The following is a 114,289-nucleotide window of genomic DNA, read 5'->3' as shown; positions in this document are numbered from 1 at the left end:
GTGGCAATCAAAACAGAGTGTAAGCTCTATGCTGATTGGTGGCGTGCTTAAGCTCACCTAAGTTTTTATCCACTCATAAATAAAAAAAGGAATTTTATACAATGTCCTTGAGTAAAAAGTAAGATATTTGACTTTAAAATGAAGTAAAGTTAAAGTAAAAGTCTCCCCAAAATACTTCAGTAAAGATACATGAAAAAGCTACTTAAGTGCAGAAACGAATTACATTTACTTCATTGCTGTCCACAATTAATGGGAGGTGATCTTGAACTGTCTTAAATTAAATACTAGATACAATAAAGTACATGATGGTTATATGCATGTCTGAGTCAGATCTTACTGATCATATCAAACACAATAAATCTGCTCCTTTTGAATGCTGAAAGCATCTATAGTACAACATGAATTTGCTCCTAATAAACTCCTAACTCCACCTTAACTATTTTCATACAGTAAGTGAGTGATTTACTCTTCCATTAAAAATCTCTTCACATAAAACAATGGTGTTGTGTTTTATTTTGTAGACCACATTTGTAAGCAAAATATATTTATTTTTATCAAGTTTTATTGTCAGTTTTGTAGCTAAATGACTTCATAGAGGCATTTTTCCATACATTTATGACATTTGGCAGACACCCTTTTCTAAAGAGACTTACAACTATCTGATTCACATTCATCAGGGCTAAAGGCTCAAGAGGCCCAGCAGTGACAGCTTAGTGGTGGTGGGATCTGAACTCACAACTCTCTGATCAGAAATCCAACATATTAACTACTGAGCTCCCCTTCCCCTGTTCCAGATAACTTGATTCCTTACACATTTAAAAGGCCATGACGATCTTGTGATCTTTCTGTTGCAGCTCTGCAAAATGTATTGTCCACCGTATTCTAGAAAATCAGAAAAATGTTATCGCTTTCTTATAGGAAAGGATGGAAGGAAGAAAACTGAATTAGTGTCAAGATGTCATTAAGATTAATTTTACAAATTCAAAGTTTTCACTCAGTCATTTCTAAATGGGACATGGTTGCAAAGCAACAGGAAAGTATAATATTTACCTTAGGTGTGAGTGGGTGAACATGTGACTGCAACAGACCATGTCTAATCTAAGGGTCACATTCAGTGTTTCTAAGATGAATGAATGGCACGTTTTCTTTGTTTGTTTTTTAAAAAGATTCCATTTCGGACATAAAGGTTCTTTGAAATTTTGGCACAATTTTGAAGTATCACATTTTCTATTTCACACTAAACCTGGTACAGCATTTAATTTTTTTTGCCATTTGAAAATTAGACCAAAAAAACAACAACACAGCAGGAGGGACAGGAACATTGCAACTTGAATAAACAGTAGACATGCGTAGATGACAGAAGAGAAATATAGTAGTGAAATCATTGCCTTTAGAATATGTTTCATGGTCTTTCACCTTGTTTGTTTGATTGTTTTTCTCTGTTCCTGTTAATACTAATATTGCGGGTTGATGGAATTGTCGGAATAATATTATTTTTCTAAAGTTAAATAGCGCAATGCAGCGAAAGAGTAGGCACTGTAAGCAATTGTTCTTAAGTAACTACAAAATTTAAAAAAAAAATATTATACTATCTAGCCAATAGTTTTTGCCCTTTTTAGATTTAGGTGTGTCCAAGTAAGACATGTGGTATGAAGCATGAGGTTCCTATATGTACACAAATCAAGCACATCTGTCCAACTCGCCCTTATCCTTCTCTACAATCACGTGACCGTGGTATCGTCTGACTCCAAGGCGTTTCCGGTGCAGCAGAGTAAAGAGGACTTGGTGCTTGCGCAAAGCCTGTCGGGATACCGTTGGCCGGTGGGCGCCATATTGGAGTCCAACTATTGTTATAAAAAGAGACGGGGCTGCTGTTAGCTGAGTTTATGGTTTCTTCAAGTTTGATTTAAAAATATACATATATTGTATTTTCTACGAAGGGTCATGAAAGAAATGTCAGCGTAAGTCCGAATCTTGCAGCAGTTGGTTTTTTGTTGTGCATTACTCTTTGGGTGTTGTAATAGTCGTGGCTAAGATAGGGAGCAAGCTAGCATATTTGTGTTAGCTAGCGTGTTTAGCAGGTAGAACATCAACAACGAAAACGTCCTTTAGTTGAAAATGGCGTTTTCGTGGTAAATTCTCTAAGCAGGGGAAATAGAATTGATTGAGCATAATATGTGGAATGGCATAAGTCCTGCTGAACTTGTGCTCAAATGAGCTCGTGTTGATTTGTTTACCAAACGGCGCGCTAAGTTCGGTAGCTTGAAGAGAGCAGTTGGGGTTAGCAGTCCAGGAGCAGCAATACTGTGTCTGTGGAGAGCTAGCGGACCAACGTAACCCAATTCTCCACCAGGTTTAGTCAGTGTTTTGCACCTGGTCGTTGATAAATGAACTGCATCGTAGTGGCTTATGTGTCTGCGTTTTAGCGAGGACAGATTTTTCTCAAACGCATTCACACCAACTTGGTGGCCAGGGACCGACCATTCATTAGCTATTGACTTAGACTAGCATTATTATTCCCCGAACTCAAAGCGGAATCGTTAGCCGGAAGTGTATTTACCTAATGGGGTGTGCGATTATTATAGGGATGTTATTCTGATAGACTGGTGCTCTTGGTGCATCATATCTGATTCAGTGTCATAAGTGCCATAGCCATTTGAGTTGTTAATGAGTGCCCTGCAATTCACTTGTTCTTGTTGTTTTATTTTTATTATTTTTATTTGAGTCAACATTCAACAAGTGCACTATGAATCCATTGCTGATAAACATATATAACTATTCTTGAGTGTAATGAGCACTTCTTAGTTTTAGGTGATTAAAGGTTGCCACTTCAATCTTGAATATCGTCTGTCTGACAAGCATTTTATCACAAATATGGTTTAATCTTGTATTCGTATTATTACTGATCTACTTCAAAACTCTAGAATACTTAATGTTTTTACATGTCTCTCAATTACATGTATAGCGGGATATTGATCAAGTCTATTTGGAAAAAAGACCCCAATTTATTTATTTTCTTTGAGAAGAGAGAGAGAGAGAGACTGAGGAAAATCACCACACTGCTTAAAATAGACAGTTGTTCTGTTTAAGTTTGGATGCCAATTCCATGTTCTTCTGTGCATTTGGCCTTTGTGTATGATGAACATACAAACAAGCTAGGATAGACAGCAGTGGTAACAATGTTCAACACTTGTAACAATGGAGGATTATACAGCAATAGGGTTCTCTGTGTGGTTCTTGTCCTCTACCTTGAGAAACTGTTACTGTGGTATTGTTTATGGGAGTTCAGGGAGAGGGAGTTGCAAAATCCGTTTAACAGTGGCACCAGAACTGTGTTGCTATAAAAATTAAAAATTGTTAGGGTTTTTTTGTTTGTTTGTTTGTTTGTTTTTTTTTTTTTAGAAATTGGCGATTCATTGTCCAGTCTTGTCTAGTGCTGCTAATGTAAAGTCTGATGTCAAGATAATTTGTTAACATCAGACCTGAGCCAGAACTCTTCCAGAATTATTGTAAGCATTTTCAGCATTTCTGTAATGCCAGCTAATTGTAACCAGCAGCACCAAGTAGCTCATTGGAATTTATTTAAAGCCATTTTCTTATTGTTTATTTATTAAATTGTTACTTCTAATGAACTTTAAAAGGGAAAACAGAACTTTTGAATCGCAGAAACTGGCTAAATAGATAACCTGTAAATATCATGTGCTATGAAAATATCTTCAATCCTGATGATTTCTGTCCTTCAGTTGTACATTTTCTTTTTTGTTTCAATTTATCTTTTCCCATCTAAAAAGTTCGGGAAATAATATGCTTGGTGGGCAGCAGCCTCAGAAACACTATGGCATCACATCCTCAATCAGCCTGGCCTTTCCCCGGGATATTGACCATATGTACACTCAGAAACTCATGGAGGCTATGAAACCTTTTGGAGTGTTTGAGGATGAAGATGAGCTTAATCACAGGTGAGTGTGATCACCATGGTGACAACAAATATTCACTTATTCATAATAGGAAATCAACGATCACTTTCAAATAATCTGACTAGTCATCTCAAATAATTAATTAGCCAGATCACCAATGCTGCTGTATCCATCGGAATAAATACTCATTTATGGCAAGCTTTTTTCCCCCCACGTTTATTTAAGTTTTTTCAGTTGCATGTAAAAAAAATGTTGCATATTTTTTAACTGATTTTATGTAGGCTTTTTAAACAAGATCTGTTGTAATTAGGGCTGTCAAAATTAACGCGTTAATCCCGCATTAATGCTAATTATTAACGACACCCATTTTATTAGCGAGAGATTAGTGCAGCATGCATTTGTTTGACCATTTATTAAAAATATAAATAAATAAATATTAAACATTCAATGCAAGAAATGTATTCACATCCTTTCTTTACTCAGATATAAATAAAAATGATGATAAAATTTTTTTTTAATTGCTAAACATTTTTGCTGATGCTTCAAGTCTCAAAACAAGCACATAAATGATCCACACGTCTGGCTATTAAAACACCCCATTGTGGAAACATAAAAGTTCCTTTTGGTGTCCTGATGACTTGCGTAATTTAAAACACCATAACTATTTTAAACATTTACAAGAATATTTTGTCTTTATGCTCTATGTTGCGTTTGGTTTCACTAATCATAAACATACATTTGCATAAATCATCCATATTTGTCTATGCCCATGTTGATTAGACTATTAAAAATGTGAAAAGTATTAATTTATCTTTAAAACAGATAAAAAATGTGCGATTTAAGTTTATTTATCTATCTATATCTATCTATCTATATAATATATATATATATAGATATATATATATAGATATATATAGATATATATATATAGATATATATATATATATATATAGATATATATATATATATATATATAGATATATATATATATATATATATATATATATATATATATACACACACATACTTTTTTTATATTTTTTTTCCCCCTTCTTCCATTCATTTTTGTGTTTTTGTATTGTGAAAATGGTCCTTCTATGTATAAGATGATTAACTCAATTTTCTCATTTATTTGACTGAGGACATGAATCTTTGACAGAGAACCATGTTTTATTAACATATAATAGAAAGCTTAGGATTAGAAAATAAAAAAGTTCCAACCAAGTACACAGTTGGTGTTGCATTTACAGTGTTCTGATCTGTTTATATTGTAAACAAAATAAATTTGTTTTAAATTGTTACAGGCTTGCAGTTCTTGGTAAACTGAATTCGTTTGTTAAAGAGTGGATTGCAGATATCAGTGAATCAAAGGTAAACCTTGCCTGCCTATCTTTCATCATGTGTTTGTCACTGAATTAGAGAGTAAATTTAAAGGAGATTTCCTGTTTCAGAATCTGCCACCTTCAGCTGTAGCAAATGTTGGGGGCAAAATCTTTACCTTTGGGTCCTATAGACTGGGAGTGCACACAAAAGGTACCCTTGATTGTTGATTAGTGACATAAAAAGCATCTTTTTCAGGTTTTGTACTTTTAAGGCAGAAATTAATTCTAGTTAAATCTGTGCAAATGTTTTATGCAGGCGCTGATATTGATGCCTTGTGTGTGGCACCTCGACATGTTGAAAGGAGTGATTTTTTCACATCGTTTTTTGAAAAACTGAAACAGCATGATGAGATCAAGGACTTACGGGTAAAGACTCCTCTTTATGCTGTCTTCATTTATTTGACTGTGCACAACTTCTCCATATTTGCAACTTGGTCTGTTTTATTTATTTATATATTTCTATTTTAGGCTGTAGAAGATGCATTTGTACCAGTGATCAAATTCAAGTTTGATGGCATTGAGGTAAATAAGGATATTTTCAACTTTGTAAAAATGTAAAAAATATTCTCACTTTTTAACCATTACCTCTCCTTTCACAGATTGATCTTCTTTTTGCCAGACTTGCCCTGCAGTCTATCCCAGATAACCTGGACCTTAGAGGTGATTCTCTGCTCAGAAACCTGGATATTAGATGTATTCGCAGTTTAAACGGTAATACTTTGTCCTTTCAGCATTCTTAACCTTGTCTATTTTTAGTTGTCCTTTTGCCTTTTCACTGAATGCCATGTGTTGCAGGTTGTCGTGTCACTGATGAAATCCTGTATTTGGTGCCCAACAAAGAGAACTTTAGACTTACTCTGCGGGCCATCAAACTGTGGGCTAAGCGTAAGTATTAATTGTTTGGGTTTGTTCTTTTACCAATTCTTTTTTTTTTTTTTTTTTTTTTCCTTCCAGACTTTAGAGTTGTATTTGGTCTTGTTTGTCACATTTATATATCCCACTAAATATCTCAGACAGAGAGACAGGTTTTTAAGGCATATATATTTTGATATGCATGCCATACTATCTGCCCTGTACTTTGCCAGTCACTTTACCAATAGTAAAAAAACGTTTTCTGCAACAATTCTGTTAATATCCACTTGGGGGCGTCAGAACACTACTTATGTAAAGTTTCCCGGCTACTTGAATCTATGAAAACTTTTTGTTGCTTGCAATTTCAGGAGTGAGATTGTATATTTATTTTCATAAATTAAGTATGTTTTTATTATCCATGAACTGTTTGATGCACAACATAATTTTTTAATTCATCACCTTATTTAGTTTTAATTCTTACTTTTTAAATTCTTGCCAGGTCGAGGAATTTACTCCAATATGCTTGGTTTCCTGGGTGGGGTGTCTTGGGCCATGCTGGTGGCCAGAACCTGTCAGCTTTACCCAAACGCTGTGGCGGCCACACTTGTGCACAAATTCTTCTTGTCTTTTCCAAATGGTAAAAATCTGAGCCAAGAAGCTCATTTGTTTCAAATGCTGTATGTACACACGTAGCTCTCAATCAACACCAGTCGTTCAATTTATTGTTCCTGGGAACAAAACATTTAGAATTAATTTTATTTATTCATAAATCGAAGTATGGAGTTTTTAAGTGTAAACAATGGGTCACATGCCTTGTTTATGTTATGTTCAACACAATTTTGGATGTATTTGGCTTTTATGCAGACAAAATGGCAGGTTTTTTTTTATACATTCGATTTTATAGAGAAGGTTAGGCGTCTTTACAGTCATAATGATTCTTCATCAAATTTATTTTTCCTGAATTGTAAAACTAGTATCATAAATGAAGGTCACTTGAATATTTGTTTACCTGGAAATGGTGAAAGATTGTGGTCATTTTATCCATGGTTTGTTGTATAATTTATGTAAAGGAGGATTCTGGACTTTATTTAACAGAATAATTTTTTTGCTCATAAGGGAGTGGCCAAATCCTGTCCTTTTAAAGCAACCTGAAGACAGTAACTTGAATCTGCCAGTCTGGGACCCGCGGGTAAGTGTGTTTTTGATAAACAAGGACATGCAGAGACTAAGAATGGAAACTTGAACACATTTCATATTCCACCCTCTCAGATTATTACCTGTTCTGCCATTAGGTTAACCCATCAGACAGGTACCATTTGATGCCAATTATCACACCTGCATATCCCCAGCAAAACTCTACCTACAACGTGTCCACCTCCACCCGCACCATCATGAGCGAAGAGTTCAAATATGGTTTGTTTTTAAGCAATGACATTTTCCTCCAGAACAACTGGGAAAAACAAATTTACTAGCTCATAATTATGGTGACTTGATTGCATTATTATACTTAGAATTTTAAAATGATTCTATGGCTATATATCAGACTCCTGAAAGCTCTAAATCTTATTTACCAGATATTTACATTTGTTTTCTTTTCTCAGGCCTTACAGTTACAGATGAAATCCTACTGGGGAAGGCTGAATGGTCCAAGTTGTTCGAGCCACCAAACTTTTTTCAAAAGTACAAGTATGTATAAAAAGTACAGCTAATATAAGGAAAATAAGGATATTCTAATACTGATAGATACTGCAATCTCATTACTCATTTGTGTTATTAGACATTATATTGTGCTCACTGCCAGCGCCTCAACTGAAGAGAACCACCTCGAATGGTAATGTTTTTCGACTGTTATTATAGTTTTAATTAAGTTATGTAATTTCATTTTGACATTGGTCCTTGTGCAATTATCAGATTGTGATAGTTATTTTGATTTAAATATTTTTTGTAATTTTTTTTAACTATTTGTACTGCATTTAAGAATCAATTTTAGAAACTTCCACGAAAGAGGGTTATTTTAAGCAACTCAAAGCATTTTGCAATGCTAAATTAATGGTTTGGTATGTGTTTTATATACAGTTTGTGGCTGTAATTGTTTTTATTTATTTTTGTTCCCGCTGTTCTTCAGTGTTATGAGGATTCAAAAAAACTTTTAGCTGTTTACCCATCCACAGTCAGAAGAGACTAACACTTAGTGGACAATCATGTGTTAATCTGCTTTCTTTAGGGTTGGGCTGGTAGAGTCAAAGATTAGAGTGCTGGTTGGCAATTTGGAGCGAAATGAATACATCACACTTGCTCATGTGAATCCACAGTCTTTTCCCTGGTCGAAGGAGAGTCGCAATGAGTGAGTATCTTTATGTAAAAAAAAAATTTATACCAAATAAATGCTTGTGGGCTCCACTTGTGTAGAAAAGGCACAAAGCATTAGATATATTAACCATATCATATGCTTGCTTGTTAAGCTTTACTGTCAACTTGTTTTTACAGTAATGACTTTGTTTCGATGTGGTTCATTGGATTAATTTTCAAAAAGTTGGAGAATGCAGACTGTGTGAACATTGATCTGACCTACGACATCCAGTCCTTTACAGACACTGGTAATTCTTTTCGTTTTGCTGTGTATATATTCATTGTAGTTTACATGGTTTGGATAAAGTTGTTAAAAGGATTGGTTTGGCTGACCTCTGCTATTTTTTGCAGTCTACAGGCAAGCCAGTAACATTAACATGTTAAAGGACGGAATGACTATTGAAGCCACGCATGTCAAGAAGAAGCAGCTACATCAATACCTGCCTGCGGAACTTGTGCACAGAGGCAAGAAGAAGGTAGGCGTTCTCTGAAAATGAGCGTGACAATTATTAAATTCATAATGATGACTTGGTGTTGTACAATTCACACTAAGTAATGTGATTTTTAACAAATTTTCAGAGCTTGGGAGATCTTAATCGCAGTTCAAATGGTGGTGGATCTAAACGCTGTTCACTGGATGGAAGTCAGCTGGACAGTTCCAGAGACACAGATACAGGCACCCCGTTCAGCTCTCCGACCCCAATTAGTAAAAGTTTCAAGTCAGCCTCCACACCTGACGACAGGTAATTCTAAGCAAAGGTGGTTTTGTCTTTATATTAAGCATTGTTACTCTGAATTTTTGTGTCCTTTGGTTTTCCTGTCTTGACCCTTTCTCTGACTATTCTTGTCTGCTCTTTTAAATAGCAGTACTCCATCCAAGCCTTCAGTTCCCATGTTTGTGGATAGCTCGCCATCCCCGGAGGTGTCTCCTCCAAAGAATGAGCCAGGAATGTCCATTCCAGTCATTGGAACAAGTAAGTTTCTTGTGTCCATATTTTCCTTTTATTTATGGAACAGAATGAATAAATGTACTTATTGTTTAGCCCATAAAGAAATTATTTTTATCCTCACTTCAAATAGGGGTCATATTCAGTATGTATGGTCTTGCCAAGTAATTACCCCTTTCTTACCTCAGAGACATCAGTCGCACAGGTGGCCAAGCACACAGTGCCCGTTGCAGGGAGCACCATTCCCACTGTGGTGGGCCGAAACGTGATGCCTCGTATGAGCCCGCCCAACACCAGTTCGTCTGACCTGACTAACGGCCTGAATGGAGCTGCACCTAAGAGACCCCACTCCCCTTCACTGGAGGAGCCACACAAGAAACTAAAAGACACAGAGCCGGTAAGTTTCTCACGTTTATCCAAACTTTTGTATGCTGTAAATTGTTTACTGGTTATACTTTTGGATCCATAGTTGATTTGTCTTTTGTTTTTATTTTAGTTTGCAGTAAGTGTTCTGACACATTCACTTGAATTTCCATGTTTACTTTTTATCTCTTTGGTTATTCCTCGAAACCTAATGACTAAAATATCCATATTTAATTTTGTGATTTTAATTGTTTTTTTCTTTTTACAGCAAGTGTTTGCTGATGATTATAACTTTAAAGAACCATACCCACCTTCCCCTAATGGCCAGGAAACAGTAGATGACCCAGCATCAGTAAGTGTAGCTTATCAGGTTACTGTCCTATATACAGTTTTATTTGATAAGTTATGGTGAACCTTTACTGATTTGTGCATGTACTTAAAAACAAGGGGGGAACAAGTATGTCAAAGTATTTTATGTAAATCAAATCTCGAAGTCTTATCTCTTCAATAAAATCTTTTCTGAACAGGAGGGTCATTCAATTACAAAGCCTATGCCCATTCCCACTATCGATACATCAAGGACACAGGTATTTGGCATGTCAGGATCCCTGTCACACATTGGATAATAAAGTTGATTGTATAATGTGTATGCTTGTCTTTACAGAGGCTACCCAGTAAAGAACTGCCAGACGCTTCCTCTCCAGTACCTACAAGCAATTTGCGTGTCATTAAGAACTCAATCAGACTCACCCTTAACCGATAGCAGTGAACTCTCCGTAGGTAATGGTTAATGTGGCAGCCATTCCAGGATTTATTTTTTTCCTTTTCATCTTAATTTACCATCATTCAGATTGTATACCTGGAGGCTACTTGAGAGAGCCAGAAACTGTGGACAGCATTAATGCTTTTAATTTCAGGCTACCACAGGTGCTCATCTGATCTTCCTTGAGACATTGTAAAACATTATCAGTATAAAGTATTAGACCATGTTTGTTTTTTTTTTGTTTGTTTTTTTTTTTTCCATATTATATATGTATACTGCCTCAATGTGTCAAATACTTGCTAAGTGGGCACCTAACTGAGCGTGTTTTGAAATGTATATTGTACAGTAGATGTAGTTTGTATATAATGTCTTTAGTCATTGTTAATCTTTCTATACCATTCTATTGTAGTTTTTACTAACAAAAAAAGTTAAAACAAAAAAAAAAGTTTGTGTAAGAGTCCCCCTTACCCTCTCACCTTTTTCTTTTCTTTTTCTCCCCTCTCTCTCTCTCCTCCCCTTATCTTAACCACTGCCCCAGTTTCCAGTCTTTTGCTATGATTGCCATGAATTCGAAAAGTGTTTAGATTAGGATGTTTATTAAGGCTGAGTGGTACTTAAGTGGGCCTGCTTTATCCAAAATTAGACCTATTTACTGATAAATCCACTGACCTAGCACTTATGTATTTACTCAACCTGCTACACAGTGTAAAGGCTGAGGTTGGATATTGTCTGTAAGGCCAGGCTGGACAGAGCAGGCCATGTTAGGTTTGTGTTTTGTTAAAAATTATATTATTGCAGTATGAGCGAAGAGTGTGTGTGAGTGTGTGTGAGTGTGTGTGTGTGTGTGTGTGTGTGTGTGTGTGTGTGTGTGTGTGTGTGTGTGTGTGTGTGTGTGTGTGTGTGTGTGTGTGTGTGTGTGTGTGTGTGTGTGATTTATTCCTGACTTTGGGGCTCTACCCCTGCGCCTCCCATGGAGGTTTCGTTGGCAGCAGCATATTACTTTCAGCAAAAAGAGACAAATGGAGAGTGTTTCTCAAATGCCCCCCCTCTTCTTTTTCCTTTTTTGTTTCTTTCTTTCCACAAACCTCTGCTCTCCCCACAGATGTACAGTTTAAAAAAAAAAAAGTATTAAAAACGAGGCTTGCTACTCATTTGGGGTTTCCTTCACCTTATTTATTTGCTTATTTGTACCAGTAACTTTTATATTGCAGGCATTGCAGATTGAGATTTCTTAAAACCTTATTTCCACAAACAGGTTCGACGTTTTGTGTTTAATTTGTTTTTGTGGAAAATACAAACTATATATATACACACACATCCTTTTTTTTTCTTTGGTAGGGCAAAAGTTCTATTTCAATACGTATTTTTGTATATAATGTATTATGCCTCATTAAAACTGAGACCATAAAAAAGTTACAAAACCCCATAACGTCTAATGTCTTTACTGCACATGTATGTTTATATGCTCTGTAATTTCCATTGTGCTGCACACACATTCATTTCCTCATAGGAAGTTTGCTGGAATCCTCCTGTCTTGCTCCCTTTTGTCGGCCATTTCGGAAGTAAGCCATGTATGTTACACAAACAGCAAAAACTGTGTACGACATTGTTGACTGCTGTTTGGATGTGTCCATTTCCTCATTATACTTTTGCCTAGAATGGGCTCGTCTGATTAGTTTCAATTAGTATCTCTTTATGATTTGTACCATTTACTGCTGGTTGTTAATTCAGATGAGCTTCGGAGGCGTGTGATGCCTCTGTTTCTGGCAATTTGTCTTTCAAAGTTACCCAGAATTTTATTTTTTTTTTCTTTTTCGGTCAAAAAGAAGGTTGAGTAGCGAATGCACTGGCGAGTTTGTATCAGATATAATGTGTATACTTTTGCCGTAGCTGAAGTTCACTCCCGAATCAAAGGTTTCATTTTTAAAATGGCTTAGCAAAATATGAATCAAATTGATTTGTATAATAAATTCACCAATTGAATCCAATATCCCTGCCTCATAACCGTACCTCTGCTTGCCCAATAGTGTGACTTGCTGATCAATACTGTAGTCTGACATTGTAGACGACGCATATTTAGGTCAATTACTTCCCTTCGGAAAAAAATGTATATATAGTAATACACTGTGTTTATTGCTGTGTTCATTTAGTTTTTATGTGTCAGCGAATCCCTTTCTGTTTATTTTTCTATTGTCTGAATTAACTTCCTTGTTCTCGTTTTTCTGGGAGATTCCCATTTCTCCGAGTAGGCGAATGACGTTTTAGGGGGAATACCCTTCAAGATGACGAAGAAGCGGTCCAACGACATCATTCCTTTTTAGATTTTGCATAATGTTTACATCATTTTACGTTTCAGTGCATACATTTTAGAGAGTCTCATGGCTAATAAACCTAATAGGATTAAATATACTAGATTGGATTAATTTTGTCATTATAAATTTCCAAATCATTGTTAGTCTCTTTCTCTTTTTTTTTTTAAATGAAGTGATTTGTGTCCGAGTTTATTTTCCACTTGCTTTTGGGACAGGTTATTGATTCGCCACTTATGATCCTTTGTAGTGATGTTTTCCTTACATTTCAGGAATCCAACACATTTAAGCGTCTGTGAAGTAGAGGTGTAATCAGTAGGCGTGTTATTTTGGACTATACTTTATTCTGATTGGTTTTGAATAAAAGGGCGGTGCTTTAAGCTGGGGAATTCCCAAAACGACGTTATTGCAGTGTTCTTTTTTTTAAATAGAGTCAATGCACTTGGTTCAGCCCAAAAAAAGAACCGATTCCTTTGGTTCTTTCCAGTTCTAGTAAATGTATTGTTCTTTGTGGTAATCTAATGTATTTTTTATTTAATTTTATTGTGTTTTATAAAACAATTTACTTAATGCAAAAAAATATATATATTGTACTCCATACTTGCATTGATTTATTGACGGACTATGGCGTATTGTTATGCTATTGTGTCTGCTCTAAACTAAAATGAAACAAAATTCACAACTGTTTGTCTTTCATATCTGTTTGATATTTGCCTCCTCAATACATCACACTTACACTCTAGCAGCAGCGCAGACTGACCACCCAGAGAGCACAGCTACACATTAGTTTTGTACAAGGCCTGGCTCTTGCATCTCTAAACTGTAGCAACTAATTGTATTTTAAATTAGTTTTAAGAATGGTGCTTTGGGTTGTACATAATCCAGTGGCGGTCCAGGCATTTCACGCAAAGGCCTTTGGAGGTGTTCTACCTGAATCAATCCACCTCTTAATACCATCATTTTAATACCATCATTATAACACCATGGCTATAGAAACCATAAATATTATTCAGAAAACCAGTATAACAGTGGGCTGCATTACAGACATGTATGGCTTGCAGTGAGAATGAATGTCTACTAAAGCAAGAAACATAATAGATACATTTTAACTGCAGCCACAGCTACACAGCCGGCATACCTCATCGCCAGCAGAAACACCAATAATAACCTCATGAAATGACAGTTCCTCAAACACAAACATAAAATCACAATTTTCCTAAAGGATTTAAATGAAGGCAAATTGTGGGTTGTTAGTGCAAATTCTACAGGAAAGAAAACATAAAAAAACTATTCTTTAAAAAGCTTAACAGTTTTGAGCTGTTAAAGCCGACCTTTCTTCACAATGTCCTGCTTTTTTTTAAGTTCATCTTCTAAATGTCCTTGTAAGTGTATCTACGATCAAATCAAAATTTTCTCCTCTGTCAGCCATTGTGAAATGAAAAAACAGCTATTAAATCCACGTGAATATATTTGAGCTTGTGCAATTTGCTACAGATGCAGTTTGCAAACGCTGACTACTGCGCTCTCTGACCATCCAATCAAAGGACATGAAAATACAGACATTAGTGTTTGCCTGCTAGATGACCCTGATGTTGCCAAATCAAAATCTGATTGGTAAAAACAACAGTTTCATTGTCATGTGTTGCAAGCTATGGGTGCTTGCACTGTTGATTCTGAAGGCCTCAAGGTAGATTTCTTTGGTTTTGACAACTCATGATGGCTGAAATATGATTGGATAAAGACATACACTACCAGAAGTAATGTAATCAAAATGAAAGATATGAAATAAAAGTAATAGACCACTGGGAATGATGTAATAAATATTTGTGGAAAAAATATATTTGAACAATAGAGTTTAGGCTGAGCAGAGAAGGCCTTGCTTGCCCTTATATACTGCCACTGGTATAATATCATGTCAGTATCTGATAATTTGAATGCAGAGTGGCCATGAATGATCAGTGAACATTTCATGATTGACTCGTGTTCTTTAGAACGGCTCTTCGAAGTCGGTTCCTAGAGTCGACTCTTTCGCGAACGACACTTCTATACTTAAACGTCACTGCTGAATACATTCGTCACTTCATTCACTTGAGTTGAGACGCACGCACTATAAGCTGCTGTCAGGGTGTCCACAGAAATGGATGGTAAGTACGAGATTATTTAATGATTTTATATCTCTATTATATTAGTAATGATTAATCAGTATAATTACCGTTACGCTTTACATCATATCATGGATACTGAAATGAACTAATTGACCTGATTTGTCGCTATTGAAATTGAAATAATAATATTCATTCACAACTGAATGGCTTTCACAAAAATCATATTCAAGCGAATTGTTTTAGATCACAAACGATACTGAAAATGTAACGTCGGTCCATATAAAAAGATCTGTAAAGAATAAAAAAAAAATCAGTGAAAATTCATGGCAGACATATGTGCAGAAGGAAATCAAAATGAGGAACATCTGTCAACTGCTTTCGACTTCAAGTTCCCATTAGCAGAGTCATGATCAAATTGTGCGCTTGTGTCTTACCCCGTACTGATTTTCTCTCGTCTTTTCTTGCACAGCTCATTTCGCTGTACTGAACAGTAAGTTAATAACTGCTCCTGATATGTCGAATGTCTCCTTTGCTTAAACCTCCTGCTTGTTTGCCTATTACTTCCCTCCTTTAAAAAAAAAAAAAAAAAAAGCTATGGCTGGCTTGTTGAGGTTGTAGGGTAGGTAGGTCTCTCCCTGTGTCCTGCATGCAGAGCAGGTGAATGTGACTGAGGTCAGCTGTGTGTACTTGCTGCTCTACAACACTTTCTGCATGTGCCAGATGGAGAGCTTTACAGCAATGCATCCAACATTCAGACATCAGCTACCCTGTGTGGTGTTGATATTCTAGACTGTACAATTGGCTGAAAGAAAAAAAAAAAACAGACAGAGATGATTTACATGAAAACACTGAGGCAGTAACTAAGGGTCTTATGCCATGCACAGCTGTGCCAGAACATCTGTGTGATACAGTCTGTGATAATCATAATCATAAACTGTGGTCCACTCGCACATCAGAAAGGGCTTGTGAGCAGTGTATACAGACAGGTGTAGGGAGGGGGAAATCATTTGGTGTCAGCTGTGGGTTTTTTTTTCTGAGGAAAAAAACACTGTGATGTACAGATGTTTAGATGGTGCCTCTTTTGCAGTATTTCTCGGTACCTGTAAAAATCTACCTAATGCATTCTACTAAATGCATCATGTTCCCTGCTTTGTGGCATACTGGTTTCTCTCAGATCTGGTTGTTTTGCTTTACAAGGGGATCTGTCTTTTAAAGTTACTTATATAGAATGGTTACTGGAGTCACACATTCACTGAGTTCTGAATAATTTTTTTTTCCGATTAGTGGGAGAGCCCTGTGTTCAGATCTTTGAACAACCCAAACAAAGGGGCATGCGCTTCAGGTATAAGTGCGAAGGCCGTTCAGCAGGAAGTATACCTGGAGAAAGAAGTTCTGACAACAATAGAACTTATCCAAGCATTCAGGTATACAGCATACAACTCATCTTGTATAGATTCTCAATTTTTTGGTCATATTTATTTAGCAGCGTTCAACATTTGTAAATTGATTTCTCCTTGTCATCAGATTCTGAACAGCTGTGTAAGAGGAAAAGTACGTGTGTCATTGGTAACCAAAAATGAGCCATACAGACCACACCCACATGACCTGGTGGGAAAGGACTGCAAGGATGGATATTACGAAGCTGAATTTGGACCTGAACGCAGAGTTATTGCGTAAGTTTGAAGTCTGAATTACTTTTATTACCTTACCTTCTATAATATACGTTTCCATGTAATACTTTTGTTTTTGGATCAACACATCTTCCCTTCTTTATGAACATTCAAAATAAAAATGGCTTATGTCCACTTACTGTCACAGACCTTACCATACACATATAGCAACACTTCTCCCCTGAAGGTCTGTCCATTTTTTGTTAAATATCAAAATGTTTCTAAGAAAGATTGGCAAAAGGGGAGTCCCCTGGTATGCAAAATGTGTAATGACTGTCCACTACTCTTAATGTCTATTCTGTTACATGACACACCAAACTGCATTGACTATTTCATTGGCTTGGTTTGACCGTGACTTTATTTCATAGCTTCCAGAACCTGGGCATCCAATGTGTAAGGAGAAGAGAAGTCAAGGATGCCATATTGCAAAGAGTGAACAGAGGCCTCAACCCCTTCAGTGGTGAGATATTTGTAGATTCTAATGATGTCATGGCATTTATGAAATCTTCTATTCTGGTATTAAACAGGACATTATTCATTGAAATCAGAAGGAATCAGATCATGTATGTTAGTAGATATGACAATCACTACATCCTTTCAGTTACTGCTATACTGTTTGTGTTTAAGCAACAGTGGTATCAGGAAAGAACAAGTAACTACTTCTCGTTTCAGTAACGCCATTGCACAATTGGCTGCAGTGTCACATGGCATGTGACATGGGGAAATTTGTTGAGAACAGGAATGAAGGACTGTATTAATGCTGTCTAAAATATCAACAAAAAGTAAAGCTATGTTACTCGGTGTATTATCAATCCACAGAAAAAAGATGTAAAAATAATTGAAAGAAGCACACTAACGAATACATAGGCATCGCCACAGTCAGCATGTCGTTGATGGAACAATTTTAAAAAATGTATGTGTAGGATCATTATGATGCTCATGGGTTTGTCCCTATAGAGCACAAGTTCTCAGGTCTGGTTGTGGAGTGCCCCCTGTTTTCCTTGCTCTATCACACCCTCTTCACCCTTAGGAAGAGCTGTTTAATAGAAAAATGTAGTTGAATCAGGTGTGTTGGGAGCAAGGAAAATACAAAGATGTGCAGGACATGGGGTACTCCATAAGCCTGTTTTACAGAGAGTTAATTCATGTATCAGATTGCACATTTTCACAAAGACTTCTTTAGGATCGCTTTGCTAGCATGGCTTATCGTGACATCAATGAGGCCCAAGGATTTGACACAGAAAGCATCCCATAACACCAATCAGGACTTTTAAACAATCCTTTATGTACATGACAGGTGCATCAGACCCTCTCATTTGGACAATGTAGAATCAAAAGAATGGTCAGTGCTACAGTCGTTACTTCCTCTTGTACATGTCTTTTGACTTGAAGACAACTCTCACTTCTGCTGAAAAAAGGGTGCTTCCTAAAGTGATTACATGTCATAGCCTTTTACTTCCTAAAAGCAACAAAATCTTATCTGTTAAAAAACAGAATAGAAGTACATTGTGCGTGAAACACATTTCTTGGCTGCGTCATTGTAGTAAAATGAGTGTTGATATTAGTTGGGATGATTGAGCATGTGTAGAAGAGAGAGCCTGACAGCAATGATGCTGTTATTAGTTATTGGCCTTTTTTGACTCATGCTGTGTGACCGTATGGATTGAAATTAGTTTCTGTCTAATTTCTGTTTAATTTTTGAATATGTATGTAGATGGAGGTAAAAAAAAAGGCCCAGTGAGATGTGAAATAGTGTAGACAGCAGTGGCTGGAGATATGTGTAGGTATGTCATGTAGGTCTCCTAGTTTAGCCTCCCTTCTGCCCACATTCACCCAAACGCTTGGTCTGTGAACACCCACAAGACTTGTGCATTCATCGATGTGTTACCCTTTACACACATACATATATGCAAAAACTGTGCATGCACATCACCTCCTCGTTTTCACACTTTGCCTCTGACGCTACGCCCACTCACCCTCCTACTTTCTCTCATATATCAGTGTGTCTACAAAGCCGTTTTTCTATATGCCTCTCTTTCTGTGTGTTCTTTCTATATCTATCCACCTCTCCCTCTCAATTTTTTTCCTCTTTGAGGCCTTGTGGTTTGAGCAGAAGCAGAGCTCCGAACGTCAGGTTAGCAGCCTCTTCACTGTAGAGTCGTCATCTGTCCTCAGAGCTCTCTTGATTCTTGGTTCTCTGTGATATTTCCATTTGTGGTGACCTCACCTCGGTTGTCAGACGCACGTCACACTCAGTGGGTGGGAGAGTCCACTCTGAACACTCTCCTGAAAGAGAGAATGAGTGGGCTCAATGTGCACGCATTGAGAAACATCTTTATACGTATATATTGTGTGTAGGATGTAAGTGTCTACACGGTGTGCGTGGGCATATGTCAGTGACTTACCCGGGGATACCACTAAGTAGCTTTTGCAGCAGTATGACGTAGAAAGAGGCGTCACTCAGAGATATTCAAGATTAATAGGCTTTGAGATAGTTTAGATTTTGCCTGTTGCATGACTGCACTGAGGCTGGTAAATGTTGTACTCGCTCTGAGAATCTGCCGTTGTGCATTTATGCTCTCTATGTCACCACTGGCATTTATTGTGGTGAGATAATACATAGTGTAATAATGATGCATACTAACATCTGTTTGCCTGTGTTTGTGCTTGGATGTGCAGTTCCTCGGGAGCAGCTTTTGCAGACGGAGGAATACGACCTGAACGTGGTGCGTCTATGTTTTCAGGTCTTTCTGCAAGATGAGACTGGATGCTTCAGCATTGCGCTGCCACCTATCATCTCTAATCCCATCTATGACAACCGTGAGTTGCCACAAAACACACCTACTGTAGTCACTAAGATTATGGCACATTTGGTCAGTTTTCATTATGACACCTATAGCAATTAGCCGGCTTTGAAATTTTAAGAATGGAATTATCCTTTATGTACATTAAGTATTCACATTGCCACATTTTGTCATACTACAACCTGGAAACAAAGTAGACCTTAATGGAATTATATGTCATGAATCTACAGAACCTATATTTGTAGATAAAAAAAAGTACTGACCCACATTGCTTTTAAAACCACTAAATTAGTTCTGGTGTAACCAGTTGCCATCAGAGGTCACAAGAGTTCGTCTGTGTGCAGGAATTAAACTGTCAAATTATGAGTAAACATACCTTTTTCAAAACCCAGGGTTTGGTTATTGAAATATTCCATTGAACTTTAAACATGGCACAGAACACATTAAATACATTATTTAAAAAAGTCAATAATATGGCAAAACCGCTTGTTCTTGATCACTTATTGGTTGTGAATGTCTTTAATTGTGCATAATTATGAATAATATTAGTCTCTTTACAGCAAAAGTTAATTGGGTTAGAATTTGCAGATGTCACAGAGAAGCAAATAGGACTTATCAAATTACAGGAAGTGAGTATGGCCCCATTTAGCACTTCCTGAGTTGCTAGGTAGTGTGAGTACCGTGTGTAAGCGGAAGCCACACTTCAGAGGGCTGTATGGGCCAGTGTCATGTTGGGTAAGACAACGCAAGACAGAGTCAAGAAAAAAGTGTTACATGTATGTAATACACGTGAGGTAGATTCTTTTTGTTGTGGCATTAATAGTGTACAAACCACTGTTAGTTAGATAAACTTCCTTAAATTAGATACTTTAATACACATAAATCACTTAAAGAGGAAGTGCAAAATGGCCCCACCCTTATGTTCTAAAACAGGACCTGCCACCCTGTTGTATACTTTGATAATTCACTTACTTCCTTCCATAGCAGAAAGTTTGACATTTTTTGAGGCTCTGTTTTTGAAGTAATGAGCACAACGCAGGGCATTTGAAAAAGGCTTGTCCATAGCAGCTGTCATTCCCAAGTGAAGTCACCATTTTTGAAAGGAACAAATAGTGGACACTTCGCGCATTAGACACTTTGCAGTGTTTTTATAGTAAATGGCTAACAGTGGTTGTGGCAGTTAACAGTTAACAAATTTATAAATGTAGGTCAAGTTCTTGTAAATAAAACTTTAAATAAATAATAAAACTGTAAATAAAGCTCTCTGTCTTTTCACAGGCTAAAAGAAAAGATAACACAGTGTCGAGGTTAGAGTTAGGGTTAATGATGTTCTTTAACAAATTTCAATACTTCTTTGAATAACTGTCAGTGACTGTGGGTCAGCCTCCATTTCTGAATGCGACCCTTTTTCGAGTATAGGCTATTGTTTCTTGTCATGATCAATTAAATGGAACCCAACCAGATAGGGAGATGGGAATTTGAGTTCAGATCACAGCTCATGCTTTGATTTGATTTTTTGGTCTTGTGTACCATTTGTGTCCTGAAAATTAACACGACTTTTAACCTACACTCCCGCTGGCTGTTCCACAGGTGCCCCAAACACAGCCGAGCTGCGTATTTGCCGTGTCAACAAAAATAGTGGCAGTGTAAAGGGTGGTGATGAGATCTTCCTGCTCTGCGACAAAGTCCAAAAAGGTACAAAATGATTGTATATGTATTATTAACACTCAAAAGAATTTACTCCTGAACCAAACCACACTTTGGATGATTCTTCCAACAGTGCTTAATTCTCCATCAGTTTTTTTTATTTCATCTCTTTTCATTGTGCTATAATTAACTGCCATACATGTAACAGTCATTCATTGAAAATAAAACCTCATGCTTTCTTTACACTTCCATGTAACATTTAATTACATCAGTCATCTTTCATCCTTCCATCCTTGCTTCATCACACTAGATGATATAGAAGTACGCTTCTTCACCCAGACCTGGGAGGCCAGAGGTTCCTTCTCCCAGGCAGATGTGCACAGGCAGGTGGCTATTGTTTTCCGTACGCCTGCCTACTGCGACATTTCCATCACATCGCCTGTCACTGTGCACATGCAGCTGCGTCGCCCAACTGACCAGGAAGTGAGTGAACCCATGGAGTTTAGGTACCTGCCTGATGACAAAGGTAGGTTTTCACTTTTTGCATTTTGCACTTGGTACAGAATGTCAGCCAAATTCCTCTTTGCAAACTTACACAAATGGATAAATCAATGGCATCAAACGTGAAAATTAATGTTGCTGTACTATGTACATTGAGCCCAATCTTATAGATGCTGTATGCTAATAATGTGTGCTTTTCTTTAGATCCATACGGCTGTCGAGAAAAGAAGCGAAAAATTGAGAACGTAATGAAGTCCTTCAATTTTAAACCTGAGATCCCTATGACTAGAAAAACTCAAAATCCTATGATGAATGCAAGGATTAAAAGTGGTGAGAAACTAAAATATTTGCAGCAATTTTTAGACATTTTTCTTTTTATAAAGCATCACTCTCTATTGTGTATCTTACTGTATATGCAATTTTCTTCCACAGAGCCAAATTCCTATGTAAAACCCCCTCATCCTGGTATGATGAGGTCAAATCAACAAATCATGTACAACAATGCCTATCAGCCCCCACATATGATGACATCCACTTCAGCATCTCCAGCTCCAGGATCATTCAATCAAGGTCAATGGGGTAGTTCTTCACTTCACTTCAGCCCTGCTAGCAACAACCCCGGGCCCAGTAATGGAGTGGGTATGTCACAGGTTAATCCAGTTAACCTCATAACCCAGCTCCTTCCCTAAGCAACACTGGGGAGAGTGGAAACAACCTTCCCTTACTGAGTCCAAGAGATCTGGAGTTTCTTGACACAGGTGCTTCTGCCATCCCACCACGACAGGAGCAACTGGAGCACAGTGTCCAACATTCACAGCAGCCTCATCATAGGAAGGAAACCATGCCTGTTGGTGAAAGCATCTGGCAAAACTTTGAACCACCAGGAACACAAAATGGGCCAACAAACACAGGGATTATAGGGATGAATTACACATATCCATGTAGTCAGGATAGAAACGAAATGCTCCATAGCCTAGTAGGTCCTCAGACAGGTGTTCATTTGAAACAAGAGCCTCAAGGTCAAAGTAATTTGGCAATGTTGGAACCTAACTCATCCCTCTTTAACTGCACAGAGTCCTACATGATCTATCAAACACCAAGCAGTAGCAATCAGGAGGCCATGAGACATGCAGCCAGCAGTAGACCTGGTGAGTCAGGACAGAGGAACACACAGAACCCATCCTTTTCCCTTTCCAGCATTGTCCAAGAAGCCCACCTCGAAACCCTCAACTGGCCCTACAATCAATTTGGTGGTGAATAAGAGAAAAGTTAAAAACTGTTCTCAACTATGGATGATAATATATGTATGTTGTTTTAAAAGTGAGTTAATGATACTATATTTTTCAATGTTTAAATATCTTAAAATGCTGGATGATATCTGGAATAATGTGTAGTACGATTTTATTGTGTCCCCAATAAGGCACTGAGTTTATGGTTGTAATGGATAGTACCATAGCTGGAACAGGTAACCTTTGAGCAATTCCTGCAATATACATTACTCTAGCAATAAACTTAATAAGCCTCCAAAGCCATTACTACTACCACTGTCATGGTAGAAAACAGGCAGCAATGATTTAATGAACATGTACATAGATTTTGATGAACATATTTAGGGAATTCTGGCAATCCTGTCCATACTTTCTCAATTATGAGGAAGTAATTCTGTTCTCTGGAACTTGCAGGGACCTTAAGACCCTGTGTAATGGCTATGTCATATTAAACACACATTCTGTCCAAAGTTCTCAAAATGTTGGGTAAATACTTAAAAAAAAATGTTTGTATTTTTTTTTTGCTGTTATTAAAATGATGCTGATATTTTCTGCTTTTTTTTTACTACTGGAAATTGATTATTGTACTTAGACTTGTTTTTCAGCTTCACAGTCAACTAATGATGATTTTTCTATTTAGTGTAACTGTGTTTGTTTTGTATTTTTATACAATAAAAAAAATTATATTCATTTTGTATTACTTTATGAAATACCATACTGTTAAGATTGATTCCTCTGTTATCTTTAGTGCCATGTGGAAAGGAAGAAAATAAGAACATCTGTCATGGGGATAACATTGCTTGGTTTGTAGATATAGTTTCTTGTCCTCAAAAAACACCATTGCAAAAGTCTGCTGTGACATTGCACTTGGATAGTACAAAACTTTATCTTTTCTTGTTTCAAATACTCATGTTTGTGCTCAAATGACACACTTTTAATGAGCAAATTTGTATGGTGCTTGTGCCATTACAACATGTTCTTCACAACAGTGTCTATGTGATGTAACACGTGATGCGTTTCACTTAGCTCGTTTGCTCAACCACTTTTGCAATTCTGGATTGTTTTATCACAACTTTAAAGCAATCACAGTTCTTTTCTCTTTTTGTTGTTCCGTTGTCTGTTTTTTTCCTTTTGCATTGTGAACATTTGCACTGGTAAAGACAGTTGCTAAAGGTAAAAATACCTTTAATTTGGAGATAAGGGGAAAATATGAAAGATTTTATTTATTTATTTATTTTTATCGTTATTGAAATCTCTATACTGATCTATAGTATACACACATTTCTACTTTATCATCTGCATCTTTGCAGTTTCTTTCCCATGATTGCACATTTCATGGCAATTCATTGTAGTGAATTACTAGTAATTAGTGATCTCTTTTAAACAAAATGATAAATCATTAGGATTATTGCAGAACAGCCACAAACCAGTACTCAATAACTCACTTTGACATATACTTCTTTCTTTCCACTGGATGTTTTAAAGATAACCATTGGTATATCTGTATAAAGTTATAACACGGTCTAGCTTCTCTCACGGACAAATATCAACTTATTTGAAGAGAGAAATGAGTAGAGACTTTGTGACTGTTCTTTTATGATACCCCATTCCTCAAGCTCTCAGAAACAGGATCCAACATGTTATGTACCAGTGTTTTGTGCTGCATGCTTGGATATTTGGTTTAGTGAATCCCATTTACAATCCCTTCCTTTCTAGGATTTAGCATTGTATCATTTAAAAACCATTCAAAACGTAGGCTGTCTGTACTATTAAAGATTGCATAATCTTGTTTGGTGGAAAGTCAAAAGATAGAAGGAAGGAAAACATTTTTAAGAAGCCTTGCCTGAAGGTTTTATTGTGAAGATTGACAGAGATTGACTTTACTGCAGATACAAAGTAAAAAATGTTGTTTCTTCATGTGTCAATATGAAGTGTCTATATATGGTACACACCTGAACTGTTGACGTACTGTTTAGATTACATTTATAATTACACATAGCGTCACATATAAGGCAATAGCACTTTGTTTTAAAATTGTTTGGAACGCTTAAAATTGTAATCACTAATGCAGAGCCTTAATCACTCAGCTCCAGCACTAGTTTGTCAAAGTTCACACAGATTATAGAGAATTATGTCAAGTGTGTATATATATATATATATATATATATATATATATTTATTATATATAGTCTTCCTGTGTAATATGGATCTTGTCCTTAAAAAAGTCAGCGCAACTCCTTAAATAGAACATGCGATGCGTGACAGTCTTTTTTTTGTTTCAACAACACTTGCTGGTTAAATTCGATGCTTCCTGTCAGAGTGTAGCATGAAAAAGAAAGAAACCACAAACAGAAAACAATTCAGCCATGTGCAAAGCACCAAACATGCAGAGAGAGAGAGAGAGAGAGAAAGAGAGAGAGAGAGAGAGAGAGAGTGAGTGAGTGAGTGTGTAGGGTGTTTTGGTGATGAGGATGCCACTATGGGATTTCCTTTCTTGAATTTTGCCTACACAAATTAGGTGAATGAAAATTATTTGCAGGAAGTGTGTAGCCTGAAGATGATGAACCCTGTCTAAATCTGTAAGCTTTTGCACAGGTTCACTTTTAAGATAAGATGTTAATTTATTAGTCTAGGTTTAAGAAGAAAATCCAACAAGGATTCATTTGACCTAATTATGAAACAAACTCATTTGGTGTTGTACATGTGTGAGAGAAGAAGAATTTTAGAATTAGGAGAGGAACTCATTTCATGAACCGACTTGCGAATGACATACACCTGAGGTTTTTGTAACTTGTGCACGTTTGATGATGTACGTTTTGAATAATATGTCTGCCCTGGAACATTGCCAGGGCAAAAACATCATCATAATCAGCTCTATCAGTTCCAGTCAGGCTCCTCCCATGTCCTTCATCACAGGCCTACACACACACGCACTCAGATACACACACCCACACCATTATTTGATGATACACCTCAAAAACCTGCTCGTTGTGTGTTTTAACCCACTCCACAGGAATGAGGAAGTTACAGGATCAGGTTACAAATTAATTTGTACTGTTCACGAATAATATAAAATACATACAAAGAGCACCTATTTCCATTTAACGATTAATGCAGTATATATATATATATATATATATATATATATATATATATATATATATATATATATATATATATATATGCATGCTTAATACATGCTACCTAATGGTTTGGCAGCTTGTACTTACCTCATAGAGCAAATCTCAGATCACAGAACAGGGAAAATCCCTAAATAATGTAGGGACAGCAGAGCATTCATTGTGATTTGGATCTAGATAAACATAGAGTTTGCAATGACAAATGAAAAAAGAGCTCTTACATTTACCCGTTTTGTGCACAATTTAGAGTATAAACTTATGCACTTACACTTTTTTGGATAGCAGGGGTTCTTAATCATTCATTAATGTATCTGATCATTCATTAATTCATTCAATTTCATTGGTTTCTTTAATTTGATAAATCCTATTTAACATAATACATTGGATTGTTAGGTTTGATAGAGAATCTTTAATGTGTACCTTAAAAGACACAAACTGAAGAACCTTTAGGGGTCCAAGATTTAACTTTTTCTTCTAAGCATGTAAAAAGTGACACTTTTGCTCAATACTTTAGTATATGGAAATTGGAATGGAAAACTAGAATACAGTAATGAATACATAGAATACATAAAGAGAATCTGAACTATATTGGGGTTTTGATTTTTTAGCTATATACTGAAAACTACGAGAAACTTTTTTTTGGTTAAATAAATAAATATATGTGGTTAATAAATGTGTTTTGGTTAAAGGTGATGTTGACAATATTGAGCATCAGTGCAATATTAAGATGAGCAATTTTGGGGCATTTCTGTTTCTATTTATTCAACGTTTAGTAGATGCTTTTTCTTTTTAAATCCTTTTTAATACAACCCAAATGCCCAAAAAGCTGGGACAATAGGAAAATGTAAATAGAAACAGAATGCAGTGATATGAAAATCTTATAAACCCATATTTTATTCACAATATAACATAGAAAACATATGAAATGTTTAAACTAACATCTGCTGAGAAGCAGAGTCTTTCAGAAGTAAAGATGGGCAGAGCTTTACCAATCTGTGAAAGACCAAAAATGTGACCACAAATTGTGAAACAATTTTAGAATAATATTCCACAACATAAAATTGCAAAACAGTTGAAAATCTCATAATTTACAGTACATAATATCATCAAAAGTTTCAAAGAATCTGGAGAAATCTCTGTGCTCAAGGGACAAGGGGGAAAATCAGTACTGAATGTATGTGATCTTCAGGGCTTCAGTTGTCACAAAACAGTCATGATTCTGTAATGCTAATCAATGCATGTGTTTGTTACCACCTCCAGAAATCAGTGTCTGTGAACACAGTTTGCAATGTCATCCACAAATGCAGATTAAATCTCTATCATGCAAAGATGTATGCATGCACATGATCCAGAAATGCCACAACCCTCTTTGGGACAAAGCTCATTTAAAACCATTCCATGATCAGACAAATCAAACTTGTTATTACTTTTTGTAAACCTTGGACACCATGTCCTCTGGACTAAAGAGGAGAGGGCCCAATCAGCTTGTTATCAGCACTTCGTTAGAAAGGCAGCACCTGTGATAGTATAGGAGTGCATTAGTGCCTGTGGAAAGGGAAGCTTAAACATTTGGAAAAACTCCATCAATGCTGAACATTAATGCTGTGAATGTTAAAATACAGGTTTTAAAGCAACAAAAGCTTCCATCTAGAAAACGTCTTTTTAGGAAAGGCCTTTGCATATTTGAGCAAGACAATGCCTATAGTATCATCTATCAGACATATATAGGACAATATTCCTCTACCAAAACTTAAGCAACAGGTCTACTCTATTCCCAGATGTATATGGACAGAAGGTGTGATGCTACACAGTGATAAACATGGCTCTCTCTCAACCTGTTGCAGTCATCAAATTCAAAATAACCTTATTTTTTCTTAAAATGGTACAAATTCTCAGTTTAACCATTTACCATGTTTTTGTTGTTTGTTTTATTGGGAATAGAATATGGATTTATAGTATTTTGCAAATAATTGCATTCAGTTTTTTTTTGTTGTTGTTTTTTTACAATTGCAGAGTGTTCCAACTAGTTTTGGAATTGGGGTTGTAGGATACAGTGTATTGTATAGTTCTACAGAGAATCTCAGTAAAGAAACAGTAATCCCCTATTCATCATGGTGGTTACGTTCCAAAATGTAGTATAAAAGTTCCAAAGCTGGTAAAAAGTAAAGTGTAAGTGTGAAGCTGTGCTGTGCCAGTCCACATTTAAAGTGCATTCCAATAGTGCAACTAATGCAAATGATTGTGCAGCAAAGGAAAGTGAGATAGAAATAGAAGTCCCAGTACTAGTTGCCAGGTGTTTTTTGGTTTAAACTCAGAATGGCCTGTGGGAAGAAGCTCTTTCTCATTCTCTCTGTGTTTGCCTTGAAGGATCGGAAGCACTTCCCTAAGCGCAAGAGAGAAATGTGTCCATTGTTGGGATGGCTGAGGTCCTTTACAATCTTCCTGACCCAGGTCCGGCACCGATTACTGTATATGTTCTGCAGGTCCGGGAGCTCGGTGCAGATGGTACGTTCAGCTGACTGCACCACCCCCTGGAGGGCTCACCTGTCCTGCATGGTGCTGTTCCCGAACCAGGAAGTGATGCTACCCGTCAGAACGCTCAAAATGGTGCAGGTGTAGAAAGTCTTTAGCATCTGAGAGGGTAGTTTAAAGTTCCTTAAACGTTTAGATGGTACAGATGCTGCCGGGCCTTATTCACCTGTGTGATGTGAACACCTAGGTTCCCGGAAACTGCCCACTCTCTCCACTGGGGTCTCGTTGATGTTTAGCGGTTGGTATGACTGCTTCTGCTTTGTGCCGAAGTCCACTAATAACTCCTTAGTCTTGCTGACGTTGAGGAGAAGATTGTTCTTCTAATAAGTCACATGTGTACAGCGAGTACAGCAGGGGGCTCAGAACACAACCCTGAGGAGCTCCAGTCCTTAGAGTGAGGGTGGATGAGATGTGTATGGCACCTATTCAGTTTGTGGTCTGTCTTTGAGAAAGTTGAAAATCTATTGACACAAGGGGCAGGCTGAGTCCCAGGACCTACAACTTAGAGGTGAGCATGGAGGGAGTTATGGTATTAAACGCTGAACATTTCAGCAAAAATCCCTTTTCTGCAGTCCAGGTGGCTCATCGTTGTGTGGAGATGTGTAATGGTGTCCTCAGTAAAGCAGTTAGGGCGGTATGCAAACTGTAGTGGATATAGTGTGTCTGGAAATGAAGCTGTGATGAAGTCTCTGACCAGTCTTTTAAAGCACTTCATCATTACTGAGATCTGGGCTACAGGGTGTTAGTCATTGATTCAGGTGGTATGGAGTTTCTTTGACACAGGAACAATGGTGGACCTTTTGAAGCATGAGAGGACTACAGACTGCACCAGGTTGAAGTTGAATATATTTGTGAACCCGACCTGTGATGCCATCTGGTCCTGCTGCCTTCCTGGTTTTCCTGAATGCCCTCCTCACGTCTTGCTCCAAGAGGGTGAACGTGTTTCCCTCTCCAGCTCTCTCAGCATTCATGCTGTTTGTGCCACTAGTGCTGTTAGCTGCAACCTCAAAGCAAGCATAAAGGTGCACACTGTAAGATGCAGCCTTGTACACGTGTACCATGTTCCCGGTGGCAAACCCAGCATAGCGGGCAGCGGAGCGAGATCTCAGAGCATCGCGGATAGTTTTAACCACCAATGGCTTCTGGATAGGGAACCTGTAGAGAGCTAAGCTTCAACATTGTTTTAAAGCATGTGAATATTGACAGTTTAGCTCAGTGCTTCAGTTTATTGAATTTGAAATCGAAAGACCATAAATCACAAGATCTGCACTAAATTGTGGGAATTAGCAGAGATGGCAAAAGTACGCACATCCTTCTCTTAAGTAGTACTCATGTTTTAAAATACTCTGTTGAAAGTTGAAGTACTGACTATACTTTTACTTAAGTTAAAGTAAAGACGTTTGGGATCTGACACATTCTTAAGTAAAAAGTAGCCTTTATTACTACCTGTTTTAGTGTCACGTTGATAATCTGACTTAAATTCATAATTATATTAGGGCTGTCAATCGATTTAAATATTTAATCTCAATTAATCGCACGAGTGTCATGAGTTAACTTACGATTAATCGCAACTTAATCGCACATTTTTATTTGTTCTAAATGTACCCTAAATTAAAACCTTTCAAGTTTTTAATACACTAATTAACATGGGCATGGACAAATATGGATGCTTTATGCAAATGTATGTTTATTTTTAGTGAAACCATACTCGAAATATAGCATGAAGACAAAATATTCTTGTAAATGTTTTAAAGTAATGATGGTGTTTTAAATTATGTAAATCATTAGGACACCAAACGGAACTTTTGTTCTGTTTCCACACGGACGATTAATGAGGTGATACCGGATAAACAGTACAGCTTCTAACTTTTATACGGATTACATAATTAGAGAATTTTTTTTTTTTATGTGAATCGTTTTATTTAAAAGTAGTGTATTCGTATATTTATTATGTCTGTAAGGGGAAATATTCACTGAGATTCAGTTTGTTTTATTTGTGTCTGTGAAGAGAGATGACAGAGCACACACACTGTGTTTTCTTTATTTTACAAAAGCACAGCGTTTTGTTGTTATTATGAGTGTATACAATTAAAAGAAGACCCTTTACAGATTCAAATGTATTGCTCTTATCTGTTTGATAAAAAGGAACAAAAGTAATTTAAGTTCATTTCTGCGTTATGAGTGGAAAAATGGCGAATTTTGGTGCTGATTTGAGACTGTTTAGTGATGAAAAATTTTTTCGGTTATGTATTTTATAAAAGTAAAGAAAGGATGTTGTGAATAAATAAACGCATGTTGCATTGAAGGTTTTCATTTTGTTTTAATTTAAATTTATATTTTTAATTTAAAAATTGTCAAACGGAAATGCGCGCTCCATTAATCGCACGTTAATAAAAATATGTGCATTTGCGTTAACACATTATTAAAACGTTCATTTTGACAGGTCCAATTAATGTTTTAATACAAAATGAATAAAATTTTGTTACCTAATGAATGTATCCAGGCTGAACATCCACCGTATAGAACACAAGCAGAGCAAAGATGATGATGATGATGACGATCAGGTGATCAGGAATGTCTCTGTTCTCAGTCATGTTTCCATCGTTGACTCCCTCTGTCTCATCCACGTTAAACCCATACTTATTGTTCTCTTCTGCCTTGCTGATTGTAAGCTTTGTAAACTAGCCTACATCTGTGGTGTGTAAGAGCCAGGAAATTATACACCAGTGGTAGATTGAAAAGAAACGTGCAATGAAAAGAAATAGGTTGATGGACTGAGTATTTGTACTTCGTCACTTCCCACCTCTGGCAATTAGCTATACAGTATACAGAAAATTCTGGAAAAACTTTTTTGCAGGCTTAAACTATAAAATAAATTCCACAGACCACTTCAATCATAATCATATTCTATAAACTATTCATATATAGCACCCATTCTTTAAATATATATAAAATTATGGCTGTTAATAAGATCTGAGAAGGTTTTTCATTTTCTTGCAATCCAAAAACATTTTTTTATTCAAATTCATATTTATTTTTAATCACAGCAGTTTAGTTAAACTTCAGTAACCAGTCATACCAGAGCTAATAATTATATAAACTCAATTCTAGTATTATAATTTTGATAATATTAGGTTGTGGTATCATTCATCAGAACACCTTGCCTTTTTATTTGATCCCACAGCCCTGGCTATGTTTTATACATCTTCAGAACTCTGAAAACTATAAGATGGTATACATTCATTTCAGTTACCATTTTCATTTGAACAGTATCTTAAATATTGATGATAAAATTTGCTGCTAGGAATGTGGTCTATTATATCCCTGGGTCTGGTTGCTGATGTGCCAGTTTTGTACTGCTGCCATTTTCTGCTTGTGAATATTCTTTAGTTGTTTTTTTCCATGCATACTGTGACACCTCCATTGATAGTGGAGACGAGTAAGCCAGTTTCACTAAGAGTTTTACATGCTTATACAGTCATGTTTCAAAGACCAAGTGGGTTGGTCTGAATCATGAGCAGTTCCCTATTTCACTCTAGTTTGGAAAAGAGTGATCATTTTGCTTTTATAACTGTTCAGACTACTTAATTTTTTAGAGAGATCTTTGCAGGATTTTAACACAAACTATAGCACAGATTTTAACATATTTTAATTGAACAGTAAACATTAATAAAGTAGTTATATTCTTTACTTTAGGCTAGATTTTGCCATCATAGTACTCTTAATTGTGTGTTTTTATATATTCATTACCCAGTTGCTCAAGAAACAAGTCATAAAAAAATGTTTCAATGAATTTTTAGTCCATTGGAGTGGAAGAACTCTATAAACAGGATTCCTAAATGGTTGATTGTGAATTTCTACACTCTCACTATTAAACCTGCCAGGCTGCATTAAATTATATTGGTCATAGTTTTGTTTTAAATGTCACTTTATAAGTGTATACAGAACAAAATAGACTTTAATGCATAATACATGTTGTTTAGTTGAGTTAAACTAATAATAATTTCCTACTTCTTAGAAGTATATTGGAGTAAAGTGTGATGTAAATGAGATATTAGACTGATATCAGATCTATTAGATTTATATCAGCATAATATTAACCAATGTTGCACATTTTAAAAGTTTCTAATCTATTTAAGATGTAATATGAGGAATACATTTTATTTAAAGTTACTTAATTAATTGTAAGCATATTATTGATTTAGATTTAAAAGGAACATTAACTACATAAAAAATAATAGGAAAGGTTTCTAGCTGGAACACCAGAGAACATACTGTAATTCTGAACCTGCTGCGTTCTAAGAATTTAAGGGTTAAAACTTTACCTAATGTGATTCGTTTAGAAAAATATGATTTAACATAGTAATCCTCAAGACAGATCATGTGAATATGGAAAAATAACTACATTTTACTCCACATTTCACTTAAAGGATTCGTTGCATTTTTTCCCCTCCAGATGCAAACTCAATTCAGTTCCCATCTACTAGAAATGTAATTCTGAATGGACTTTTAGAATTAATGTTAGGTAGCATCTCACAAGGTATGAAAACGCATACCCTCTCCATCTGCTAACACCGTGGTCAAGCACATGTGCGTCAGAGTATGGGGGAGTCAGAGCTAAGTGGGAGTTGAGGGTGTAAACACAACTTAAAATGTCACCCAAGAGCCCTGAGCCCTACAAAACCACAAGTACTGATCTCACACTCGCACTTCATGCCTTGACATCAAAATGATACATCAGAACAGATCCCTGTTCGTAACTGAGGACGTGTGGAATATCAACCCACACACTTTCTGAAGCTGCCAGTGACATAAGATAACACCAATACATTTTGAAATCAAAATTAAAACAGCACAGGCTATTGCTGTACAACCTCCCCCTCTTCACAAGTCACACGGCTCACTTCTGCTTTTCATCTGTGCATCTGTTTTCACAGCGGAAACACAGTGACAGGTACACCTGCTTAACTAAACAAAATGCTCAGAGACAGCATAATCCAGACCTCTCTCATATACATAAAATAACCTCTTGCTACTGCTTGTAGTAAACAACATACAAACCTTCAAATTAATTGAACACTATTCTATTGCTCAAACTATTTTTATTTATAAACAAATAAACCTGAACTGTAAAATTACACTACAATATAAAAATAATTTTTAAATGATCATTTACGTACAATTGCTATGTTTTACACTGTAATGGGAAAGACTTCAAATCAAACAAGTATTAAAATGCTTATGTCGGTGAGCTGGATGAGCCTGACCTCTGCTGGTGTAAGAGGAATATTAAATCTGTTTTCTTTGTTTTAAACTCATTCAAACAAATGTGTCCTGAATCTACTTCATATGTGCTAACAGTCGCTAGTTGAATATATATGTAGTTTTGGTTTATGGTGACGTTGGTAATATTGGGGATAGGAGCTCATTGTAAAATGGTCATTTTAGCAATATACTATATGAATAGGACAGATTTTGCATCTTATATCTGTAGAGACTTGGCAAATGGTGATGCAAAAGAGGAAGCAAAATAATTTCTTAAGCTACATGTCCTGCTGTCTTAAGTGTTTTAATTCGTTTTTCTGTTTTTTCTCTACCTTATTCTTGGGAAACTCTGATGCAATACAGCTTATGAAGTGTTTAGTAAATATGTAGACAGAGATTCTTTTTGAGGGAATTAACTAAAGCTAGCTTTATGAAAAAAAGAAAAAGATACAGTCCCTTTCTTTTATGTTCATGTATTCTTTCTTTCAGGAAAATAATAAGGAATAGCAGAACTATACTAGGAGGGAGGGATGGCATACACTTGTTCCTCTCTTAATTATAACAGTATTAAGCTTATGAATGCAAAAGGGCAGATTTTTTTTCTATAATTTGGTTTGGTTGCCTAGTAAAGGATAAACAGGAATGATGTGTTAACCCTCACAACACTTGTGAGCTGTTGTATGATTGAGAGAGCTGGCTAATGGGAATGGGTAGGAGCTGTCAGGTAAGCAAATTGTGAGAAAGAAAATGGTAAAAAAATACTTTTACTCTAGGAACTAACTGTGGCATTCAATTTCAGTTACTATCCTGGTAACATGGGGTGCAAAATCAGGAAAATTTGGCTTTGAATTGTCATAGGGCACAATGCTCAGACATATTCACAAATTCACTCACACCTAAGAGCAATTTTAAATTAGAGGGAGAAAACAAGAACCTAGATGAATGCCATACAGGCAAACCCAGGACTCTGAAGCTGAAGGGGTGGCAACACTTCCTGTAGCTCTGTCATGCTGGCTCTGGTCCACTATACCTTAAATGATTTAAAAAATATATATTGTTGCCAACTTTCAGCTAACAGATGCCTATTAGTGTGTAGGCTGGAAAGCCTAAATATTATTGCAAAAGACAGTGCTTTATGACTTACCAGGCAAGTAGCAACACCTCCTTGTCCTAGATGGTTCACCAGTGGTGATCCAGATGATTTCAGTACATGTTTTGGCCTGAGGTGAGACAAAGAGGAGTGTTCTTTCAGAACTTTATTAAAGTTCCTAAAATATGAGAACTTCTAACTAATCAGTGTCAGGATCCAGTCCTAGTGTGCCACAGCAATGTGGTTTACATTTCACTCTGCTTACCACACCTGACTCAACTTATGAGCTAAGCATGAAGTCATTCATGGGCTGAATTTCGCTCATTGAAACAGGGAACATGTACACATTTCTGTGGGCTAAGACACTAATAGCAAAGTCTGACACTTGCATTCTGGGGTATCATTTTCACATTCAACATGTAGGCATGCAGAACACACACTGCACCTATTTCTCACATTTCACTTTCCTGTGCTTTTGTCTAAACTCCCTTTTTTTTCCAGATCTAGAATACGAGCCGCAGTGCAACATGTTTATATCTGCCCTTGCCTATCTCTACCAGGAATTCGATGTCGGGAGTGGCACATTCCAAATCCTGGGATTTGGGCTCTAACCATAAATGGTAAGCTTCAATAGGATTACGTAACGTCCCTCCCCGAAACAAACAGAAGAAGCTAGCTCTTATCAGTAACAAGACCTTTAGGCTGAATGTCAAACGGCGCTCTCCTCCCTATGTAAGAGCACTACATGGGGTAGGACATAGTGACTTGTATAGCCAGTGCAGTTTACTTCGTAGCCAATAGGAGTCTATTTGAAATTCAGCCTTAAAATCCATTGGGCCCTTGTTCGCAGAAGCTCCGCCCCCGTCCCCCACTTTTAAGAAGTTACCGCCCGGAGAGCCTGAAGTTACACTGAAAGTTACACCTTTTGTTTCGCGTCCGAGAGGATTAAATCGGTCTAATTTGTGACTACACCTTTTTTTTTTTTATATATTTGTACAAAATGCCATTACGGATTGTCATGCAGGGTCCTGGACCTTGGGGATTTAGGCTGGTCGGGGGTAAAGATTTCGAACAGCCGCTGACTGTTTCACGGGTGAGTTCAGTGTATCTCCTACAGCATGCTCTTCATCTACCTATACCTTACACTTACTGTTAATAAAATAAATCCTTCTTTTTGTTTGGGGGTTTGCAAACTGTTTTATTTCTACTAATGTAGCTTTCTTTTGTCTTTCGTGACAACATGCCATGTCTAAAGCTAAATCATTCAGATTCTGATTAAGAGCATGATTTGCTTTCAGTATTACTTTGTGGTGTATAAAAGCATGTAGGAGTTCTTGGCATGCTGTTTCCCTCTGCAGGATCTCTGTGACACTGTATTATTTTATTATATTACTGATATGATTTGTTAGGGAATTGTAGGGCTGTGTTGCTATAGCAGGAGAGGGGTTTCAGAGATATTACACAGTCCTCACTTTTTCCATGAGCTAACAGTGGCTGCTTCAATGGAAATTTTTACTGTAAAGTCCATGTTTTTGTGTGTGTGTGTGTGTGTGAGAGAGAGAGAGAGAGAGAGAGAGAGAGAGAGAGATTGCACACCTTCGTTTAACAAGCCAAAGTCTTAGGATGACTTGTTGTTTTTGGCCACTGCTGATAAGAAAAGTGCTACTTCCTTAGTATCTTTATCTTTTTGTGTTTTTAAAGAAGGAAATCCTGTTATGACATAAGGAGAAAACAAAGTAGCTTCATGCTGAAAATTAATTATAAATACAGTATACACACATTTGATAGGACAACACATGTAAAGGTTTTTAAACAATTGTTTTGACCAAAGATGCTCAAATGTGGGCCTGTGGGCCAAAGTTGGCATTTGGTGAGCTTTTGATTTGGCCACCATGCCATATGTGAGAAGAGCAAAAAAAAAAAATTGGAAATCAAGGACCAGCTTCATGTCTTTCATTACAGGCTAATGAATAGCTGTACTAGACATTGAACCCAATTCCTACAAGTTTCACTGAATTAGAACTTAGAAAATAAACTTGCATCAGCTAAGCAGATTGCAGAGTAAAGTTTCTTCATTATTTTTTAAATATTGTGAAATCAGAATTAAGAGGAACCATAGCAAATTAATTAAATATAATGTTGCTATAATTCTTTGCTTAACATTCTTTGGCCCTTGGCACACACTCGAGTTTTATTTCAAGGGTTTCCTCTTGACTTAATGTTTCTATTCTAGGTATAGCATTATGACGCTGATTGTTTTGCGTGTAAGTTTGTCTGTATGTCTGTCTGTGTGTTAGGAATGAAACTGTGGAATGAAACTGTGGCTTGAAAAACATAAACAAAATTTAGTGATACACCATCCAACTTTTTTCCGTTTTCTCTTCCACATCAATAACTAAGCTCTGTGTATCAGTGGATAATTTGTGTTCGACATTTATATACATCTGTGTTATATGAACCTGAGCCCCCAATAGGAACAAAAATTATACACCCCAGGAATGCCTGTGGAGGAGATTGAGAAATCATGCAAATAGAATCAATCAGCAACGATACCAGTAATCCAAATTATTCAAATAATGGTCACTTTATTCTCCAGGTAACACCAGGAAGTAAAGCAGCCCAGGCCAACCTCTGTATTGGTGACACAATTATTGCCATTGATGGGGAGCCCACTGATGGAATGACTCACTTGGAAGCCCAGAATAAGATTAAGGGCTGTGTGGAAGAAATGGTCCTCTCCATAGACAGGTACATAACTTGCTATTCTCTATATCTATATAAAACATATTGTTTTTGTTTCAACTAATTAAGAAAGTCCTTATTACTTTCCTTAGATCAGAATTAAAAATGTGGTCTCCGCTTGTCTCTGAAGATGGAAGACGCATCCATACAAAATGAATCTGTCCTCAGATCTGCAGGTATGGCCATTGTGGCTTACAGTAGTTAACAATCAATGGTATTGTAAAGAGTTGAACTTTGACTGTGCCTGGCCTTTTACAGTTTCTTCTGGTGAGAATGAAAGAGTTATTAAGAACAGAGCCTTTTTACATAGCAAGGAATAAAGGAAAACAAACAAAGGCAGGGTACAAAATGAAGTCATTATTTACATCCTAACAAACCATATCCATGGAGACAAAGGTTTATGAGCCAGCCCAAGATGTAATGTAGAATGTTTGCCAGCTCCTGCAGGCAAACTTAAAATTAAAGGTCAGAGAGTGAGCAAATGCCGGAAGTATGCACTTGTGGGAGAAATAGTATACTGGGAATGTTTTAAAAGTTAAAACCTCTGGCATGATGAAGAGAACTTTATGCAATGCTGTGCATCTGGTGTATTTGAATCTAGGCTTTTCCTGAGTGCTTTATTCTTTTCTGGTGTATTACTTAAAGTGATATATTGGCAGTGATATTGACATTGGATTTATTAAACCATTATGTAACGGATTATTGTTCCATGCCTGCATATATTCTTTTTTTATTTTGTAGAAGTTGAGTATTATGGAAGTTTACATGAATGCATGCAGTGCTGTCCAAAAAAAAAGTCACACACTAGTATTTCGTTGGACCGCCTTTAGCTTTGATTACGGCACGCATTCACCATGGCATTGTTTCGATACGCTTCCGCAATGTCACAACATTTATTCCCGTCTAGAGTTGCTGTAATGTTTCACTAAGATCTTGTATTTAAGATGGGAGTATCGGACCGCTGCGCAAAGTCTTCTTTAGCACATCCCAAAGATTCTCAATTGGGTTAGGGTCTTGACTCTGTGGTAGCCAAGCCATGTGTGAAAATGATGTCTCATTCTCCCTAAACCACTTTTTCACAATTTGAGCCCGATAAATCCTGACATTGTCATCTTGGAATTTGCCTGTGCCGTCAGGGAAGAAAGAAATCCCTTGATGAAAAACCTGGTCATTCAGTATAGTCAGGTAGTCAGCTGACATCATTCATTGGGCACATAACGTTGCTGTACCGAGAACTGAACAGCTGCAGCAACCCCAGATCATAGCTCCCACCAACGGTTGGCACTAGGCATGCTGGATACATCCGTTTTATCGGCTTCTCTTCTTACGCCCATCACTCTGGAACAGGGTATATCTGGACTCATCAGACACAATCTTTATGCTCCATAGCAAATTGAAGCATTTTTTTTTCAGATTTGCCTCACAGATAAGTGGTTTTCTTACGGCTACACAGCTGTTCATTCCCAATCTGTTGTGTTGACTTCGCATTGTGCGTGTGGAAATACTCTTACTTTCACTATTAAACATAGCTGTAAGTTTTACTGTTGTTTTTTTACGATTTATTTTCAACAAACATTTAAGTGATCGCCAATCGGGATCAGTCAAGATTTTTTCTGACCACATTTCTTCCTCATAGACGATGGTTCCGTACTATCCTTCCAGTTTATAATAATGTGTTGGTCAGTTCTTAACCCAATTTTAGTAGTTTCAGCAATCCTTAGATGTTTTCTTTGCTTGCATGCCAATAATATAAACCTTCTGAAACAGATTAACATCTTTATTGATCTGGTTGTTTAAGAAATGAGAAGCTACTCACTGCATCAGTTAGGGTTAAATAACTTGTTGCCAGCTGAAATATAATCATCCATGCAGTAATTCTCCAATGGGAGGCTCTTACCTATTTGCTTAGTTAAATCCAGGTGGTGACTTTTTATTCGGACGGGCTGTGTATTTAGATTTATCGTGTATATTTTTCACACAAATGGATAAAAAGTGTATATTGAGGTTGTCATTGGAAAAACATTATAGTTTATACATGTAAACTTTACCTTTACTGGTCTGCTGGGAACAAAAACGTTTCTGAAATTTATTTTAACATTTTTTTATGTAAATAAGCCTTAAAATAGAGGGTCATTTTACAGAAACTTGTACTTCATATTAACTGTAAGTTCCATGTTATGCTACATGTAATGCCGATGCTTTATCCTTATAACTTTTATGCTATTTATTTCATGCTTCAGATGAATAGCTATAGCTGAACCATCCTTTTATTTTATTTTTTTTTTTTATTTATTTATTTTTTTAAACGCATGCAGTTCATGTTGGTTGTACTTTCTCTTCAGACACTCTGACCGCTTCCTTCACTGTCTATAGGAAGTGAAACAAATAGGTTCTGCTCACAACAGGAGTGCTCTCCCCTTCAGTTCCCCAAGTCCCAAAGTGGTTACAAGCCAGTATAATAATCCAGCAGGCTTGTACTCTTCAGATAACATCAAGAACTTTAACAGCACTGTTGGTGGTGCCAAGACCACTGTGATGTCCAACGAATCAAGTATTATGTAAGAATTGCTCGGATTTATGTCTAATTGATCACTTTGTTGACCACAGTAGTAATTATTTTAGTAGAAGCATCAAGTTTCTCTTAAAACTGTTTGTCTTAATGTTTTGTCTTTTAACTGTGTGATGTTATTCGGTGTCTTTGGGTATGTTGCCAATTACACAATTCTTGCTTTTTTTTCAGTCCAGATTTGTCCAAACCTGTCCAGCCAAAATCACCAATTGTCGTTGACTCAGAGGTCTATAAAATGCTGAATGAGAACCAAGAATCTTGTGAGCCTCCACGCCAGTCTGCATCATTCAAAGTTCTGCAGGAGATCCTTGAGACTGGTACTGAATCTCTTGCACCATGTACTTTCCGCACACAGTGTTTCATCTTATTTCTCACAGATACTCTGATACTTTTGCTGGAAAAAAACAACTTCTAGCTTTTCTTTTCTGAATTGTTGCACAGGTGATGCTGACAAACCCTCTGGATTTAGAAGTGTGAAAGCACCCACTACAAAAATTGCTTCTTCATTGGGTGGTACAGAGAAACTCTCCATCTGTGACAGATGTGGCTCAGGGATTGTGTAAGTTAATTTCTGTAAAAATGCATCTGAAATAAGGAGATACAATGTTATTGCCACCTAGTGGATGGTTATGGAGTTTTTTTTTATTACATTTGTTTTTTTTTTTTTTATCATTTAATCATTTATTCACAAGCATTTTGTTCAAAGGTTGAATCCTGTTCTTTTCTATTTTTAACTAATACTTTTTCCTTAAACATAGGGGCATGTTTGTCAAACTACGAGATCAGTACCGGCACCCCGAGTGCTATGTCTGCACTGACTGTGGAACAAATTTGAAACAAAAAGGACACTTTTTTGTTGAGGACAAGATTTACTGTGAGAAGCATGCTCGTGAACGAGTGACACCTCCTGAGGGTTATGATGTCGTCACTGTCTTTCCAAAATAATCGCCTTATCGGTTATGTATAAATACTGCACATTTCCCTGTTTTGATGAATCCTGTACAAATTGCATTTGCACTTCATGTGGTTAGTTTTCCATTGTGTTCTGTCAGTGTTTTAATTAGTAAATGGTTACATCTATTCAGATTAATGTACAATATTTGCATACTCCTCACATCATGGACACTATCCTCATGATGTGCTTCTAATATTAGACATTCCATCTTCAAAGACATTCCACAAGTGAAACATAAGTGCATTGGTGCTATAATTCTTATGGAGACACAAATATTCAAAAGGACAAGGGAAAACAGTGCCTAAAATCGTGTGCATAAGTATGAATAGTTACAGTGGTAAACTTTGTTTTATGGCACATTCACTGTAACCATTAAAGATTTTGGGACCAATGATTTTATCTCACTGGAATAATGAAAAATCTCATGCTTCAGCTTTTTCTGGAAGCTCCATATATGAGCAATAATGCCGTATCATTTCATAATCTTAAGTTTGGTTTCTTAAGGACAGTTTATTTCAAGTTAAGTATTACGTCCTTACTGCCAAGAGCTTTTCTGCAAAACCATGTAATAAATCTGACTGAATCAAATAAATTCTTTTAATGCCAACCTGTTCAACTTCTCAAGTTTTTATTTAACTTGCAATAACACCATTCTTGCACTCAGTCTTGTCTCAGTAATTCTATAGGAGTTTTCTGGCACACATTGGGACCTTTTTAAAAAATAGTAAAATCACATCCTTTGTATGGCACAGCCTGAACTTTTGTCCAGTGTGTGCTTCACTTCATGGCCACAACTTACTGATCTTATATACAGTATCTTGTATAACGTGTCTACACATCCTTTAAACATTTGTTTTTTAAAATAATATATAAGAAATGGGAACATTTAAAAACACAATTACACAAGTCTGCACACTTTTATAATGTGGCCTTTAACTGTCCTCAGAGTTAACCAGTCATTTTCAAAATTAGGCCTGTAGGTAAATGGCATACACCTGCCATTTAATTAAGTGATTCAGATTAAAACCAGATAAAAGTCAGCTGTTGCTCTCGTATTTGCTTAAATATTTGGGCTTGTATTCTACTAAGAGCAATTGGGCACAAATTGTTGCCAAAGACTGCAAAACTCCAAAACGTAAATGTTGAAACGTACCAATCAGGAGAGAAATATAAAAGAATATTAAAGGCACTAAAAGTACAATGAAACAATGTCAAATCCATTATCACTAAGTGGAGAAAAAGTGGCACTACAGAGACATTGCAAAGATCAGGATGACCCTCCAAAGTTGATTGGAGGACAATGATACAACTAATCAGGGAGGCAACCAAGAGGCCCACTGCAACAATAAAGAAAATATAGAAATTTCTGACAGGTACTGGTCACTCCTTGCATGTGACTATCATTACCTATATTATGCACAGGTCTGTGTGGTAGGGTGGCAAGAAGAATGAGCAAACCTGTCTGAATTATACCAAAAGATTCATTCAGTCACCCTGTGTGGGAAATGTGTTGTGGTCTGACGAGACAATGGTTAAACATTTTGCTTATAATTCCAAAAAGTTATTTTTCTGTTGCAAAGCCAATAGAAAGCATCATCCAGGGAGCACCATAACGACAGTAAAGTGTGGTGGGGGTAGCATTATGCTTTGGGGCTGCTTCTCTTTAGCCGGGTCAGGGGCATTTGTCAAGATAGATGAGAAAATGAAAAGCTGGAAATGCCAAGATATTTTGGCACAAAACCTTCTGTCCTTCTGTCAAAAAGCTGAAAATGAAGAGGAATTTCAAAAACCATTATCAAAGTCCTGGAATGGTTTAGCCAGAGCCCAGACCTCAATCCCATCGCAATTTAAAGGAACTTGAATTATTTTGGCAGAGTGGGATAAAATTCCAAAGACTACATGTGTGAAGTTAATAGAGACTTATTAACAAAGACTTGATGCTGCAATGAAGGCAGAAGATGCTTCCACAAAGTATTAGCTGGGAAGGGTGTTCCGACTTATGCATTCAAACTATGGTAGTTTTTTTATTTATAATGTTCCCAGTGATTACATTTTTTTTTTATTCTCTAAAGTTTTGTTTGTTGGAAGATCACATTAAAGATGTAACAATTCTGACATTTATGTTGTTATTTCTGTCTTTATTTTTAAAAATCCTGCAATTCCATAGGAATGTGTAGACTTTTTATATCCACTGTACAGTACATCCAGCATGATAATCAAACTAGTTTCATGAATATGGCAATTAGTTCAGTGTACGTCCATGGCTTTTGTAAACAAAGCAATTTGTAAATTCCATAGAGTTTTATTACTGCACATAGTAGAATGAATAATATTTTTTCAATAGTATAATGTCAAATTGTCAATTATATAATATTTTTTCAATAAATGTAATATTGGAAAATACCCTCTCCTATATATTTGAGACTCACGTGCCCACTCCGAAGAAACTCTCCTCCAGTCCATTTTTATGATTAATTTGTTCTACTTATTAGGTCTTAAGTCAAATGAGAAGAGCATTGTCAGTATTTAGATCAATTATGCTAACAATAAGAACACCATGACGCAAGTCATTTGACAGCAGCTATATGTGACTCTCTTCTCTAGTCTTGGTATGAGTGTTTTTTGTTTTGCCTGTCACTCACAACATTTCTTTTCTGGGGGCAGTGGAACACAAGTGCATGGTTTTGGTGATTGCAAAGTTAAGTAAAGTTACATTCCTGCTCTCCATTCCAGTGAGGTATTTGGAAAGCTTTGACTTGTTTTTTCTTGCAAAAGCATAAAGCACAATGCTTCCTACTCAAGAATAATATTGTGACTCCATTGATTAAGTGTGATCTTTATTCCCTATGTTTCTTTTTTGAGAGTGTTTTTTTGTCCTGAAGTTCTTTTCCTGTACAAAATTTGCCTTCTTAATTTGCATGGCTTCATTTTGCATTCTGCACACATTAGACACTTGCTGGCATTGTGTGGATGAAGGGGACATATTTCTACAATCAATGAAACATTCATCAACAGTTATGTCTGGACTTAAACTTGGCTTAGACTGCTGAGCAAATTTTTCCCAAAGGCCCATACATGTTCTTATATCCCCGTTTTCTAAGGGTATAGCATAGGATATGAAAAATCTCACAAGTCATTGTAGCTGGAAATATTGCTCAAACAGTGGCAGCATTCAAATGCTTGCTATTGCTTTAGTTTTAAATTTGAATATCCCTGCGAGAATTAGCAGGTGTACAGGAGTCATAAATTATATCATTCAGTTTTTATCCATACATCTGCCTCTTTTATGTCTGGAATCTCAAGAATGATGTTTTCAAGAAAGGCAAGACATGCAACTCAAAAGTTATAATGTGGTTGGTAGCATATCTAATAAGACATTGCATTTGCCACATTATCCTGTCTTTAACATAAGGATAGAGACAGTGACATTTTTTTTTATTTTTGGAAAGGTGTTTTACATGCCAACTTAAGCAGGTCTTTTTGGGTTTCGGATCCTTCAATTGTAAAATTTAAAATGGACTCTTTCAAAGGAGGATCCTTCATAGTCAGGCCTTATACATCTGTTAGATTCTTACATGTCTTCATTGCTTATATATTTACTTAGCCTTGGTAGCAGAAAATGTCTTATTGTCTTTGTAAAAATGTTTTAGCTTCCACATCAAAATAGGAAAGGTCATAAAGTATCAATCTAATTTAAAATTTAAATACATTTTAAAGGTTTCTTAATGTTTATGAAAAATTCTATGTATAATAATAAAAAGGTTCTGAGGACTCGAACTCAAAAAGAGCATAAAGGCTATATGTTGCAGCCAATAGGGTTTACCAAGTATTCAAAACCTTATAAATTGTAAACTTTTTATTATTATAAAGTATTCAATCCTTGTAAAACAAAGGAATCCTACAGGGGATGCTATAATTTGTTTGTTTCTTTGTTTGGTTTTCTGTTTGATCACATTAAAATGATCATCTATACTGTACACAAAGGTTAGCAAAGTTTACTTATGCAAGGCAGAAGGCCATACATGCCATCTAGTGGCCGAAACCACCTGATATAGAGTCTGTAAATGTGAGTATTTTCTGTATATCCCTACATATATTATCAGGATATTTCCTTTAAAAAAAAAGACTTAGACTTTGTTTTTTGTGTGTGTGTGTGTGTGTGTGTGTGTGTGTGTGTGTGTGTGTGTGTGTGTGTGTGTGTGTGATTTATAATATGTGTCTGGAAATATGTATACAGTACTGTGCAAATGTTTTAGGCAGGTGTGAAGAATTGCTGTATATTAAGCATATAAGCATATTATGCTTATTTAATTGTTTCGTTACATTTTTTTTTTTTTTTTTATCAATTTACAAAATGCTAGGTGAGTAAATAGAAAAAATAAAAATCAATTCAATAATTGGTGTGATTACCCTTTGGCTTTCAATTCTTACACTTGCACAAAGTCAGGGATTTTGTAGGATCATTGTCAGGTGTAAGATTAACCAATTATATCTAACATGTTCTAATGATCTTCAGTTTCATATACTGGTTAAAACACAGTCATAAACTAAAACAGTCGCAGCCCTTCAAAGTGGGTTAGAAACAGCCAAATTCTGCTAGAAAAGTGAGGTTTTGGAAGACCTTTGAAAGTTTTATGTCACAGATCATACACCATGGCAAGCAACAAGACACATGCTGCTTCAGCAAGGTCTGTCCCCAACAAAGATTTCAAAGCAAAGTGGGGTTTCAAGATATGCTGCTGAAGCTATATTGAAGAAGCACAAAGAAACTTTCCTTCTGCATTGGAAGATGTCCAGCGGATGTCCATTAGCAAATAACTGGTGGGACGTAGGTACGACATTGTGATCGTAAATCACGGTGGAGGCTCCATGCTAGTTTGAAGCTGCGTTTCTGCAATTGGGGTTGGAGAGTTGGTCAGGATTAATAGTATTCTCAATGCTGATCATCTCAAAGCCACCATCACAGAGGCTGTGGCCCCAAATTTACACTGCAGCAGGACAACAACCACAATTATACAGTCAATTTCAGTAATAACTATCTTCAGCATAGAGAAGAACAAGGAGTCCTGAAAGTAAAGGTTTTGGCCCCCACAAAACCCTGATCTCAGCATTATTGAGTCTGTCTGAGATTACATGAAGAGAAAGAAGGATTTGAAGCAGCCTACATCTAGGATGTTTGAAACAACCTAAAGGAACAACCTGGAGGAATTTTCATGTTGATGTTTTAAAGTGTCTTTAGGCCATGATGAGCTCTCCTAATGGTGGATGTACAGTAATATTTGGCACACGATGCCTTCAACTTCTTCACCTTTCATTTGTTGTTGTCTTAGGCTTCAGTTAAAGTTTTTATGCAAAATTGTTGTTAATTCCTGGAGGTTTATTTGTACCTTCTTTCTGAATGATGTAGTGTCTGTGTGGTCCAGATTTTTATATTTGCACACAAAACTACAATTGTCTTTTGTGCACATGTTGTAGTGTCTTCAGCTGTTTGGGATTTGCTCCTAAGCCACATTGTAAAAAAAACAAAAAACATATTTGCATTGTAAAAATTAAATAGCAGATGGTTGCCAGAACATTTTCATAACAAATAAAGTGGAACTTAGTCCTACTTTTACATTGCATATTTTACAGTATATATTTGTAATGTTTACCATGGAAAAGATGTAATAATTGAGGTGAAAATACTATAGACATTCCTTATAAACTAAAGTATTTGCCACATGAAAAAAAAATGTTTTGCTGTGCAATTAACAGTGTGTAATATGAAACAATACTGATTTAGTTTAAATTCCCTTTGAATTTCTGTATAAATAAGGGTTTTCCTATGAAATATGACAATTTTACTCTACAGTTAAGTCTCTAATATAAAATAATAATTTCTTCTACATAAATACATGTAAAAATGTCATATAAATATAGATTTTTTTACAGGTAGTCGTCGACTTACAACCTATGCAACTTACGACCATTTGACCACAATACTGGTATAAATAATGTGCTTGAAAAGAATGAACAGGTATGCCCTTCGTTTCGACAATCTGTGCTACCTCTCAGAATGAGCTACCTACACCCACTGCATGTGCGCGTTACGTTATCACACTTGTAATGCTATATCTGAATACCCTGCCCATATAGTTCAGTTACCTTGCCTAATTTCTGGAAAATGGTGTAAGTTAAATAAATTTTGCTAAATTAAAATACTATTTTAATTTATATATATATATATATATATATATATATATATATATATATATATATATATATATATATATATATTCAATTAAAATAGTATTTTAATTAACTTATGACAGCGAGATAATGGAAGCTTCTAATAGTAATATATGAATTTCTGGAATCTTTTCCCGTTTCAATTTGGTGTATATGACCTTTTGTGCCCCTGAAATTCTGATATAGTGAATATGGTATAGCTGAAGTTAAAGTCTTTGGCCTCAACTGTATAACTGTAACAGTACATATGGATGGTGGCTCAGCAGTTAAGGCTCTGGGCTACTGACCAGAAAGTCAGGTTTTCAAGCCCCAGCGCTGCCAGTCTGTATATGTTGGGCCCTTGAGCAAGGCCCTTAACCTTCTCTGCTCCAGTGTTTTTTTTACCATGCTCTGACCCCGTTTTCTTAACATATGGGATATGTCAAGGCAGAATTTAACTGTGCTGTAATGAATGTGTGTATATGTATATATGTATATGTAAGTAAGAGCCACTTCTTGAGTGTTTGCCTTTTCTCCTTTCCAGGCTCTATTAATATGCTTTAATTAATAAATATATAAATAATCCATTAATATACCTCAAAGTCAGTCAGAATGAAAATGTATGTGCTTAAATCTGACATATACAGGAATATACACTAAAAGACACCAAACACAGTGGCAGTTCTAGCATGAATGATGCTCTGATGCACACCAACCCCACACACACAATCAGACACAACTCTAGTCATAAGATACATACATCTATATCTCCATAATATAGTCGTCCTTTAAAATAAACTTTTAAGATAACACTAGAGATTATGCTTATTGAACTCAGTTCAGGATCTAATCTACTCTAAATTAGAATGTTATGTAAGCTAGTTAACCTGAAAAAGAAATGTTGTGTAATATGTGTATGTGTAATAGCATCACAGCATAACCTAAGTGATATACACTTTTAGCCTATTTATTAGCTAATGCTTGTACAATCCTTAATAATTACATGATTGACATAACTGCATACAGGCCTTTATCTTTTTCACTGTTCCCCTCATCTTCTTTCCTCTTTTTTCTGAAATGGGCTCCTGAAGGCTGAGACCTTTTTGGCATCCATAATTTCAGTTTGGATTCAGCTTTCCTACTGAATATTGAGTGCATGAGTGTATGAGTGAGGGTACTTTTCCAGGTGCTGGGAATAATTGACGGTGACATGATCTTCTAATTGACATTACCGTGCAAATGAGAGGTAAAAATCATTTATATATATATATATATATATATATATATATATATATATATATATATATATATATATATATAAGATAATTGTGTTCTTGCTCACTGTATCACCTTGATCCTATAGCAATGCAAATATAGTAGTTATTTAATATTTATATTATTTATTGTTTCATAATTGAAATATTAATTTGCTTAAATTGTATAAAGTGCAAAGGGCAAACTATAAAATTGATTGGCACAGAACTAATAAAACTCCTACATCAAATAACAAACAAAAGCATTATTATTTCATCTCAAAATTTATTAAAATGTAGACTAAAAAAATAAGGCATACACATATAATCCTTATATTCATTCATATGTCGTGGAATGATCTATTACAAGAATAATAAGTTAATGGTTGTAAAAATAAATCAAGTCAAATCATCTGACAATCACAAATTAGTGCTAATGCTGGAGCTCTGTGGGTGTGAAAAACCTTTACTTATAAACGCGTCATCTTTATCACACCCGAATGTCAGATGATGTATGAAAGTGCAGTCAAACTCTTCCAGGAGCAGATCTGTGTAGTAGGTTTGCGCACTGGTGAAGCTGGATGAAGAGCTGCTTGCTGAGCTGCAGTGTAAAGTAAAAGAGCCGGATGCATGTGGATGCTCATTGATAATTTCCAGACCCGGTGTGTGATCGGTAATTCTGAGAGTTTCCGTTAGTGCCCAGATATAATTATGTGCAAATCTTAAGGTCTCTATTTTTGTGAGCTTGGCGTCATCGGGGAAAGTGGGAAGCACTCGTCTAAGTGCATCTAAGGCGGAATTTAAATTGTGCATGCGATGCCTTTCCCTGTCGTTCGCCTTAGCCCTGCGATTTCCACACGCTGACAGCTTTGCCTTCAGAGCACATTTGATTGATCTTCTTCTGAAGGACGTGAGCGAAAATATGTTGTTCCTTGGTGCTTTCCTTTCCTGCTCAGGCTCACTGACTGGGGTGAACACTGCTCTGTCTTTGGTCATGCTTAAGGGCGTGAGGTTGCACGTGCTCTGGATCTTGCCACTGTCGCGCGCGTGCGGAGACTCTGTAAAGTTAAACCATTACGTCAGTGAACAAGCAAAACACCTAAGATCGAAGCGAAAATCTTTAAAAAGAAAGGGAAAAAAACAGCTCCATCTTACCTTATCAGGTGCAGCAAGTCCGCTTTAAAATATATTTTTCCTAAATCTTAGTACACTAAGTAATGGATTGAGTACTGATCGTATCCTCTGTATATAAATGCACGTGCACAATAGGGACGTCAGACGCTCTCTGGTTTATTTGGGTCCCTTTTATCCAATCGGCACGTGTGGGTTGTGTGTAAAGAGCGACTGACCAATCAGACTTGCACAAACCATCCTTGTATTTCTTGCCTTTGTATTTTTCTCCTCTTTCTTTTCTTTTCTTTTCTTTTCTTTTCTTTTCTTTCCATTTTTGGAACGCAGAGCGTTAAAGGCACGGAGCTTTAAGGTTCATTTTCAGTGGAGACTTGCCACGTTACATTTGCTCTAGAAAAAAAATCTAATATTATTGTTTTCTGCTCAGAGTGTAAACTGTATTTTAACATCATAGATTTATAATAAATGTAGCATATATCCTGCAAATAAAGCTGGTTTTAAATAAAGCTGGTTTTAGGAAAAAAATACAGTATAAGCACAATAGTCTCCAAATCAGAGCGCAAGGGATAGCTGCGCTGTTTTACACTTTTCCTTAAGAATAAAGTATTATCCATACACACATTATCACTTAGCGAATTTGCTACTAATGAAAATCGTCCAATTTGTAGATTACCTGAGCAACAAATACATTAAATTTATGATGAACTACTTGCAAAAAGTAGTTTAAGATTTCCTGTGGTCGTGCGCAAAAACAGAATGATTTTGCGCGTCGTCTGTTTTCACAAAACAAAATAAGTTGTAGAAATACTTTTGGGAGGAATATGTTAAGAATATTGTGTATATCGCCTATGCCAGTGCTGATCAATGGCAAGAAATACACTTCATTTTTAAATAAATTGTATAAAAAGGCGTGCGCCCTGTGGTCTCCAAATTGCTCCAAAATGTTTATCAAGGCCAGTGCGCAATCTGTCTCTACACGCAGTTGAGGATAAAACACGTTTAATTGTGAATGGTTGGCCGAAGTTTACTCTCTCCTACAAGTCTTGATAAAATCTTAGTTTATTGGAGAGACGTCGGTGTGTTACTGTGGACAAAAAATGTTTGCCACTGTACACGAATCTCCGCAAAAAGCACTCATCTACAGTCTAACTAAATATGTATTTTGTACGGTATCTGATAACCATATGCTTTCAATAAACTAGACAAATAAGTCAGGGAGATAGGGGATGTTGTCGTGCTGTTATAAAAAGCCTTGAAATAATCCAAAGTAAACCAAATCTCGCCGCTTTACAAATAGCAATTGATGCCAGATCCATGGTCGGATAACGCGGACAGGTGTGAGTTTGGAGCAGTCAGATTTGTCGTCCGATTTTTTTTATCAGTGTCGTGTAATATCCTGCTTGTTATGCAAAGTATGGGCAAACACAGGCGAGCAGTTGCTGTGGAAATCGGAGATATCGGCGAAGAGTTGGTCCGAACGCGATTTAACAATATTTAACAATAAACGAGACTTACTCGCGAGCAGGTGATACCTGCCCTCGGCTCCTTGATTAATACTTCCTCAACTACTCCACTTTGCAATCTGTTGTAATTCTATATTAAATCTATTTATTATTATTTTAGCAAACAGAAGTACCAGGTGGGGCTTTATTTTCATCCTCAGCTTTTGTTTGAAGGAGGCCAATGAAGAGGCCAATGAAAGACTGAAAACTCGCTGACCAGCTTTTTGCCATCCATTTGTCCTAAACTGGCAGACAAGCTATTGAAATCTTCCCTCTTGTTCAGACACGGAAAAAGGCTGCATATAAAGAAGCAAAGGAAACTTCGCTTTAGAGGAAAAAAAACACACACAACTTAAAACATTTAATTGCAACCCGGATGCCATATGTACACCACTTGTACAAAAAACTCAAACAATGTCAACTCTTTTGTGAGCTAAAACGTGCGCTTTTGGAGACGTGTGCGCTTTTGGAAAGGTGTGCGCACCGAGATCAGAATGACCTTGAGTACACTTCTTGGAAGAACTAATGCTAGTTTAATGTGCTGTCGAGGTTCCTTTTAGAGTCGGTCTTTTGTACTATAACGCATATGCTTGTGATGACCGAATACACCAATTATAAGTGAATGGCTAAGAGCACTTTGGTAAACCTCTGTTGCGTTTAAGCACTTGGGGCTACACAGATTAATCAAGCTTTAACATTGCAAACGGTTGTTTATACAACCAGGGAGTTTCCACACTGGGCCTCATACGAACTGCGCAAAGTACTGCTGAATTATTTGTATTTTGAAAATATTTATATATTTATTGGAATTTGTTCATCATTAACTATGCTACGAGAAACGAGGATGAACTTCATGGACGGAACCTAAACATATAGAAAAAATACATGTACGTAAATGTGTTACATTCGTTCATTGATGGTTTAGTTGAAAATTTTGAAGAAAATAATCAAGTGTAATTCTTGGGAAAATCGTTGTCGTTTTTTAAATAATAATAATAATAATAATAATAATAATGATAATAATAATAATAATAATAATAATAATAAGCTAAATCTATCAGGAACAGTTTAAAATATGTTAGAAAAATAATGTGCAATAATTATATTCTTACATATACAACATGATTACATTTATTTTTAATAGCAGATATTGTGAATATCAGGTGTCAGGTATCAAGTGTCAGGTATTTCTGAGTGAAAAGTGAAATAATAAGTTGAAAAGAAGCTCTAAGGCACAAATATTGCCTTTTATTCATCTTCAGTAACCGCTTGATACGTCAGGGTCGCAGAGAACCTGGACCATGTGCCAGGAATACTGGGTCCAAGATAAAAAAAAACTATATACACTCTAGATGTACCCTAGCTGACACACGCACCACGTGCGAACTCGCACACACACGCACCAAAATCAGAATCCAGTGAAAACCTAGACGTGCTGTAAAGGAGTACACGTCGAGCGTAGAAACACGCGTAAGAAACGTGCGTTCCCTGTAGCTGAAATAGCAATACAACCCCTGTCATGGACCATGTCATGCCACCAGACTATTTTGTCATATTTCTCAATTGGAAATTTCACTGCACTGAACGGTGATTATAACGCGTATAAAACCATTCATCTAAAAACATACATAATGTCCTAATTTTGTTATTTAGTTGCAAGGTAGTTATCCTTCTTCAAGCTTCGTATTGTACTCATCACACACCTGCTTCAAAATACATTGCATTTTATAAAATACGAGAGAGCCCACAAGTCTAACACGAATCTTTATTTATATTTTTATTTCACGTGTATCACTGGGATTTGTGAAAATATTGAATTAAGTCCATTCAATTAGTCAATTCTACTTTACTTATCCAAATGATAATTCGTGGCCAAGACTTTATTATCATTAAGACTTATTTAAGTCTTAGAAAGACTAGAACGAGAAAATTAAGTGCAGCTTAATATTAAAAAAGCGTGATCACTGCGTTGTGCATCTGGCGTATATGCACGAAGCAACCTATATACAGAATTAAAGACAGAATTTACATGCACAATTCGGTATTAAGTATAGAAATTGTTAATTCTATTCTATTCTATTTTATTTTCCAAAAATAGAATGTTTGCATAAGCTCAGTTGAAAACGATGGGCTCAGTCATATCGTTTACAATAACTTAAAAGGACGATCATGGCTAAACCTTTAGTACATTTTATTGAATATGAAGTTATGAAGTCATAATAAAACTTGCTTGTTGCGACTTGTGAAACAGCGACCTCACGCGTTCCTCAAGTGCAATTGTACCATGTGTGTGAGATGCTCCCATTCATCTCGGTGTGTGTGTGTGTGTATGAGAGAGAGAGAGAGAGAGAGAGAGAGAGAGACTGACTGCACATGCAGTCTGTTTGAGTTCTTCTTAAGTGAATTTCTTTACCTATTTAACCTAGTATATTTTCGATATTTGTAAAACAGATTAGAGGCTGCATGGCTGCTATTTTCAAATTCCGACTTGTAATTTACAAAAACGTTTCCTCTTCCCCCAGCGAAAACAAATAAATGCAGTACATTTAATTTAATAACCTAAAAATGAAAGCCCACACTCCCAACCCTGGTCCTGAAATACCCCCAGCCCTGCACACTGAAACGTTTTTTCCCTTCTCCCAATCTGCCTGATTTAATTAATCAGCTAATTAACAGCCTTTGGTGGATGTTAGAGCAGGTGGGTGTGTTAGAGCATAAATGTGTAGACCAGGGTTACTTCAAGACAAGAGCTGGAATCTGTGCATTGAAGCAAAACAAAAACCCTTGCTTTGTCATAAATAATGTGCACTTTGATAAAGTGCGGTTTAAATAGGCACAGTCATGCAAGATCACGTTCATGGAATACTTGAATATCAAATGATTAATCCTGGGTTCAGTGTCACTATCTACTGGCTACCAAGATACAAAACAATGTATTGCCATGGCTTGCTTTACTCCAATTCTTCTTTAATAATTTGATCCTTAGCAAAAAGTCAGTTTTTAAAGACACCCATTTCAGTTCTGTGTGCTATTGTGGCAGATGGAGCCCGGTACTCCTTTCTGTAAGTTATAATAGGAACCCCCAAAGGGACTGGCATGCTATCCAAATGCCCCCTGTGCCCCTGGTGGCACCATACTACTTCCTTACCAAGTAAGGGTGTCCATGGTAACTGTCTATCTCTGAAGGGGCACTGCTTTCAATCTGGGCAGTTCCATTAGGCTTTGCAGTTCCTGCAAATGAGAGAGTGTGCCCCTAATATTGAGACAAAGATAGGTTGCTACTATAGGGAGTGTGCGGTTTCTACTATAGGCTAACCCATTTATGAAAAGCCTGTAGTTGCAGCAAGCTATAAAGAAACTACCATTAACAACTTCATGTGGTATAAGAAAAAATTATTATTACATTAACAATAGTAATAGATCAAATATTCAAACTAAGTAATCCCTGAAGAACTGAATAAAATTGCCCTTCTGAAAAAGGAAAAATACATTAAAAGTACATGTTTCTGGACACAGGCGGTCTACCTATATAATCATGTCTTTGTTGAAAATAATGTAAATATTCTTGGACCAGAAAAACAACATTATTGGGGTTTGATGTCAATAAGGGGCTGAGCTGTTTTGGAACCCTGTCATTAACCTACTACTCTGATTTAGGCCCTGCATAATGATTAATATTTCTGGCTTTAGACAGTGCCCCTGCCCTGTCACCAGCCCCCTGGCCTTCAAAGGCCTTCTCTATGGGACACTTTAGTGGTGGTCTGCATTGTTTAAGGCCCACCACACAGGTTGGAATGGGGGATAGATTGCTGGGGGTCAAGCACCTGCTGGGGGAATGGGTGTACAACTCTCTGCATAGGATTTACTAAAAAAAACATAACTTTAAGGACGTTAGCATACTAAAGCAGTTGACAGATTTTGTGATTTTTAAACCTGTGCTCTTTTCTTCAGGGCCTTGTTGACAGCAGGCCCAAAGACTGACCTTGGTACCCAAGGCAGAGTTCATTCTGTTGTTTTGGATGGCCTGCAAAGCAGATTGAATTGATCACACTTGCTGGCATGTAGAAGTCAGAGTGGCAGATGGTCACTCTATATCCTGAACTAGATGTCTCCGCACAGAGCGATCTACTTTTTTATAAAGAATTGGTACTGGAAGTGCATGGCACAAGTTACGCAATATAATAACTTCTTCCTAGAAGTCATGTCTTTTCTCAGCTGTTATACTCTAATCTACTATTATCAGTACAGAAGAATCTAGATATGGCTATAAACGTACCATTCAAAGTCCTATGACTAGTCTTTGGTGTACAAAAAATGATTTAGCTAACAGTCTTGGAATTGCAAGATAATATAACAGGCTTAATAGTGAACAGAGTATGGTACAGTTGAAGAAAACCACTCAATTATGCCAGCATTGCTAGGCCACAGGCCTGCTGTTCAGAACCTGATCTTTTGATGAGAACCAAAGGTGAAATGAGAGAAACCTGATTCCAGACAGAGAACAGTGGGTTAAAAGAACTGAACTTAGCAGGCTTAATAACAAACCCAGTCCGCAGCAGGAGTAGCACATTGTGCAGGGCAAATAAACCTACAGGATAATCAACTCAGACAATACATTTTGTTATTTGGTTATCGATATATTTAAAAACAATAGCAAAGTCATTAGAAATAAATGAAGATGCGAGTTTTATTGCTGAGGGGATAAAAGACTATACTGTACATGGCTCAGGGAATATACAGAGATGCATTCATCTCAAAACCTAATCTCATAAATGAGACATTATTCGACATGACCTCGAATGTTGACACGAAAGCTCCTCGAAATCCTGAAGCCTGAGCGTGTTCGGGGTTATATAGAGTCTGTGAACGTGCACGCGAGCGTGAAGCATTAAAGCAGCCAATCACTAAACAGAGCTCGAGCGGTCTTCCGGGAAAACGTCACAAACGACCACAGGGTTTCACCCGAAGCACTGCACCGATCTCCAGCTCATTTTTTTTTGAGTGCGCATACGCGCCGGAGGAAATCGTGTGGCTTATAGATCAGTGCAAAGCGGCTCTACCCACCGGCGTGCACTTCCTGAGGTCTAGCCCGTGATTGTTATGTTGCGCGATCGAGCGTCGCTCTTTATTCAACGCAAACAAAAGAGCTAAGCGGCTGATTTCTTCCTGGGCGGCAGCGGCGCCTGTTTTCTCCCGATCCGGCCGTCCTTCAGCAGCGACATGGACTACTCGGTAAGAGTCTCTAAAGCCACATGACCTCAGTAGATTTAAAGCCACATCTAAACCAGCGAGTGTGCTGACAGCAACTTCTAACTATTTGTTATTGATCCTCGTTTGACTTGTCCAATTTTATACTCAAACGAATGACATGTTGAGTTTATGCAGTGCGGTGAAAATGATGTTAAGTCAGTGACTGACATTGCAGCTCATCAAAGTGAATCACGAGACGTCCACAGCAACAACAAAAAAATGTCATCACTCCAGTGATAGAGCGGTTTTTTTCTTTCTTTTTCACTATATGTCATTATAAGTAGCGGGGAAAAAACGTAGGTTTGCTATATGTCAGTGGGGTGCCAACAGTTTTGCACCTCCAGAAGTGCCTGTAGTGTACCTTTTAAAAAAAAAACTGTAGGTTTGCTATATCAGTGGGGTGCCAACACTTTTGCACCTTCAGAAGTGCCTGTAGTGTACCTTTAAATGCTATGGTTCTTTTATTGACAACATGATGGTGCACTATAAACATATTTCTAGGTAAAAGATGCACCTTTTTTTTTTTTTTTTTTAAAGTGGTAACCTTTAGGGTAAAACCTTCCCAAGTGCTGTTTCTTCTTTATATTTTAGAGTTCTTCTATACAAAGAGTTACAAGCCTTAGTGTGTGCAAAATACCACGTTGAATGTTAAAACTAATAGATTTGGTTCAGGATTTGCCAGTACTATATCAACATCACACAGTTTATTGACGTTTTGTCATATTTATATTCGCAACTCATTTATTTCTGCAGGTGTGGTATAGGAAATTTCCCACTGAAACATTACATTGTGTGCTTCTCCATCAGGAAACTCCCCTTGTATGCCACAAACATACAGGAAGTGCTATTATTACCAGTATACAATGAGTCAGTGGGCACATGTACTTTTACTGCACCGTTTCGTAGTCTCGCGGAATAAGTCAGGCCCTTGTGATTTATTATGTAATGCAGTGGTTTTCACCATGCTTTATTCTGTCACTGAATCATGCCTACTATAACGGACCTATATGGAAATGAAGTGGCACACTATTGTGTGAATCGAAGTATTTTCAAATGGGTGTTTTTGTGCACGTAAAGCCTGAGATTTTAGCTCGTTCAGACAACAAGCAACATGGAAGGAACAAAACATGGTGTTAAATGAACAGTTTTGTTTGTTGGCTTCCTAGAAATATGATCTCCTTTAGGACTCAGCAAAGATTTTCTTGCAAGGCTCTTCAAGCAGCTTCTTTAACTAAAATCAACTAAAATATCTTCATTATTCAAGGCAAGAACATTATTTGCCAATTTAATCATATATACACATATGTATATATGCTATTTTATTGTAAATATGTTTTATTAGTTATATTGATATACTGATGAAAAAGATAGCATAACAAAGTAGATAAGGTCAGTAGTGTTTCCCCATTCTTGATCTTCAGTATCTGCTGCAGGGTTGAATGTCCTCTTAGGCAAATCACACATGTATAGCGTCTTGAAAAACACTGCTGCTTTACCTTTAGCCCACAAAGATAACTTAATATTAGCCTGTTTATTGCCAATGACACTTCACTTTCTAAACTGATCTGTTTTGTGAACTGAAGAAGACCTGGAACTTCCACTTTTCTGTTACTGTAGATAATTGTGACTTTTCTGGGTATTGGACATGTTTCTAGGTATTTATTCAAAAGTGTGTCTAAAGTAATTGTTTTACACCCAACCCATAAAACTTGCTCTGTGACTAGCTGTGTGCCAGCATGCTAAATTTCACAATAGAAGATCTCAGTCTCGTCTTGTGTTGACTGTACAGGCTACAGAATGAAGGAGGTCGATTTTGTGAGGAATGAATTTTAAACCTACAAAAAAAAAGTAAAATCCCTTGTTCATATGTAGCCTTTGTATGTTTGGAGATGTTTTGAAGTCACAACGGCAGTTCATTCCAGCATTTCAAGAGTTGCAGTTTTTGTGTGACCTGATTAACTGCTTTCTAGTCTTGGCTCACCGTGTCAAACTTGTCACAGTTGAATCTTCTATTCACTGGGTGTGGTCTTGCGCAGGCACTACAACACCTGCAGGATGAATTATCACTTATACAATCCTAATAATAAAAGTAATGTGTGAAGGGGAAAATGTTTGATTTATGTATTTTTATTGAGAAATGTGTGATAGTCTGTATATCTGTATAGAGGCACCTCTTCAGCACACATTTTGTTTCAGTCAGAGAAACACCAACAACAGCAGGAGTTTGAGTTATGATACATGGTCTCCTGGTGATACCTGGTGTTTTTGTTTGTTTATTCATAGCACCAAGTACCTAGAACTTGAAGTAGCTTTTAAATACAGTAGACTGCTAAACAAGTCATTCCTTTAATACATTGTGATATTGTTAAGCAAATTATTTCTAATCTTCCTATTTGATCAGATACCTCAAGGGTGTATTCAAGATAACACTACATGCTGACTGATTATAAAAGTGGGGTTATCTAAGATATTATCTGGTAAACCTTCAGCCTAACCTACCAGCATTATCTAGCATAAGGTGTGTAAAATGGGTAAAACAGCAAATTACAAAGTGCAGCCTTTTTGTTCTTTGTGTGTGTGTATATGTATACAGTGGTGTGAAAGTGTTTGCCCCCCTCCTAATTTCAAATTTTTTGCATGTTTGTCACACTTTAAAGTTTCAGATCATCAAACTAATTAAAATAAGTAAAGGATAACACAAGTGAACACAACATGTTAAAACTGTGGTTTATCACACCTGAGTTCAATATCTCTACCCACACCCAGGCCTGATTACTGCCACACCTGTTTGCAATCAAGAAATCTCTTAAATAGGACCTGCCTGACAAAGTGAGGTAGACCAAAAGATCCTCAAAAGCTACACATCATGCTGAGATCCAAAGAAATGCAGAAACAAATGAGAGAAAGTAATTGAGATCTATCAGTCTGGAAAAGGTTATAAAGCCATTTCTAAAGCTTTGGGACTCCAGCAAACCACAGTAATGGCCATTATTCACAAATGGCAAAAACATGGAACAGTGGAGAACCTTCCCAGGAGTGGCCGGCCAACCAAAATTAACCCAAGAGCACAAAGACGACTCATCCAAGAGGTCACAAAAGACCCTACAACAATGTGTATATATGTATGTGTGTGTGTGTGTATGTATGTATGTGTGTGTGTATATATATATATATATATATATATATATATATATATATATATATATATATATATATATATATATATATATATATATATTCTCCACTGGACTGTCTACAATTGTTACAGCTTGTATAAAAGGGGTTTAAGATTATCTTCTTACTATTTTACACATGTAGTCTTTGTAAATTATATATACTTTTATATGATATACAAATTATAAATATAACACAATCCACTAATGAAAAGGGTTGGATAAAAAAAGTATAGTCATATTAAAATAACCGGTTTCTTGACCTCTCATGTGCTGCCACTACCCTGGTTTAAAATTCTGCACTCCTAGTTAGTTGTATGTAAATGTGGAATTATCCCAGGAACACTGCATGTAAGGCAGGATTATACCATGAATAGTATTCCAGCCCATCACAATACACCTTAGCATACACATTTCACATAGACAAACAATTTAGCTTAACCAACCGACATGTATTAGACAGTAGGTGAATACTCAAGAACCAGAAGAAACCCACCCTGACACAGTCAAACAGTCAAAATTCTGCATATAGAGTGACTCAAAAACTCCTGCTTGAATGTGCGATTCTAGAGCTGTACCTCTGAATTGGTATTAACAGTCTGCATTGCTCATTTTGTTCTCAGAGTGCTTTGGAGGTGTATAAGGAGATGATGCTGTTGTATTTTGAGGAGTTTAAGCAATACATTAACTCACTGTGTGCTGATTTGGAGCCATGGCAGATCATCACATCAACATTGGTGTGTACGCTTGCTGCAGTGTGGCTCAAAGGATTTCTGTTTCAGAGGGAGAGTAAGTAAAACTTTTGAAACCAATTCAGTCATTTGCTTGTTGAATTGTCTCTGAAGGCCTCCAAGGCTAATTTAAAACATTTAGTGTAGCATTTTTATTCTTTACTAGTCTAGACTTTTAACAGACATTAAAAAAATAGTCTCTAGCCAGCACTTAATTTAAGCGATATTTATATAATTATGCATAATTTTCTGTTTCCTTTAATTATCACAATATGCTATATAATATCATTTTAACAAGGCTCTAATTGACAGATACACTGTATTGCCAAAAGTATTCACTCACCCATCCAAATCATTGAATTCAGGTGGTCCAATCACTTCCATGGTTCTCTATGGAGCTCTGTAAATTCCAGCATGGTACCATGATGGGATGGTACCTGTGCAATAAGTCCAGTCATGAAATTTCATCGCTATTAAATATTTCACAGTTAACTGTTAGTGCTATTATACCAAAATGGAAGCGATTGGGGATGACAGCAACTCAGCCACGAAGTGTTAGGCCATGTAAAATCACAGAGCAGGTCAGCGGGTGCTGAGATGCACAGTGCACAGAGGCCGACAACTTTCTGCAGTCAATAGCTACAGACCTCCAAACTTAATGTGACTTTCAGAGTAGCTTAAGAACATCGAGAGGTTCATGGAATGGGTTTCCATGGTCGAGCAGCTGCATCCAAGCCTTACATCACCAAGTGCAATGTAATGCATCGGATGCGGTGGTGTAAAGCACGCCGCTTCTTCACTCTAGTGCAGTGGAGACATGTTCTCTGGAGTGACAAATCACTCTTCACTGTCTGGCAATCTGATGGACTAGTCTTGGTTTGGTGGTTGCCAGGAGAACTGCACTTGTCTGACTGTATTGTGCCAAGTGTAAAGTTTGGTGTAGTGGGGATTATGATGTGGGTCTGTTTTTTAGGATGTGGGTTTAGCCCCTTAGTTCCAGGCCTTCTAGTCCAACACCAGTGTCTGACCTCACAAATGCACTTCTGGATAAATGGTCAAAAATTTCCATTAACACACTCTTAAACCTTGTGGAAAGCCTTTATCAGACGAGTTTAAGCTGTTATAGCTGCAAAGGGTGGGCCAACATCATATTAAACCCTATGGATTAAGAATCGAATAGTATTCAAGTTCATTTGCATGTGAAGGCGAATACTTTTGCCAATGTAGTGTACATTTTTTAAGTAGTGACGCACAATAGTACAGCAGGACACTAACTTCATTAAATACTTTTAAACATATATAAATAAAATAAATCTTTTTTTTTTTTACTACAACACTAGATTTATATCTGTATACAGATATTCAGGCCAAGTAATGTAAATAATAAACCTTCATTACAGCAGGTTTTTTGTGTTGAAGCATATTCCTAAAAAATGTCACATGTTCTGCTGTTTGTCTGCAGGTCTGATGTCTAGAACCAAGAAGCAGTGTTTTCGAATCATCAGAAAAATCCCATTTGTTGGCACATCAGTAAGTGTTTTGTGGTTCTCCTTTTTTTGAATGCTTCCCTAAAAGAGGTTTAACTTGCTGTTTCTCTATCACATTGTGACTCACCCTCATCAGTCTTAGCGCTTTTTGACACGGTTTTAAGCATGAAACTGTGGTATCTGCAAGTAATCTGGGTCATCAGCTGCTTCAAAATATTGTGTCTACTAAGTTTTATTAGAATACATGTTATGAAATGTTTTAGTAGAAAACAGACTGTAATTACCGCATCACATATAAGTTAAACTGTATTATTATAATAGAATAGAATAACCAAGAATGTTTAATTTGGTGCAAGTTCTTTTTTGTTTTGTTTTTTTGTTTTTTGTTTTGCTGCATAATTCCTTAATGGTCATCATGGTAATAGACTTAATGGTCAAAAGTAGGTGGATTCCTGATTATAATACCCACATGTGCCTGTTTGTAGCCCCTTTGCTACTATAACAATAAGCACTTCTTCGCAAAGACTTTTTTTGTGTGTGTGTGTGTGTGGTTGCTGGCATTTCTGCCCATTTAGCAAAAAGAGTACTACTGAGGTCAGTCACTGATTTTAGATAAAAACTACTGGCAACTATCGCCATTCCAGTTAATACCAAAGGCATACCAATTCATTTACTTCAACCTTGCAACATTGTCATTCTCGGTGTTGAGCATCTTTTTTTTTTTTTTTTTTTTTGTGAAAGGGAAATTTGTAATACTGCAGATACATTCTAGACAATTGTGTGCTTCAACTTTGAGGCAACAGTACGGAAAACAAGCACATATGGGTGTGAATTCTTTTTTGACCATATATTGAACATTAATTACACAAAGTTATTGTCTTCTTTGAATGAATCCGTACTGTGGGTAGATTGATTTTTTTTTTTTCTGCTCTTTTAAAGATTCAGAACCAGCTGAACAAGGCTCTGGATGACATGTCAATGAGCCTCTGCACACTGAAGAAGGAATGAGCTACGCAAAGCACCTCCCAGCACAGGGCCTTACACAGAAACAAGTCCTAGACAGCATCAAACAATACCAGACACTGAGTGAGTGACTTCACACATACCATGTTGGGCTGTTTGCAAAATATGGATAAGTGCATAGTACCTTTAAGCCAGGTTTACACTGTAGAGCTACAAACAACAATCAAACATCATTATATAATTCACTGTTCATAAATGCCAGAAATGCTTTTTTATTCAAATCGTAGAATGTGAAAGTGCTCATCGAAAAACCACATTGAAGAGGATGGCACAGTGAAATATAAAAACAAATATCCTCACTTCAAAGAATGTTTGTTTGTGCAAACCTATTTAATGCACAAGCAAAGGTCAGACTTATTGATAACATAAGCATAACCTTCACATGAAGATCTTCTTTTTATGATATGACATGAAACCACATGGTGTAACATGGTCACCGGTTGAGAATTTAAGATTTTATTGGGATCACTTCAAATCTGACATAAAGATGTTAAAAACCTGCTTTAATTGCAAAGTATACAACTGAATTTTTTTTATATACATTTGTATTTATTGTTGTATGTGTTTGTGCGCTTTATGTTGCATGTCACTAAATGAAAATTATTTTCTTAAACACAATTTCTTTGTGTTCAAAAATTGTATATTCTTTTTACCAATACTTTCTTAGTGACTCTATAGATCACTCAGTGGTTGCTTGCAAATGACTATGAACATGTTCTTTTGTTTCAGATGAAGTAAAGTGGTCCAAAGGCAAGGTTTCAGGCACAGTCTACTGGGGAGATGAAAAGCTTACAGATCTTCTAGTGAAGGTACTGGCTTGTTTAAAATGCTTTGATTCCTTTGTGGTTTTAGACTGCTAAATTGCATAGTCTGAGCAGGATGTCCCAGGTTGTTAAAGCTTTAACACTGAATTTATAAGTAACATTGGAGTATTTTGAACATGTGCCTCTTATCTATCTCCAGGTGTATGGTGAGTTTGCTTGGAGTAATCCCCTCCACCCAGATATCTTTCCTGGAGTTAGAAAGATGGAAGCAGAGGTGGTGCGGATGACGTGTTCTCTCTTCAGTGGTGGACCTGAGTCATGTGGCACAGTAAGCTTATTTCTTATGACCAAAAAAACTTCACAGACTATTTTTGATTTATAGCCAAAGTATCAATTCCATATTCTTGAAGTTGCGAAATAATTCTCAAACACCAACCAGTTAAAGTGTCTCTGAAAAGACAACTTTTGCTTAATTTGTTTCATATTTTGGATCAATTACTCATTTTTTTTCTATTCTCAAATTCTAATTTTATTTGTCACATACACATACATACAGAGTACGACGTGCAGTAAAATGCTCCTTCGACTGTCCAACATTTAAAGATGAAAAAAGAAATAGAATATAACAACAACAAAAATAAATAAAGTAAATAAATAAAAAAGTATAAAGTATAGAAAAATACATGTATATACATGAATGAGTATGGCAGATATTGACAGAGTACATATGAAAGTGATTTAGTGTGATTGTCCTTTAAGTGTCCATGTGCAGTGTAGTGTGGTATAAAGTGACACTGTGCTGTGCATTTCAGAGTCTAAGTGACCGTCCAGAGTTAAGGTGTTAACTCTTAAGTAGTGCTTGGTTGCTTTCATAGTAACTACGGTAATGCCTTTACTGTAATATTGGTATCTGTTTATATCCATTTGCAGTTCTGTGAAAGGTCAATGTTTCCTGATTTTAGGTCTCCTGAAAGTGTGTTTTTTACTGACTCGAAACTCTGGTCAATACTGATACTGATAGATATGGTCTAGACAATTTACTGGATTTTATCAAAGTGAAAATATTGACCTTTTTTTCCAGGTTTCTGTGTGAGCCCTAATTTAGTAATGGAATAGGCTAAACACAAAAACAACTAAAAAGTGGGAAAAAAATAAATACCAAAAACCATTCATCCAAAGCAGGAGGATGGCTGAAAATGGGAGCAATATGAGTTAATCCTGTTAATCTTGAGGCAGAAATTTTCAGTCAAATATTTAGAATTGGAAAGACAGCCCCTAGTACACAAATTAGCATATGTATGAACATTTTAACTCTCACTTTCAAAATCAACAGATTTCAAGGTTATTCCTCTAAAATATGCCCATTTCAAAAAATATAAAACTATTGAATGCCATGCCATGTGAAATAATAAATCTCCCTTTTCCTGGTTTGTTTGTGTTTATCTAGGTCACCTCTGGTGGAACTGAGAGCATTTTGATGGCCTGTAAGGCATACAGAGATTTGGCTTATGAGCGAGGAATCAAATATCCAGAGATGTATGTGTTTTCTTTTGTCATAGACAATCTGATATCTGATTTAAAAAAAAAAAACATATTATATATATATATATATATATATATATATATATATATATATATATATATATATATATATATATATATATATAATGGTTTTTTTTTTTTTTTTGACCCTGCATAAGAAATTTTTTAAAAGTAATTTAAAAAAAAGTCATGTTTGTTCTATAATTGTGTAGCAGCCTGGGGGAATCCCTTTGGTGATATTATTAGTTTATTGTTCTGTTCTGTTGTTAACTGTTCAATCTAGTATAGGTGTCAAGTAGGTTTTTGGCTATTTTCCAAAATTCACCCACAACTACATCTGACACATTTCCCAGGCAGCCACACAAATAGTGCCTTGTCAAACATGTTGATTTATAAAAATACAAATTCAGACTCTGAGAAAGTAAAATGTTTTTTTCCTACCTAAATCTATGTTGTGCTAATTGTCCTTTTTGAAGAATTGCACCAGTAAGTGCCCATGCAGCATTTGACAAGGCAGCACACTACTTTGGAATGAAACTGATTCATATACCTTTGGATAAGAAGACCATGAAAGTCGATGTGAAGGTACGATATGAAGTTTGATACACAGATAGGCTTCAATGTGTTTATGATCAATAATCATTTGATTATTTTTGCTTGATTTCAACCTAGGCCATGAAGAGAGCCATCTCTAAGAACACAGCCATGCTAGTGTGCTCTGCTCCTCAGTTTCCTCATGGGATCATAGACCCCATTGTGGAAGTAGGAAAGGTAAAAAATGTGTCTGACTTAAAGATATTGCTTCATATTTGCAATGTGACCAGCTCATCACATCAATATTTAATGATTATTAGAGGTCACACACAGGTTTGTGAATTAATTATTAATCCTTTTTTTTTTTTTTAGTTGGCAGAAAAGTACAACATTCCCTTACATGTGGATGCCTGCTTAGGTGGCTTCCTTATAGTGTTCATGGAAAAGGCTGGGTTTAAGCTGGATCCATTTGACTTCCGAGTTAAAAGCGTCACAAGCATTTCGGCAGATACGCATAAGGTCAGAAATTAAAAACGTGTGTGTATAAAGTTATAGAATGTAAGCCATTTACATAAGCAAAATAAGAAATTAATACCATCATCCAAGTTAATGATTATCGGCATATTTTTTTCTTTGCCTTACATGCTAGTAAATATAATTTTTTATACATTTTTTTACAGTACGGTTATGCACCTAAAGGCTCCTCAGTGGTGATCTACAGAGACAAGAAATATCGCCACTATCAGTACTTTGTAGCCCCTGATTGGCAGGGAGGAATTTATGCATCTCCCTCAGTAGCTGGTTCTCGGCCTGGTGGTATCATCGCTGCCTGCTGGGCCACCATGATGCATATGGGAGAGAGTGGCTACGTGGAGGCCACCAAAAAGGTTGTTCAAACAGCCCGCATCATTGCAGCAGGGTAAGGCAGATAGAACAAAGCACATGTTTCATCCTAGGATCACTGCATCATCAGTATAATAATGAAGACACTGATTTTGCACTGCTTTTCATTGTTAGCATCTGCAAAGTGGAGGGACTGTTTGTGTTCGGAAACCCAGAAGTCTCAGTAGTGGCCTTGGGCTCCGATGTATTTGATATTTTCCGTCTATCCAATGCACTCACATCAAAGGGATGGAATCTCAATACTCTCCAGTTCCCATCTAGGTAAAGCTACTTGTATAACCTCTTTGAGTAATGTTCATGTTTGTGAGGCTAACAAACTTGCTTTTTTGTGTAAATCTTACCTCTGTATGTCTGTTCACAGCATCCATATTTGTGTAACTATGCTGCACACACAACCTGGTGTTGCACAGGAGTTCATCAAAGATGTAAAGGAAGAAGTAGCAATAATCATGCAGAACCCAAAGGAGAAGACCACTGGAATGGTGAGTTTAAACATCATGTTTATTCGCATTTAACAAATAGTATTGTGGTTTATTTTAGACACAAAATCATCCAATGATTCTGATAGAATGCAAAGTATAACTGATTCTAGAGTAAAATGACTAGAATCTGCTATTAAAATAGCTTGTTTCCAGTTTAAGAATGAAAGAAATACCAGATGGTGTTGAATAATTGAAGGGCAATGGTGCAGCAAATATTTTTCACTCGGTTGACTAGCTAAATTGGGCTTCATTGTCTTATTTTGCATCACAAAGAGCTGTCAAATTTTTGTTTCTGGCTGATTAAGAATTTTTGCAGCACAAGTCTGAGAGAAGTTCCTCTGTTTATATTTTTGTGCGTGTTCAAATACTCCTTCTATAATCGCAGCTTACACAGGGATACCACATAAATACTTTGACTAATTGTTTGGTAAAATTGTGACTCTTATGCCATATATATGGATGGAGGCCATTGCAGGTCTTTTGTCATCAGCATGACAAGACACATTTTCTGTTTGTCATTTTAAAAGCTGGAGATAAAAGAGAGGCTGGTGAGGCAACATCTGTTCATAGCTGTTACAGCATACAGTATATGACCAACAGTCCAAAGTGCACCCGACAATCACACCCATATGTGTATACTGAACATCTCATTCCAAATTGAGTTTTCCCCCTGCTGGGATAAACTTCATTCTTCTAGATTGGCTTTCCAGTATTTTTTACTTTTTTACATGGCTGTGGGGATTTGGCCATTCAGCCATGGTTTATCGAAGATCTTCCTTCATTTTAAACTAAGCAAGCATTATTTTTTGGGCATGGCTCTGTGCACGAGAGCAAAGTCATGCTGGTTTAAGCCTCTTGGTTCTAATGAAGGAAAATTTTTATACTAAGGCATAAAAAAAGACATACACAATTGAATTTGTAGTAACGCTTCGGAGAACGCATATATGGGTGTGATGGTCAGGTGTTTACAATCATTTGGCCATATAATGTAACTGATAACAAGAATTCACTCATGTACCATGTCATTACATGTAAAAAGCAAAAAATGTGTTGATTTTTAAATCAAACGTGTTTACTGTCAGAATATTACTGTGGTATAAGGAGGAACTAAACAATTTTATGATGCATAGATTATTAACCTTTAACAGCACACATTATTGTGTTTAATTCCTTAATTAATTATCATTGATAAAATATGGCATGTTTTCTATTTTGTATTGAACACAAATTAAAATCTGTGTTTAGGGAGCAATCTATGGCATGGCCCAGTCCATCCCTGATCGGTCAATGGTGACAGAGGTATCATGCGGCTTCCTGGACTGCCTCTACAGCACTGAAGTTAAATACGTCCAAAAAAAACATTACACCAGCAAGAAGAACCACATAAATGGGAACTCTACAACCTACTGAGTCTTGCATGATTGCTGGGATCTGTGCCTGCAGCTGCCCAAAAGCTGCTTATTACATTTACATACTGGCCGTATATTTTTTTTTTTTTTTTTTTTTGGTCCGTCATTTCAATCACACATTTACTTATTTGTAGTTAACGCACAAGCCATATAACACCAATTTATGTTGGGCATTTCCTTCAAGGTAATTTTCTGTCAATAAACTTGTCCATAATAGCTGTGGTATCAACGTCAGTGCAGAAGGGTCAGGGCCTTTTTATTTTATTTTATTTTATTTTTATTATTTTTTTTTTTTTTCTCCCCCCTAGCAAAATGTGTTTTTCTGTTATATGGGTTTTGACACTTGTCATGTATTTCACATTGTTGGAGGTCAATTCTCCAGCCAAACTTTCAGGGTGCTCAAATCATTCTGTGAGATTTAGGAAAAAATAACAGAATTTAGTAAATCTCTTTTTCTTTTTTTTAAACATTTAGTACAAATTGCAAACTAATATCTTCAGACCTCCCTCAAAATATCACAGTTCACATTTCAGAGTACAGTTTGTATAGATAGTGGCCTAATGCAAGCAAACCAGTACCATATATTAAATTATGAAACTTTTAATTTCAAATCTGTTCATTGTGCTGATGCTGATCAAATTCAGATAACTGTCCAACTTTGTCCATCTGGGTGAGTAACATGAAAATGGACCAAGCACCATTTTAGTTTTTCTTTTAATAAGTATTTCTAAAATACTCCACTAAAACTTGAAATACTTTTCAGGTATACCTGAATAACAAAACAGCTTTTTTCAGTTTTTTCAATGTTAAGTTTCTAATCCAATATATTGTTAAAATGATTAATTTACATCAATGCTGAAAACAAATTAGAAGTAAAAAAAAAAAACTGAACTCGATTTACTAGAATTTCTGCGATAAATCCAGCCCTTAAAATTGTGTCTACCTCAGAATTTGTTCCAACTTGATTATTTAAACTCTTTTGGAGGTGGTTCTGATTGGGATTTTTTTACCCTTATAAATTCTGGGAGCAATTTTATATTTTATTTACTTTATTTTATTTTTTTGTATCCCAAGAGGATACATGTTTAATAACCAATTATGTTGTTTAAGTTCCTGAACTGTGTAAAAGGGAAATGGAGCAGTAGTGAAATAATGACATGGTACCACTAGATCATGACTGTAGACCTCATTGGCTGTTTAATTCTGTACGTATTCATAATGTTTTGTGACCACTATGTGTGTTTTTACATTATGCTTCACTAATATAGGGTCTCATATTTCAATAATGCAATTATTATTTTTGTGTACTTGTTTTGTTGTTTTCACATTTTTGTCACATGTCTACAGCTGTTCTTGACATCATACTAACATTTAGGTTTAACTGTTAATGGGGAAACATCAATTAAATGTAATATATTAAATATTTTTAAATCTTATTTTCATATATAAATGATATTTTCATATATCATATAAAGCAGTTGTCCCTTGGCCTCCCACTGATGCATTTTAAAGGCAGTGAGCCCAGCAATATTACTCACTAAAATATGAGGCACCTTCATTTTTCAAAGTGGGAGTATAAATTGACCATCATGGTTCTGATTTTCGGTAACCGATGATCTTTGTTTTAAGTGTATGCAGGCTCTATTACTAGTGCAGAGGTTAGATCAGCCTCAGGGAGAGCGCCTTTTTCACACTATACCATGTCCACATACCATACTAGCCTGTTCTTGCAAAAAATAAAACTGTATTTGAAAAATTATTCTGACTGCAATAATTTCCTGAGTGTTGAAAAAGTAAAAAGAAAAATGTTTGGGTCAGCGTGTGCATCATAATGAAGAGTGTTTATATGTTTGTCATACCACCCACCCTTAGTCTCCTATTATAGAGCAGAAAGCATTAGTATGAGCTGTTGATCTGCGTTCATAGATCACATTAAAATGCATGTGTGCACTTGTTGACTTGGGACAGAGTCCAGGGTAGACTGAATGACGAGCGGAGCTGAGCTGATGGAAATGCAATTGTATTAGAGAAATTTTAACCAAAAGGTAAGATATATTGCATAAAATATGATGTGTTTTATATATATATTGGGGAGACCCCAGGGAATAACTCAAACTTTATTGTTCTCTCATATAATCTGTTGTGCTTAATATTAATGTTTAAATAAAATGGTGTAGTGTGTGCAGATTTGCAGCATAAACTCTGAATGACAGACAAAATCTCTGCTTTATTTCAGTAATAATTGTGGGTTTAAACATCACAGTGGATGAGAAACATGTAAGTTGAGTTTGTAAGGACAGCAATACCTGGTGCATACTGAATAGAAAATAAAGGCACAATACTTTTTCCAGGACAGAGATGATGCTGGGTTTCAGCTATAAGATGTAGCCATCCTGCACAAAAAGCTCCATTATCATCATAGCATTATTAATTTACAGATAATGCATCCTGTGGTTTTATTAATATTTTCCGTGTAACAGGCAATCAAAGATTTTCAATTCGGGTTTGATTTGTATGTGAAAACCAGCAGTGCGAGGCATAAGGTGTCTGATTTGTTTCTGCGGAACAGAGAGAGACTTGTCCTCACAACACTGAGACTTGATCAATGAAAGTAGCAAGAGTAATGTCACGCTTAGACAGTCCTCCACACTCATGTGTGCTGAGAGTAATATGAACCTGGGAAAAAGAATATCAGTGAGGGGTGATAGTAATGGCAATCTATGAAATGAATATTTTTTTAATAGTTTAAAACACATGTGCAAAATGCTTTATTTAATAGTTCTCATGTACCTTATTGTAAACATTGAACCACTCTGGATGATGGTCCATTTTCTCAGCCTGTAGTGCTACTCTAGACATGAACCCAAAGGCCTAAGAAGGAATGTCATTCACATTAATAAAAATGATGCCATTGGTGTGATGTTTTACATGCAGCACTCTTACTGTGCTCAATGAAATAAGATGATAAATAATAACTAGTAATAACAATAATAACTAATGTTATGTGAACGCTCACCTGATTAAAGTCTTTGAAAACAAACTCCTTGTAAAGGGCATCCCTGCTCACTACTTCAGACCACTGCGAGTTGTGGAGCATAGGGAGGAGCTGCTCCCTCTCCTCCAATGTCAGAGCCTGAATCTTTCCAGCCTGTATAGTTACAACAGACACATTACAGCTTTGCTTTAGTTAGTTCCTCATGCCCTTGTGAAAAGACTTAGATACACCAAGACTACCGAATGACTACTAATAACATTTTTATGTATTTCCTTATGTATCAGTGTCATGTTGATGTCTGAAAACCTCAGAGCTCATATGCTCTAGCACAAAACATGTTTATTTTTTGTTTGTTTGGTTTCATTTTTCCAAGAAGAATCCCATTATCTTCTGCAAACCGTTCTGTATAAGAACTTTTGTTCTTATACATTTTCATTCATCCTTCTTAAGTAACCGCTTTATCTTCTATATCAACAGACTTGATGTGGATCCAGAACCTGGGAACAATAGGAATACCAGTCTATCTCAGGCCACCATGTTACACATTCACACAATCATATTATGGGCAACTACTCTTAGCCAGTCCACCTAACCAAAAAATAAACCAGGACACCATAGAACCTCAAGGAAATTCCCATTGACATTTAGGACATCAATGGGTAAAAATCCCAGTGCTAACCTGGGACTGCAAAACTGTGGCGATGCAACGCCACCTGTATTATAGCAAAATATTGCTAGCTAGCTAATCTGTTCAAATCCCATCAACACACTTTAATCTGGTCTCTTTGGTTTTCTACGTGATGGCAGTGATATGGGTGCCCTATATTTACTGTTAAATTCCCATTTGTATGTATAATCATCATGTACATAGAACCAGTATAGTATTATTTTGCAACGATTCATCTCATTACTGCACCTCAATATGCAGTTCACTGGTTCCTACCTGAATGCACTAAACAGTGTATCATGGTTTTTAAAATAATAATTTTATTGTGATTTTTGTAATTTTAACTTAGTCTTATTATTGTTTTACACGTTGTTGCTTGTACTTGGTTGTGTCTATGAACTGGCTGCTGTAACATTACAATTTCCCTTTGCGATTACTTTAGATTTATCTATCTATATTTGCATTACTACACCTTTTACTCAGACTTTAACAGCAGTGCAAGAGTTACAGTCATTTGGCAGGGGGACGTTTCAGAAAGGAGCTCTGTGATTGGTTGCAGTGGAGCACATCTGGATGCAATGATGACTCCAGTTTTAAGAGCTTTTGCCATGTTTTCCCCGTGTTTCATTAGAGGTCATTGAGTTATATAACCCTTTCCTTTTAAATGCCTTATATGAGTCATATGAGTATACCAGTTAATCCTATTTTCCAAGGGTACAACAAAAAAGATTATTGTAAAAACAAAATGCAAAAAAAGGTTTCTGAATATTTACCCATATTATATACCAAACCTACAATATTAAGTTTCCATTAAAAAAAAGCAGTACATTTTATCGGAAGTAAATGACACGTTTAAAGGGACAAACCTAAGATATAATCTTGTGTATCCAAATCAAGCCACTGACATATTTTTATAGAAAAAAATGCATTGATGCATCATGATTTATTGCATGAAATAAATAATGATTGGATAAACAGCGTGTAACGGCAGATCAGTAGCATTTTCTCTGTATTTGATGTCGACTGTGCAGCTCTGAGTGTTCATGAGTGACATCAGCACTTTCGTGACAGCAAACTGCGAAACAATGAAGCTGATAACGCCGTCACACATCAATCAATCAATCAATCAATCAATCAATCAATCAATCAATCATCCGTCTCTTAGCAACAAGTCTTTCCGGCGTCCAGCAGCTGACACGAGTCAGTATAATGTACATACAGCTCGTGGAAAAAAGTACACAAAATTTTAATATCGTGACACACAGACTGGAAAACCTTCTGCGTATAGAGACGTACATTAAATACATTCTGCATGTACAGCCGCTCTAAGAAACAGGAGCAGCAACAGGTGGAACCCATTTTAACTTTTCAGCCTTACTATAAAGTGCGCGTATTGGGAGAATTATGGCTAAATATATTAATCAAAGCTGTAGCATTGTAAGTCTGGCCACTGTACTCACCATGTTTGTTCTCAGAGGAATACTGCCCTTCTACCTCCTCGTGTCTCCTGCTCTGAATTAAACACAACCCCATAACCTGCCGTTCCTTAAGCACCGCCTTCTGCGTTGCGATTGGCCAGTATCTCATATTTACAGGCAGTCTCGCATGTCCATTGGCCACCCATCTCCAAACTGTACAGCAGGGGGTTGAGTTAAGCACAATTAGCAGTAGCCTGCTATCCAGCTGCAGAGCCGTGCAGTGACGCCGTGAAGACTCCGCCCCCCACAGGCAGTGCGGATGAAGCGTAGCGGGTGCATTATCCGTGCAAACCAACTGAAATCTACTTAATGGACCTGGAAGAAAAAAACCCGCAGCCATGTGTAGGTTTTGGTCCGACTGTCAAGTATTCAAAAAACGGCGCTTTATAAACAGTCATTAATTAGGACAGAGTCGTAGGGGCCTCTGTGAATTAAAGCTAGACACGTCCATGATGCCGCCATCTTGGAGAGGGCACATTTAGCTCTTTGGCTTGAATTTAAAATAAGATCTTCCTCCAAAATGCCGATATTTGGATTACATTGAAACAAGTACTAGAAACCAGAGAGCAATGCATGCCTTCTCATTCCTATAGACAAGTTTTCCTTTTCATAATGTCGGCTTATTTTTTTTTTTGTTTGCATAGCACTTTTAACAATAGACAGTGTTAAAGAGATATATACAGTAGAATAAAAATATCAATTTCAGCCTCAGAAGTTCGTCCCTACAGGTTTATCCCTAAGTGTATCCTTAACGAGCAAGCCAATGGCAGCAGGCCTTCATTTACCAACTTATTTCTTATAAATAATAATGTTAATATAACTTTTTTCCCACTGTACTGCTCCAATTAGGTGTCGCCACAGCGTATCATCTGTCTCCATACACCCCCCCCCCCCGTCCTCTATATCTGCCTCTTTCAAACCAACTACCTGCATGTCTTCCATCACTACATCCAAAAACCTCCTCCTTGGTTCCTCCTCTGCACATGTCCAAACCATCTCAATCACACCTCTCTCACCTTGTCCCCAAAACGTCCTACATGCGATGTCCCTCTAATAAAAGCATGAATTCTAAAATCTTGAATTTAATTTACATTGTCATAAATTTTGTAAAGAAATGTCTGTATTTTGACAGTGTAGCAGTGCGGTGGTGTAAGGAAGGAAGGCCATTTGTTAATTTATAAGACTCACATTTGTTTTGTTAAGTGTACAAAGTCTACATGATACTCAATCAATGCAATGGAGCAGATGATGATTAGAAGTCTTTATTAGTAGCTCTGAATCTTAAGCATTAAACCTTTGCAAATCTTTTTATTAATTTGTAAAATATCTGAATAGAGTGATAGGTGGGTTCTGACAAGTACAAACTCCTGGCCCAGTATTTTCATGTGTGTTTGGTTGATGCTATAGTAAAACAGAATTTGAAAGCATGAGTCATATGCTGAAAGCATGGGAGTTGGCAGCCATGTTTAAAATCAGAAATGATTGAAACAGTGCCATAACCACCATGGGAAATTTCCAACACCTTTCTGTGCTCTTTGAACTCTTTGTTTATATCTTCTGTAGCCTGTAATAAAATAGATCTGTTGGGAAGCAACTGATTATGGAGCTCTCCATGCTAAGACATATTTTCTGCATTATTCTTCTCACAATAGGACAATGTGAGATGACCATGAATACAGGTAGCATACAGTTTACTACTAGAGTAAGTGTTGACATTTAGGAATTAGAAACTGAATTATTTGTGACATTTTAATTGTTCTGTCGTTTCAGTGCTTTGTAAGCCTTTATGGCTGTCCTAGAGTGCTATATGTTTTTACTAGTGACTCGTTTTTATCACAGCACCAAGAAATTTATGAGTGTGAAAAAAATATGTTCTATGAATGCACCATGTTTTGTGAAGTTGTGTTAGTCCGGTAAACTGCTCCTTTTTTGTGCATTAAGAAAGGCTAGAACATATCTTTTATTTCAATAAAATGATGAAAACCTATTTGATTTTGTATTATTAGTTGTCTAGAATTTCTGCTATATTTCTAATAATAACAACAATTTCCCTAATATTATGGGAAATACATTTTTTTTTATTCAGTCAGTCAGTAGTTCTATGATGGTACATATTGTCATTGTGTGTACATTGTGTCTAAGCCATAGTTGTAAGAAAATGATCAGTTCCCTGTTAAAGCAGTGCAATTTTAAATTGCAGAAACTACCCTGAAAATGGACCAGGCCTTACTAACAGTCTGTAATCAGATGTCCTATGGGCTTGAAATTCTCTACACTTCAGATTACTGCTATAAGGTATTACTTGAAGGATTTAATTTTTCACTTATCATAATGTTCTGTATATACATTTGCTGATTTGTGTTCCATAATTCAAAATGACTTGTACTGGTGGAAATCATAAGCAATTCCATCATTAGCTAACATAATTGGCTGAATATTATATGTAATATTCTAAAACATCAACAATTTTATGTTTTCTCTTTAAAATATAATACAAATTTAGGGCCAAACAATTTATATTTAAAAAAGTAATATGCACATACTGTCTGCAGTGCTTGTACCAACATTTGGCTCGCATGGAAGCTGGACCAGGAAATGTGTCTGTGGTGCTGCACACACCATTCACATTAACTCTGAAAGCCTCACCTGTGAATGCCACTAACACTTTATGCAGGTAGGACTAAAAGTTACACTGTAGCTGTACTTTAATAACCAGGTTGTTTCAGATACACATTTCTTTTTCGAATTGCAAAGTAGTAAAATTGAAATCTTTCGTTTAAATGCAAAATCTTTTTTCATTTGGATGGATTACTTAACATCAAGATCCCTGTCTATAAATCACTGTCTATATGGATAGTCTCATTCAATTTATGTGGGCTAAAGCACCTTGACATGCTCTAAATATACAGCTTTAATAGCAGGAGACTCCATTTGCAATCTCTTAACCTACATAGACCACAGTGTGTCAGCATTTGACCTGACTTTAGGTCCTAGGTGCTGGCCTTTGAAGGATATCTCACATGCTATTGATCTTGCTGCCATTTGGGGTTAATAGGAGCAGACAATCAGAATAACGAAAAGAGTCTTTTAGACAACAACACTACAAGGATCTCCTGAAGCCCTACCTAAAATATTAAGCACTGATATTCAGTATCCATATTCATATATTATAATAATTTAAGAGTCACCAAAAGTGAAGCATTCTATGCAGGGTTTTGTTATTAAAAGGGTGGTGGGAAATTAAACAGGTATCTGGTGGCATAAGATGAGGTGCTGTGTCTTTACTGCATGGCCCTAGGCTGGGGTCTAGTCTTGTGCTTCTTAAAGATCAATAGTGAGGTCCCTTTCCAGATGGAGCTACTATTGATTTACCCTCCCCCTCAAATGAACATAACGGCTGGTATGTCATCCCCAGAAAGATCAATGAATTCTTGTAACACACACTTTTGGGATAAAACAGGAGATGATTGGTGCTTGTTGAATGTGATTAAGAAGTGCATTTCTTCCTGCCGTGCTCTAGGTGGCTCCCTCAAGCCTCATGAATACTGAGCCTTATCTTTCACTATACAATCAAATAAAAGCGATGCTGACTTGCCATTTTAAAGTTCAGAGTTGAGTAAGTCAGTTGTAAATAACACTTGCAGCTCTTGTATTGATAATTTATGAAACAACATACTAAGTGATGTATAATAATCACACAAACAATGTGCTGTTATAGTTACAAGCTATAAATGATAGTAGATGTTAAATAAATTTGCTTAAAGTTGAAGGACGGAATTACATAATGACTTTCATAATATGGTACACAGCCGTAAGCATTATAGCCCCACATCGTTTGCCAAGGTTGGTGTGCACTGGGTTCTGACCCCAATCCCACTGAACACCTTAGGATGAATTGAAATTCAGACTATGTGCCAGACCTTTTACCCAACATCATTGCCAGACCTCACTAATGCTCTTGCAGCTGAATAGGCAGAAATTCACAGAGATGCATTCCAAAATCACGTGAAAAGCCTTCCCAGAAAAGTGATGCTCATTATAGCACCAAAGGGGGTGGAATAAATCCTAAATGGTATGTTTATCATGATCATAGGTATGACTGGTCATGTATATTTATATTTATATTTATATGATTATAATATATATATTATATAAACATGTAAAATATTCAACATGTTGCAGCTGTAACCAGAAACTTTTAAAACTCCATTCAAATTATAATATATTTTATTATAGTTTTATTTTGGATAATCACAGTCATATTGAAATTCTAGATGTCATCAATCATAGTTAGTATTAACTTTCAACTTTCCCATTATTCCAGTTTAAGCTATCTTTTTGAAGAGGCAGGACATTATTCTTTTTGGGTCACACCTGGAGATGCACTTAAAGTAACCTGCTCTATTTCTCTGGATAAGTTTCCACATAACACATATCAACGTAAGTGCAAACTACTTGAATTATTGTGTAACACAATGCCTTTTTTCTCAGTTTAGCAGACAGGTTTATGCTGTCGGAACATCTCTAAGTTTCTACCTCTGCTTACAAATTCACACATCACCTAAACTATATGATTTACATGTCTGTAGTTACAAAACAGAAGTATAATAACATCTATACACATCGTACAGTGTAACACTTAAATCATTGCTACCTGTGATTTAATCAAATCAAAGATTCTGTTGGATCCGTATGTCAATATGAATCGAAACATCTTGTGATCTTGACTTCTGTGGAAAAATGTTTTTTTTTTGCATCCCAGGGGCTGGATCTGTACAATATTGATTCAATAAGCTGCCCCTTCCTTCAAAAAAAAAAAAAAAACAGCTAAAAGGAAAGCTTTTCTGCCATGTTTGTTTTGGAAAATGCCCCATGAGAGGAGCATTGTGGGAAATACATTAGAGGAGCAAGGAGGATTAAGACATAATGGGATTTTGAAAGCACCATGCTCCATAATGCAGAGTCTATTTAACAATAGTGCAGATTATGTTGTAGATCAGACTTTAAGGGTAAGTAACCATTATCTGCTAGATATATGGCCAGTGTTGCTAAACTCTGGCCCGCATGATGAGCTTCCATTAGCCGCACTGTCCGGTGATTATATGCAGGCTCCGATGGGCTCTCACAGCTTAAGTAATCGGCCTGGTGATCAGCTGGCTGGAGGCAGAGAGCACAGCAAGAAGCTGACCATTGCACACTGGGGCATGACCAGAATGTGCCAGACCCATAGAGTATTTTTCCTCAGTGTTATTAACAAAGGCTTAGTCATTCATGTATTTATTCATTCATCTCTAGTAATCACTTTATCCTGGTCAGAGTCATGTTGAGGTTTAGCTTGTGAACACCATCACTACATAAAAAGGAAACTTCAGTGTAAGCAGTCAAGCATAGTTTACAGACATATTTATTTGCATCATATTTGTAATAAAAACCAGGTGTCTTCCAGTCAGTAGTATGCAAGTATATTTATAATACTGTAAAATGATTGTCAGAGTTTATTCCAGGTTTAGCTTGTTTGTAGCATTAATTAATTGTCATTAGGAAGAAATAGTTACCAAAATTTACCAGAAGATGTATTATATTCCAAAATCCTATTAGACATTACAGTAATATTTTTAAAAATCATTAAAGATCTTTAACCACCAGCATATCTGTTTATAATCATGGATTATGTAATGCCTTTCTTTGAAATAGCTATTAGAAGTTTTAAATGCTTTCTAGTACTAGCCTTGATATCAATTCTTGATAAATGTCTTTAGAATTACTCAGAAAGTCTATTTAAATGTAGCTGAGTATTTCTTCTGAATCAGAACACAATGTCTATAGTGTTATAAATAGACAGAACAAGTGCTTCATTTGGTCTTTGTTAGGCCCTATGGACTTTATTACAATGTTTTATGAAAGTAAAAAACTAATGCCAATGAATTATATTTTACTGTGGACACACTGAAGTAGTTACAGTTTAAACATGCAGTTAGTGCTGATTAATTTCCTCTGCATGGTATAGTAGTCCTTCAGCTCAGTCATCACAATGGAGTTTCAGTACATCACTGCTTTTTTTTTCCATGGTGTGTATTCACTTGCTGATTGAACGGCCATTTCAGTGTTTGTTTTTCCAAACAAACGCCTTCCCCTTGCACCTGTGGTGGTTGGCAGTGTTTCACTTTTTCTTCTGGAACTTTTAAAAAGTGTACCTTCTGGCAGACCCAGTCATGTGTTCCATCATGCACTGAAAAAAATATATTCTATTCCACACTCTCTTACTGGTGATCCAGGGTTTTGGTTGCACAGATTGATCTGCAGTGACAAGTGTTTTTTTTTGTACTATGCAACAGGAAACTATTGGGCTCTTGAGAGTCTCTCTGTGATACAGAGTGATTGGGTTTCAACCCTGCCCATAAGATTCACAAAATCATGTAGGCATGTAAATGTAAAGGCTCAAAGCCATTATTTCACTCTAAAAAATGGTTCACAATGCAGTACAAACAAAAAAAAAAACATTCTGGCGTTTTAATGGTGTTTTTATGTAAATATGTGTTTTGTGGTAGGAAGAATCAGTTTCAAAACCTTGCTGGAAAATACACAGTGGCACAGTGGTGAATGTAATGTCTTGAACAGTGGTGAATGTAATGTCCTGAACATTTTTGTTTTGCTGGTATTGATTCATGTATCGACAAAAACGTAGATGATTTTTTCCCATTAATGCTGAACCCTAATTAAACATAATAAAACCCGAGCTTGTATTAGTAGTGATGTTGAAAAAGGTAGAGAAGATACTGAGAAATTATGCTTATGTGAGAGATAACAGAGATAATAGGTTACATTTTTACTCGATTAAAAGTGTCCACTCAAATGTATTTTGTGAAACAAAAAGGTTGCTACGTACATAAACATTAAAAGGGAAAGGGAAAGCCATGTTTTCATGTGCAACTTTTAAAATATCTTTGTGTGATAGATTGAGGTTTGCATAAAAGCAAGTGCACCTTTTTGCAGGAAAGACACCATCACATATTTGTACAATTGGGCAAATGCATGATGCTACGAGGTTTGTTAATAAATTAGTCAGGAGCAAAATGTGCTGTAAATAACTGATCTCATTAGCTATAATTTTAGTTAGGTTATTTTAGCTAAAGGGATCAATGCTATAATTTACCCTTGTATTAGTAGAGAAAACAAACCCACCTAGCTAACTATCATCAATCTTCTAAGCTAAAACATTATTGGATGCTAATAAAACCATACAGTTGATACACAGTGGGGTCCAAAAGATTATTTGTCATAAGATATTTTGAAGGTGTAAATCAAAATGTAAGTAGGTAAAGAAAATGTAATTAAAAGTAAAAATATTGCATTTCAGTAATACTCAGGTAAATATGCCTGATACATGTAATACTTATGAAGTATGTAATGAACTACATTTCTCATGCGTTAAACATACTATAAAATCCTGTAGCTTTGTCAATAAATGAATGTTACAAATGCATATAACCTTCTGTTTGTCTCTTGCATTTTAAGGAAATCATCATGTTAGCCAAATATTTTAGAGCGGTCAATATTTAATTATGTGTATTTTTACAGCTTTGTGGGTAGCTGCACTTGTTCTAGCCCTTTTGACCTTTATTTGGGTCTCCATCCATTTTCTGTCCAGGTAACACCTTCTTATCAACACTCTTAGCTCAAAATGAATCATTTAAAGCAACGTAAATGTAACTGTATCATCTTAACCATCACCGTAATCAATTACAGCTAATATTATTTGTGTGTGTTTGGCTTGTTATAGCAGAGTTTTTGAGTCTGATAAGGGAATTTTGCCAAAAAAATATATGAACACTATTAAGTAAATGGAACGAATCGTATGGAATAATGAACATTGCTGCATGTGCTTAATTTCTTATAATTGCTTATAATGGGTGTTCGATATCGCTAACTATGCTGACACCTACTCTGTCAGTGATGTCTGGGCTACTCCAAACTGTTATAATAACTTTTTATTCAGGTAAAACTGCCAGTGTATGACTGCATGACAGAGATGCTGGTAGTGTTTATTAATCAGTTCCTTGTAAAAAAAAAATAATCAGGCTTACAGACTCATTATTATAGTCGTACATTAGCATTTGGAATTCTTTGCATGATATGTATACATGACAATCATATTCAATAATATATTTCCTGTATTATAGATGTAGCTGCACATTAAGGCTCAAAAAGCTCATTTGTTGCTGTGAAGGTAAATACTATATGGAAAGGGTAAGTGTGGTAGAAGACAAAATAGCTTACACATTGCTAACAATTGCCGCTTCTGGTTAAATGCACATAATATTGCCAAGTGAAAATACAAGTTATTAGAAAAAATAAATAACAGACGAAATACATTATTTAATGTCCCTCGTCTTTTTGTTCGTTCAATGTAGAATGAGCTCTAGTTTGATTTGGATGGTCTTAGACTCCTAGTTTGATTAGCCTGGTCTGTAGCACTACATTTAACCATTGAAAGAGCCAGAGCAGGAAGATGTTTGTGCTAATTGCTTTGTGATGGATCTTTCTGCCAGCACAAAACCATATGGGAAATGGGAAGCTCTTCCTTGTCAAATGAGAGATACTGTTCTTGCTCACTGAACGTATTCATCTAGTCTGCTATATTAACAAAGGCAACAGTTTTGACCACAAATATGCAGACGATTGCACATTTGCTCTAATATTTATCCAAAATTATGTCATATTTTACAACCTGGTTTTTCTTTCCAGAAACTCATGTTCAACTGATTCATTTATAATAATTTTTATCATTATGTTTGCTTTATTAAATGTATATATATATGGTATTCATTATTCTCAATGTGCATACTATGTTTTTTGTATAGGAGGAGACCACAAATCAAGCCAGTATGGACCTAAGCCAACCAAAATCATCCCGTTTAAAATCATTAGACACATTTCGAGGGTATGTTCTATTCAATGACTGAAATTCTTTTGATATTCAAGTCACCACACGCAAAAATTGCTGTCAGTATCACATGCTAAATATTTTTCTGTTTAAAACTATGTTTACTAAGAGTATCTATTTGATATCTACAACCAAGTTAGCTGAAAGGTCACAGACTGGACACAAGCTCACTTGAACCATTGTTATCTAGCGGTTGCTTGGGGCATCATCTCTAATGTCTTATGCTTCTATGGAAGAGAACAGTGGATTGCTGTTGGCTATGGGTGATGCGATTTAATCTGGAGGCCCAGCAGGATGTAATAGTGGCTGGAGGGCAGACACAAAGCATGTTTCTCCCAAAACAGGAAACCGCCATGGCTTTGACCTCCTTCTTGCATAAAATTTGATGTAATAATACTGGCAGCATATCAGCACATATTTAACAGCCTGCAATTTTAAAGCTGGATAGGATATGAGTCCTTAGATCAGTACCTGAGTAAAAGAGATCATATGGCATTTAGCTGGAAATATATGCCAACAGTGATTATTGATAACTTTGATAAATTGGGATCATATTTCATGTTACTGGCACTTTTGGACCCTGGCTGCTCTGTGTAGATTAAAGCAGGCTTTAAAGCCTGGGTAATGAAATATTAAATATTAAGACAACTTTTCTAACAATTCCGTTTCCAAAGTACTCTAGCAGTCTTACTAACAAAATCCTTTTTGTATGGGTATATGCTTTTTTTTAAGGCACACACACACACACACACACACACACACACACACACATATATATCTGCAGTTTGAAATACTATATATATATATATATATATATATATATATATATATATATATATATATATATATATATATATATATATATACAGTATTATATATATATATATATATATATATATATATATATATATATATATATATATATGTGTGTGTGTGTGTGTGTGTGTGTGTGTGTGTGTGTGTGTATGTGTGTGTTGTGCTTGTTTTTAAAGGTAATTTGGTACTTAATGTTCCAGTAACTTCTGCCACATTCTCATAAAGAGGAGTGCTTATAAAACCAGATGTTTTAATCTATCTACACCTGCTTGTGCTTGTTGAAATGCAGCAGCTCATTTTTTTTATTAAGCCTAATGGATTTCTCTGTGTCATGCCAGGCTCTGTAATATGCCTCTATAGTGTGTCTATAATGCCTGTGTAGGTATACATTAACTATACATGCAGCTATAATGTAACAGCAGTTATAGATGTTTATCCTACCAAAATCCCTTTTATTATATTATCATCAATTTTGGCTTGTGTATCCTGACACTTGACAGCTGTAATCATGATTGCATGCATTGCGAGTATTGCCAAAATACAGTCCATGCTTTTTTTGTAAGATAGAGTGCCTTGTTAGGATACTGCAATTGTTTACATGTTTACATGTAAAAGTGAGAATTTGATACACATTTGTATTTACATAGGAAAAGGGTAATTCTGTAATCCATCTCAAGAAGTGTATACATAGTTACATCATAGTCATGCATCTTAGGAAGGAACGAAGGAACTTTGACAGTGTGGAGAACTTTAAGCTCATTCTCTTCTATGTGAATGTATTTATATTATTTATGTTTATCATCTTCAGAAGCCAAAGTAAGATTATTTATGGATACATTTATATAAAGAGGGTTCTGCTATGCATATTGTGGGCGACCAAATGTTTAATAGTCAATACAGCTAGCAAATATTAAATATTAATATTTTTTTTGTCTGAGGCCTCTTTTTGAATATAATAAATTTGAGACTTTGTCTAGAATCTTTTCCCTTCAAGGTTGATTATTATATCGCCTGTCTTGCAATGAGTTAAAACTTTCTACTGATGACATAAGCATCTGTCAACTGAGCAGAGAAACATTGCATTCAGTGTGCCAGATGCCATTGACATGATGTTGATATAGTATAGTATAACTGGAGACTTTGCTGCCATTTTAATTTTTTAAAAAGGATCTGAGTTTTGATCTTGGCAGTGGAAATCCTGTTGCCAGTTTTCTCATAAATATGATTAACTTGTTGACTGGGTTTATACTCGGTATTCATATTCCTCTTTTAAATTGGATTCAATAGTAGAAACTGTTGAAATGTTTTAAAACTCAATTCTCTGTTAATTAGCACACATTTTTGAGATGCAGATGATACATGACAACTATACACACAGAAATTGCTAAATGATAATAAAGTTCATGCAGGTTGAGAGTTATGAAATAATGTGTGAAATAATCATTGAAAAATAATAACAATATTATGTTATATAATGTAAAATATATATTGTATAATGTAAAAAAGGCAATATTTTGTCACTAAATTCAGAAAGCACATATTAAAATACATACAAAAATGTAAATGTTGGTTTTTTTTTTTTTACAAAAATGGTTGAACCTTTTAGAAACCTGAATATCCATATAGATAAAATATTGATTATATAGCAAATATAAACCCAAATATATAAAAAAATAAACCCAAGTAATGTATAATTATCTGTAAAATGCACAAATGCATATTTTTCTGTTTATATTTAAAACAAATTACAATGATGTAAAATATAGTTAATACATGACATCTAGTCATTAAGGCTAACAGCCCTGAGAATTTGAACCCGTGACCATCTGGTCATTAGCACAGAAATTAATCACTGAGCTACTGCTGCTTAAAATCATACTTCATTATCGACCATTTTGCTAGTTTTTGAATTATAATATAGATGGATTTACTGCTACTGATTCTAGTACTTATCACTCTAAACTACATTCTTGTAAGTTCCCACTTATCCAATAGCATTTTGTTTCAGCTTTATTTCACCTGTACACCATTTCTAAAATGATAAGTATTCATAGCATAAAGGAGACAATGGCAGACAACATTTTTATCTTTTGATCATACAGCAGCGATTTTCATCAGCATCAAGTGGTACATTGTGTCAGACACCGAGAAGCTTTTAATTAAAATGATAGATTCCTATATTGCCAAAATCTCCTCGAGTCTCATCTGGAAAACGACTTAACCTTTGTCTTTGTTACTATGGTTACTAATGGATGGAGTCACAAATTTTGTGTGTGTGTGTGTGTGTGTGTGTGTGTGTGTGCACGTGCCCATGTTGAGAGAGTGAGAGAAAGAAATCGAGAAAAAGAGAGAAAGATCTGCCATACTTAATAGTCTTCTTTGGTAGATGGCATGCGATTAAAATCTTGTATCAGCAGGTTAGCCCTAATGGTCTCTGTTCTGATCTCTTAATTGAATTTTATAAGGAAAAACAAGGGAGGGCCAGTACAGATACTGAGTCTATTCTGGGGCTTTCCTCTGATCTCTTTGTGGTATTTAAAAAGGTTCTGATGGACAAATTCCACAGAGAACAAACCACATGAACCATAATCTGGACACTAAGAGTCTTACAGTTGAGCTATGATGTTTCTGTTGTAATGGTGGCTATAATGTCTTCCAGTATACAGAAAATATGCATGTAAACAAGCATTCAAAACAGCACACATTTTGAAGAAGCATAAAAAACGAATGTTGCTTATTTAGTGTAGTGTTCACGACATTGCCACGTGAGCAGCTTGTACTAAGCTACATGTCTTTAATAAATTTCAGCAGAGAGCTTTACTCAGCAATTCTGCGTGAAGAGATTCAGAGGGCAGGCATTCATTTCTTGAGTGATTCATAACACGTAGACTGCATTACCTTGCAGTACATTTTTTACACAATATATAAAACATAAAGCTTCTGCCCTAAGCCTGCAGACCTGAAATATGACAGTGTCTTGTTTATTCCTTTCTATTGACAAGTGGACATTGTTCTTTTTTGTATTGTTGTGGGCATTTCTGAAAGACTGATGAATCCATCTTCCAACTCTGTGGGTGTTTTGCTTGATGTTTTTTGTAAGCAGTGCTACATGTTTGTGCATCACATCACTCTCAGTTTAAGCCACAGTCAAGCCATTCAAACCAACAAAGTGGCAGACGGGGAGTTGTTGAAAGCACTAAAAGCAGCGGTTTGGAGCCTGTTTTTCTTTGAAAAATGTATAGATGGTAGAAGACAATAATCAAATTTTAAAACTCTGAAAATGTATTGATTTTACATTGATAGGTAATAAAACCTCACGTTTTGGCTCACAGAGGTGCTATCATATTTAAAATATAAAGCATGTCAGATGGGGTTATGATAATGGATGTGAGTATTTACCCATTTGTCTAAAATGTGCTATGCCCAACCAGAAATATAAAATATACATATATACGTATATATACATACATTAAATGCAAGTGCTGAAATTTTTAAACCAAGCAATCTCAGGTTTTAGCTCACTCTTTTACTTATAAAACTCAAGTCCAACTGAAAGTCAAATACAAATGTTTTAGACAAAACAAATTTTGTTTGTGGTTGCACAAGTGTGCCCACTTATACTTGATTATTCTTTTTAAAGCACTTTTTGCTTTTTGGTTGATTTGGTATCGCATGGTTAATTTGGTCAACTATTACTTTCAAAAATATTTTAGATCAGAAAATTGTGAGGGGATTGCCCATGCACAAACCTCGTCCACAGGTTTTTGATAAAATTTAGACCTGGTGTCTTTAAGCCAATCGTTTGTTGACTTAGATTTCTGCTTTTGTTTGTTACCATGCTGGAAAGTGAAATCTTCAGCTGTCTCACAAAGGCCTGCAGGGTTTGTTCAAAAATAGATTAGCCACCTTATCCCATAGAACATAAATCTAAACACAAGAAAATTACTATATACAGAAACCAGTCAATGCTTCAATGCTGCTGTACTGTAGGTCTCAATTTAGGAAGGACGTTCCTTTTCTTGGTAACGTCACTCAGTACACCATTTTCTACACTTGTTGATGAATGTGAAGGTATTCTATTGTACATAATTACATATTTTGGATTATTCTTTTGTATTTCTTTTCTGATCAACACATTTCAACAATCCATCTAAATAATGGAACTCAGATAAATCCAAGATAATATCAAGAAAATATATTTTTTAATATATTGCAGATTTTAATTAGGGTACATCAGTAACTTTTTTGACAAATTTATGACAGGTGTATGATAATTATGTTTCAACATGAATTCGTTTTTAGCACAGTCACATTCCTCATTATTAAAGTGTGTGCACCCTTGTTCAGCCAAAATTGTTATTTTTTTATCTTTGTTTCCTAAAACCTTTTTTTCTATTTGTTGTTGCTAAATTATAAAAGTGGTAGGAGACATGATTTAACTTGGTTTCATCAAAAACCTACTATTTTAATAAAGTTTTTATTTCCACTGTATTCCCAAATGTAGTTCAGATTATTCAGCTGAACATACAAAACTAAAATAATATGTAATCCTTTTGTTGTGTTGCTATGTTTGTAGCTTCTCTATCACCCTCATGGTGTTTGTAAACTATGGAGGTGGAGGATACTGGTTTCTTCAGCATGCACCATGGAATGGTTAAGTATTATTAGAATGTATTATATAGGTAGATAAATAATATGTAGAGTGGTAATATGTTTTATGCCTAGCTCGAATTAATATAATTTAAAATTAATTCAGATTTTATTATTCACTTTCATAATGTAACTAACCTTTGTATTTGTATGCAGTATGAGGACTTCTCTATTAAAAAGTTTTGCAGTAATGTGCTATTCACGATTTATGCTATTAAAAGGCACTATAGTGATTGTGTATGTAATTTACGAGCGGTGTGGTCATGATATAGACTGTAATTTTGTTATAATAATGACATACCTTTTGTGAAAGCACTGCAATGATGATGTTCAGTATTTATAAGCACATTAGTGATGGTGGGCAGTGCAGTTATGATTTACAATATTTATAAGTATAGTAATGATTGTGAATATTATTCAACACAGTGCAGTGATATGAACACTAAGTTCTGTACACTGTAGTGATGTCATACTCTTTGTGAAAGCACTGCAGTGATGGTTTACGCTTTTTAAAAGCTATTCAGATTTATGTTATTGAACTGCAAAGCCAATATGATTCTACAGTTATGGCTTGGGTTTCAGTTTGGCCTGATTTCCTGACCTGTAGTAATTGTTATACTTGCTAGGAATGCCCATGTCATTGATACTTCCCCTTATCTAGTGATTTATCCAGTGAAGTCATGGGTTTCTTCAGAATGAATAAACAAATGTTTACTGAGTGGAAACCAAATTAAAAAAAAAAATTCATATTGGACAGATTAGTATAACAATCATCCTCCTACTACTCTTTCTTTGTCTGTTGCATTGCATCTTTTCTATTGATGACTGTTCAATTCTAATCAAAGGTTTGTCCTGAAGATAAATATCACTAATCATCCTCACAGGGGGCAGCTTGGGATGCATGTTAAATTTTTAATGGGGATCGTTACAAAGTGCTTCTACAGGAGTAGTCACAGATGAACTCAATGTAAACTTGCTTGTGTACAATTTAGCTTTAACAACATAAACATGTTTTGAGTAACACCGTTCAGTTAGAATAGATAGAAATGATAATATGGACATCATTACTAATTAATGCCTCTGTACTGTTTGTCTATTTGCATTTCACTTAGTAACAGGATGATGCATGCTGTGTGTGTGTGTGTGTGTGTGTGTGTGTGTGTGTGTGTGTGTGTGTGTGTGTGTGTACGAACATGTTCCTTTGTGTTTCACAGGCCTTACCATAGCTGATCTTGTGATGCCCTGGTAAGCTTCCAGCAAGTACTTAATAAATCAATACAAAATGATTACTTTCCATTTTCTGATTATAAGGTTCAGAAGCTAAATCTCTCTTCAAAATGATTCAATTCCAGACCTTTTTTCACACTGTGGTATAATACACACGCCACCCATTAATCCATCTTTCTCCATGGTACATTAAGGCTGAAACACTGAAATAAAGGCCAGTTTTTGGGTGCAGGATAACTAAACAATTTGTCAGGCACTAATTTTAATGTATTAAATGAAAACTATGAAATGGTACTTCTAGCTTTTCAGAATACTCTTTGTTGCTATGGGACACTTTCATCCACTTTAAATAACATCCAAAATATTGAATATCAACATTAGATTAACAAAAGATTATTCTTATATCTTTATACTGTTGCTAAAACTGAAAAGGAGGACATTGGAGTATGATTTCGATGCAGTTGATACAAAGAATTAAATTATTTTCTTTTTGGCCAGGTTTGTATTCATAATAGGGACATCGATAATGTTAGCCTTTAGTTCCATGCAAAGAAAAGGTGTGACAAGACTCCAACTTTTGCGCAAACTGAGCTGGAGGACAGTGGTGCTCATGTTTATTGGGTTCTGCTTCATTAACTACAGCCCCAGAGATGGTTTATGTAAGTAACCAATAAACTTATAATTCAATACACTCATCAGCCACGTAATTAAAGACACTAATACAAGACTATTCATGTGGTATCCAGGTGGTACAAATCAGTTAATGTTTTAATCAAACATCAGAAAAGGTAATAAATGTGGTCTCAGTGATTTGATTGTAGCACTGTTGTTTGGAAAAGATGACCTGGTTTGTGCATTTCCAAAACTTTTAATCTCTTGGAATTGTAACACAAACTACAGTATACTGTAAATTTAGTTTACACAAAATGTGCAAGAAAGTAATCGCTTCCTTGGACCTCTCTGAAGATCGGTTAAAAGAGAATGACCAGACTGGACAGACAAGCTTTAAGGAAACCTTCACTAGTAGAACCCACTACACATTGACCCTTTAGGCAACAACAGCAGGCCACATCAATTTCCTCTTCTGGTACTAAGGCAAAATTAGCATCATTTAATGCTCCAGCTTCCAGCAGTCTTCCATCAAAAAATCATCCAGAAATGTGCCTTGAATAACATTGGTTCAGAACAGGCATGGAATAGTTAAAGTTTTCTAAAGAGTCTCTTTTCTGTGATATAGCATAGTGTAAATGTCATGGTCTCAAACATTGTATAATACATGTAGTGTAAATGTCACAGTTTTAGATTGTCTTAAAATATCTTCATACAAGGACTCAAGCTCAACTGTAGGGCAATGTGTTTAGTGTAATATTAATGCATACAAGAACAGTTTACCATCGAGGTCTAATGTTTTTTTGGTGCTGTTTTTTTGGTGCTGTTTGTCTGTTCAGCAAAATCGAACGAACATGTGTCAGTATCAAAGGTGGACAGATTTTTTTTACTGCAATGCTGTACTAAAGTACATTTTATATATATTTTTATTAGAGAAAACTTTTATTTTTATACTCCATTTCAGAAAAAGTATGCTTTTTCTCACTACTTTGAAGTAAATACATAAATTGTATTAAATGATAAGCTGTTGCAAGGCCACAAACCTAACCCCAAGGTTCTCACACAAGTTTCTTTATAGTAAGGGTACTCTCACTGTATGCCTTTAACCATAGAAAACTCTCTCCTTGAAAAGATATGATGCACAGGAGAATAGAACATATGTTCTTTGCATCGCATATATTAATAATCTATAGTTCTCATAGATCAGTACTTTTACTTTTGATATTTATAATATTTCAGCAGGGTACTATTACTTTTATTCAAGTACAGGAATGGTGCATTTTGTCTGCTGGTATTAATATAAGGTAAGCTAACATGTACAGAAAAGGGCAGGTCCAGAGTGACAATGTTAAACCTCTGATTACATTAGGTAAGTCAGAAAAACAGTCAGGTTGCTGTTTGTACATTAGGCTCACTAATGCAGCTGTTTGTGTAGATGTATCTGTAACTAGGTTAAACAAAATTTTGTTGTACTTTACAGGTTCAAGCATATCAAGGGACTACTAACGGAGGTGTGCGGTGCGAAAACAAGCCCGGCTTTAATGCTCAATTAAGGGCGATAGAGTTTCACAGTGTCAGCTGGACATTTGAAACTTTGTGTAATAGATTTATAGCTTTTACCTTAAACAGCAGATTTTACCCACTTTTATTAGATACATAAATAGTCACTTTAAGCTTATGCCTGAATACTTCATGGCAATTACAACTATTTAAGTTGTTTAGCTTAAGATTCAAACATCACCTGTGTGTTAGGGTTGCTGATGCAGTGGTTTGTTTTCCTGTCAGACCAAGGTCAGTCAAAGATGCACGGCTGGGGGCATGATTTACTGAAAAGCAATAATGGTAGCATAAGCATTATTACGGAACAAAGGTCCAGTGGACGTTCATCAAGTTGCTGACAGTTACATATCTCCCAACCAATAACAGGGAACATGGTCTATAGCAGAGATGTACTTGTCTTATCACTTTCAAAGTACATTTCCTTCGAAAAGCACAGCTGTGTATTTTAACTAAAAGGCACCATCAGTCACTAAAATCACTTCCTCTTGTGCTGCAGCGAGGTGGAGTGTTTCCGCTTTATATTTGATTTGTTGGATCGATGATTGGGATTATATTGTTTCACACGGCCCTCCTCTATGTGCCACAAAGAGGTTTTCAATTAACTAAATGCACAGATTAGCATCAATCTTCTTGTCTGTGTCCGTTCTTCAGCACCCCTCAGCCTCAAATAAGTGTGATTAGTTTCCACCAGGCAGGTCACACCTCTGTACTGACAGACAAAATCCATAACTCTGATACACTAAAGCACTAAAAATCACCTTAACTTCAAGTCTATCATTTGTTTTAAAATAGGAGTTTAGGCTGGAAAGTTTTGCTTGTTTAAAATGCAGACAGCCTGATCATGAATTCGGGGCTGTGCCGACTAATCTTGCATGTTATTTAAGGTTACCAGGTTTTTCAGTTCCCTTCCACATCTCAAAAACCTTAAAGTATTTAAATTGGTTGTGCTAATTTGTGCTAGGTTTAAATGTGACTGTGTTTGTATTTGTTTTTTTTTTTGTTACACTCGAATGAATGAATGAATGAATGAATGAATGAATGAATGAATGAAGGCTCTGAAATATAAAGGATTTTTTTATCCATAAAAAACTTATCACTGTAAAAGTTACAAATATATTTTTTCATCGGTTTTTAAAAAGAATCCCAAATTTTTGCATTTAGATATTTTATTTTTTACATTTCTCAATTTATATAAAGTGTCTTTATTTGCATTTAAGTGTCATGGTCCTGGCTGCGGATTCCTGGAGTGCTTCAGCGTCTGGCTTTCACATACTTCATCCTGTCACTGATGCAGATGTTCTCTCCCTACCAAGAAATCCCACCAACTCAGGTGCACCAGCATTTGTAGATTCTCAATGACATTTTTGCAGTTTGAGAGTTATCAGTGTTTTGAAGCAATCACTTAACAAAAACACTAAAACTTCTGCTCTGAGAGCATTGTGCTGAGAGTTTGACTATTTTACTGCCATTTGCAGGTTCACTGGTGGATCCCTGTTCAGGATGTGGTGCTCTACTGGCCTCAGTGGATTTTCATTTTGCTGCTGGAGACGGTGTGGCTGTGTGTCACCTTCCTGCTGCCGGTACCTGACTGTCCCATGTGAGTTGCAGACTCTCTAGAGTGGAACACGTACATAAATCCCCAATGCAGTAAACATTTATGAGCGTAATGCATTTCTGACACATGTTTAATCTACATCCTTGAGCTTGATCCTAATGTAATATGATCATGATATTATTCATATATCATGTTAATGTTTCTAACTGGGTGACAGGTATGTCGCTATCACTGTTCATCAACGTCACAGCACAGTGCCTTTTTAAGCAAGCGTGTCTTAAATTATGCTTTTGTATTTGTTATAGACATAAAGGTGTATGCAGTTATGGCTTGATTTGTGTGTGTTGTGTGTGAAAGAGAGCAAGTGTGTGAGAGAGTGAAAGAAAGAGAGAGAGAGAGAGAGAGAGAGAGAGAGAGCAAGAGAGAGAGAGAGAGAGGAAGTACATGCAAGCAGGCTTGTGTGTTGTGCAGCTCTTATGAGACACTCTTGATGATTTATGAGTGTGTGGCAAATGCTTCAGAGGGAATAATTAGCCAATCTCAGTCTGTCATGTGCACTAAAAGGAGGCTGAGGCAGAAGATCCATCTTTCTCTATGTTCTTTTGTGTTTTGTTCTTTTGTTCACCAGTATATTTTCGCTATTTTTCCCCCTCATCTCATATTCTTTCTTTTATACACGTTCTTAATCTGTCTGATCCCTATAAAGGCATTGACAGACATACAGACAGCTTAGTTTTTTCACAAATGAATACACATTTTCTGCATCTTATTTTTGTCCAGAGTATAATGTAATGCATAAACAGTTAACTGCTACTCTTGAGGTAACAGAACATAATTGAGAAAATGACTACATTCAGTATTAGTGTCATGAGGATGAAATCTAAATATACTTTTCTCCTGCAGAGGGTATTTAGGAGCAGGAGGTATAGGAGATAATGGTCTATATCCAAACTGCACTGGAGGAGCTGCTGCATATATAGATAAATGGTTATTAGGACACAATATCTACTGGCATCCAACATGCAAGGTAAGAATAAGAGATCTGCTCTGTATGCTGTAGACTTGATCAAGTTTCAAATGTTTTATTTTTACTGCATCTATTTTATGATCTAAATTTCACAGGCCATGTATCACACAACTCAACCCTTTGACCCAGAAGGAGTCCTAGGTACTATTAATTCTATTGTCATGGGATTCATTGGGATGCAAGTAAGTTCACAAATTTGTTATAGAAACTGCAAGAAGCAAATTACATAGTGTTCATGTATACTTACGTACCTCCCCCGGGGGCAGGTAAGACAGAGACTCACTGTTTATATCAGCCATGCAATGAATGATAATCCTCAACCCAAGTCCTCATTCACCAATATCATATATGTTTTACTTAGTTGAATTACAAATGAGCTTTTTTAAGAAAGCAGTCATTTTAAAATATTATAAAAAAAAAAACATTGCTCTATGTTCTGTTTATTTGCTTGCCTTTTCTTGATGTACCATTGTGAATGAAAACATTCAAAGCCAAATACTCCATGTCGTTATTATTGCACCTAGTGGTTACAAATGGGAATCACAATAAGTAATAGAATCACATTGGGACAAGTTTGCCAGATTGGGCTAGTTAAAAATATTCAGTGGTCTAAAAAAAACAACGTTTTTTTAAAGCTAGTTATTTATGTTCTGTGTGTGTTTTGACATGGAGCTGTATTGTAAAGTTTGCTCAAATCTGGCACACTTAGTTAATAAGATTCACTTTACTAATATCAGGAACAGTTAAACAAAGTTACAATAAAAAACATTCAAAACAAGATGCTAGATTGTATACTGGATGACTCTTAACTACCCAAAAAGGTTTCATTTACTAGATACTAGCATGCTGTAAAAGTTTGATAGCCTGCCCCACCGAAATCAATGTTTATAAGACTGTACAAAAATGTGTTTATGCTAAGAATGACTTAATTGACAAACAAATAAATTGCGTTGCAATGGACATTTTTTGTACACAGATGTGTCCCATCATGTAATAAACCAAAGGTAAAACTTATATCTTGATTGATGATGACTGCAATTAGAGTGTCTGCATAAAATGTAATTATTAATAAACTATATATATAACATTTATAAAATTAAACACTTTGGTTAAATTAGGCAGTAAACATCAGGTAGCACTAAAAACAATCCAGCATTCATTACATTTGATTTTACCTAAATTAAAAGACAGTTTGTATATACATTTAAACAAACACTTATTTACGATTACATTATCCTTGGTTAGTACATAGTAAATTTACTTTTAAATATTAGGTCTTTCTTTGCCATATGAAACATCTTTATCACTTATGTATTAAATTGCTTTTTGTTTTGTAAAGGTCAATATTTGGGGATAACATTTTCCTGTTTCTACCCGACCACATGAAAGAGCCTAATATTGTTATTACAGGTGACCGGGGCTGGACTAGTTCCGCTAACACACAGCTGCTTCCTCTCAGGGACACAAAGCAGTGTTTAGTGTAATATAGTGTCCTATGCTATAGTGAGGTCTATCAGAGGATGAAAACTTTTCTCACCCTATAGTAGTTGCATTGCTCTTGCGGGGTGAGAACTTGCCGTGCAAACCTGGACACATTGCTCTCTTCCCTGAGGGCGGAGATGAAAAACAGTTAGAGGCAAGGCCGTCAATCAACACGCCTTAGAAAACACGGCAGGTGTCGGCCTTTGGCGCTTGTGCCCGTCCACTAACGCGTCCTCGGCTGAGCCACATTCGTCATCACTGGCTTAATCAGTAAGCGTGGAGAGCAGTGAAACCCGACCTCAGTGTCAGGGACATAACCAGCACATCCGCTAGCAGCCTTACCAAATCCACCATGATGCAAGCGGATCATTCTGTGAGCCCTGTAGTCCAGCAGTCAGGGTCATGATATGGGATTCTGGTTTTAGTGGAATTTATATCTGCATTGCATGAGGTTTAGTGTGGACAAACATGAAGTATATCCCCTGCATATCAGTTCATGGTTTGCAATTGGATTCTATTGAATGGTTGAAAGAGTATACAGCAGAATCCACAGCACTGAATTAACACCTTCATGGTTCATTTGTATCTATCTTGAACTTACATAAATGCTATAGAAGTTTATTAAATACTGAGATTATTTCTGTGAAAAAAAAAACTACGTTATAGTATAGTAATTGTTAGCATTTTATGTATAGGTGAGAAGCTATAATGTGCCTTTTATATTTCCAGGCAGGAAAGATTTTCCTCTTTTACCGCAAGCTGAACAATAAGATCATCATACGGTTCACAATCTGGGCTTTCATCCTGGTATGTTGTTGACTTCAAGTCATCATTACTTTTTTTGCAGTACAGAGACATAGGATAAATATTAGAAGCCACTCTACAGCAGTAAAATATTTTAACTTTTAATTAAAAAAACAGTGTGCAGTGTGTCCATTTGAGCTTGAACGCAATGGAAAGTTTATGGGTTCTATCTATCTATCTATCTATCTATCTATCTATCTATCTATCTATCTATCTATCTATCTATCTATCTATCTATCTATCTATCTATCAATCATCTATATTTATTTATGATACTAAATTTAACCTTCTGTTGGAAAATGGTAATAATTGAAGTAAGCTCTAAACTGTCAAAGAAAAATAAAAATGATTAAAAAAAAAACAACAATATTTTGAACAACTAGTAGTGCATGTTGCACTTAACAAAAAAAAATAAAGATTGGAAAGGCTATTACATCTCTACAGAATGATGAGAAATATACCCAATATCTAAATGTACTATGTACATGTACCTTTTGTGGCATACAAGTGTTATATTGCGTGTAGTTGCAGACAGTTAATGAAATAGGTAGGCGTCATATGATCCCTCTCTACATGCACGGAATGGGTTCCCAGGCAGAGACTGGTATCTGAGCTCTCTCTGGACTGGACCGGATGACTAGTGCAGCTTGTGGAAAGCTAACATATTTACTGTTAATGTTACATATTAATTACACAGCATGGAAAAATTACAATCATGTGTCTTACCATTTTATTTTTCCCAACATGTCTACACCCCCTTAGATAATAAACTGTTATCCTACATGTCAGTTGGATATGCATTATAATAAATACAGTTGAATTGCAATAAAATATTTGTAGCTTAACAAACTGAGGTGTTCAAAATATCACATGCTGAGATTTACATTGCTTATTAAAATAATTAGGTGGAATTAATTATAGGAAGAGGATTAGGGCTTTGGGAATGAAAGCTCCATCTGGGTGGTCTGGGTGGAGAAAGGGACATAAGCCAGAGGTGGTTGTGTGGTGTGGGAGGGCATTTCAACCTCTGTCCCCTGGGGGTTATGTGAGATGTCCTCTTTTCAGAGAGCCCCCTGAATGAAGAAGACAGTAGGGTTCTGACAGTATGTTTAGCTGTAATTTAGAGGCATCTGTGTATATTACCATGTGTACACAAGGTATTTTTATGCAGATTGTACTTTTTTGTTGTTTCAAGCAAAAGCTCAAACACCCAAGTTGGAAAGCAGTAAATGAACAAGACATTTTTGTGTGCAACTGTGTCTCTAATTAAGGGCCATGGAATATTGGGTTGTATGTTGCAGAAAATCCTGCTGCTGACTTGTTTTGGGGGTCTGGTAGCAGAGTTTCTGGAATGGCCTCTCCAGAGAGCACATGTGCTGATTGAAGGCTTTTGTCTGGCAGACCCAAGACATTAAGCTCAAAAGCACAATGGCCAGAGGAAAGCTCAGCAAATGTTATTCTTTGTGTTTTAGATCTAGAACAATATTAGATTGATTTGTAAGAAAAACAGGAACCAATTAAAGTTGTTTTTTTTATCTGTTTTACCCATCTTGAGAAAATTCATCATATTCATATCATATTCATATTCATCAAATTCAGCTTTATCATATTCTTTGACATTCACTGTAAAGTTAAAAGAATGTGTATCACTTACATTAAATACTTTGGTATCACCAAAAAAGTGAGTTTGAACCACTGCATGTAATATTCAGCAAAGTTACTTTCCTATTGCTCTTCACAGGACAGTTGTTATTCAGACTCGTGGTTTAGGAAGCTATATTTTTTCTGGAGTCTTTATTTCTGCTGAAGTGTACTAAACTAAACAGCAGTAGGGTCTAAAATTCAGATATTGAGTAAAAGATATTTCATCCAATAATACATCAGAAAAATAGAGAATGAGATTTAGTATTATTTGTAAATGAAATTGATTTTATAATGTAAGACAGAACAGTAAATCATGATTGTAAAAGTACACAAGTGAACACTTTGAAACATTGTTTTGTCAAGTAGTTATGAACATTGTGCCGTCATTTGAATAGTGTCCTTTAAAGTTTCATCACACTCGTGACATAAGGATCCACACAGACTTTTTTTTTCATGCTATTTAATTAATTTAATTCGTTTTTTATTACATTATTATTATTATTATTATTATTATTATTATTATTATTATTATTATTATTATTATTCTCTCTTTAATACCTCTTTCAGTAAAAAGGTAGAGTATGTCTTTTCATGGAAAGATACATTAAGGGAAAGAGCACATGTTGTGATCCCAGTTTTGGAGGATGCATGATACCAGTATTTCAGCATTTTCAATTTTATTATCCTCAGCTCCTAGGACAAATTGACCCATTATAGCTTCCATGTTGAATCACATTGGCCATTATGGCTGAGCAATATTGCTCAGGGTGGTAAAATAAAGCAACAGAGATCTGTTACACTTCACCTCGAGGCACAGCATGATTAAATAAGCTAGACAACAGTAAAACAATATGTAGATAAAATAAAGCTAAAGCATCATGTTGCCACATTTCACTTGTGCTGAAAACTCTACTGAGAATTGTATGGCTAAGGTTTGCCCAGATTTGTATTACAATGTCTGCACTCTTTAGGGCAGAGAGAATTTTCATAGTTTTTGCCAATTAATATTTATGTTTATGTATAATATACCATGAAGTAGAGATACTGTTAGAATTTTCTTGTTATGGGACACGAGGAATAGAAAAAACTTTTCAGCATTTTAATGTGAAATATAACCTTTAGTACACTCCAGGCTAGACTGAAAAATATGAATCGAAATATTGACCCACAGAGCATAGGAGCCAGTACATACACCATAAGTTTAGCAAGCACCAGAACAACTATCAGTTATCACTGACATCTCTGGAGAGCAGTACTATTTAAGAGTACAAACTGCAGGTTGAACAGTCTTTTCTATGGTTAATGCACTTTTGACACTAAGGGGTTATATTTTGGTTAAGCGAGCATAATTGTCTCCCACCACATCAACAATGTAATAAACCATAAACTGAGAGAGTGAGGCTAGCAGCTGTGATGTGAATTCTGTGGCATGAGAAGATCTTTTGAAGCTGTGGTGACCCTACAGTATGTCCTCATAAACAATACCCCTGAGTTAATTAGAGTTCAACGTTCAGTGGTTGGCTGTGTGAGATTAAAATTGAGCGATTGCCCCACATAGCAGTGATAGTCCTGTGTCCTGCCTACATAGCCTGGAGACTCAATCTAAAGCCAGCCAAGCTATTTCCACATCATTGATTCTGTCATCTATACAAATGATGGATATTCCTCTAACGAGCAGGTTTGGATGCCGATATGTCCTCCCCTGCCAAAGCAAAATACTTTTGTCCAAGTCATTTTCCGCTTTAAAAAATATACTTATTTTAACAATTGCAGTTTTTCAGAGGGCATAGACATAAACATTTGTGTGGACTAGCAGAATAAATATGTGTGTACTAACAAAGGCTATAGGACATCTAAAACATGTTATATGTAAGATGATATGGCATTAAAAGTTCTTCTTGGCCTATGAAAGATACTAGTGCATACTGTATTGCGTCCAGGTCTTTAGGATTTGGCTAGACTCACTTTTAGAAGCTCAGCTAATCTGCTCGAATCTTTATTGTGCTACCCTAGATCTCCAGTGTCCGAGAGTGCTTGCTTTATTGCTCAGCATTGATTTGAAATCTGTTTCATTTTGACCCTCAGGGAATCATGGCGGCCATCCTTTCTAAGTGCACACGAGACTCTGGATTTATACCTGTCAATAAAAACCTTTGGTAAGTGCTTCCTGACCCCCTAAATCCAACCACTTATCTCCACAGTAAAGAAGGGATGAGTCTACAGTAGGCACAAATCAGAGGCTGCTAAAACACACATTTACTTACCTCTAACTGTGGACTGGCCTGTAAATAATCACCCTTTCACTTGGAGGAATGAAACTTGCCAGGTGATGCATCCTCTAACAAGATCATTCTTCTTTACAGCCAAGAAAGAGAGCAGCTTTACACTCTCAACTCTTCATCATGTACAAGACTAGCTCTCACTAGCATTCTTATATGCGACCTAGTGAAATGTTGATAGCCACGATGATAGTTAGCACTGTATTTAACATCATGCTGCACTATTTTTGTCCTCTTATTTTAAGCAACATTAATTCTAATAAACTGTGCCATTCATATTCTTTTCTATTATGAGTATATTGAATTGATAGTCATTCTGATGTGTGTATGTGGGGTGCATGTTTGTGTCTTTGAGACTTCCTTCTTCCATCTATGCACATCTAAACCAATTACCTACATGAGTTTTACAGACAGTTCATAATATGCAGCTTATTGAGCCCCTGAGAATGTCTGTCTTGATTCCTAAAAGTAATTAACCATGAGCCAAAAGTCAGTTTTGGCTCTGCTTCAGCTGACATAAGAGATGCCTGCTGAAGCACCCTGGGATGCAGCCATTTTACATTAGATGAAAATTCCACCCAGCATCCTGGTACTTAGGAACTGACAGGAATTGTTGGCAGACCTCTAGATGTTTTTGAGCAGGTGCCAAAGATTCACTTTGGATGCTAATATTTCTCTTAGGCATAATCTCAGTACAGATTCAGTGCATTGTAAATTATTTATGTTTCACTTGAATTGTGTTGTCGTTGCTATTGTTGTCTGTTCGGTCAGTTGCAGCCCTGTTGAATATACTTAAAAAATGCTGATGCTGATCCTATGTGCATGTGTGAAAAATTCATTAGAGTTCAATGTTATTAAAATTCTGCCAAGCAACAATGGGAATTCTACTGCCCACTGCAAGCAGAAACCTAACATGCTTACTGTCAGGTTACTGCTCAGAATTTGTATTAAGTAATAAAAATAGAAAGCAATGATGGTAAAAAATTTAAATTATTATTAGGTTATATAGGTTACTCGGTTTCAACATATCAACTTTAAAGGTTCAAAGGAGGGATAACCAAAAAACCATGAGGATTTAAAATTACCTTAATGTTTATTTAATTTCTGGAATTTCAGATTTAAAAAAAGAAACAACTAATAATTTTAAAAGCACAAACAAGAAACACATAAACTATTCAAGGGTTTAATAAGGGGTTTGTTGGATAGTTTTGGGGTTTCAACTTTCTGTTCTAACCCTCTTTGACAAGGAAATATTCAGGGCCAGAAATATACTTCAATCTACATTTTTAACTTTTCTAAGGTTCTAAATTTTAATCTTTTTTGTTTAACTCATTTTCTAGGTCTCTGTCCTATGTGGCCTGCATGGGCTCTATGTCTTTTGTGTTACTGGGCATGATGTATTTTTTTGTGGACATCAAGGGATGGTGGGGTGGCCAACCCTTCATTTATCCAGGTGTGAACAAGCAGTCAATGATAATCAATTGTCTTATTATTTAATGTAATATTCTAATGTCTCTATGTGATTTAATGTATAAACTAATTTCTTAATTTAGTATGAACTGACTTTTAGGAATGAACTCCATCTTGGTATATGTAGGCCATTCTCTGCTGGGATTTTACTTTCCATTCAGCTGGGAGATGCGCTACCAGGACAGTCACTGGGAGCCCCTATTCCAGAGCCTGTGGGGAACTGCACTATGGATTTTTGTTTCCTATCTACTCTACCGCAAACATTTTTTTCTCAAAATCTAAATCTGTCATTTGTTTGCTTGTCAATAGCGAACATTTAAATTGGATGGATGACCCAACTGCCACATACGTATCTTGTTTTTTTTCTCAAATTAATGCTTATCTATTAGTCATGATGTATTAGTTTAATCCATAAAGCTGAATGTAGAATGTTCCAGTTCTCATTTAGTAAATAGGTATCTGTGCTAAAACATGCCTGTCTGATTTACTGTCTTCTGCAGACACCTGGGATTTTTTTATTTGTTGTCAGTTGCATAAGACTCTGAATGCAGTGATTAAATCAACGGGGCTAAAGTAGTACTTAACAAATTAGAATAAGTGATTCTGCCACTTCAGGGGTGACCATTTTGAAGCGGTTGCCATAGTCACCCCCCCTTCAGGGCTGCAAGACAGAGAGTGAGTACCATCTGCTCTTCAGCTGACAGTCTTTTAATAGGGGTCAAGCTGGACTGCTCACCAAGGAGTAGTTCTAATAAGGGCAACACTTTTCAGACTCACTAATGCAAAATCAAGGAAATTACACTGCTGGCTGTAAGGTTTGTTCACAAGTGGACCTTCATCAAAAACAGCAAAGTACAAGCTTCATTTATTAACTCTGATAAGAGAAATTTGAATAATAGATGTTCAACAGCATTTCCAACCTCGCTCCCAGCTGTGAGTGGTTATCAAGGGAGCGTTAGTCAGAATGGAAAGATTTAATTTTTCTGCATGACTTCTCAGAAAAAGCTTTACATGGAACACTCTCAGATGTCGTCTCATTAACAAACTGCATTATGTCTGGTCTCATGAAAAAAGAAAAAGTTACTGAATCGACATTGCATGAAGAGACTTAAGATTATCCAAGGCCAAGGGTTTTTTTTTTACACATCAGTAGTAAGTTTATTCTGAAAAGTTTTCATCCTTTGCATTATCTTTTACCACTGTACTGAAAATTCAATCAAAGACTTTCTTCTCTATCTGTTTAGGAGAAAGCTTTTAATTTGGGGCTGATCAAATTATCTACAGTACTCCTAAAAATGGATGATGATTGAATAATAGGGGAGATGGAGTAATAAGCATCAATATACTACAGATCATAATAGGAATGCGTTTCCAATTATATGTAATTTTTGCTACCATGCTACAAGATGAAAATCTGAATAGCTAAAGTCACTGTGGTAATCTTTGATTATTTTGGGCATCCAAAGATCAATGCAACCCCCATATTATAAAGCCACCATTGCACGCAAGACACATTTATCACCAAAGCATCCTGTTATCATGCTTTTTTTTTTAAGGTAATCAATTAGCCAAAAGGTAGCTAATGTTACAGTTTGGTTTTGGCATCCTGCATGGGTGGGCCATAAGGAAGTCCAGTGCAGGGTTTTAATTGGCAGAGGCACCTTGCTTATATAAGTTTGTAATAAGTTCATGTGCTCTGAGCAAAATTGTTATCCACAGTCCTGGCACACTGCAATGGCTACACATTCAGTACATTCTTAATGTAGGGATAGGTTAGACAGTCTGGCCAGTCAGAGGATATGCTTACTATATGAACAGGCAGCCCTCGAGAGAACCACAACTGAGAGAACAAGAGAATTGATTTTGCATGTATTGTACATCCGCATTCGGTAAGACTCAGTGAGGAAAAACGTGTACAGACTCACATGAGGAGTCAGAATTAGTGGCAAAATAAATATGGTTAATGCAAATGGTGCCTGCCTTTCATGTGAAGTCAAGTCAAGAAGCTTTTATTGTCATTTCTACCATATATAGCTGATGCGGTACACAGTGAAATGAGACAACGTTGCTACATTAAATATCAGAGCTACAACACACAAAATAAAGCTACATAACAGAACACAGAGCAAGTACTAAAGTAAGGCATTAGGCATTAGATGCACAATCACCTGTCTTACAAAATGGCTAATGAGCCCTTTAACTTACTATCAAACATTAAGGGCCCCACAGCATGTAGGCCTAGCTGATAGAAGTGGGGCGAACAAAGATTTACATTTACATTTGCAGCATTTAACAGACGTCCTTATCCAGAGCGACGTACAAAAGTGCTTTAAATCTCTAGTAATGAATAAATCTACACTGGTACGCCAGATTACAAACTTAATATAAATATAACCCTAGAATTCTACAAACTTGGAAAGTGCTAATTTAAGTGTTTCAGGAAGAGTTAGGTCTTCAGTCGTTGCTTGAAGATAATCAGGGACTGTACGGACATCTAGGGGAAGTTCATTCCACTACCTTGGTGCCAGAACAGAGAAGAGCCTTGAAGTGTACTTACCTCTCATTCTGAGAGAAGGTGGTACCAGTCGAGCAGTGCTGGAGGATCTCAGACAGCGTGTTGCAGTGCGAGATGTGATTAGGTCACTGAGGTAAGATGGAGCTGGTCCATTTTTGGCCTTGTAGGCAAGCATCAGTGTTTTGAATCTGATATGTGCAGCTACTGGAAACCAGTGAAGGGAGCGTAGCAGTGGGGTGGTGTGGGAGAACTTGGGCTGAGATGGTGACCAAGTGATATTTACTGTATAGTAGGGATGAAATTCAATCTTATTTAATAAGCTCATTTCACAGTAAAAACCTACCGTGGTCATGTGTCATAGCTCTTGGTTTGTGTTTGCTGTATTTATTGATTTTCATTGACCATATGTCTCTAATACCATGTCATGTCTGCTATAGAGGAACTCGATCTGGGTTAAGATGGACCTTTCAGGTTTGGTTATGTGGCCTTTTAAGTATAACTATGTAAACAATGTCTTTCTATGCGAAACATGTAGAGTGTGATAAATGTTTCTTATAAAATTAAGCATTTTTCTTGTATGCATTCTATTTATTGTATTATTCTATTACATATTATTTGTGTTTAACTGTGTGCTGTTCATCTTAAGTCTCTTTTGAGAAAAAAAACTCTATTAGTTGTACTATCTAGAAGAAATAAGTATAACTGTTAGCATCCTATTTTAATAACTGGGCCATCGTCTGTGTTTGCAGCTGAAGAACACAGTTGCTACCCTGAATTTACACTAATATACTGTAATGCATTTTTTATTTTAATTGTAGTTATTTTTGGGAAAACACAAAATACACTGTGAACAATAAAAGATTCTGATGTAGTCAGAACTTTTAATCTTCATGTACTTTTCTGTAAACCTTTGGTAGTGCAGCAGTGACTGAGTGACTGTGGTGTGATCATGAATCAGTGCCAGACACGGAGACAGAGCCACAAGTCAAGTGACTGGGGTGATCAGCTAATCAGACACTGCAGCTTACACACAGCCATTAATGTCACTTCTGTTGCTGAGTCAACAACAAAATGTAAGAAGCACCATCATATATTACGTTGATTAATTGGACTAACTGGTTCATGCACTGTATCAGAATAGTTTGCTTCAGTATGTTGCATACATAATAGATTTTAAATAATATATTTTTTAATGGTAGTACAACAGAAACAACAGACTGCCATGAGGTGAATATGATTCCACGTGGGCAGCCCGTAAAAAAAAAAATTCCCACTATGTCACACTTGTCCTCTTGCCATTATCATCAACCTGAGTGGCCCCAGTTTGCCTGGCTGTCCTCTATTCAGTTAAACCATGTTTATAGATGTTCCAGACCACCAGGGTAGATTCCTTCTAAACTAGTGGATGCTGTAAATCAAAGACATCAGGAAGGTTCATAGCACATCTTTTGAATTGTAGTCAGGTATGCATGTACAATCACATTCTTTACCCAAAAATCTAACCTGTCTTTTGTTAACAAAACCCCAGAAATAATTTTTTAGCCACCAATCAGGCATACTATTATGACCACCTGCCAAATATTTTGTTGGTGCCGTTTGCTTCCAAAACAGTCCTGACCCATCGAGCATTAATAGCATTTAATGCTCGACAATGCTCGTCAAATTTAAGGACATAATATATAACTACCCACTAACAAATGCTATGATGAGATAATTAGTGTTATTCAATTCACCACTAATAATGTTATAATGTCATAATGTTATGCCTGGTTGGTGTTCAAATACAGTATAGACCAAAAGTTTGGACACACCTTGTGTGTCCAAACTTTTGGTCTGTACTGTATATATATTATATATACAGTACAGACCAAAGGTTTATATATATTATATATACAGTACAGACCAAAAGTTTGGACACACCTGCTCATTCAAAGAGTTTTCTTTATTTTCATGACTATGAAAATTGTAGATTCACACTGAAGGCATCAAAACTATGAATTAACACGTGGAATTATATACATAACAAAAAAGTGAACTGAAAATATGTCATATTGTAGGTTCTTCAAAGTAGGCATCAAGAGAATGCCAAAAATATGCAAAGCAGTAATCTAAGCAAAAGGTGGTTACTTTGAAGAACCTACAATATGACATATTTTCAGTTGTTTCACACTTTTTTGTTATGTATATAATTCCACATGTGTTAATTCATAGTTTTGATGCCTTCAGTGACTCAATTTTCATAGTCATGAAAATAAAGAAAACTCTTTGAATGAGAAGGTGTGTCCAAACTTTTGGTCTGTACTGTATATATATATATATATATAAACCATGCAACACCACATGTTCTGTTCATGTTCATGTTTTTGTTTACTTGACAGGACCATACAAATGTATGTCTCTTGTATTAGAGCAGTTAAAATTTTGTGCTTTTAGTACAATTCTCTCACACCGACCACTGGGTGCTCGCATGGGTGCTGCAGCATTGCTTTAGAGGTTGCAGAAGCAGAAGGTTCGCTTCACAGTGTCCGGACCATACGCTGCACACTGCAATAGGGTCAGTTTGTATGGCCGTCGTCCCAGAAGGAAGCTTATTCTGCAGCTAGCTCACAAGAAAGCCTGCAAATAGTTTAATGTAAACAAACTGTCTAAGATTGTGAATTACTGGAACCATGTCCTGTGGTCTGATGAAACTAAGATAAACTTATTTAGCTCAGATGCTGCTATCAATTGTATGGTGGTGGTAGCATCATGGTCTGGGGTTGCATGACTGCTGCTGGTACATGGGTGCTGCAGTTCATTAGAACTATTAGGAAACATGGATTGCAACATGTACTGTGATATTCTAAAGCAGAACATGATGCCCTCTCTTCAGAAACGGGATCAAACAGCAGTTTTCCAACATAACAACAACCCCAAAAACACCACCAAGATGACAACTGCCTTGCAGAGGAAGCTGAAGGTGATGGAGTGGCCAAGCATGTCTCCAGACCTAAACCTTATTGCATAGCTGTGGGGCATCTTTAAGTGGAAAGTGGAGAAGCGCCATGTGCCTAACATCCAGCAGCTCTGTAAAGAGGATTCCAGAAACAACCTGTACAGCTCTGGTGAATTCCATGCCTAAGAGGATTAAGACAGTGCTTGATAACAGTGGTGCTCAGACAAAATATTGACACTATGGACACAGTTTTGATGTTCACGTTGAGGGTGTACTCACTTCCAGCTATTTTGACAAATATAGCTGTATTTTGAGTTATTTTCAGAGGACAGTAAATCTTAACTGCTATACAAGTTGCACATTGACTACCCTAAAATATATCCAAGTTGAATTTTTATAGTATTGTCCCTTGAACGTATAAAAGAAAATTATTGCTGAAATGTGGGTACTTACTTTTGCTGTATACAGTATGCAATGGTGCAATAAGTCGTCTGCAGTCTCAGTCTGCTGTTTTGTGTATCACTCAAAAGAATGTGATTATTTATTGCTTAAGAATCAAAGGCCTGTCCAGATACCAGTAAAAGGGGGTGCATAGTGTTTTTAGTAGAGAGATACTTGCCAGTGTGGCATACAACAAACCAGACTGATGTCCCTTTTGAATTCTAGGTGTAAAGAGTCTGGATTTGAATGCAATATTTTTTACAACTTGTACCACTTATGAAACCCCTGGTCTCTCTACTCATATGAGCTTGAGCCTAGGGCTTCTGTATCTGCCACTTCAGCTAGTTTGTATATCTCTTCGCATGTACAATGTGCTCTCGAACATACTTTAAAGCATTTAAAGTAGTTTAAAAGCATTTGTGGAAAATGACAGGATATTTTAAAGCTTTACCAAAGCAGCCTTAACACTATATAGTATAATGGGTTTTGGGTAGATTAATAATAATAATCATCATTATCATCATCATCATCATCATCATCATCATCATCATAATAAATAAAATAATAGACATATTTGTTAATCATTTATTTCTTATTTGTTATTTGTTGCTTATTTTAGTGAAATTATCATAGAATAGTCATCAATCTATAGTCTACATATGAGATAAACAACCTTATATTCAGTGTACAAGCTACATATCTATCCAGCAGCCATCTCCATTTGGCTGTCATTTTCTGCAGATATGTAATCAGTGCAACATCATGTTTTCCCTGTTTGCTGAGCATGTTTACTGTCATAAGCTTTTCCTGTTTGTTCTGTTCCTGAGTCAGAGAAAGGATGATTGCATTTGGCCTGAGGAAGCAAACACAAGCAATTCATAATTGGGACAGTTTTCTATAAAAAATGTTGTAAAATGTTGTGGAATATATGAAAAATGTGTTCTTTGCTTACAAGAACTCGCAGGTTATATCCAATAGCAGGCTAATGGATCAGTGTCATTCAAGCACTGGACTTCTTAGTTTACAATACATTACAAAAAAAAACAAAAAGAAAACAGCACATGTGATGGGTTGAAATCTGTGATGTCACCTGAACACTGTGTATATGCAGTAACTCCATAATGTGTGTTAGATCAGCTCTGGGAATTCTGTGTTATGTTAGCTATGTTGAATAGAAATGTCCTTTAATTAGACTCTAAGACTTTGTTTAGGGAATCCGAGAACGTTAGTGATGCTGTAGCTGCGTGTGCGCTCAACGTTATGCTTGAGCTGATCCTCCCCCTGTGTGTCGCTACTCACACACACGCACTCGCGCTCCCTCTCTCTTTCTCTCTCTCTCTCTCTCACACACACACACACACACACACACTCTCAGCAGCCCGTCAATGGGATACTCAGCATACGGACTTCTTTGCACTGCTGCATAAAAACGTTTTCTTTTGAATATTTTGGATCTTTATTGTTTTCCAAAAAAACAAACAAAAAAATAAAAACAATAACCGCTGCACCTTTGCGTTCATTTGTTGCGAAATTCCCCTTATGACTGTGCGGCATGGGTAGGACACGGGCTTTTACTCTGTGGGGAGACACCGTCCTGGTCCTTTTGCTTCTCTGGGAAGGTAAGTCAGAGCTCCAAGCTTGGTTTCCTTCGCAGACTGGGACTTCATCAACAATATTTTATTAAATCTTTTTTTGTGTGAACCATATCTTATAGCACTAATATCACTCATTTGAACAAGTTACACAAGTTCTCCTAAAGGCATTGTCTGAATTTACTATGATAAGGTTGTCTCAGGATTCTTTTAATCCTTAAGGCACAATTTTCTAATATGGTAATCAAATAAACAACTTTATTGTCCATTTCTGGGAAATTGCCCTTGGCTTCATAATAGCTACACCAAAAACACAGACCACATTCACCCACACACAATAGAACAGGATTCATTAATCAAACCATGAAGGAGAAGATATAAAATAAAGAAGCTCCAATCTCTTGAGTAACTGCACAGAAATATATATTTTGTTCAAAAATAGAATTCCTGCAAAGGAATGTTTGAATTATCAATTCATCAAGCAACAGCTTTTGTTGCTGGTCTTTTATTAATTATTATTACACTCTTTACAAAAAAATATTCAAATGCTCTTTATATAGACTTTTCACTTTCAAAATATATACATGTATATTGTAAAAATGTCAATTATACAAGAATTCTTTCTCTGTCAAGTTTTGCCTAGAAGCTTTAATGGTACTTTCAGAGAGACAGCAGAAGTCCCCATAAAGATTCTAGGTTTTACCTTTTTCTAGGTCTGGGCAATGATGCACTGGAATCACAGTGCGCTTACCTCAATGTAGAGTCTGCTAGCCTAAAAATAAACAGTCCATTGTAGCCCATGTTAAATAAAAATAGTGACCCACACAAAACACACATTTAAGTTGCCTTTTTACAAGTGGACGTTGTAAATCTGGCAGGTTGAAATGTGCCCCTGAGCTTCCCTACTTATTTTCGCACTTTAAATATAAAGCTGCATTGTGGCCACAGAAATTGTGGCACAGGCTTCACACAATCCATATATATATATTTTATAATCCCTTTTAAAACCCTCTGTCCAACTGCACAAACACAACACACTGAAAAATGACTATATTTAAATTCTTACTCATAGCTCAGAGGTTAGTAGATGAGGATGTGTGGATAGTTGCATTAACAGGGAATAATCACATTGGAGCAGGTTAAATGCAGACAAAAGTAGTACATAGCAGAGGTTCTATTGCTATTTTTGTCATCCAGAAAGCATGTAGCTTTGTGTGTCTGCCTATGAGAACTGCATTTCTATTTTCCTTCATTATTGTAAGCGACGAAGAGCAGTGTCTGGACCGTCACCCTCTGAGCAATAAATGATAAATCCAGTTTTTTGTTAAAAGACTTTGTTCTAAAATAACAATCATGAATGAAAATTTTATCTATTCAGGAGTATTTATTAAATATTGCATATTTTTACAATATTAAATATATTTGTTAAATGTTTTAATAAATGTTTTAATTCAGGAAGTTTATTTTGATGTGTATAATCCACATGCAGAAAAAAGAACTGTATTATGTTGTTGTATTTCCATGTCTATGGTAAAAAAAAAACGACAACTTTTCGCTAATATGTGAACTTGCAATGCACTGTAAGTAAAGGTTAATTTCTTTATGTTTTTGCTTGGCTGTTTATCCTCATTTTTAAATATTCCAGTGGCAGTTTCAGTTCAACAGAATGTGAGATAAAAGTATATTTTTGTTAATTTCTGGTCATATTTTTTAAGGAGGTATACGTATAAGACAATGGAATCTAACTTTGTGATTTTCATTAAAATAAAAATATTGAATATGTAATATGACTAATGCCCTATGAGAAGAAAATGATTTCTGCCACATTAGTTCACTGCATTCAGTTGATTATGTTCTGAAATTGCTTGTTGGGAGTTACTGTACATTCTTTGTTGAAGCTCTCATTTAGAGGATTCAGTGGTTGAAGAGTAGTGCATCTCTTTTTTAAAAACCTGTTCTTTTACACATCACCTGATAAATGTAATATTTTTTCCTCTTTTCAACATTGAAGGTACAGTATGTTACATGAGATGCTATCATATTGAGGTTGTTTTGGAAGTTTGTTTTGTTAAAAAGCCATGTTGATAATGGTACAGTGGCCCATTTCCTGACAGTTAGGAAAACAAAGGCTGAGTGGCCGTCAGAGGGCAGGTGTGCAGCAGGTGGGCGAATTCTCGACAAACATGGTGTGTTTGTCTTCTGAAGGGAAAATAGTGCCAGTAAAATAATAGTGCACACTGCACTGATAACAGATGAGGTTTAAAATCCCTCATTAAAGACACAAGATGGTTGGCAGCTCCTCCTACAAAATGGATCTCATTTTGATGAAAACGGATGGTACAAAAGTAATGTGTTTTGACTAAATTGGAAGCAAGGGAAATAATCCACTATCACCGTCTAATGTTTCATCTTGGGATATCTCTTTGACATTTGCATTGTAGCTAGATTACTGGAATTATTGACTTAGATTACTCATCTGTTCTTTTATAGAGCCATTTTATGTTGATATGCTGTATTTGCATTATAAGAGCATAAGGCTTACATTCAGCTGGGTTTTTTTTCTGCTCAGTTGTTCTTACCCAGCTTTTGATTTACATCCTCTCATGGAAAAAACATTGGGTGGGGCACTGTGGACTCTAGAACAGTTCATACATTACTGTCCCCCTGAGTCAGGACCTGAAAGGACTAACCTTGTAGTAGACCTGAGAAGTTTTGTTTGCTGGAGGGTGGAATTGATACCAGGGTGTTATCTCATCATATTGTCATATCAGAATGCGCTCATGTTTGATATCATATACCACATATTAAATATTTAGCAAAACATCTTAATAGAAAGCATCATAAACATCATTGTAACATTGAGACATTTTAAGTCAAATAATATTTCCTTATGTAAGTCAAGTGTTATGTAGGTTTTTTTCTGTTTGTTTGTTTCCTGCTTTGATGCATATACGTAATATATTTTTCAACGGGAGTAAAAAAAAAAAAGTATATTTTATGATAATACTGCCAAATGCCAAAAAAGTTAATATAAATGGTGTTTCTATCTATCTATCTATCTATCTATCTATCTATCTATCTATCTATCTATCTATCTATCTATCTATCTATCTATCTATCTATCTATCTATCTACTGTACTACATCCTCATTTAGACTTTTGAAATGATGTTTATATGTGCACATACTTTGTTAATAATGTAGTCAACTAGCCTCAAATATTAGTTCAGTTCTAATAGTTTTCATCAGGCTGTTTATCATTTACATGAAAATAATGATAATGGTTTATATGGAAATAATGATAATGTTAGGTTTTAGGTATATGCTGTAACATAACACAAGAATCATACTCATACTCAGACCTGGAGTAATGTACATATGCAGCATATGTCCTTTTAACACATGTATGATTGTTGCCTTTTCTCTGTAATAGTGGAATCATATCCCCACTATCTGGTGTCCCCTATAAGAGGAGAGGTTCCCTTCTGAGATTACTTCTACTCGAGGTTTCTATTTCATGTCAACTTGCTTATTAGGGATTTAGATTTGAATAAGTTAAAACTAAACAAAAACAGTTGCCCCTTTACACATCTGCATTAGCACAATCATTTTCATCAGCAGCTCCTGCTTTTGAGACAGAGCAGGCCAATAAATCTTATTTGATGCATGACACTATTTGATTTATTTACTTATTACATTATATGATTTAGTTTAGCTTGTGTCTTGAGTTGCTTTCAGAGAGCTTGTAAATCTTGCTGATTTTCTTGCTATCGTCACCACTTTTTATATGATTGCACAAATACAATGTTGATTAGACTGCATTTCAGAGAAGAGACTTCTCTGTTATATGCTACACTTACATTGCCAGCATTGTTTTTAAACAGTACATCACACATAGTAGAAATACTTCGATGATTCCATGCTTACTTTAAAATTGTGTATATATATATATATATATATATATATATATATATATATATATATATATATATATATATATATATATATGCACTTTATAAAACTAAATTTACTAACCAAACTGTTGTTTTTGCAATTTAATGAACTATTAGACCTTGTCCAAAATCCACCACCATATTTGCTATTGATTTGACAGTCCTTATACAGTAATTGGATTGTAATGTAATTTTCTAATACCAAAACACTTTAAATGGAACTTCTAGAAAGGTCCTGACAAAACAGTATCCTTTTAAAGGAATGAATTGTATTGTGCGGGTAAAAAAATGACACATTTTTAGACAGACAAAGATATTTTGGCTAAGTAAACATTTTATATTCATACCCCTAATCTATGAGATCAGCAAATTATTTAACCAATATACCTATGAATTTTGAGCATTGTGATTCTAAAGTACATTTCTCAGTTTGCATTGTGGTTTCTTTTCATTTCAAAACCATCAAATCTAGGTAAAAGGCTGTTGGTATTATTGAAAATACCTTCATCTGGGGTGAAATTGTCATGTAGCATTGTGTCTGAGGAAACTATGTGGTGCATGTGGGCTGCTGTACCTTTTGGAGCTCCATCCCTGATCTTTTAGTTAGTTAAGGGTCACATTTCCATTCCATGCATCAGTAAAATCTAATTTGCTCTGGTGTAGGCACAAGGAGACATTGATTGAAATTATGTCCCAAGGGCATTTGGAGCTCTTGTTCACTACACGAGTCTTTACACGTTATGTTCCAATGGTTGGTGAGGCATTTGAGTGATCATTTACAACAATGAACAACAATCACAACAGCTTTGCTGATGTTATATCTTTGGAATTAATAAAAAATTCTTTTTTATGTTCACGAGACATGATAATTCAATCAGTCTATAATACTGAATACTGAAACAATATTTAACTGTGTATAGTTTAGTATTCTAGTTTTTTATTGCATTCAGTTCTCATTCCACATTTCCTCACAAAATGCAAGAAATTATGGCTCTCTATGGTCCAGTCTTTCAGACCTATTGGCTCATGCAAAATTACCAAGTGGACAATTTTATCCATGGAGTCGGGAAATTAAAACTCAGCGGG

General features: G+C 36.0%; 8 protein-coding genes and 1 long non-coding RNA gene across 17 annotated transcripts in view; 6 read left to right on the top strand and 3 right to left on the bottom strand.

Moving 5' to 3' along the window:
* Positions 1–1,786: 1,786 nt before the first annotated feature.
* On the top strand, positions 1,787–11,724 carry papolg (poly(A) polymerase gamma). The gene is given in 23 exon segments (XM_046877102.1): positions 1,787–1,961; positions 3,792–3,959; positions 5,222–5,288; positions 5,369–5,450; positions 5,556–5,665; positions 5,768–5,821; positions 5,899–6,010; positions 6,095–6,184; positions 6,651–6,770; positions 6,773–6,788; positions 7,268–7,340; positions 7,444–7,564; positions 7,753–7,837; positions 7,929–7,982; positions 8,376–8,495; positions 8,639–8,748; positions 8,852–8,976; positions 9,080–9,243; positions 9,365–9,474; positions 9,636–9,844; positions 10,079–10,162; positions 10,338–10,397; positions 10,475–11,724. Coding segments are annotated over 23 exon segments (2,250 nt in total). The 5' UTR covers positions 1,787–1,944; the 3' UTR covers positions 10,574–11,724.
* Positions 11,725–14,947: 3,223 nt separating this feature from the next.
* On the top strand, positions 14,948–22,446 carry rel (v-rel avian reticuloendotheliosis viral oncogene homolog). 2 transcript variants are annotated; one of them, XM_046868891.1, is made up of 10 exons: positions 14,948–15,026; positions 15,457–15,477; positions 16,272–16,411; positions 16,512–16,660; positions 17,026–17,117; positions 19,337–19,477; positions 21,052–21,156; positions 21,419–21,634; positions 21,814–21,939; positions 22,042–22,446. In XM_046868891.1, the coding sequence occupies exons 1-10, from the start codon at positions 15,020–15,022 to the stop codon at positions 22,296–22,298; spliced, it is 1,254 nt and encodes a 417-aa protein (XP_046724847.1). In that variant the 5' UTR covers positions 14,948–15,019; the 3' UTR covers positions 22,299–22,446. The 2 variants fall into 2 exon arrangements, with proteins under 2 accessions (XP_046724847.1, XP_046724857.1); XM_046868901.1 differs by lacking the exon at positions 15,457–15,477 and having other exon boundaries at positions 14,961–15,026.
* An 11,825-nt stretch (positions 22,447–34,271) lies between these two features.
* On the bottom strand, positions 34,272–35,414 carry LOC124398677. Its single transcript, XR_006928097.1, has 2 exons — positions 34,959–35,414; positions 34,272–34,844 (listed from the first exon to the last, which is right to left on the bottom strand). It is a non-coding gene; the product is annotated as an uncharacterized LOC124398677 (long non-coding RNA).
* A 358-nt stretch (positions 35,415–35,772) lies between these two features.
* On the top strand, positions 35,773–41,777 carry pdlim1 (PDZ and LIM domain 1 (elfin)). Its single transcript, XM_046868911.1, is given in 8 exon segments — positions 35,773–35,997; positions 37,501–37,652; positions 37,739–37,782; positions 37,785–37,822; positions 40,020–40,204; positions 40,387–40,532; positions 40,657–40,774; positions 40,974–41,777. Coding segments are annotated over 8 exon segments (963 nt in total). The 5' UTR covers positions 35,773–35,904; the 3' UTR covers positions 41,161–41,777.
* A 7,119-nt stretch (positions 41,778–48,896) lies between these two features.
* Positions 48,897–49,921, bottom strand: neurog3 (neurogenin 3). The gene is made up of 2 exons (XM_046877069.1): positions 49,786–49,921; positions 48,897–49,688 (listed from the first exon to the last, which is right to left on the bottom strand). Exon 2 carries the CDS (start codon positions 49,624–49,626, stop codon positions 49,051–49,053), a length of 576 nt encoding a protein of 191 aa, XP_046733025.1. The 5' UTR covers positions 49,627–49,688; positions 49,786–49,921; the 3' UTR covers positions 48,897–49,050.
* A 6,021-nt stretch (positions 49,922–55,942) lies between these two features.
* sgpl1 (sphingosine-1-phosphate lyase 1) lies at positions 55,943–70,320 on the top strand. The gene is given in 15 exon segments (XM_046871391.1): positions 55,943–56,495; positions 60,310–60,475; positions 61,880–61,947; positions 62,844–62,907; positions 62,910–62,990; positions 63,657–63,736; positions 63,891–64,019; positions 65,139–65,227; positions 65,710–65,818; positions 65,906–66,004; positions 66,140–66,286; positions 66,448–66,686; positions 66,785–66,931; positions 67,032–67,152; positions 68,398–70,320. Coding segments are annotated over 15 exon segments (1,716 nt in total). The 5' UTR covers positions 55,943–56,483; the 3' UTR covers positions 68,563–70,320.
* Positions 70,321–70,446: 126 nt separating this feature from the next.
* On the top strand, positions 70,447–102,238 carry si:dkey-192p21.6 (uncharacterized protein LOC565246 homolog). 8 transcript variants are annotated; one of them, XM_046871425.1, is made up of 17 exons: positions 75,286–75,380; positions 75,902–75,996; positions 76,254–76,375; positions 81,280–81,349; positions 81,882–81,948; positions 82,563–82,642; positions 88,038–88,114; positions 89,326–89,356; positions 89,837–89,997; positions 92,725–92,837; positions 92,983–93,104; positions 93,966–94,089; positions 94,185–94,271; positions 96,301–96,378; positions 100,105–100,175; positions 101,639–101,751; positions 101,869–102,238. In XM_046871425.1, the coding sequence occupies exons 3-17, from the start codon at positions 76,354–76,356 to the stop codon at positions 102,048–102,050; spliced, it is 1,398 nt and encodes a 465-aa protein (XP_046727381.1). In that variant the 5' UTR covers positions 75,286–75,380; positions 75,902–75,996; positions 76,254–76,353; the 3' UTR covers positions 102,051–102,238. The 8 variants fall into 8 exon arrangements, with proteins under 8 accessions (XP_046727407.1, XP_046727381.1, XP_046727415.1 ...); XM_046871459.1 differs by lacking the exons at positions 81,280–81,349; positions 81,882–81,948; XM_046871451.1 differs by lacking the exons at positions 75,286–75,380; positions 81,280–81,349; positions 81,882–81,948; positions 82,563–82,642 and adding an exon at positions 70,447–70,606.
* pcbd1 (pterin-4 alpha-carbinolamine dehydratase/dimerization cofactor of hepatocyte nuclear factor 1 alpha) lies at positions 70,769–73,798 on the bottom strand. The gene is made up of 4 exons (XM_046871481.1): positions 73,684–73,798; positions 71,578–71,709; positions 71,352–71,432; positions 70,769–71,237 (listed from the first exon to the last, which is right to left on the bottom strand). Exons 1-4 carry the CDS (start codon positions 73,684–73,686, stop codon positions 71,145–71,147), a joined length of 309 nt encoding a protein of 102 aa, XP_046727437.1. The 5' UTR covers positions 73,687–73,798; the 3' UTR covers positions 70,769–71,144.
* A 6,771-nt stretch (positions 102,239–109,009) lies between the features above and the next one.
* Positions 109,010–114,289, top strand: part of ret (ret proto-oncogene receptor tyrosine kinase) — a 20,839-nt gene continuing 15,559 nt past the window's right edge. The window contains 1 exon segment of the mRNA XM_046837743.1: positions 109,010–109,278. Within this exon segment, the coding sequence (XP_046693699.1) occupies positions 109,212–109,278 (67 nt within the window). The 5' untranslated portion in view covers positions 109,010–109,211.

This window comes from Silurus meridionalis, chromosome 2, assembly GCF_014805685.1.
Source record: "Silurus meridionalis isolate SWU-2019-XX chromosome 2, ASM1480568v1, whole genome shotgun sequence".
Lineage (NCBI taxonomy): Eukaryota > Metazoa > Chordata > Actinopteri > Siluriformes > Siluridae > Silurus > Silurus meridionalis.
Note: the sequence above shows the minus strand (reverse complement) of the source record. Positions and strands in the feature narration are given on the sequence as shown.

Bases quoted from the DNA above. Each gene is read 5' to 3' on its own strand.
- neurog3 (XM_046877069.1), bottom strand. From the start codon at position 49,626: ATGACCAAAGACAGAGCAGTGTTCACCCCAGTCAGTGAGCCTGAGCAG.
- rel (XM_046868891.1), top strand. The intron at 15,478-16,271 runs GTAAGTTAATAA...TTTTCCGATTAG, and splicing joins TCATTTCGCTGTACTGAACA to TGGGAGAGCCCTGTGTTCAG. The intron at 17,118-19,336 runs GTGAGATATTTG...TTGGATGTGCAG, and splicing joins AGGCCTCAACCCCTTCAGTG to TTCCTCGGGAGCAGCTTTTG.
- si:dkey-192p21.6 (XM_046871405.1), top strand. From the start codon at position 75,302: ATGGAGCTCTCCATGCTAAGACATATTTTCTGCATTATTCTTCTCACA. The intron at 89,998-92,724 runs GTAAGTAACCAA...TTTGCATTTAAG, and splicing joins CAGCCCCAGAGATGGTTTAT to TGTCATGGTCCTGGCTGCGG. The intron at 101,752-101,868 runs GTGTGAACAAGC...ACTGACTTTTAG, and splicing joins CCAACCCTTCATTTATCCAG to GAATGAACTCCATCTTGGTA.
- pcbd1 (XM_046871481.1), bottom strand. The intron at 71,433-71,577 runs GTGAGCGTTCAC...ATTCCTTCTTAG, and splicing joins TTTTCAAAGACTTTAATCAG to GCCTTTGGGTTCATGTCTAG. The intron at 71,238-71,351 runs GTACATGAGAAC...TCTTTTTCCCAG, and splicing joins GGTTCAATGTTTACAATAAG to GTTCATATTACTCTCAGCAC.